The sequence below is a fragment of the Anopheles merus genome, chromosome 2R (genome assembly GCF_017562075.2).
Source record: "Anopheles merus strain MAF chromosome 2R, AmerM5.1, whole genome shotgun sequence".
NCBI lineage: Eukaryota > Metazoa > Arthropoda > Insecta > Diptera > Culicidae > Anopheles > Anopheles merus.
Window position 1 is genome coordinate 47,659,887 of NC_054082.1, and position 121,896 is coordinate 47,781,782.

Consider the following 121,896-nt stretch of genomic DNA (forward strand, 5'->3'; position numbering starts at 1 on the left):
AACCTTAATTTCTGATTTCACGCTAATTATTTGTAGTGCATTTTTGATTCCCATACCCCAATGACATTATGTAGCGTCGTGAATCGTCGTTAACCTTTTCATTTGCCGAGCTTCCCCGCCCCACTCCCCCGTCTCAAAAGCGATCCTTTGCCTGTGATGATGGGCTACCTCCACTTCCAATTTGCCCCTGATGTCGCGAGTTTGATGCTGAGGAAAAACCTTCATTTGCATCATACTTTGGACAGCGGCCGCGGCTGCAAATAATGATGGCTATTTATTAAAATAATCATTTCCCCCGACATGACCTGCCCGACACACGCGTACCCCTCTGGGGGGTGATGGGAAGGGATGCACTCTTGATGCTTCTCTAATGCAAACCGAATGTACTTTTCTTTCCTCCGTATGTGTGTGTGAATGTTTGTATGCAAAAAGATTGGAAAATCGAGGCTCACGAGAAGCGGCCCCCATTCGCGGACTTCGTTTCAACTGTGGCATGCAATTGCTCAATTATAGACGCGCTTTTTTTGATGTTGCTGTGGCTCTTTATGTGTATGTGTGTGTGTGTCTGTGGTCGGCATTATTTGTGCCTTCGCTTTTACCAAACATCAATTTTAACGCGATTGCTATCGCGCAAATACTGCGTCCGGGAGTGATTCCGGGAATCAGCGTGGCTTTTGTTCATCGCCAGGACAAGGTGCAAGGTGTATAATTGTATGTTAGTGTCCCTTGTTTTTGTGTCCTTCTATTTGACAAATACACACACCGACCGACTGATGGGGTGGTGAGAGGTGATGCTTTTTTGTCAAAAGTTCGCCGTCAAAAGTCAGTTTTTGCCAGCCGGGGTGGGGAAGTTGAAGACGATAATGAGGACCTGTGGCTGGTCGGACAGGAGTGTACGACCAGCGTGAGGAGGGTACGACCACACAATAAAAAAGGTGTACGTGAAAATAGCTCCCGGTAGAAATTTAATGGCACTGAAAAAAATAAACTAATGAATATACAATTAATTCGTCGTAATTAGATCTGCCTTTTTTCGAGCCCAGATCTCGGGCTGTCTGTGCGTGTGTATGTGTGTATGTTTGTGCAGTTTGTACATGGTTGCCCGAGTGCACGGCTGCAATTCACTTATCGAAACGCAATCAGCTGCAGGTTGGTTGGGGAGCGTATCGGTTTCTATTTTCAAACTAGCACCCACCAACCCACCGCAACCGACACTCGGTGGTGATCACTGTTCAGCGGGATCGTAAACAAATCACTAGTGTACGGTAGATGACTGATGGCCAGATAGCCGGTGTCAGTGTTGCCGTCGGCCGCCATGATGATGATGACGATGATGATGGGTACACGGTTCGGAGAGTGGAATGACAAAAAGTGACGCGGTTGCATCGTGCCTTCGTGTGACAGCGACGACGACCAACAAGTACGGGGCATTGTGGGAAGGTGGGTTGTATAGGCCGGAATTAGTAATCAGGAAAGATACACCGGACAGCAGTGGCAGCAAGGCACACTGCACTCATTCATTCTCAATCAACAACTGTTCGGCGTGGGCAACTGACTGCGGTCGTGTGTATCAGATCACGAGTTGCAGTGTTGCGTTCCGAGTGCGATTGAATGTCAAAATATTGGCAAGATATGTGCCGGAGCAAAGCTTTAACATTGCTGGAGACATTGTAATTTGACGTTTTTTAATTGGAAGCTTGGAGAGGGAACAAAGGTGCAGCGATCAGGTATACTTAGAATTCTATACAACTTGGAAAGAACGTTGGAAAAAGAAAATTTATATAATGTGATATGAAATGAGCTAACAGTAGTTTGAAACTAAACTAAAACTGTCACAATTAAAATGATACTGGAATCATACTGGAATCATACTGAAATCAAATTGAGCTTTTTTCATGTATTTTTTTATGTGTGGATATTTAAGTATGACAAGGTTGTACCGATTATATAAAGGATTCCTTTATTGTTGAAATTCGTAGGAAAATCTGGTTAGCTAAGCCTAGTTCAATTTTTGCAGTTAGAGCCGTGGTAGTGCTTCATCGGATGCAATTTTATCGGACGTGCTGTCAAACGTTATTTCTTTTACTATAGTGATTATTTGGAAGAGTTTAACGATCATAAAAAAATAATTTGATGTTGTTCCTACAAAATCCCACGCAATCAGTTTGACAAATAAAATCGTATGCGGCGTTCGACGAAATAAATTTTGTTTGATGCCGTCGCACGATAAAATCGCACGTCCGAAGTTATCTGTCAAATCCTATGTAAAGTTTAGACAAATTTACAAAATCGCATCGGATTAGACACCCTTAGTGATGGGAGTGATATTTTTTTGTGTATTAAGCATTAGCGATTTCAATAAAACATCCCTTCAATAAGTCTAAAAAAGCGGAGTCTTAAAAGACCTACACTATAAAATGGCTAAGGTATGCCATAGAATTTGGATGGTGGATCTGTTGGAATAATCCGTCGGATTGAGAATAACCAATGATAAAAAGCTAGTGTATTCATATATTAGTTAGCCTGAAGAATGGCCTCCTGGATATACCAAGCTGTTGAATGGATCAATATAGAACAAAAAGGAGAAAATAAACTGAAAACATCTGCACTCAATTATGTAGAAAAATGACCTTTCGATTTATTGTATCAGTGTTTCTCGCACTCTAACTTTAAAAATATCAACAAAGACCTTTGAATTCGTGTTCGCTACTAAAATCTTTTATAATGATTTTGGTATCAAGACTGTAATTTACATTATCCGTGAAGTACATATTTATGTTTGGTACTTGTTTAAAAAAAATGCAGCAATTTTTAAAGAAAATAATTTTTATGATGACAAAGTAATTTGGTACAGATAATGTTGTTGATCACATTTTTTTTTTTATTCAGTAGGGACGGCTTTGCCGTATTGCTTAATTGATCACATATTGGGCCATCAGAAACTATTTAAACTTCATAGGCCGTCTATCTCGCAAATAAATATGGTAATTCGTCTTCTAACCGTTTAAATTAAATGATTAAGAATTGCAATAATCATAATCCGTCAATTTATCGTACATTTCCATAACACATTTTCAGCAATTCATTTCAATGGTTTAGCAAAGCCTGTGTGTGTTATGGATATAATATTAAATGCTTATAAAAGCAGCTCTTAATTCATGTGATCACTTCTACGTTTGGTTGATATCCTTAAGAAATCTATTAAATGAATGTTTTATATATTACTTTTTATTATCCATTATGATATAATAGATGATATAATATGTATTATACCGATTATACTGAATTACTCATCAAGACTCGACTGTAATGTGTACACATTTTGTTTTAAGTATCTAGCTAAGCTTAATGTATGCAACATCCGTTGGCGCACCGTTTTCCTCCATTTTGGTACTGAACTCAATCAACCGATTCGTTACAGTTTTCAGCTATGATCACTACCGTGCTACATATGAACATCTAAGCACTCGGGCACCGAGCTCGTGCAAATCAATAGGCTCATCATCTGAAGTTGAAATAATAACACCACGGCAAAACAAGAAGTGTCTCCATTTGGAAGCATGTATGGTCTCCACAAGTTTAGATAACGGTCCTCATCCCGTCCCATCCCGTCCCGTCTCGTCTTTCACTGTTTCTGATGCTTCTTTTTGTGCTTTCCACCTCCCGTGCGGGCCTCATCCGACAGGGAAACGAATAATCACTAATGGTTATTATTGTTATAAAATACAATTAAAATTAAAATTTTACTCTTCCCGAAACGCTCGCCATAGCAAATGCAAACAAAAACGCGTTTCTAGCTAAACTACCCCATCGAGGGGTAATGGTGAAGGTAGGTTTTCATTGGCCACTGGTCGTTGCGTGTATTTTTCCACCAGGCCAGGGCTAGCGGAGCAATGGGCAGACGATGGAAAAGAGCACTTTTGTTCCGCCCACCCAGCCATATGAGTCGATCGGTACCGGGGGCGGACTTAAGCAGGGTGGAAAACACATTAGGCGGGCTTTGCGCTATTATACTATCCGCTCGATGGAGGGAGCATCTGTTTTCTTGTTCCGATTCCATTCCCGGGCGATGGCAGGTGGCTCTGGGAAATGCTCGCCACTTTCCCGAACTAGGTTGGTTAACTGGTGCCCGGGATCTCTAACATGTCCGCTTTTTACTGCTCCCGTACGGCTGGCTGGTCGGCGAACGCGAATTTTACGGGCTTCTGCTTTGCCGTAAAAGTTTGCTAGCAATGGAGTGATAACTGGCAGCAACTCGGTGCACATTTATTGCTTTCACATCGACGATTTCTCGACGAATTTTCTTATGCTAACGAGCAAAGTTATGCATCTTGAGTGCACTGCTGCCGAAGGTGGGGAAGGGAAATGGTATCGGAGAGCATTAACACCAACTTACCCCTGTCGGTCCCATCCCCACCATACCTGCCAACGTACATATTTGCTTGTATCAATTATTCACGTGGATGTCACAACCGTGAGCACGTCGAAGATGAAGATTATGGACTCAAAGAGGTACAATTGGCAAATGTTGGTGTCATGTTCTAGTGTCGCCGGAGAGCTTGGGAGGGGCCGGATCAGATAAGCGTGCAGGAAAGTTTGATGTGTTGTCGCAGTAACGGTGACTGCTGAGTCCCGCAAACACGGGAATGCTACCGTGTCAATACGGTAGCTGGAACACGGCCACCTCTCTCACGGCCAACCTGTACCGTTTCGCTACCGTTTCGCAAAGGGAGGGGTAGAGAGAAAGCAGTAAAAAGTCCCATAATTTAGAACCGGCGCAATAACATAAAAATAACGTACAAACTCTCAACCTTTTTCCACCCGTTCGACGCCACCGGCCCCCTAAGCAGTCCAAGTGGGAAAGTGCTCAGTCATGAAGAAAAATGCAATCAGATAAGGAAGCAAAAGAAAAAAGTTTACCGATGAGCGTAGCGTCGAGTCGAAGTCAATCGGTGCCGAGGGTGAGTCGGGATGGATTCGATATCATGCAACACGAAGTGCAAAGCTTAATTGCTGCACTTGAGCAACTGACCAAACGATGGTGACCGATGGAAGGGAAGCTGTGACGTGACGCGAGGACGAACGTACGCTCGTGCTGCGCCGATGACGAAGAAAGGCTAATTGAATAATTCTGTTAGTCCATTCGGTGATAAAGAACAACGATAAATTGTGTCCCGTGGGTGGTATTAAGGTTCCCGGTGTAGAAGTTTTAATTATCGGTAGTGTGATTAAGTTAGAGAAAAACATCCAACTTACAAATTTGCTTTTTTATCGGAATTACTCTTTTTTGCGTTGGAATATATTTAGTATTCCTCAAACGGCTGGGAATTTGTGTGAAAATATCAAAGGAGTATTACCAAAAGCAATATCTGAAACATGCAATCCAGCTTTAAAAGTTAGTAATATAGTTACTGTTGGAGCTTTTATAAGTTTCCTCCGAACTTCAGTTATGTTTCCCAAGTGATGTTTTAATCGTTTCGTATGTGGTTACATAAGGGTTTAACAGCAGTGTCAATGCTATTAGAGAAAAGATAGTCAAGCGAATCGGTATTGAAGTGCGAAAGCGTAAAGCAAACAATAATAAAATTAATGCTTATGCACTACGCCCAATGCCTAAAGAATTTATTAATTTTCATTTGTTAGAGTTTACAGTAAACAGTTACTCTTAATGTTCTCTTTGGTAATGTCCCCAAGAAACAATTGAACGAATCTTGAATTAAACTTTTTAAAAACCCATAAATTTTGCAAATATGTTTTGATATAGTGATGGGGAAAAAAAATTATTGGACGAAATCGATTCAGGCTAGTTCTGAAGTTTTTTTGGAACTGATTCCGGTTAATAATTACTGAAACAGATTTCGTATTTGATTCCGGAATTGGATCCGACATCAAAATCGACTCGGAAATCGAAGTCAATCTCGGTATCTTCGTGAGAATAGGGTTTGAGATGCTATGATACTTCGATTGTCGATTAAATTGTTCGAGCCATTAAATTGTAATGAATCTAAAACGATCCACTCTCATGGACATTATTGAATCTGATTCCAAGTCCTGGAATCGATTCCATAATCGGAGCTTGCTTCTGAATCAGAAACGGAACCGGCTTTGGAATTGATAGGAACTGCGAAGAAATTGAACATCAAAATTGCATCCACAACAATAGCTGGTATCGCGAATGAATTGGTTTAAAATTAACAGTCGTTAAAATTTAACCAGAGTCGTTAAAAATTGCTAGAATTTGGCATCGCGAACGCATTGAGTTCATTTGTTAATTTTAACGACTGGTCCTATGCCGCCGTTAAACAAACGACTGTCAAGAGCGTATGCGATACAAATTAACAGTCGTTTAATTATACTGCTCGATTTTTTTCCCCGTGTTTGCCTATATGCGATATCGAGCAGTCGTTAACTGTTTTGACGATCGTTTATTTTAACAGGAATGAATAACAAATGAACTCAGTTAAACCAAAATGAACTTTAAACGACTGTTAAAAAGAGTTCATTTATTCGCGATGCCGACTAATATTTGTATTATCGATTTTACTTAAAAAGCATGTAATCTATTCTTCCTTACGTTCTCATCCAGCGCATACCTCTAACAATTCAATATTTTTCAAATTCGATTGAACTACTGTCTTAGCGTACCTTACCATCATTTTGAGATCTTGATCTACTACAGGAGTGTCGAAACTTTACGTTGATTTACGATTTAACCGTCATGTGTACAACCGCCTACCCGGGTAAGTCTTGCATCTTTATTCCAAAATTACTTTGAATTAAAAAATCGTATCGATTTCAAATTTTAAAAATGCCTCAGAAAAGATGTTTTCTACCCATGTGCAAAATATAAAAAATATCAAATATGTTCAAATATTTTTTTAAGTTATTTAAGTTTATATACCCTTCACATGTACAACCGCCTACCCGGGTAGGCCATACATTTTGTATGGAAGAATTATGTTTTTCATAGTTAAAAGCGTATATCTTTTGAATTACTTGTCAAATTTGAATAAAAATTGTCTCATAAGGTCACAATAATGTTTTATAACATATCGTTGTAAAATAAGAATTTTAAAAATCCTATCAATATTTGTTTCAATCAAAAATGTTACCTCTTTTCCAATGTAAATTGGGAGGTATATTCCGTGGTAGCGCCGCTACTGATTTCGTTAAGCGTTGTCGAGAAGGCAATCGTATTCGCCCAAAGCTTCACCCGGGAGAATCTTAACACCAAACAGAGAAACGCACTCATCAAATGCTGGTGTAAGACTGATTTATTATAATTATTTCCTCCTTTTATAATCTAAATTACAAGCTATCATAGCCTACTAAGAACAAAATATAAATTATTTAATTATAAATTCAAACAGCCACCTTCGATGTGGTCGCTGCGCAACACATTCATACTTTTGGCATAATGTTACTGCCGAATAGGGATGGGTGTTTTGAAGCGCACCACAGTTCCGGAGCTGGCTCCGTACAAACAGCCCCGGAGCCGGCGACGAATCAAAGGCTCCGGATCAACGGCTCTGGACTAACGTTCATTGTATGATAGCCTAAAAAACGAATCTATCTTCTCGCAAGTGTAGAAGCTAACACCCGATGTGATTGTGTGATTGTTGAACAATGTTCAACACTTATCAATTTTTTTATAGATTCCTTTCAACATTATTTACTCACCTATTTATGGATCTTCCCGATTGATACTTTATTCAAAATGATTTTTTTGGTGCAATCTGTAAAAACCGGCTTCAGAGCCATGAGTGCGGAGTCGTTGGTGCGGAGCCGGTTCCAAAGCAGCTGGAGTGGAGTCAGCTTCCGAGCCGTACGGTACGGAGCCGACTCCATTGGATTGGAGTGGAGGAGGTTCCGAAGTTGTCTGAAGCCGGTCGGAGCCGGTTTTTAATAAACATAATGAGCATATTTTAACTTTTGAACTGAACTTTTGAACTTTTTCTGAGAACTTTTGAAAGAAACGTAAGTAAAACTTAGAAAAGACTAATCATCCACATAAAACATGCGGCCTGGCCAGTATGGTGGTGGAGTTAGAACATATTTTTGATAGAAAAAAATTTCGATAGGATTTTCAAAATTCTAATTTTACTACGATGTGTTATAAAACATTATTATGAACCTTTAAGACAGTTTTCATTCAAATCTTTCTAGAAATTCAAAAGATATACTCTTTTAACCACAAAAAACATCATTGTTTCATACAAAATGTATGGCCTACCCGGGTAGGCGGTTGTCCGATTACGTAAAGTTTTTTGGTCGTACACAAGACGGTTAAAAGTTTATTTAGCTCTTGCGTGAAAGAGAATGTGATTTTTGTTGGCCATATTTGATTAAACATTTATCAGAATTTAGCTTATCCTACATCAAACGAAAGGATATTCATTTTCCCTGCTATTTAGAATGTAAAGCATATTGAAATAATGAATTAAATGAATTTCCTTGTGATTCCCCGCTGTTAATTATGTTTTTTCACCGCGTTCAAAGCGGAGAATCACTACGAAATGGATTAGTCTCAATAGCTGTGGAATTAAATTTCATTTCTTTTTGTGTACGATACGTCATATTCTGATTAATATTTAATGAAATAAAGCAACAACAACAACAAAAAGTAATGATAAATTTTACTGGAGCTGTAAGCCAGGCTTGCAATGCATAGACGTTGTCGTAAAAATGCTTTGTAAAATTATAGTTTTTTGTTTTGTATTTGTACATTTAAAATATAAAAAACGGTATTAAATTTTCTACATAAATTTGTGAAGCATTTTTCTCCTTACAATCATCCGTTTCTCTAATTGAATTGAGAAACTAATCACGACAAACAAGACAATCTAGCGTAAAATGAATCGTGATCGATATTTTCACTTGTAAGCATGCATTACTGAGGCGTTTTAAAATTAAATTAAATTAAAATAAAAAAACTCAAAAAATGGCAAACAAACAAGTATCTGATTTAAATTTACCTAATGATATTTGCAAAAAATGCCACGAGATCCAGTGAATGGCAGATAGTTGTTGTTAAATTAAATTGTTCTTCTGAGTACTACCCGAAGACTAGTGTTTAATTGCGTACGGAAGCACTACCTTCAGCTGTCGACCATTATATTTGGATTTGTAGACGTTTAAAGCTAATGCAACAAATTAACTTTTCACTGCAAAGCTCCCCGGTACTTTGTCGACCAAGTTTTATGCACCAGTTCCATAACAATTGTAAATACGACAACTTTTTCCCCTGCAGCAGCCAATCCTCAAGCTTTCCCGTTTCCAGTTTGACCCGAGCGGAGGTAAGACGGTAATGAAATAAGATTAAATATTAGCCCTGTCCATTGCATTACTCCCTGCAGTGAGCACACTTCTTTCTTTTGAAATCATCCTCGTTTTGGTGTATAGAAATTGTTCCGGTTGCTATTTTCCCGGAAAGGTGTAGGTCGTCTTGTGTCAACTGGGACGTTGTTTTACATTGTGTTGAAAAACAAGACTAATCTCATGCTATCGCGACAGAAATTTCCACTCAGCTGTTGGCCTTTACGTTTTCCTGTCTTTGATCATAACTCAGCCTCTCACAGCATTTAAAGACGAAAGAAAACTTTTCTACAACCGAAACTTTTGCAATCGTCTTTTGCAGACAAATTGGCCTAGTGCTATAACGTTAGGCCGGCTTACTTTTGGCACAATCGAAACACAGCACACAGTACGCGACGCTTTTTGCCAGCTTGAGTCAACCGACGGTTTTGTTGACGGTGTACTCTCATCAAACATCTGAAAAGGATAAAAAAACACCCAGATGCTGTACACTATCGTTGCAACTGGCTATTAAAATTGGAACTTACAGCAACGGCAGGAGCAGCAGCAGCAGCATTACAAAATTAGTTGAACTTTAGTCGTAAAGGCTCAAAAAAGGCGTCCCAAGTGATATTGGAAGGAAATGAGCATTCTCCAGAGCCGTAAACACCTCTGCGCCGAGCCCTTTGCCTGGGGCGGTCGAGCGGCAAACTTTATCATTAACGTCTGGGCGGTAGGGTCATAAATTCCCCTTCATTATACTAACGCTTGCCAGCATACATCGCCATTGCGCGATATTGCAGTTTTTCGTTCGGAATTCCGCCCAACACTGCGGTGGTGCTTTGTGACAGATCCATCACACCATCACTTAGTGGGTTTGTGTCGGGCTTTTCGCCCAGTCACGTCACACCTTTTCCGTCCGGTCCTCCCCACCCGGTCGCAAAGCTACACGCTTTTCCGCATGCCATAACGGCTCGGAAAAATGCATCACCACTGTTGTTGGCTCAACGCTGTTGCACCCATAAATGACATCGCAAACGAGACGATCCGCATCGCGCGACTGGAATCGTTTCGTCAAAGCCATCAAAACCGGATTTTAATGGTCGAAACTTTAAGTTTTCCGGCAAAGCTGGCACCCCCTGGCGGATGGGAAAATAGAACGAGAGCCCGCCACGTTTCGCCTAAAACTGCAGTCGAGGAACGAGGTGCACATTTGCTCAAGTGTTCTTGGGCGGTTCGGTTCCGTCCCGTGTGCGCTTTGCACAAAGAAGAAAATATAATTCATTTCCTGAACCAAACCAACAAAAATTGAAAAAAAAAACACACTTACTCACTCACAAACACACACACACGGCTGTAGTCGGTTGGCGATAACGGGGAGCCAGCCACGAGCGAGTGTAGCCTTCGACCGTTTTTGCACTAGATCTCGTCGTCTAGAGGTTCAAGTTTTTATGGCTCCTTTCGTCAGCCAGCTCTAAAATACTCCCTACAGCCGCTCCATCTCGAATCCCCCTTCAAAGCAAATGCAACGTGTGCACACACATATATAGCTTTCGGCTTGAGTGATTTCTGAATTCATATATTTTAAATATATATTTTAGGTATAAAGTAAACTTTTACGATGCAATTTCGAAAACAAAATAATCATATTTTTAATATGCATCGTCCGCGTGTGACGACGCGTTCGTGGTGGAGGCGGGCTGGCACCACAAGGCCACACCACACGAGGCGCACCAGGAAATGCAGTAGCAAGGCACGGTTTTGTTTGTGTGTGTATCTGTACATTCCACCTTCGTTCTACCCTTTAACAACAGCAACCCGCTCAGTTGAGCAGTTGATCTTTATTAGCCTGGCCGGGGTTGTTCGAAATGAGCATTGGAGTTTTCCCCATGCACACACATTGCGGAGTGCACGGTTTTTATTTCCACATCGATTCGTTTGTTCAAGCTTTTTAACGTGGTTTTGGCGTGGCACTGTCGAAATAGACTAGTTTGTCCTTCGGGCTCTTCGTTTTTCCCTTTTTCTGCATTTGCTTCAAAGGCCACCCATTTCGGGGTTTCTTTCGAGCGCAAACAGTTTCTGTTTGGTTTTTGCTGATCCGTCCCGTCGGGCCCTACCCCGGTTTTTCCGTTTTCTTGTGATTGTCCCAGGCTTGCGTTTTTCGGTCCAGACTGGACATGGCTAGATTTTTTTGAGGGTTACTAAATCTCATAAAAAAATCGGTTGAGCTGGTTATGAAAAATCATCGCATGTCATTGCCGCACGCGCTCGTGTCCCGCTCTTCGTCCCGACATGCAAACATGCAAGCCCGTAGAGTCCCACAGCCGAGTCAGAATCGTCAAATCTCGTCATTAAAAAGTCCTGCATCTTCCTCTGGTCGACCCATCCCGGTGGTCGTTGGTTTGGGAGTCGGTGAGGTTGGGCGGTTTTTTGCTGCCAAAGCCCCACTGCGTTCCACTGCGGAAGCCACAGTCAATCGACGCCACCATCGTTTCGGTCGCATTTTGGACGTAAAAGAGCGATGATTTTAATTTGTTTCCTTTCCTCCAAGCTGGCCTCATCGTCGTCCGCCGTCGCTCCATCAATCGTTTTAGACCGGGCGGGCAAACATTTGTAGGTGAGCTTTCAGGTCCATCGACCAGAAATCAAATACAAATTAATTTACGGTGACTTTTATTGCTTTCGGGTTTCGGTGTTTCGGTGCGGTTTGCCGAACACACCGCAATGATGTATCGGCTCGGCCGGCTGTTGAGGATAATTCGTTCCTCAGACGTGTTTTGTCCGCTGCCAAAATGAAAACAAAATCACCTTTCAGCGATAGCCGTGTACGCCGAGGGACGCGCCGAATTAACTTACCTTGAAATGTCGGTCGACAAAAGAAAATCATCATCATAAAACGCTCATTCCTGGGATATCGGGACGCTCACGCAACAAAGTTGCGTTGTTGAATATCTAATAAGTTAAATTTCTGGCGCGCAATAAAAATATGGATTGATTTTTATAGCTTATCGGTGCGTACGGGTGTGTGTGCTTTGTGCTTTTGTGGCTATTTTTACTCTCGCAAAACCCCAAGCGATGATCACTTTTCCCCCCGAATCACGTGCGAAGCTTCTCGGCACTGGAACGCGGGTTTTATTTTCCTGCTCCTTTGGGGGGCGACGCCAGCCCTCTGGCCGGACTGGGGTGTCCGGGGTCTGCATATTGCAGACACTGGCGGCAAAAGTTCTGCATGCGTTCTTTCTTTTGCTGCGTTTGTATCCGCACAAGGATCTGTGGCGAAATCCTTGCGTTCAATAAATATTTAATGTGTTTAAGTTTAATGGCACCGGTCGGAGAGTGCAACTGGTGATACAATGTTGCAGCTCAACAGGTAGGATGGGTCCTCGGTAGGATCGGTTGGTTTGGTGGGTTTCGTTGATTTAAAGCCCCTACGGAACCGGACGACTCGTTCCGGACGATGGTGGTCCACGCACTACAATGTTTGCTACCCGTTTATGACGACTTTTTGGAGGGTTGCGAAAGTTTTAATTCTAAGAATTTTAACCAATTTGCGGCATAGCAACTTTGATGGGCAATATCCGGTGAAGCTTGCGGACAAATTTATGGTTGGTTTATTGTTCAAGAGAATAACTTAAACGCTCAATCTCGAAGAGCCGGCCAGGAGAAGTATTATTTAAATGCTCAATTAAGCTTTTTTGGTAATATGTTTTTCTTGAATTCGAAATTATCAGGAATATTCTGAGTGGTTTACGATTTGAAATGTTTGGAGTAAAGTTTTATCTAAGACCATATAGACCTGAGGATTATTTTTTCAAAAGGAACTACGTTTTTAAACAATTCCAAAACAAACCAAAACAAAATAATGCATAAAGATTTGGAATCCATAGCATCCAATATCTAATGCAAACTTATTCTGTGGTACAAATTACAGACACTCCAAACTACTAATTTAGGAAGGTTCAATGCTAAGCTCAAAATCAATATTACCTATGAATAAAACAAGAGAAGGGTCGAGGATAAGTATTTGGTATTTAGCATTTATTGAGTTAGTTCATCGGACATAACAAAAGTCTTGAACTATGTAATGAACTAGGTGCTTGCAAGCTACAGGACGTTACGTTTAGTCTAATAGATGAATACGCAAACGCTCTCGGAACGCAGATTGAGGCATACTAAATACATACATACAGATAATAAACTGGACTAGGGCGGTCCCATGGTACAGTCGTCAACTCGTACGACTCAATAACGTTATAGGTTCAAACCTAGAATGAACCGTCACCCCGTAGCAACGATTGACTATCCGGCTGTTTACCACCCGAATTTACCATCCGAATTAATTCTCGAAAGCAATTATATAGGCCGGCATGTCAGCGAAGGACCTTACGCCAAATAGAAGAAGAAGTAAACTTGACTGAAGGCGACTCTCCTCATGTTTATCGGAAGTGACTGACCAAAAGTGTTACGATAATGTGAGGTATTATTTGATGTTGCCTGAGAGTCCTAGACGGAGCAAAGAAATTTACAGCGCTGAGTAGGTTGGGCGCATCAATTTCACCACAAATCAATTTTCAGATTGCTACAAAATAACGCTTTTGAGGACACTTTTTACGGCATCTTTAGATGAACAAACGTTTAATAGAAACAATAATTGTAATATGTACATCGAAAAGTAAATTCAATATCAGAATAAAAAAGCCTTGTGATTATAAACAAATGATAAATTGTGATTTTAAATAATACATGATTTCTATATCGTAAGCCTTCAACAATTTTCATGGATTTTGCAATTACAGTTTTGTATATTTTTTTTTTCATTTTTATTTAGACTTTGTAAAGTTTGGGCGATTATGTATGATGACTCATATGACAACAATATAAAACCTTGGTTTGCAAATAAATTTACGTTATTCCTCAATTTTCTCTTAGTAACTATAACTGGAAATGTTAAAATTAATTCCACCCTGCTCAATGTTTTTACAGAGTGTATATTTCAAATTTTAGGCATTATCGAAAGGCACATAAAACAACCCATGTTATTCAATTAATTAAACATCTCTGTAAGCATTAAGTTATTTAGGCATACTGCCCGATAACTTTGATTCAAATGAATAAATAAATAAATAAATAAACATGATGTGATTGATTCAAAACTTTAAAAACCTCCAAACCCTCAAAACGCGCCATTATATTGTTTTGATGCTATAAATAAATATTGAAACACAAATTAGCAAATACAGTTTTTCAGCGGATCTGTCCCATTGTAGCCACACTTTATCACACACTCAATTAACACTAGACGAAACAACATGCTCTAAGCACCACTCGGCAAACCCTTGGGACACGGCAGGATAAGCTCTCGATGCGTGTAACCTGCTACATGATTGTACAAAGCCTACAGCCCCCTTCAACAGCACCGCACCAGGGTTAAGGATTGTCGCCGATCAGTGCGGTTTGTTGACACTGTCCACAATCTTCTGTGAGCGAATTCGGCTCAAGTGGGTACGTTTGGGTTTAGGTGTCAGCTATTTGCACATGGCATCACCCGCTACGTCCAGGCACTTCCTACACCGCATCCCGTTTGAACATTAGCCCTTGAATGGCCGGAACATGGGCAACCCAGCAGCTCCCAGTTCTGTCTATCCTGGTGTGCCAAGTCCGGACCGCTGGCTTATATCGCATCGCACGGCAAGAGACTCCGATTTCAAAAGCTCTCGAGTGCTGCATCTGTTTGCCCTGCAAGCTAATACGTAGATTTAATCAAAACCATACTTATTGAAATGATCAATCAAAATCCACCCTCCCGAAATCGCTTGATGTCATCGTGTAGCCCACCTTTCCTGCTCTCCTGCCTTCCCACTGTCATCCACTGATGCGAGGGATGATGTTCTTGTTTGGAACCTCATTATTGCACAGTTATAATGCGATTTAATCCCTTCTCCCTGCTCTGGATGGACGCTGCTGGAAGAGAGGGGTGCGAGGGATGCGACTGTCCCTATCTCGCTCAGTCTCCTTCATGGCAGGGACGCATCGGCACACATGCAACCAGAGCACGCCTGCCAAAAGCGCATACCGGACACAAACACGAGTTCGAGGCACAAACACAGGGCACCGGAATGCGGTGCGCCCGAAGACTCTCGAAACAAATGTTTGAAATCAAATCAAACAAACAAATTTACATACTCTTGAGTGAACGAGGACGTGTGGGCCAGCTGGCGAAATGGCAACGAGGGGATGCAGCGGGAGTTTGATTTTGTGCACTTTTTGAATGCCTGCCAGTGGAGAGAGAGGGTACCGAATATGGCCATCCAAAATGCACGTTCTGTGTTGGGATGGAGGATATTTGATGCCGGAACAAACACACAAGAAAGAGCGAGAGAGAGAGAGAGAGAGAGAGAGAGAGAGAGAGAGAGAGAGAGAGAGAGAGAGAGCATGTTTGTGTGTGTGTGTGAGAGAGTGTGCGGCAAAGGCATTAAGTGCTACCCAAACATTATATGGGTGTGAAACAAACAATCCTCATCCGCCCGGACGCCCGGTTGTAACCGCACTCCAACGCAATTCGCATCGGTGAGCATCGCTATTGCCCGGGTTCCGGGGGTGTCTGATAATGCCAGCCACCAGAATCGGTTTGGAATTGCAGGTGTTGGCGCTGGGTGTGGGAACCGGAGTTCATTTGTGGCGGTGGTAAACCACTCCAGATTGGTCCCTCATACCTTTTCCGTCGGGCGCTTAGCAGCACGGGGGCGGGGGCTTGTTGTCTTCCTGCTAGTCGCCTTTATTTGACAAAATCCACGGTCGGTTGGGAGGTTAAGGTAGTCGAATTCGTGCTAGATCTCAAGGGATTCCTTCAACGCCGCTTAGCACTTCGTTCGTTCGGATGCAAATCTCTGTGCAGAACGTAGGGGTGCACGACATGCAGCAGCAGGAGCAGCTGCAGCAGCGGACTTTGCAATTTGCTGCGCTTCTATACGCCATCTAAGAAGAGATTCTACGCGGAGCAGGCAGTTTGAAATCGTTTTCTCGCCTTTCTGCAACACTGGCATCAGAAATACATCCCCTCTCTCCCACACAAACACACACACACATCAAACGGCATAACAATGTAGTACGACTTGCCTTCGTTTGACGAAACCCCTCCGGATCTCGGTCCAACTCTTTGAGATTGGGGTTAGCTCTGATGTTTTTCGGATGTTTGGGGAGAGAGGGAACGCCTCGGGTCGGTAATTGCTTACGAATTAACCGTAATTACGAGCACCAGCAGGATCGAACGCTAGGCTTTGGTTCGGTGGGTGATGAACGGTTCACGACAGAAGGAAGGATGAGTGCGTGTGCATGCGTGTTGTGCTTCTGGGAAAAAGCAAGATTTTCAAGTAATACAACGCCACCACGAGGTGCAGCGGTCCTTGAAAGCGGTCTAAGCGGGCCGGGCAAATGCACTGTCGGCTTCGTGACTGGCCTAACGAAAGCAAAAGTGGCCCAGTGGAGTGCCGAAGGATACACGCTGCAGGATGGTTCGCTCGTGGAACGGGTGCCTGGGTTGGGGTGGAGTCTGCAGCTGAGGGGGTGCAATTGGTGGATGTGGTGCAGGTGACGGATAGGTTGATTACGGTGTAATTGTTGTTACAATTCATCAGTACAACTATGGTGAAATCTTGCTGCAATCGGACACAAACCATTCAATGCGTAGCTGTAGGAAAAATATGGTTTCTTGATACGTTTTTGGGGAGAAATTTTATTAAAAAAGGGGAAACTAAAAGGGGTAAGTTAAAGTTTAATAACATCGAATAATTGACATAAAAATTGGCTAAAAAATGGTATACTAATAAAACTTAACTTCCTACGATTCCTTCGCGTCATTTGGGCTACGGCATATTCCTTTCCAAATAGAATTATATTTTTGTCCACTATCTGCTGCTTTTCTACTGTGCAGGTGTCATCAACTGAAATCCACACTTCATCCTGGCACAGACGAACCATTGCAATGCACATTATCGAACACCTTTCTTGTCCATTCGATCTCCAATTCCCAAAACGGTGCATAGTCTCATGCCGCAACGCATTGCTTTAATCTGTATCAGTTCAAGGGTGCGTTGGTAGTATCCTCGTTTGCATCTGCATTTGTCCACCATGAGGTGCAAGGTGGTGGTCGCTGTGAAGATGCGAAAGAAGCTGCAAAAGAGCTACATTTAAACATTCGCTTTCGGTGGGGCCCTTTTTTGCGCACTTTATGTACATATCCCTGTTTCTCTTTCGTCGTACTACGTACGATGCAGTGGTGGTTGCTGTTGCAAGCACACCATGCCACCCGATCCCGAGCAATGTTTACTTTCGCTTATTATTGAAAAGGCGCATTCGTGTGTTTCGCCCTTTAACATGCACCTCAGATCCTAGCCAATTTTCGTACTTCCCTCACGGCGACGACTGGCCCGGTTTGGAAGCTGGCAGGCCCGTTCCTAATGCCGATTCCCTCCCCCTGATTCTGAAGCGCAAATGCATTTGCACACCGGTCGCTTTGCATACGATTGCAACTGAGCACGGAGCCCGACCACGTCAAGGGAGATGCAGGGCAGCCGGGAGACAGCGAAATAACCGCGCACCGGCTGAGACAGTGAAATTATTCATCTCCCTCGTTCGCGGGTCGTTCGTTGGCTGGGCCGGGCGATGACCGATTGCCGTCGAAATGCAAATGACTTAAAATGTATCTACATTAGAATTAGATATTATTAGGCTGTCATGTCACCGATGCGATACGGCTGATTATTTTCCTTTCTGCAATCTGACCTCGCGCCATCGCATCGTGGTGAACTGCGTTGCGGATCATTGTGCACGGCCATCCGGCGCATCTTTTCAAGGAAGTTTAGATCAAAGGGTCTGCAAGGAAGCAGCAGTCTGTTGAGTGTCCGAGGATGGAAATTCAGGTTGGGATAGTGCAATTACAAAAAACAGCCCTTTTGAGGGGTTGGCTGAGGAGTTGGCTACAGAGGATTTTTCCATCGTTCGGATGATGAGCCTGCTGACCTTGACGGTTGCATTCGGTTAAATCTGGAAGCGAAACAGTACTGCTAACGGTATGTCATTATACCCTTGAATAAAAGATTTGTAAGTTTAAATGTGTGCATATACAGTGTAACAAAACAGTGCGAAGTTAGATGACAGGAAGATATCATGAAGATTAATATTATAGGAATAGACTATTGGTTAATCAAAATCTTGTACACCTGCTATTTAGACACATGTACATTTAAATACTAAGCTACTGGAAATTCACACTATTGTATCTTCTTCAAACCGAGCAAAAGCCGATTTGTTATTTATGTGCTTTGTAACTTCATAACTTAAATAATTCAAACGTACATAACATAACTAAGGCTGCAAAACTTCATTTGAGTCCTCCCATGTTAGAAAATAAATGTTGTTTTCTTTTCGTGATCTTCGTCAATAAATCGTGATCTTCGTTTACCTACATGGGTTTTAGGTATCTCAAAACCTGGGTGTATAAGTTGTTAAACATTGTAAAGCTTATATGTGCAGAATAACACAATAAAGCATGGTAAAATAATCAATACATAGGTATACTTCTTTGAACATAGATTACAAGTGTAACACACTTATTACGCGTTTATAATTTAGTGCTCTATACTCCTTTTTTTGGTCTGAATTGGTTCCTGATAAACAGTAATGGTCTATCAAATGAATACGTCGGGTTCTTTCAAAGACCAAATGGGATCGAACATCCTATTTTTTATTGAAAAAATGATCTTCCGATTGCGACAAGCATTCGTTATGTGTAGGAGGTTATGTCAACAAGAAGATTAATTGATGTTGAAAATGATTTTAATATTTATCCTTTTTTACTTCTAAACCGCTGTAGGTAGCATTTGCAAAAAAATAGTGATTTTTGGATCTGTTTTTGTTGGTACGTGCTGTTGAAAATAAGTCTCTATACACTATATTTGAACCATGTTTTGTGAGCTTCAAAGTGAAAGAATCAGAGGTTTTTAATCAAAAAAATTAAGAAAATTAATATTTTTTTCATTGACTTCACTTGATTTTACACCCAAAAGCTAAGCAAAATAATTGTAAAAAAGCAATCAAAGTTCAACTAAAAAAAAGACAGTCAAATGTCTCACCAATTACATATTATAGTCTCAAAACAAAAGTGTAGTAGAAGCTTTTATATGTTAACAAACTAACTGACACACGACACAAACTTTAACACCGAACCGGCGACGGGAAGCTCACTGCCGTTGTTCACAATATGTCCCGAAGGTGAAGCGTTCGAAGCGACATGACAGTGTGAGCCGCGCCAATCAACAGAGATGTGACGGCCAACATCACTATCACACCTGTGTAAGCCGCCCCGGGAGGCCACCTCATGTGTGTCGCGACGCAGACACAAATAATCCATAAATCATCCATCTGCCTTTGTCGCTGACAGGGCGGCCGCTCCGGCCGGTCTGTGCCGCACGATCGTCCGGAACGATCCCGAGACCACGAAACACGCTCTCTTGCCATGTACCCGGGACGAGTGATGGTGATTTCACTTTCAAGAGCCTCACTGCTAACGACATTTCTTCGATTGGCGTAGTGTGTAACAAATCTAAACAAAATACAAAAAAGAATAAAAAAACACACACATAAAAATACAAAAGACATCCTAAACGATAGATCGCCGGAATTTGCATCGCACCGTGGTGGATCAAATGTTAGGAGACAAGGTTTCCTCGATCACTGATCGGCCGACACGAGTCGAATGCTAATTTGATTTTGATTATTGGAAGATAATTTATTTCTCATTCTTTCGCAGGCCCATCGCTGGTCGATTTAAATCGTGTGAATCGGCCTGTCCCCTGTCGACAAGACGAAATCGAAGATCAGCAATCGGTGAGCGATGTTCGAAGAACTGAGGCAGCATGTCGTTCACCCTTGGCAAGATGGGTTGAATGGACGCAAGAGAAATGCGAATTGGCTTCTTCAGAGTGAAGTTTGTTTTTTATAAAAAATATAAAAACGAACAATTGTACAAGTGTTTTGATGTAGTAAATTAAATGTTCGTTCGCTTTCGTGCTCGAGAATAGAAAAAAGGATGCCAAAAACCGAATACAACCGTCGATACGGTATTCAACAACCACAAAAAGTGCTGCTCCTGTTCGGTTTACAGTTCGAAAACAGGAGAAAATATAAAAAAATACAAAACTGATATTTGCCCTTCCGCTGCACACTGAACTGCAGTTTCACTCAAAGGGATGACACTTTACCTAACCGTTTCATATCGTGGACAATCGAAATTCACGCGACCACCATTCAAACGGCGGGACGGAATTGAATGCAATTGTTTTGCACGCTTGTAACGCTGCAGCACCGTTTGCAATTTGTATGTAAAACTGATAATACAATTTTTCACTTTTCCCTTTGAATCGAACGTTCCGGGAAGGTGGGATGAAAATATAAAAAACGGAAGCAAAGAATACTCCAATAACTACAAACGTCGGGCGAGAAATGAAAACAAAACGAAAGGAAAAATAGAACAAAAATGCGCGTAATACAAGCCACGAGCGGTTTGTTTTTCGGGGCAGGAGGAACAAAAAAAACAAAATCAAATAAAAACAACAGCAGCTACAGCAAACCGAACGAGTGACACAGTTTGCGCCAGTACGAGTGACTCACGTGCACACGTGGCACGAAGGCCGGGCGCTGTGTGAATATGGATCCAATCAAACATTTATAAATTATTAATTTATTCAATTTTCCGTTTCCCTGCATCATCGGGAACTGATGAAAAGCTTTGTTGGTGACATTGGGCTGCCGCCCGAAACCCCGAGCGCCGCCAGATTGAGCGCCGGTTAACGCCGCGGGCCACGCCGTTCGCCGTGTCCGTTGTTTATGTAAATGGACAAGTCTCTGGGGAGCGAAGGGAAGGAAAACTCTCAACATACGTAAAATACACATGCAAACACACACATACACTAACGGACATGTCCATCGGATTCTCGCCGAAACTAGCCGGCGGCCAAAATCTGCCCCTGATGCGACGACCGGTGGCGTTTACGCACTCGAGAGCTCACGGAATGCCCTCACACCAGGGCAGACAGTGGAACGTATTGTACACGCAGCATATGTGGATCTTATAGGGCCGATGGTTGTGATTGTTTTCGGTGCGAGTGCATCGTGGTGCAACCTTCAGATGTTCTTTTGATACGGACGCACTCGTTTTGCTGGGGCCGCCGTCGGCGTAGCATCGAGAACATCCCACACACGGTGGGTCCGTTCTGATCGGTCGACCTACGACTGGGAAATCGAATTATTTCTTGCATGCGGGGCAAATGCGTCCGTTAGGGCACCGCGCGTGAAATGCGGGTTTGAAGTTTTAATCAAATTATTCAAATGCTCGAAATGCATTTTTCGAAGTGTGTACTGTTCAAAAGAATGCTGTACCAATGTCTTGGTCCTGCTGCTGACGGCTGGCTGCGGCGAGTGGACACAATTCGATTAGATTGTGCATGCAGTTGAGTTTGACGGTGCTTAATGTTTTCTTTTTCTCTATTCGTTATGGAAACATCAACAGTGTAGGGAAACAGTATATAATTCCATTCCATCCCATTTGCTGCATCGTACACATCTCATCTGTTTTCGCTTAGAAGTTGAGAGCTACTACTCGAGGGACTGTAGGGAATTGAGTCTTGCAAGGTTGATTAAATGAATATGGAGAAAAATAGTTAGTGTTGGTTCTACAGCGGCTTACCTGGACATTCCTTTTTAGAAGTAAAGACATGGGTGTGGGTAAAAAGTGAACAATAATGTTGGTATACGACAGTGTTTGCATTTTGACAACTACATTTGCTTTTAAATTTTCTGGAACTGATTTGGCATAAGGCACTTTAGGGAAAAAATTATTAAAATTTTCTGAAAAGGTAATATTGGTTAATATTACCTTTTCAGAAAATTTTAAGAAATTTTTCCCTAAAGTGCCTTATGCCAAATCAGTTCCAGAAAATTTAAAAGCAAATGTAGTTGTCAAAATGCAAACATTACCGATTTTACCGAGTAAGACTCGGGTTGTACCTTTGTTCTCTGTTTCGATGCAATCGTCGCATGCGGAGGGGAGGGGGGGGGAGGGAGGGTGATAAAAACAATGATAATGACACATTTGGGCCAATTTTTTTAATGCTTTTTGCTATTATTTTAATATGGGTTTGTGAATTTTCTAAAAATCGTGGGACTGTCAAAGGATTAATTTATGAAGATCAGTCAAGGCATGCAATTTATTAATTCAATTTCTAGTGCCCGCCCAACGCTTAACAATATTTCATTTATATTAAATAAGGAGAAGAAGGAATGAAAAGAAGAAAGGAAAGAAGAATAATCTATCATTAGTCTGTATATTGTAATGAGTTTCATGAAATAAAAAAAACTATGTATAAAAAGGAGAGCCATTTAGACAATCGATTAAGGCAGACACAAACGCTGCATGTTGTAAAATGTACTATCGCAGGTTTTTATAAAGCGATTAGTTACATAACCAAAATACATAGTTCAATTATACAAACATTAAAGCAATACAATTGTATTCGATTAATCTTATTGTTCTATGGTCATATCGAATCAATTCAACGAGGTGGGAAAATGAATTGCAATGTGAACTTTTTCGTTCAAATCAACACAAATAGAAACATTAGTTGACATCAAGATAGCAAGAATAGAATAAGTCGGCAAATAATGTAGTGTTCGGATAAGTTTTATTATCATTTAATATGATGTAGTCTGCTTTTTTCATGTTTAGTTCTATTAATACTGAGGAGGATGTATTTCTGGGTTGCTTGTAATCCGAGTAGCTAAAATGGCAAAAAATGAAACAATGAGCTTTATTTTCATTAAAGAATCGTTGATATAAGCTTAAATTTAATGCACTTCGTGATTCATAACTATTAGTTAATGCTTGTACTTGCGTGTGTGTTTGTGTAGTAAATATTATTTAAATAGCATGTAGTGCATTCAGCTCGTGCACACACATATGCACTCACAGCTATCTAAAGCACCACTAAAATTGATGATGTCTGTACAATTAAAACTTATCATTTGCCTGCCCGTTTGTAACATTGTGCCAGCCGCAGTGTTATGTCCACGCAATAGTTTGAGTGTATTTTTATTTCACAAAATTACCGGCATTACGAAGGGTCGTAAATTTTGTCTCATTTTCCACTGGCAGAAGTGTGCGTTCGGCTTCCGAGAATAAAATCTTCGTCGCCGTATAATGACCACCGACAAATATTGCAATTATAAATGTGAACGCAAAACAAAGACAGAAATGGAATACTTTCAGCTCAAACCTTGCGTTTTTCCACCGTTACCACCACGAACCGTTTTCCCGAAACCACCTGTTCTGTTTGCAAGCTGCGCCCGGCAAGATGCTCTCTCGAGATAGTCGGCTGCATTTATTATTATTTAAATTAGCCTAATAAAAGTGTGCAAATAACTGTGGCCGGTGTGGCGAAAAGCTCACTCGCTGGCCACTACCGCCCGGGACCGGGACCGCAGGCATACGAAAGGCAAAAGATCCGCCGCTTTTCAACGGTCAACGGACGCGCTGCCGGGCGGCGGTAGGTGTACACTCCATTACCGGACCCCGAAGGATCCTTTCAAGCGCGGTGCGAAGCAATAAAAGTTCCTCCAGCGTTCGGCTCATTCAGCATTCGACAAGTTTTATTGGCAATTTCTGCCGGCAACTTCTTGGTTCACCAAGCAGCGCTCCCCCATCGGTGGCCACCGAGCCGATTCGCTGCTAGGAGTGGAGCAGAAGCGGTACATTTCCGTTGCTGATTATCATTCAATTAAGCAGGGAATCGTACGCGCTTGTTTGCTTGGCCAAGGTGCGGCCAAATGCAACTGCACTTTTGCGGCCTGGCGTCGAGGTATGGGGGACTCGCTCGCGTACTCGACACGCACGGAAAGTGTTGATTGATTTCTTCGGCGTTGTAGTGTATGGAACGCGTAGAGCGCTGCGGGAGGTGTTACAATGTAAATAACAAAACTGCTCAACTGATGTGACAGAGGCACACAGCCGAACAAACATACAAACAAACAAACAAAAAATGGGATTACACCGCGACGGCAAGCAAACACACAGTGGCTTACAGTAGCGCAGAGAGAGAGAGAGAGAGAGAGAGAGAGAGAGAGAGAGAGAGAGAGAGAGAGAGAGAGAGAGAGAGAGAGAGAGAGAGAGAGCGAACATCAAACAATTGCGCACTCTTTGCACCGATTCCAACCGATCCCAGGCACAAACCACTTCTAACAGTGCCTTCCTTCCCACCAGACAGTAACATTAATCCGCTTAAAGGCTTCGAATCCTTCGCTAAATCATTCCACAATCCCTGCCAAACAATGGGCAACGAAGCCGACAAATCGACTCTGAACTGCTGGGTGGCGGTCCTGCATGTTTGGTCCTGCAGCATCACCAGGATAACAAAATACGTGTGGAGAGCTGCCAGCACCTTGGTCGAATTTGTGGCGATGATGCTATCGGTTTGAAACAATTCAATCGGAATCGTTTTGCACATCTCTTTCCAGCGGATACCGCTCGCTTGACATGGAGACAATTCCGCCCGCCCGCGTCGTCCGTTTGGAGGATAAAAATTGATACACCATTGAAGGGTTCTGGTGGACTGTGTTTTGGGCATTACGTCGTTCGTGAGCGTTTTTTTGTATCGTTCCAATCAACCAAGCAACGGTGGTGTAACTGTTGGTTTGGTCTTCCTGTTTCGAATTTCCAGACCGAAATAGAATCTGGTACAGCAAACGAAAGAGAGAATAAAAAAATCCACCGTACAAGCCACAGGCGCCACCGATTTGTGCAATGTAAATGAAGAGGATAAGCGAACATTGAGAGGCAGCTGCATTTCAAAAAGTCATAAATATAATTGTTGCGTTGAAGATTTATGAATCGTTTCATTTTCTGTAAACTAACGCTGAAAAACTTATTCGTAAAGCTGTTTACTGTCTTTTGAATACGATTTGTGTAAAGGCCGTTTCAATTAAATCCAATCGCTCTAATTAAGTAATATTTGTCTTCATGTTACGCTGTTAATACAGACCAAGAAGAGTTGACTAGACCTAAGACGAACTTGTTGGTCTTAAGCCAACATATAGCTTATTTTCGTGCGTTCTTTAGATGGTAGGAATTATTTGATTGAACTGCTAGATTAGACCACTAGATTAATTATTTGATAAAATTCTGACTAATTATTTAATTTTTTAACCTTCTTGAACGGTTTATGAAATAAGACCAATAGTGAAATTATTTTACATTTGACATTTGATGTATCAAATCAATACAATTTGCTCAAAGAACAGTCATGGTTAGAATACCGCGTATCTCTGGATTTGTCTATAAGAAATTTCGTGTATCTAGGGGACTACCTGGTCGTAACAAATTTGTATTAAGCTTTAGTGAATATCCAGGAAATGTATTTGACAAATCTCATAAGTCTACAGAGTATAACATATCAAGTAAAATATTGCAGTTTATTTATTTAAACTCCATTAATAGACCCACCAAGCCTTGGCTTATCCCGTTTAAAATAAACTTAAATTGTATACAGCCACCAAAGGCCATATAACAAGGACAGGAATAAACAAACTGATGTCTATATTAATGAGTTATTCTAGAAAGATCTTAAGATTGGTCTAGATTAGTCATTAACGAAAATGTTTTGAGGTATTTACACCGGCATTCACAATCTGATGAGAGCTACACAATATGCTTGCAAAATTCCCCTATATGATTGCAAACTTCCACAGCTTGCAAGCAACACCCCCACTGATTTGCAACATTCCTCTAAGTGATTGAACTATTCTCTCATATGATTCGAAACCCTTTAATGTACCTTTTAAGCTGCAAGATTCGTTTATGTCAAAGCATTTAACGGAATGTGTTTATAAATTTAATTTTCCCTGCTAATTTCAATTATAGGAGTAATTGTCTGGTTAGAGCAGATTATTTGCGATTAGCATCTATATGCATTTCAACCAGAAAGCATGCAACAGCTATTCTACACATTTTTTTGTTACTCTTTTCAAAGGCTGCTCGTTCAAGTATCGTGTTCTAAGCATATTACCTGCAAACATTCAATAGCAAAATATGTAGCTTACGTGCAGCTGGGAAATCAGGATATGCGATCATGTTCCATGATTTTTTAAAATAATTCATTGCAAGATTAGTATGACTGAAAAATCTGTTAGTTACTTGTAAAGTAGTACAATACAAACCGAAACCAATTCGTATCACACAACAAAATAAACATCCCATTTGGTATGACCAAACTTGACGTAAAGGAAAATGTAAACAACATTTACTCACGAAAACATAAAAATGGAAAAATTTGATAAAGAGAAAAAGGTACAAACAAATGGATAATAATTTGCATTAACATTAACGCCGTAACATTATGACCAATTCCACCCATCAATCGCTGTAACGCTGTCCACTGTGTGCCGATGGACGACCACAGCCGCAAATGGGCCAATGGTTTGGCATTTGTCCATCCAATTGTCACCAAACCATTTCAGCATAAACCGAATCCGCGAAACCAATGGCTGGGGATGAGGATGGACCAGCTAGGACGGTGGATCCTGCCGGAATCCCGGAATCCCACCACAAAGGATACGTTGATTATGTTGGTCAGCATTCGCCGCCGACGCACACCCACCGATCCAGGCCGGGCGCGATGTGTTGTTGTTGATGTTGTTGTTGGGACTGGACGGACGAGCAGAAGTAGCGACTTTCCGGTCCGGTCGCATAATGCCGTTCATAAACAATTGAAATATAATTATTTGGATTGGATTTAGTTAGTACTACATTTTGTGGCCAGCCCAGTGCGCGCCGTGTTAGTTTCTGTTGGCTCAGCCGGCTGTGTGGTTTGTTGTTTTTTCGCCCCGATGACGACGGGTGTGGATGTGATTTTTGTTTCTCTCTCTCTGTGGGTGTGTGTGTTTTTTGTCGCACTGCATGCCGGGGCGATGTTGTTGCTGATGGGCGTCCAGTTTTACAGTTCACTTTCGAGCACCATCTGTCATCGGGTGCTTCCAGTTCCGGCGCTTGATACTTCCCTGCAGGATCCCATCCCGCGGCACCTGGACCTGACAGCTCCCAATCCCGATCCCCACGGCCATATGTTGAACTGAGCGACGGTTGGAGAGGGAGGATAGAGAGTACCGTGGACCGTGGAACGGGTTTCCGTTCGTTCCGGCGCGGTGGCGCTCGAGTGGAAGTAAGTGATTTTTTGTCCCCGACCCGAACTCCAACTGCAACTGCAACATTGGAACCAAACCAAACGCTCGTCCGGATGCGTTAGACCGTGCACCGAGTAGCCCCGCGGGATCCAGCCACGATAGCACACGATAGGAGCAGGAGCAGCACAGTTGCACGCCAAAAACAAAACAGAAAAAAACAACAATATGTATATATTTAAACCGTGCAATTCCAACTGCGATTGTGCGTTTGGTGTGTGATGGGAGGACGGATCGGCAGCTCTTGTCATCCTCAGCATCCAGGACTTTGGGTGCATTTTTTGCCGCTGTGGCTGTTGTTCGCGTTTGTGTCCCCTCCGTTCTGGTCGTTCGCTGTGAGAACGGATGACATTGAATTGGAGTTGCGGCGACTTGCAAACTGGACTGGATCACGAGGCGAGGCCGCCCAGTGGGTACATAAATTGTAGGTAGATTGTTTATCGCGCATCGAGTGACAATGACAATCACAACATAATTACGGCTACACACAAACACACACTACTGGCCCCCGTTCGGATGTGCTGTCGCAGAGAGGATTCCGTTCGAATAATTAAACACAAATATTGGAAGCGTTTAAGAGAGAGAGAGCGAGCGTAAAAAAGAAAAAGACTGCACTGGCCCGCGCCGGAAGATGAGTCGACGGGTAACAAAAAGCGGCAGTGATGGGCGCTGCAGCTTGCCCGTTGATGGACATGGTCCGCCAGGTCCTCAGGTCGAGATGTGGGCAAAGGATGATGAAGATTGAACGCGCTTCACACCTTTTCCATTCCCGTCAAACACCCGGCGAAAAGTATTGAAATGTAGAATACGACTAAAAATATGGGAGTGTAATGTACGGGCGCTTCTGTCATTTTATTTCGAATTGCTGGACAGTTGGTGGGACAATGTGCAAGGTACATAATAGATTGTTTCAATGTTCCAGTTCCCCTTTTTCCGAAGTTTTTGCATATTTGCCAGTACACACCATTTGATGATCCGCTTTCCCTGGCGTACATCAAATCACCCGAGGACATCGGATTATGTTCTCCCGCCCGGTTCACGATTGTGGTGTTCGCGCCCAGCCCACTCTAGTCAGGGGCGTTTTGTCGCACAAGAGTAATTATAAAACAATTTAAGGCAAACTACAAACACTCACACCCACACACACACACGTATATACTACAAAATGAAACACAAATAATGTAATCTATTTTCCACCGAGCCGGGATGATCCGGGTTTGCTTTTTTGTTGCACCGCCTTCTTCTTCTTGTTCCTCTCCGGGGAATGCGCTTTGCTGCAGCTCCCCCTTTTTCGCCCTGCCCGGTGTGCAGTACAGTGGGGTGGGAGATAGAGATGATTGGGTGCATCAGCAGAAATAATGCAGTAGCAAATAGAACGCGAACGGAGCGGAAGCAGACAAGCAGACGTGAGCGACGGCAATGAATCAGCTATCGGGAAGATAAATGTTATTTAAGAATTTGAATAAAATCGATTGGAATATGATATCTCACCTCTTTCTCATCCGCTCTCCATCCCCCTTGAGCTCAATTCAGACCGTGACCGTTTGATCGGAGTTTTTGTAGTTGCCGTTGTGTTTGCCAATGTTTAATTTTGCCGGTGCCGATCAATGGCGATTATTGTGTGCGCGCTGTTGTGGGCGAAACTTAATAGCAGCCGGGTGGATAATGTAGCGTTTCTGGTCTCTCTGCTCCCCAGGCATCCCTGCTTCGAGTGATTAGCCCTTGCTGATTGGAGCTGCGTTTGCCGAGGCGATGTCGGTTGATGATGGCGTGCCGGTAATCCCTGCAATTGATGTCGATCGCTTGTGTCGAGTCGGGCAAGCCAAAATCGCTCCAGCCGGCCCGCGTTACATCGTGTGCGATCAACGTCGGGTATGTATGGATTGTTGAACGGTTGATTAGCGAGATTTGCCGCGCGGGAACACGTACGAATCATGGTAATGTTGTGTAGGACCGGGGGCAAAAGGTGAGCAAAATAAAAATTATCGTACATCAAAAACAAGGCGTAATTTATGTATTCATCAACGGCATGTAATGGATGTAATGTTATTTTTTTAAATTGTTAGCGTGTACAGTATAATTAATAAATCAATTTTCTTGTGGTTTAACGCATGAGCTTGGTGTTTACTAGAAAAATAGCTTTAATTTTTTAATTAGACAAGATAATCAAAATATGCCTTTCCGAAATCGATAATGTACCGTGTGGTATTTGATGAATTAAAAAAAAATAGCAATAGCTTAAAATTTATTAAATTCTTCAATGTTCAGTTATGGATTTAAACACTATTGACTATCATGCTAAGAGCTACCCAATCTGCATATGAGCATATGAGATACTAACCTAGAACCAGAGCAATTCCAACGCCGGATTTCAACTACTGTACCACATTTTACAATTTATTCTATGTTACACACATACCCTTGGACATCCTAGTATCCGTAAATTGTTCAGGAGCTACGTTATTATTTTATGAAAAATAAAACGGTAATTAGTAATCTATAAACTGCTTATAAAATTTCTCAAGAATTGTACAGACTTTAACACAAAGGAGATGTTTTACCACTGAAATGTACTTATTGAATGAAATTTATGTAGCTGAAACATAACATCTCCATTGTTCGCTATATGCAATAAAATGTAAGTAGCATGCGATTGTAAGAGAATTTTTTGCACACTTGCAAACCTAGCAACGAAAACTAAACTCTAGCATCTTAGTGCACAACACTGGTGAAGCATTTTGCAGACAGTTTTCAATGATATCGCTCGTCAAACGTTTTCTCGCCACTATCAACCTGTCTTGCAGCACGTTCCCGTGTAAGAGATCTTATCGCGACCCGCTCTTAGGAATAGGAAAGGAATAGGGTGAAACGTAATGAAATTTTCCTTCCAAAAACTTCCCCAAAAGAAGGTTTAAAATTTACCCCATAGCCCACACAGCCAACCAACGTCGCTTGGAAAATGAGCTTCACTATAGTTCGGTCAGGCAAGGGACCGCACGGTTAGCAATTGCTTCTTCGCGCTTCACTGTTTCGTTCTGTAGCCGGTTAGTTGCCGACTCCTTTAACCCATCCTTGATGAGCTGCATGTTTACGTTTGCTCCGGCTTTGCGCCCTGGCACAATCGATTGCTGGAGTTTCTTATCGTATCGATGCTTGCCATTTCACAGCACTCACACACATGCTCACGTTTGCGACGGTTCGTGCCTGAGCCACGCTCTCCGTACCGTGCTGCATGATTACGGGGTTTCCACGGCACGAAGGACAGACTCCAATTGAGAGAGAGATAAAAAAAAGAAAACTTCCCGAAGTACGAAAGCATCAAGCCCGCGTTCGCTGGCATCTTTCGGTGAAGCGTACAATGCACAGTTTTGTTTTCCACCGTACCGCTTGTCGCATTTTATGGCAATTTCCCCCGTACAGTGCAAAGTGAAGATTCGTTCTCGCGCAGCGGATATGCAGCATCACGATCTCAGCATCATGATTGCCTGTACTTCTGGTAGTACTTTGCACACAACGACGCAAGAGTGAGAGAAGACAAAAGGGGCAAAACCACCTATTTTCTACCTTCCAGAGGACCGTTTCAGAAAGGTAGAGGGCCACGGACCGATTACCGGGTATGGTGACTGGATGGAACCGCATCAGCACGACTCATCTCCGCCACCATTCCGGTGCATATCCTTGCACAGAACAACGCGACCGGCTCAAACTGTGGCTCATCCAGCTGGGAAGAAGAAATCGCGTCTACGAACGGTGAAACCATTGAAAACTCTTCTCCTCCGCTGTGCTAAACTAGTCAACCTAATTTTGTCATTCGCACAGCGTCCTTACTCCGATGGAACGGGAAAAGTGCATCACCCTATTCGAGTCCCGCTGCCAGGATTGATAAAACTATGCCTCGATACCGACGACCGTAATTAAATGTTGTTTGTATGGCAAAGTTCAGCCTGATCCGATGACATCAAAGAGAGAAAGAGAAAGAGGAGAGAGTAAGAGAGAGAGAGAGAGAGAGAGAGAGAGAGAGAGAGAGAGAGACGACGCAGCGTTGAGTTCTGCTACTTATTTCTTGAACTACACCACCATCTGGTTGTTGCTGTTTTCTAGTAAAAATAACTAAATAAACACATCGTTTCGGACGCATACATTTGCGAGCAAAGCAACTCGAAATACAGCACGCACGACTGAGTTCAGTAATAATATTAATAATTTATTTATGTTTGTTTGTTTGTTTGTTTGCTTTGTTCCACTTTATTTCTTTTTTACCGGAGGTTGTTTCCCTCAAACTTACAGCAGTAAAGCAGTATTTTGCGGCGATTGACGAATCAAAGATACTTTTCCTTGGTGCCTCTTGCTCTGAAATTTCTTCTTGCTATTTTGCACATGCTACACATGACGTTAAGCATGTGTCTTTTCGTTAGCTTTGCTGCCCATCGCTTCCACCAAACACGTTCTACTTACTTCATCTTTTGTTAAAATATTATTCGCAGCACACGTTTCGTCATCAATAGATTGTGTACCGGGGCCGGATAAGGGTGTTTTTTTTTGTTATTTTGATTCTTAACTGTTGCTGTTGCATTTTCATTTACACGCCTCGTCTCATTATTCCGTCATCAGCGGACGGGACGTTTTATTTTGATATTGAACCGGGTAAAATGTACATATTGTGTTGTGACTCTATGCTATGTACACCTTTGCTGTAACTGTTTTCTGTTGGCTGTAACTGTTTTTTGTTCTTCCCTTTGTTAAGATAATTTCTGGGCAATTATGTATGGTACACGTGCATTTCTAGCTTTTGATTTAAGTTTAACGTTTTGTTTCTTGTTTCTTTCTTTGACTGTCCTTCTTGTTGGAGTAATATTTTACAAGACATGGTTTGTGCAAAGCGAAATGTTAAGGTTTTTATTCTCTCGGAAAGAGCTGACTGCATACCAGTATATATGCACATATATGTTGTTTTTTCTTTATACTCAGAAATAAACATACATTCACGCGGCACCACTGATGTTACGGTTGTGTTAAAAAAAGTCTCTCGAACAGCGTATCAATAGACATTGCCAGTTCTATGTAATTTGATCTATTTGTTTTCAAGCTGGATGACGATGATGCATCAAATGGTTTGCTTGTTCTACTTTTTCTACATTATAGTACAGCTGGCAACTGTGTGTGAAATGGGAAGGACTAATGAAGGTTTGATGAGTGGAGAAAATGGGACTATTGTATTTCGCTGCGTAAAATATAGCTCTCAGCTGTATATCTGCCTTGTAGTTACATTAGGTTTTCTCTTCGCTTTTCAATTGGAACATTACACCCTTGCTTCTACAACTGTCTTCTGCCTGTACAACACTTTTTCCATTTCGTGCACATTGGAGGGGCCGGGCACAGGAACTCCTTGGGGGTATTTGTTTCGTCAAGGCGGGCCTGTTTTTTAATGTTTAAATTCGACTGCAGGATGGCTAAAGCATTTTGACTTCAAACCCCTAACCTACCCCCTTGCTCATCTGCCCTGCCCCTGTTATTATCTTCCAATCTCGTTCCTGACACTGCTGCTGAACATAACGATAAACGAATCTCTCTACAGACTAACTTAGCGAACTAGAACCAATCAAACTTAGCGCAAACTAAACCATTCGTTAACTTGTACGATCGTGTGCAGCTGTGTGTGCGGGTGCGCACATAAAACAAAAGCAATATAATTACTTTTTTTGTAAAATGAAAGAGCAAGAAAAAAGGCACCGAAACAAGAGTACAGCAACATGGGATATCGCTCCAAATGGCGGGGTCTATCATCCCGCCCCCGGATCACGGGACACGAGCACGGCGATCTACTACAAGCTACAAATTGAACAAATATGCAGTACTGCGCACGTATCACAATTCAATTTTTTACTAGCCATAACACAATCGCTCGCCGTTGTAACAGATTTGCCTTCGAATTTCTTAATCTCTTTCCGTCATCTTCCATGGGAGATGAACCTCTGAATTTCCTGTCTTCCATTCGCACACAAGAGAAATACGCAGACATAACAAGAAAGTGATCTGCTTTCCCAACTTCGCAATTCCGGTGTGTCTGCCTTTCTGCCAATGAGTTTCTGTTTGTTTTTTTTTGTTGAGATTTTGGTTCCAAGTGCAGTGATCGAAACATGCTACACACTACACACACCCGTTTACTATTTTCATTACGTTTTACACTATTAAAAACAGGTTCGAATTTTGGTGGGAAATTGGGCGCCAAGTAAAGAACGCGCGCCATTCGTTTCGATGAAGGTTTGGTTTTAGCTTTTTTCAATGATGACAGCAATGATCGTAACGGGGCGTTACTCACAGAAAATGGGAAACCGTTCGCCACACACAAAATCACATACGATCACACACACACACATACACGGTCACATAGATTGATTTACATACAACGAGCCGTGTGCGTACTGTTTCGTTTTGTTCGGTTTTCCTTGTTTTGTTCCTACCGTTTAGCTGTGTTATTGTTTTCGAAACAAAAAATCTAATATTTATCCTGTACACAACATTTTGTATCACAGTGTAGACCTTCGTTGCACGATCGAAAAATATCAATAATCATGTTTTCTGTTCGACAGGGGTTTCTTTCCCTTCCCGCTGTTCACTTGCGCCGCCGGCAATGATTTTTTTTTGTTTCATTTGCTTCTAGTTTGTTCTACCTCAAAGGGCGAAGGTAATTTAACGCTTAGATAGCACTTACGAGGGTGGGAGTTTCTCCATTGCAACCCGCCGTTTGGGTCGTTGGCGAGTGGGTTGGATTTTTGTTTTGTTTCCGGGTGCGCCTTTTGTGCATCGATAAGGAACGAAAGCTGGATCTCTTGCAAAGCTCCAGTAGCAACAGCTGGGGACGACTAGGTAGCATCTTTCGGGCTTGCAGATGATTGATGTGAAATTCCAATCGATCTGTTTTGAAGAAACGGAAAATAATCGAAAAAGGTGTATTAGTATGATGAGGAGAAAACTAATTATTTGAAGGACTTGAAAAAAAACTACAATTTAAAGGGAACGTCTAACGAAACTTTGAGATCCAGTGATGTTTGATCTGATGATGATTTTTTTGTAAGAAACTGTCTCATTTTAAAAGAATTCTCATGATATATAAGGTTAGTATGTATTCATGCGTCAGATTTATATTTTTCCAATATTTACGTGAAATATCCAACTCAAATTTCTAACAAATTTCAACATTAAGTTTTGGAAGTGTTGTGATGTGGTGTTCAACTATCAGTTCATACAGTTACTACATACATAAATTGACATCTTTTCTGGTCATTGTTGCTTCAAACGTCACATGAAAATATTAGAAATATTTATTCTGCGGGTTATATTTAGCGTCGGTGCTGTATATATCTTGTGGAAATATTGGAACCAAGGAAAACAAATTTTCACTGCAAAGTAGATCACATTCTCGTAATATTCGCGTCGTGCATAAGCTGTATCATTCCACGCCACTTAATATTAATTTGGACAATAGGTTTATTAATATGAGTTTATACCTGTTTGTAGCATCTTTATTCATCATTTAAAATGGATAAAACAAAAAATGTAATTCATTAGGAATATGTGCAAACACCTCTATAACATCATGATACCTTTCATAGTACTGAACGATATCCATCACAATGATTAGGGTATGAGGTTTGTGTAAGTCTGTGTGATGAAGGACTGCAAACTAAATTTACAGCCAGATAAACCAGACGCATATAGTTATCGTTTTTTGTTTTGTTTTCTGGGTTTGTCATATCATCAAGCACAATGCACAAAACGCTCGAACAAAGGAACGAAACTGCTGAAACAACACACCGGCCCAGAAGAGAGACCTCACAGCCAGTTGAAGCAATAAAAAAAGCAATTCCCACAAATGGAAACCCATAAAATTATCTCTGAAAACTAGTAAAATTCACTAGCCCGTAATGGCCGATCAGTACCGGAACCGGTTCCATTACCTTCCACCCTGCGCACCGTTGCAACCGTTGTTCGGCCACGATGGAACGGTGTGTCTTTGGCTAAAATCCATCTATGGCGTCTTTTCATCGGCACCACCGCGGCGTAACAAACGCCGGCGAAGAAGTTGATCCCACCCCACACAGTGTGCAACATTAGTGGAGTTTGATGCGCCAACTCCCAGCTTGCATCACTCGCATTCCGTGTTTCATGCCGGTAACGTGTATGTGAGAGCTGTAGAAAAACCGCAACTACACCACGCCCGCCGTTCTGCAGTGCGAAACATTTCGCACAACGTCCGAAAAGACAGGACGCTTCACAGCTCGTCACCGTGAGTCTAACAATAATCATGAGTTGATCGCCCGGAAATGCTCCGGGTTTGTCTTGTAACAGTTTCGCAGTCTGGCTCGCAAATGATTGCCCCCCTCCAACCCCCCCCCCCCCCACCCCCCAAGAACAACTAGGAACTTGCCAGGCGTAGTTTTTTAATGCGTTTTTCATTATACAAAGTAGCTTGTAAATTATCTGCTCACAGATGTCCTCCAACTTTTATTGCTTCGGCGCTGCGGCCACAATGTTGCTCCGCGACGTTTGCCGTTGCAAGTGGTGGCGTAGTACGGCATGCTGCTCTACCTCTAATCGCGTCATGACGGTAGTGCGGAGTGCAGATCCGTTTGCCAAACCGATACCAGGGCGGCCGGTTCCCGTTCGCTGCGGATTATCGTAAAATACCGCCGACGATACTGATTGGAGACATATCGGATCTTCCAGGAACAGTTAGAAGGCTAAGATGAGCAGTGGACTGCGTCCGTTATCGTACCTCAGCCTCAACTTGCACCCCAAGTGCACTTGCACTCTCAGCTGGAAACTATCCCATGTCGGTGATGGAAAAATTTAGCATAAAAATTAGCAAAATGCACCCTGTGTGCGTGTCTGTTTCGGTCAGCAAAACGTGTCCGGGGCGGTTCGGATCGGGCCCCAGTCTACTACAAGTGCATCACGAGTGGCAGCCGTTGCGCCGTATGCAGTGTGTGTTTGCGGGATCTGCTCTTTTGCAGAAGGTATGCTGGCAAAGATATTTACGACCTAGTTTACGACCGTTGTAAAGTTGCATTTAGCGCGTCTTGTAAGACGCTTTTTCTCGCCACCATTCTATGGCCTGCCAGTCAGTCAAGTCAGTCAAGCGAGCTGTTATTCTAGGTGCGCTCTCTCTCACTCTCTCGCGCTATTCCTATCTCTCTCCCACACACTCTATCTCACCTCATACAGCTCCTCCTTGCCAAAACGGAACGTACGGATTGTCGTCTACGATGTTGGTCCACACGGTGCACCTTGGCGTTGGTCTTGTCCCGGGCCCGACGAGTATCGATCATCAAAAGATGCAAAAGATTTACCATTCACGATAAGCCCAGGGAACGTGTTTGAAACCCTGGAGGTGTTTGGTGGATATGCCTTCTCTTCCTCTCCTGGCACAGAGCACCACTCGCAAAGCATCTCCCCACGAAGGGCAGTAAAATAGAAAATTATTATTGCCTGGAATATATATTAGTTCCTAATGTATTGAGCGACCTCGCGAACTGGTCGAAGATGTGCGCCATGCGGTCCGGCACTGGGCAACGGGAGCGACAGAGAGGGGTTTACTTTTGTGTAGCCGTTTGCTGCGGCTGCGGCGTTACCTTTCGCTGCGGCCTCGATATATAATACCGTTTTACGAGGAGTCGTTAAATCCCTGTGTGCAACTTCCCCGGCGGTTGCATCACGAACTTCGAACAAAACACCACCGCCGTCAGCGCATAATGCATTCCCGGTGTGCCGTGGACCTCTTTCAAACACGTGAGAGTGTAGGATGGTTCCATTGCAGATGGCAAAAAAAAAACTCGTTGATGATTCGGTGAAACGTTACGATCAGCGCAAAGATGCACATTAGAGGCTCTTTAAACCTATATTAAAGAAAGAGTTTCCGATATTGCTATACCTGCGGCTAAAAAGCAGAAGGAATGCAAATGAATTCGATTCGAGCACTAGCAAGAGGATACTAAAATTAATTTCTAATCGGTAAATAATAGATAGTTTTATATCTTCTCTATGTAATTAGACCATAAAATTAGAGAGATATTGACGTTGTTTTTCAATGCGAGCTATGTCGTACATTTACTAGATCTAGGTTCAGAAATTAATTATTGTTTGTGAGCGACGAAAGTCAGGGGCACTCAATAAACAAATAAATAGATAAAACACAAGCAATATCAAACGTTCTAAGCGTTTGTACTTTAACCATTGAAAAATACTGATTAAAATACTTCAAAGAGCAGAATGACTCTTTCATTTGTTGGAAGTTTGCATTAAATGCACTACTAAATATTTACAATATAATTAGGCATAATGAAAAGCTCCTAGACCTACCTGTCAAAATGACTGGCCTAGTAAATCTAGCATTTAGGTGTACATTTAAAACCGCTTTCATCGGATGATACCTTACAGTCAAGCGAACAAACGAGCCCTAATCAAACAATTCGCTCCAAAGTGTGCCACACAAAATTAGCTACCACGGAAGCGGAATGCAAAAATCACTTTATTTACCGATCGGCACACCCGGGGCCGACTGTACTGCCCATAGCGCCCCATAACTGACCGGCTGCCATTAATGATACATCAGTGGATAACGAATGGAGTAAATTTATTCATAACTTGTTCGCCGCCCGGTTTGCTACAAAACCTTTCGTCAACAATCCGTGTCCGTGCACGATGTATACGACAGAATTGGCACGAAGCACCTTTCTTCTGCTGATCACTCTGCCGGGACGTTGCTGTCGTTGGACATGGAACGAGTGGTGCAGGTGGCAGCGAGAGCTAGCATCCGAACTGCATACTGCACCGTGCCAGATTAAACAAACGCTCGCCCGGCCACATACACAGCCACGCACAAACAGCGACGGAGTTAAGCAGGCGAATAAAAATAGCCACCAAAGTGCGAATGCCGAGTGTCAAACCGATCGCATCTCGTAATACGCGCATAGTTTGTCGTTCGATACTTTTGGCCACCCCGCTCATAGACACTCTTTCTCTCAACCCGTCTCGCTTTATCTCGTGCAATATGCATATTTACAATGCATGTGCATAGACTGCTAAAGTTGCACACCGCCAAAGTGCCGAAATTGGACGACTGGTTGCCGGCTGCCGGTGGGTGGCAGGGTCGCGAGATCAGACGGGAGGATTGTTTTGATTTGTTTATTTCCGCCTGACGAATGCAGGGGTCTCCAGGTTGTTTCACTCTTGTCACTGCAGCTCCCACTCTCTGTATGTCTCTACGTCGAGCGCGGAATGGTCCGAGAGTATTTGGCACGCCACCCTTTACCATTATTACATTGATTGCTGCCGGTGGGTTTGAGGTGCACCGGGGGGGGGGGGGGGGGGTAGGTCGGAAAATGAGGGTACCCCACCGGGGAATACGTTGCATATTTTGTGTATAAATTTTGAATAATCGAAACAGCTCGATTCTTTCTATCGATTTGTTTTTTTTTTTTTTTGTTTTGTGTTCGTTTGTTGGTTGCTCCAGAGCGCCATTTTCAAACAACACCACCTGCCTGACTGACTGGGTGCAGTGTGCAATTCGGTGTGTGTCGGTGCAAATCAACATTTGCCGTAAAAAGGTCCCCCCGAAGGCAATTGCTACCAAAGCGGCAGTGGAGTGAAAAATAGGCATTGGAAATCAGGCACGCTCGGAAAAACGGTCGACACAACGCGTTGCATTAGCCAACCTTCGGCCACGGCCGCTCACCGCTATTTGCACCACAGTGTCCGTCGTCCGTCCATACTCCGTCACAAACACACACACACACGTGTATACACCCATATTTGTGTGTGATTAAAAATAAATATAAATAGGAAATAAATTATTTGCTTCGCGACCCGCATGGATTATTTTTATTTAGAATTTTGCAGCACATCGGCTCTGGTAGGGGCAATGAGGGTGAGCGTAGGGTGCACAGTTTCCAGTGTCCAGTTCGATGGAGTGTGCCCGTTTTTTTTTCGTTTGTTTGCTTCCTCCTGCCCATATCAATAACTAAACGTTGATTTGGCCATGAATGATTTATTTAATGCCGAGCGATACCAGGCGATGATCGATACTGGCAGAAGTAAAGCAGCCCCGAGGTTGGGAGCGGAACCAATGTTGACGACAACATATTGGCGTTTTTCCTCTAATAACGTCCCCTGCCCGCGGAAACAGTGTGAAGATCAAAGAATGTCCGAAGGCCATTTGCTTCATTCCATTTTGTCGCAATGATTCGTGCTAGCGTCCCTTACCTGTTGTGTCTGTTAAAGTGACCAAAAGGGCTGTAAATTTGCATCCCCACTTGCCTACTGTCTAATCTATCCATCCTACCCTACCGCATACTGCCCACACTTACCTTTTTGTACAGCGGTACACTGCACTGTCCGCGGTACGCTGCAGCAAACAGCGAGTGGACGCAGTGTGGATCTAATGGATGGTAGCAATGGAAGCCTGCTGGGCGTTGAGCGAATTTTCCACCGCACTCGCGTAGAAAAATGCACCCTTCGGTGGCGTTAGCCGGTTGCTGCCCGGCGAAGACGACGACGTCGGTTCCTTTGGTTCGGCCAATCCCTGCTGCTGCTGCTGTTGTTGCTGCTGCTGCTGCTGCTCCTTCCGATAGAAGTGCTCGACGTGGGGCAGCTGCAGCGGCGGCTGATACCCGAGAAAGTGCGTGTGGAACATGGGCACTGTCGTGGACTCGCTGCTAACGGACGGATACAGACTGGACGGCAGGAGCTGGGCCGGGAAGGGCGTCGAGTAGAGCGTCCGGTTGACCGCCTCCAGCCCGGGCAGCAGCAGCGGCAGGGCAAAGTTGTTCGGCTCGATCCCGCTGTACTTGTACATCGGAAACGTCAGCCCGTTCGGTTTCTTCAGCAGATCGAGCCGCTCGAAGGTGCTCTTCGGCAGTGAGTACGGAATGCGCGGCTCCTTCTCCTTCTCGTAGCCCGTCGGCTCCTCGCCCGGCGCCTCGCTGTCCTTGAACGCGAAGCACTTTTTACTCCGCCGCACCGACTCCAGGTACGCTTCGTAGGGCTGGGCCGGGGTCGGCTCGTCCCGCTCGTCGTGGGGCGATGCTTTCCGTGCGGCATGCAAATCTTCCGCCTCCCCCCGGGGCGGGCTGAAGGTGCGCGTCTTTTTGCTGGCCGCTTCGACCAGGCTCTCGTACACGGACACCGACACCACCGGCTCGTCGTCCGGGGCGGGTGACCGACTCTGGGCGGCCGCCATGTGGCTCCCGATGTGCTCGGCCGAGTGGGTGTGGTACCGTTTCGAGTGGCTGCGGCCTCTGCTACCGGTGCTGTGGGCCGTCCGCCCGTGCCCCCGCACCACCGAGGCACTGTCGTCGAACGCGCTGCAGTCACCGTCGTCCCGATCGCAGCCGGTGCTGCTGCTGCTGGCGGATGGTTTGAATTTGGTGTCAAGGTTCAGGGCCCGATCGTCGGCCCGGGGAGTTTCGGCCTGGCGCGAGCAGGACCGGGACCGCGACAGCGAGCTGGACCTCGACCGAATGGTGGAGTTGGTGCGGGTCACCGAGATGTTCTCGTCCTCGTCGTCGTCCTCCGTCAGCCGGTCGCTGTTCGGATCGAGCGATGACTTCACCAGCGCTTCGTAGGTCTTAATGTGTCGTTTACCTTTTTGGGGGTTACAAGGGGCGGTGTAAAAGAGATAGAGAGGGAGAAAGGGGAGTGGGATAAAAAGAAAGCGGAAAATCGATTAGCATAGTTCGCATTCAGCCCTCGTCGGATGGCGTTATGGTGGCGACCGCGCCTCGCTGAAAGGCCGTCTTACCATACCTTCTGCACAGATTGATTGATTGTAGAGTGGAGTGGAAAGTGGTCTGCTCTAGATCAGCACCGCGCAAACGGTAGTGATGTAGCGCAAGGATTTTTCTTTTTGATTGATGTATGTGTGTGCGCCGTATTCCCGCATTTCCCCGCCCCCGGGATTGTGGAAATTCCCATTTTGGCTAAACAACTGTGTTACGGAAAACAAACAACGAACATTTCTACTGCTCTTTTGTACTCTCGATCTCGATCTATCTATCTCTCTCACCGTTTCTTTTTCTTTTTTTTTTTTTTGCTAATAACACACACGCACGCACAATTGCACACCATCGGTACAGGCTGTTGGTTTTGATTGGAGAAGGTGACGATGGCATGTGGGTCGCGCCCGTAAGAAAGGTCGCCTCAGATCACCCTACGGTGGCGCGGACAAGGTTCATTTTTAATAAAGTTGTGGCACGATAACGATGACGATGTTGACTCAGGTATTGGTTGAACGATGGTTGGAAGGTTGATTGGTGACGAAACTAGACTAAACTATTCGCTACTAGTGGAACACAGGTTGCTCTCCTCCGCCTTCTGCTTTTGCTTCATTTTCATTTTCATTATGCACTCTATTACTCCTTCGCTTTTCAGCACACGCAACTGCTGCTGTAGCTTAACCTAACACACACACACTTGAACGCCCAATGCACGCTTTCGACACTTCGAAGGGCATCCTTCTCTCAGACCAAAGCCGGAGCTACTACAGTGAAGCCCGGACTGTTTTGCAGGGGCATGAGCCGAGCCGGTGCATCCCTGGACGGGGTAGTTCCAGAGGGGTAGTGTTGGAGTGGACACACTGTGTGGTGGCCATTCGCGCTTTACACCGTCGGCGCCCGATCTCACAAGTATAGCTACACGTGGCAGCCCCAGAAGGGCTGCAGGTCAAAGTTGTCCTCAAACCGTATGTACACTGTATGTGCCGGGGGTTTCGGGGTTTTCGACGCAATTACGTACCCGCCGGGGCGTGGGCCACATAGAAAAGAACGCAAAGAACAAGAATATACAGATGATACAAAAGGGGTGTGATTCATTTTGTCGATTGGTTTTTTGTTGTTGTTTGTTGGTTTGGTTGGAGAGATTGCATGGGAGAAAGCGGGCTTGTGGCAGTACGAATACCCACGATCGGTGGAACGCTACGCAAGTACGCGCAAAGCCGTGCGTCCAGAGCGTTCGAGGAGCAACGACCACCTGCTCTAGGATCTACTATGTACAAACATGGTGCAGTGTTTTCTGTGTGTGTACAGGCCGTTTCTTGAACGGGACGACCACTGTTTTGTTTTTGCTGCTCCGATTTAACACTAGACTTTCCCCGCCCTCCCCCCGAGACGCCGAACGCACCGCACCAGTGCAGCTAGGCTGCCGACCCGTTCTACTGCCCTTCTGTACCGTGGTGCGGCTCTCTCGCTCCACTCCTTAAACACTAGTTTGAACTTATCGGCATCAGTTGCGCACGCGGCTTGATTTAAAATAGCACAGAACTATTGAATTCGTTTCACCAAACACACATACACACACCCTCATACAAAGATACGGACAGTTACAGTGGTGCGGAAAGTTTATCATCCACTCTGACGGGTGGTATTGCGCAACTCCACGCCATCAAACATGTTCAGATTATGCAATCGTGAGTATTCGTTGACCACCGCTTGACCTGTGTTAAACATAAATGAATGGAAAGGTAAGGCTTTGAAGGTCACTGCTACTGGCTGACGGAATTCTCAATTTTGTTTTTGATTTTGTTTTTTTTTCTTTATATCGAATTTTGAAGTCAGTGAACGTGGCATAACACCATATGCCGCTACCTTCAAGATGCAGATACTCCTAACTTCTCGTGTCAGAGCTAGCTAACTTAATCTGTTGGATTGAACGACACTTCAATGAGAACAGTATACATAAACTAGCCCTAGACGGTTAAAACATTCTTGGGAGTTGAGACGACAATGTTAAACACTAATATGCAAGTAACTTAAGATCATCTTATCCTAGGAAAAATTGCCTTCATCTGAAACCTTTCCTTAACAGCTGCATCATGAGGTAGAGTCTCTCGCAAAAAAGAACGCGTTTTTGCTACACCCTGTGACCACTGGACCGGTGCTAGGCACAGTAGATGTCTGACACGGTGATGAAAGTGATGTCGAACGACACCATCATCGCCAGCTTACCTTCGTCGATCCGCTGGTGTGCTTTTTGTACATCGCCATCGGCGCTCTTCAGTATGACGTACATCAGGGGCATCATCTCCCACGGGTAGCCGAGTTTCTCCAACAGCCACTGGGCTCGCTTCACTAGCTCGTCGTCTGAAACGGGGCGGAAAAGGCAGAGAATGCATTAAATACATTTGTTTTCCAGGCGGGGGACAATAAAAACATCTGCATCTGGTTTTCCAGTTCGAGAACGGGCTCTCAGGCTTTAGAAAATAGGTTCTTTTCAATGCAACGTTCCACAATCCAACTTCCCACCTACTGCTGTGGAAAGCGTTTCTTCTTCAGCCCAGCAGCACACGCTCACGAGTGATTGCAATCTTATCGCTCGTGGCAAAGACAAGCCCATGTCCCCTCTTTTTTTAGCTCATTATGTGCGTCTTATCGAAGGTGTCAATCGTGGCAGCGAATGAGAACACACGATGTTCATTAGGATCGTTTTTGTGTTTGATTTTTTCTCACCATCTCCAGGCGTTTCCAATCACTGTCGCGGATCGTATCATCAGCATCAGCAGCAGCAGCAGCAGCCAGAAACGAACTGTACTACGCGCCCTGACCACTCGGTGAAAAATGACTTTCCCATCAGTGTGCGCACAATAACATTCTGCGATCCGTGAGTCCCAAGACCGAACGGCTCAAACCGCTGTACCGCTCCGTACCACGTTGCCACTCCAGCCCCGATCTCGAGGTGTAGGAAATTCGAACCGTTGAAGTTATTTTTTCAAAACAAGACACTATAATAAATATTCCATAATCAATCACAACGCATAACGGACGTCCCCCCTAGAGTGTCGGCGGGAGCTCCGGAGCTCCGAAGGTGGCTCCCTTTTGCATGACCCTGCCCGACTAGCTTCCTTGCTTCCAGACGGGCTTATAGTAGCCACGCACCACCACACAAAGCTTACGGAAGATTTATTTTATATTTGCACTATTATCATCATCATCATCATCATCAACAACAGCAGCAACAGCAGCAGAAGCAACATCGTCTTCGTCATCGTTACTGGCACTGGAATAGAACCGCTGTATCGACTTCAATGCCCGAGGGCAACCTTAAGCCTGCTCTTTCACTCCCTCCCTCCTCCTTCCCATCCTCTACCTTACTCCCTGAGGTTGCTCGTTTGCATGCGCGCACACACCGGGGCAAAATTGCGCTGCATCCAGCTAGTTTGCGAGTGCAGCCATTCTGACACTTTGAAAAGTCACTTCAGTCATGCTAATCTTGTGCTTAATTTAGCTTCAATCTTCGCGGAGAAGTTGAGCACACTATCTTTGCATTGCCGTCTTCACAGTGATGCTTCTTCTTGCACAGTTTGCGCTCATCTCCCCTGCCTGCTAAACACAAGCGCACGCGCCCGTTTGTCATTTGATCACGGTGGAAATAAGCGTCCTCCTTCCGCCCCGGCTGGAGGGTGGATTTTGTGCGATTTCGCGTCATCCGTCGACTGGAAATGGGTATTGCATCAGAGCTGTCAAAGTGTCAATCCACCGGTAGAGCCGCCATCACCGCCGTCTCCGAGTTTGTGCCGAGGCGCATCCTCCGAAAAGCAAATCCTAGCGAGACGCGCGCGCCTGAACTAGTCAATAGATCATTGTCGATCTTCCTCTATCTATTTCTGGCATTTTCAGTTTGCCGTGGGTTGTAGTAAAAGGGCACCACTTGAAGCGCTTTGTCGACGACACGAAGCTGGCTGCTCCAGTAAAGCAGAGAATGGGAATACCAGAATAGTAACTTGCAAGCAGCTGCACACATCGACCGATCGCTGATCATGACAAAACGATCGGTGCTAGCTGTGAAGAATTAAATGCAATATTTTGTGCATGTTTTGCATCGATCGTGAAAAATTATGTATCATTATTCTTCGGGTTGAAGGGCCATTGGTTCCGATGGTCCCAACCAACTGTTGAATATTCAATCTTTTTATTATTTGTAAAAAAAAGTTCCTTTCTGCAATTCTGTGCGTAAAATTAAGTAACGGTGGTTTCTCAATATTATGATGCAATTTGTGGTGCAAACATTTCCCAGACATTAATCACCTGAAATTCCATTCACCTTCACAATACACATTCATTGTTTGCGCTCGTCAATTTTGTGTCCTTGCAATTCCTGGACGAACTACATTGCCCGCTCAAGCTCATAATCCATCGATTATGAACTTATTCTTGATCGCCATGTTAACGCACGCTTCGCAATTATAAACCAACTTGGGCCAATCGTTTGTTTGTACAGTTATGGCTCGTGTTTCGTGTCCATCCATGCTGCAACATCTCGACTCGCGGATGCGTTGCACATTTGCCAAGCGGGCAACCACAACATATCAACAAGCGGGCCAGAACAAACACACAAATGCACTGGCAGACGATAGTATCGATCGCGGAACAGACCTGCACAGAACGGCGGTTTCAGTCCTGTTTGCCACTGCCGGGCCCAGGCCCGCGATAAATTGAATAATTGAGCAATATTTTATTCATCCAGACTAAACAAACCATAATCGAGCAAACGATCGGCGTGCGCTACTGGAATGCTTCGGTGCAGAATGCACCTTTCCAATGCGAGCGCAACAACCAACCCATTCCCGCCCACTGAATGACTAAGCAAGGTTAGAGAATCGCGTACTTCGCGACCTTCAACGTATTAGGCACGGGCACTCCACGCCAACAGCTTCGTCCCGCTAGCAAAAGATGAATTTTCGATTCATCCCCACCGAAACACAAACACACACATAAACCCACACAAACACAACATAAACACACAAATTTCCGGAGCTGATTTTACGATCCGCGCCTGTGTAATGGGAAATGATTGTAGACGATAAATCATACTTTCATAGTATGCGGTACCGGTAGCGGCAAAACCGATCTGCCACCCGCTAAAGGCGCAGCAGCAGCAATTTGTACCAGTCGCCGATGCGGAAGAATCCATCGAAACCGGCGGTGTTGCAAATAAACTTGCTAATTGATGTTGATTGCTTTCGATTGCCTCAACGCCCCCGGAGCGGTGCGCGTGTGTGCATCTGGTTTCGGTGCAGCTGAAATCCGAGCTTCCGATGCACCGAGCTCCACTCGCCGGGTGCCGAAAGGGCACGAGGATGCTTATTGCAGCGCGCATACTTCTTACCTTCTTACCAGCAGCATACTTATCCTTTTTTTGCCTACAATAACGCAAATAACGCTACCTCCGAGATAAAATCCCTCCTCTGATGCAGCCCGCCGCGCCGTACAACATTCGTAGGGGAACTAATTTAAATAATCGCCCGGTTTCTCCTTTTAGCTGTCACCTCGTTCGTTTAATCTCAGATAAGACCGGTGCTGGTTGGTCGTTTTCGCGAACGCACGTGGCGCGATCGAAGCCACCCAACGCTGACGTTCATCCCGCCGCCCACCCTCTCCTTTCGATAGCCGCAAGACAACTACTGCAACTGCATCCGGCTAACGAATCAATCGGATCGTTTATCACAAGCCGTGCTCGATTGATTCGACTTGCTCAGGTACGCTTCATGTTTGGCGCGTATGCGGACATGACCTTGCGTGAGGTAACATGGTTGTTACCGTACATGGGAGGAGAGTCGCTGTACCGTGTACAATGTCCGATTCATAGTCGGGCAGGATTAATTTTATGGGCGGCATTAATAAGTATATGACCCGTCAAGATGTTAATCAATCTTTTCGGTGGGGCTGGTGGGAACTATGGAGCGCCATAGGAGCGACAGGACAAGTAAATAGAGGTGCGCAATGCCATACAGGTTGAAATGTTACTTTCAAGGCAAACGTAATCCAATGAGTAAAACAATCAGCCGACTTATTAAACTGTACATAAAGACATATTCGATTCATACGTAAACTAATATGTCGTTTGAATGAAACTTTCATAAATCGGAAATATATGGTCTGTACTATAAAAAATCATAAAAAGATTTTGGCATCTGCTTGAAACATGGCGTTAGTTAGTTAGTTAATTTCTACACCAATAACAAGGGCAGTCATTTCATTGCAATAATAGTTTTAGTCATATAACTTAAAATAACGGATTATATAAAAATAAATACTTGTGTGTGTTTGTTTTCGTTAAAGTAAAAACAAGTTTATAAAACAATGTTAGGAAACAAGTTTGATGAATTAACATCTTTCTATTTTTCTTTTTTGCCATTTTTTTAATTAAAGATAAGATATATAAGTATAAATAGTAGATCCCAGGCTAATACAAAGACTAACATCACTACATGAGTAAATCTCTTTTAGTGCTCTTCGTGAGTGATGAGGATTTCTTTTATTTGGTACTCCCAACTAAGCTCGCTTTTTTACGACTTGTTCGAACATAAATCTGCCGTGTAAAAAACGATCTTGAGTACGTTGTTCATTCGATGAGTACATCCTACATAAAGCTTTCACTGCTCTTATTTCCTTCAACCCTTTTCCCAGCTCAGATACCAACACAGATTGTACCCGATTGTCGTCCGTTGTTTTTTCCTCCTAACCTTTTGGTGTTATGCAGCCTTCCGGTGACTTGCCTTATGTGCTTTTATGCTATTGTGCGATGCTACCAACGAGCATTAATCGAGAGCAGCGTTTTCCGGATAGCTGACTGCCTTTGGACGAGGTACTCGTCATCGCTGGACAAACAAAAACGCCCCATTCGAAACGCAAACGTTCTTTTCGTTTGCCCGAATGCTCCATTGCTAATCTCACCCGAATGCACTCAGAGCGTGTCTGAATTATTCGCGCTAACATAAACATCCTTGTTTCCTACGCATGTGCTTCTCTCCCAAGTATGTACCGCTAAATGCTTCTTTTCCTGTCGTATCCGCGCATTGCAGTCCTTCTTTCTATGGTATGGTTTGGGAAACAGGCGAAAAAATGTCTTTCCGTTGATAGAGAAAGCTCTTCTTTATCGGTTTAGACATACGTGGCGAAAAGCAGCACTAAAACATGTTTTCCCCCAGAGCCGAATGGTTTGTCGGTGTGTGCTTCATCGTTTGAAGAAACCCTTCGCCGTTCGTAGATAGTTGCTGCTTCTTCAAACAAGCCGCGAAATCGTTTGTTGATTCCCTCGGAAAAGCAGCCTCCTCTCCGCTCCCGAATTGATGGTGAAATTTTCCGACACACATTTTCGGGCTTGCTGCTTCTTCCGCCTGCTTTTTGCGGAGTGCTCCGATGTAACATCGTGCTGGAACGCCCAAACTTACCGCCGAAGGGATGCAAAAGATACCGTGCCGGACGCACTTGGACAGAGTGAGAGTGAAACGTTCGCTGCAGTTTCGCCGGAGCATAAAACCGCGACGACACCGACGATGACGACGGTCGAGGGTGTTCGGCTTTCGGTGGCACAACATAACGAGATGTTGTATCTACACACACACACAGTTCGACCGATGTGCCAGGAAACGTCCACATCCACCGGTTGGCGCAGAAATGTAGATAGAGGAACCACGTGCTCGGTCGGAATTTGTGCCGCAGCCAGTGGTGGCAAAGCCGCACGTGCAAAAAGGTGTGTGGAACGGTTGCAACGCGCTAGAGCGAGTCGGAGACCTATGCTCGCGCGCCACCCATCAGAGCGGGAGCAACAGAACGACCGACGAACGCAACCAATGGTAGGGTTGACTCCGCCTCTGTCTTATGTTTCGCACGCGCTCTTCCCGTCTCGCTCTGGCGGCCCAAAACATGCTCACGGGGCGCAACATCGAAACATGCTCACCAACACCAACCGTATCCCCCCCCCCCCGCCAATCTTTCGCTATGCGCTTCGAGTGCATAGCTAGTGTTGGGCGCGCGCGGAAGGGACTGTTGGCGTCGAAGTTTGCTCCCTCGAGTTTGCTCTTTCTATCCGTTACTTGCTTTGATGCTTGCCACGCCGAGCATTGTTGATTTATATGTTTATTTTTTTACATGCATATCTAGTCGCGCGCACTAGCACAGGTTGGTGTAGATCCAGCCCAACTAGACAACGTCGTGCTCGTGACGGTGGAGTTTCAGCGATTCGAGCGATCGCACCGGTCTCGAGCATGGGGTGGTTTCTTTTGTTTTATACGAAATGGTTTCCATCTTCTGGAGTGCCCACACACCCATTACACACTATTACAGCAGCCCGAGCCAATCGAAAGCCTCGGGCAATATTGAGGGGATCTGGAAAATTCACCCCAACACCGACCATTACACCCATACCGCGATGGAAAAGTATGCAAGGGTCTCTCGTATACTATGCCCGCTCTGGGTGGGAAGAATAGGGCTTTTCTTGTACGGGTGTTCTCACACTCGCTGTTGGGAATCGGCTCGAAGCATGTGGAGAAAGGGCAACACAACGAATCATGCCACTTGGGTGTGCAGAAGGTATATAATAACTAGTTTTATGATTAGGTAAAAGCATAACACTGCACCTACTGACGGTGATGCGAGTAATGTAATAATAGCGGTAAAACACCGCAATAAACTATTTCTTCTTCTTTTCACGTAATTATATGGCAGCATTGAATGGATTTTTATGTAGGGAGAGGATGGAAGCTAGTAAGTTGTACTTCACCCCAGAAGCATAATGTTATGATTCTATTTATTTAAATTTCTACATTTAAATGTATTATGCAAGAGCACAAACTAGGCAAATGTAAATTATATCTATCTTGTTTGTGTGAGGCTCAACAATTTCCAACTGACTTCTAGTAAAGTTCTAAATTATAAAATCACATAAATTGAGTGTGTTTCTTTTCAAATAAAATTATCATACAACATGAGACTTTAATATCATAAATAAATGTGTTGTTATTGAGCACTATACTCTTTTCTCAGCTTGGCGTTCTGCGACTGATTGGAACACTCACAACATGTTAGTTATTTTTACATTTTAGGATGTTGAACACATTTACTCGAGCTTTTAAAAACCATCTTTTTGCTGAAATCGGAAATTGCATTCGACAAATTAAACAAACGCGATTACCATCCTTCAATAATTTCTTCCTTTCGTGCTATAACACGCCAAGAGTTTTTTAACCGATTTGGAACACTGTTGTCCATGATCAAGTTTCACATTTGAGTAATTATTTGTTGAATTACTACTAGCAAATTCCTTGTCGAAGCTATACAAAATTATATTGAAAAGGAACATGTTCGAATGAGTTTAAAAATATACTTTCCACACTTCCGAAATAAAACTTCGTTCGGCATAATGAAGCAATAAATGTGATTGTACGTGTCGCGGACCACATGCGACCGTTCCATTGACAATGCAGCATCATAAATGAGGATTGTTGGACACCACTAAGACATGCGTTGGAAACATTCCTCTACTCGTCCCGGCCCTTTGGCCACTTTATTTTATTTTGATTTACAGCAACTCAGTCAAACGAAACCTAGACGGAACAACAAATCGCATACGCGAGTTTATGACACTTCCCATGCCTCAACGGTAAAAGGGAAGGATGAAAAAAGGCATGTGTGCAAAACGCATATCCGCTGATTCAATTTCCATCGACTAGCATGCTCAGACCAGTGTGCCTGTGTGTGTCTTACAACACCCCTTTCGCATCGTCCCGGTTCTTGTTCTACAGCTAATTGGATCATAAAAGCTACAAAACCGCAATTTTGTATCCGGACTCTTCGTTTTCCCTCTGCTTGTGCGTGTGTGTGTGTATGCAGTGGCGCAGTTATTTTACCAATTCGTTACTGGCTTGGTGTTTTGCACAACAAATCTTCACAACCATCATTCACGAAGAAAAGGGAACCGAAACCGATCTTGGGCGCGGTTCCTTGCTCGCCAAAGCGGCTCGCAATTGCGTTTGCACGCTACTTCACGAGCAATTGTAAAATAAAATAACGAAATAAAACTGATGACGAAAACGATACAGAAATTATCGCAGCAGCACACAAACACACACACACTCTGACGATAGTTCTGGTGCAATGCTTTTATTTGTTGAAAATGAGCGTTATTAGAGTGAGTCTCCGCTGGGGTAGAATTGTGCAAAGCTTCCCCATTCTCCAAAGACACCCGTTTCCTTCGCCTGGAAGGAAATATAAAAATAACAATAGCACCAAAGGCATACACACACATACACACAGTACACCCTGAGCCATGTCTTGTCGGCGCCCAGTGTGTCGGTGCACGGTTGGGGAACGGAAAGCCATATAACATTATAACAAATTACGAACGTCTCTCAGCCGGCCTCGGCTTATGCTACGCTAAAATGTAATAAAAATCATATTATAATTTACGATCCTTGCGCGCCCGGCCGCTGGCACCGGTGTCCCTTTCCCCGCGCCGATCGGTTCGTGGTTTCGCGTTTAACGAGTGGATTTTCGATGCCATCAGCGATGGATGGCCGAGCGACCGCGCGGAAAAGGGAACCAGTGGAGTGAGGTTTTATGACAGGCTGGACCTCTTTTGGAATTGAAATTCACTCACGCTTACGCTCATTTGCACGCGTTCGCTGCACAGAGCGAAGAAATGTGTTCGAAACCTGACAGATCGCACAGCAATTGGCACAACGAAGGGAGGCATTTAAAAAATGTACAATAAAAACTAAAACCCCACCCCGTGTTGCCCGTGTTCCGCGGCGAACACGCTGTGGCCAATTGGTCCAAGTACAACTACACGCCGTTACGCCGTACCATTAGACGCTTTTATTGCATTTTGTAACGATTTGCTTCAAATGCAAAACTAACCCCGCTGAAGAGCAGCTGAAGAAACACCCTCTTTCTCGTTAACGAGCAAGTAAAAACCATTCTCGACCGGGCACGCTATGAATATGTGTTTCAAGCGATTTCAATTTGCTTTTAAAGCCTTCACATGTCGTTGGGATGAATTGTGCGATCTGGCGGACATACACACGCATGCAAGCAAAGGTGTCTTTAAAGCGCGGTTCCACTTCACTAATCATATGCATCGTCAACTGCTAGACGTATTGGTTACATTGTCGTGTAAACGGAGCAAGACTACCTCCGTCATCACCACCACCGTGTAGATCACACTTGTGATGGGCCACTGCGTTTGATGTGCGTTTGCTATCCTCCAAAAAAAAACAACTCCCGATGACGTTGACGACGACAAATGCGAGTTTCCAATTCATTTCACTGACCGTCTTTGTAGATTTATGACGCATTCAAACATCTTTATCGTTCCCGGTGTCTGCGCTTTCGATTCCGTTTTCCGTGCTTCCGTGTTCCGGTGCAGATTTGCACCGACCTTCGCCAGCACAATGCGCTGGACGGCGGCGCCAAAACTCTGCTGGAAGACATGAATCCACTGCAATGCTGCGAAGACGTGCCCCGCACCGTCCACCGTTCGAGATGGAGTGCGCAGTTATGTTGGACGTGCGGTTCGTTACGCGATTTGCTTTTCGCTCGATTCCTGCTGGTTGCCTGGTGTGCCTTTTGTCAGTTCCATCGTTTCATAAACAAAGTCGTAAAAATTTACCAAATCAGCCAAAATTTAAAACTCATCAAAAACATGCAAGCCAAGGGTCGTCGGTTCGCAACCGCTGGAAAAGCTGGGAAGATGCATCTTACCGGTAGGATGTCTACATTGCACTAGCGTACTGGTCGGAGTGTGGAAAAAACACACACACACACATGAAGGCTCTCCCAAACAATGATTTGACCATCCTAAGTCGTACACAAACTTGGCTTTTGTCAGTCAGTGCTTTCTTAAAATGCCACCAAAGAGCATGCAGACAAACAAGGAAAGGAAGCATCAAAACTTATTAGTTTCCTTCACAAACTACACACACACACATATATACATAAATCAAACAGGCGAAACAACAGTGGTTTCGAAGACGGAGAACAGAGGCAACGACTCGCATCTCGAACGCTAACGAGCGCCGCACAATCCGTTCCACAGCAAAGTGGTTGAGCGAGGAAAATGAGAAAAACTTTTCCAAGCTCGTAAAACCAAACATGTTTTACTGCCCCTTGGCTCCCGGGGGCAGCGCCGTGCTCGCGCTCGGCCACGGATGATGATTCACGGATTAGTTTTGGAACGAACCTCTGTTCAATCTTTCAGCCCGCCAATCTCTCGCCACCACCGTGCTAGACAGTGACGTGACCTCCGAGGGGAATCAACGTGTAACTTTTGGGCGGGCTGGTGAGAACCGCACCGAAACCGTACCGAATTTTCGGAGAGGTCGTAAAAACTGAAAATGCGCATATTTTCCAGCAGCGTTTTTCGACAAGCACACACACACACATACATACTTCGATTGAGTGAAACTTATTTCCTTGGCATTATGTGTGAGGTAGTTGTGTTGAGATCACGTGCATCAGATGAGTCAAAGCATCTTGATAACGTCGTTTCTTCCTTCCTGAAGATGATGACTGGTTTTGCAAGCGGTTCAATAAAAGTACTAAAATAAATAATAGCTTCATTCAATAATAACAACGCCGTACTTCACAAAAATCCGCTCAGTCCATTTAAATACGAAATGTATCAAAGCCTTTTTTTCTTCCTTGTCAAGGCTGTACGAGCGTCCGGTGCCGGTGAGTTGAAAATTGAATTAAAGTTTTACGGCAACTTACCACTGCAGCTACAATGTGACACAAAATGGGGCCTCAGTACCGTGTCAGCCTCAGTACCATTGCTAAATAAATCAGATTATCATTTGAATCCATTCCGATGGGAACCAACCGACCTTTCCTGCCGTGCCGCACACGCACCACATCCGCAGTAAAAAAAACCGGGAAAAGGGCATCGTCCGAAAGCAATCACAAATAAATAAACTACAAATTACCACGTCACCACGCAAATTTCCGATTAACGGCTAATGAATCTGGCCCTTCCGTAATGGTTGTGAAAATAGGAGCGCATCATTGGAAAACCAGAATGCCATCACACACAGAGACTGACACGCACACAAATGATTCACATTTTATGCTGCGGGGTCGTTACTTCAAACCGAGCGCCAACCGTATCGGCCATTGAACCAATTCTGAACTTACAAAACTGAAAATGCGTACGCATGCATGCAGTGTGGAACGAAAAAAAAAAGATCACTCACTGACATTTTAATCGCGTTTTATTTCGTGTTTTTATTTTTTGTTTTCACTTGCATTTTAATCGTCTGCGTAAAGACAAGCCCGCGGATCATTCCCCCAGCGAAGGTAGAGATAAAAAACGACTGCGTGAGGATCGGTGGAAAATTGATTTTTAATAGTCCTACTGTTTGGAGCGATCAGCGCACTCTGGCTGGGCTGGGGCGCACTGCTACAAGCAAGGAAACACACGCTCGCACACGCGACGCACGGTTTTATTGGCAAAGCGGCAGTCGTCCGGTGACGACGGAAAGAAATTAAACAAAACGGCCCGTCGTTGCCGGCATTAATGCCACATTCTTGCCGACAGTTAGTTGCAGCGCCACCAACGGAGTGTTTTGCCCTTATTATCACGATGCACTAATCGGAGGGCTCATAACGACGGCCTGCGATGCAGCAGGCAAAACATTAAGCGAAATCGATGCCACCGATATCCTTATCCATCGCTCGCGGTTACCCCTCCCCCCTCCCTTAACGATCGATCTTTTGGTGAAGGCTCGATCGGGCCAGCCAGTGCTACCACTATTGAGTGCAAACGACATTTTAGGAGGAGAGTTTAATGACTGCCCCGTCGAAGGAGCCACAGCTGTCGACTCGTAAAAGCAGAAACATTCCACCATTCGGCTGATGCACCTTTCGGGTTTCGCAAATACGCACTGTGGTCAAATATGAACCATACCTCCTCCTCGGCATCCCTTCATTTGCACCTCGCCATACCTTCTCCAATGCACGTGAGAAGAGCCGAGGACAGATCCCATAATATTTTAACGATCGATTTTAACGACCCGAACCGCTCGTAGCAAAACAGCCCGAGTAAGCCTACGGATGGGGGCGTGCCGGGCTATTCGATCGATGAATCAGGACGTTAGTAAGTGCAGTTTATGCTTCAAAGCTGCACTTATGAGGGTGCCTGATCGCTGCGCAGAAACTAGACTGCCCAGAGCTATGCCTATTTTGTAACGCTTTTATGGCAGACCTTCACTGTCGTCCGATTGCAAGGAACTCATTAATATAGCTACATTTTTGCACTACAAATTACGATCATAGAGAGCTTAGTGGGATGTCTGTTTTATGGCTGCTGCGTGACATCATCAGTTTAATAGAGAGGTTACAGGGTGTGACAGACACCATTTTGTTTGTTATTTTGTCATAAAATAAACTAGAAAGCTTCGAGTTCGGAACACAACCGGGTCGAACGAGCATTCAAGCGCAATTGCAACGCTGGAAGTAAACTTTATCCCGTCAGCTGTAAACAGTATTTATTACAAAAATGTTTGGTTCCTTTTTTTTCACATTTGTTGCGGACACGCTCTTCGTTGCGCTGTTCTTCGCGCTTCAATCGTACTTTGAGAGCCACCATTTTGTTACTAATCTGAATTATAAATACATTTCTGCCTATTCCTGGGCCTCGTTAATGCAACACACCGTAAACGCGACACCAGCGATCCACCATCAGCCGCCTTCCCTTAGTCCGGGTTTGTACAGCGGACTGTAACGAAAACCAGCGCACTACGCCATTATTTCTATCTCAAGCGTGTAAAAAGCTCACACTGCTCGGCTAACGGCGGGCTCTGCTAGGCTGGAATTAAATGTATAAAGGAGCTGGAAAAAAGAGGGATTGGCCTGCGGGGTTTGTGCGCGTACTTTGCTCGCAATTGCATTTTTCATCACATCAAACACACACACAAACACGCGCGCGCACACATTCCAGCCACCCGCAGCCGACATGGCACAACCTGCTCCCGCTCGGAGCGAATGCAAACTTTGCTTCACGTGTAAAAAAAGTCTAACCATTTTAGACACATAACATTATCTCCCACTCTCCCCAAAAGCTGGCCCCGGAGGGTGTGACTAATTTTCGCAGGCGCTTTGGTTTTTGTGCAAACCGACTGCTGTTTGGCCAACGAGCCCGGCACACATTAATTTCGCCCTTTCTCTTTTGAGTTGCCGTATCGCCGTACTCATGCCCACAAAGAGCCCTCCACGCTAGCTTAGATGGAACGTTCCTTCCTCGGGCACGGTTTCTCGTTCCCACCTTATGCTGGGGTTGTTACATCTTGGCCCGAAACGACCCACCACGCATATAACGGGGCAACAACGCGTGAGCAATCGCAACTCCACCTTCGGTACATGAGGTTTCGTGAAGTACGCAAGCATTCGTGCTCTAACTGTGATATTAATTATTTCCTCCTACTCTAGTATTACATCGGCCGAGTCTAAGGTGTACGAACTACGAAAGAGCGAGAGAGGTGTTATGGCACAAACCGTACGAAATGTCTCTAGGCAGACGTTCTAACGCGTTCCATTTCCGGTCGTCGCGCCATTTTGAACCATTTTATTGCATGTTGTTTACTTAGCACAACTGGACAGATTGATTACTTGCATAGCGTTATTTATCGCTAGTACATGGGATTTTTTGTATGCACAAATTCAGTTTTGCTTTCTTTAACGCTCAAATATTGTACTAAGCTTATGAGCTACTAAGCTACTATCCTTTATACAGTGGTATAGCACCAATCTATTTACGAAATAAATAATGATTCACAATCACCCAAATTCAATCATGACTTCGCAAGTAAATGGTAAATTAAATGTAGCAAAACGGCCAACGTCAATAAAATATTCAATCGTTCTTAGACAGCATTGGTATAGATGAGATGCGAATTATCAAACATCAAATATAAATCACACAAGTCATTGGGTAAACGTCGGTAATTCCCATCGAATTTACTCACTAGCGAGCGATAAGCGATTAAGGCCGATTAGCTCGTGTTCGGCAGTTAATACACTCAATCGACTTCTTATCTCAATCCAAACGAGCCCCGCTTGCGATACAAAGGTATGGATAATTCAATTGCTCAGGTGAGAAATTGCTTTTCCTAAAGCATTTGCCCCACACCTCGGTTATCGGGGGGTACGTACACGAGCAACCGTTTGTGGTCGATCTGGCCGTAAAACAATCCGAAACTGTTGCGATTACGGATATTGGAGTCGACATTTCACACCGGAGATTTCAGTCCCAAAATCAACCTTCAAGTTTGTAGACATGCGGCTACATTTGCTGTGCGGTGTTTTTCTAATCGGGCTGCACTCTGCAGCCATTGCGGCGCATCCGAAGGTGCAGCATAGCGAGGGGAAACTGAACACGCTCGCTCCGGCCAGCCTGCAGGAAGTGGCAGCGCAGGAGCTACGGTACCGACTGCCGAGCTACATCGTGCCGACGCACTACAAGCTGTACCTGGAGACGCAGGTGCACACCGGAAACCGATCGTACAGTGGCAGTGTGGACATACATCTGGACATTCGGCAGCAGGCCAAAACCATCTACGTGCATCAGCGCGGACTGCGCATTACCTCCAACGAGCTGTACGCGTCCAATCCCAACACGAACCTCACGTTTCTGGAAACTCTGCGCTATACCGAGGATCCTGAGCGCGAGTTTGCCGTGTTCGCGATCCGCCGAGCGCTTGCACCGGCCTCGTACGTTTTACACCTCGATTTCGAGGGTGAGCTGCGCGTCGATGACGATGGATTTTACCTCAGCTCGTATCTCGATGCGAATGGTACGCGCAAATATGTAGCATCAACGCAGTTCCAGGCGATTAGTGCGCGCGCCGCCTTCCCCTGTCTGGACGAGCCGGCCCTGAAGGCTACGGTGGAGTTGGGGATTAAACATCATCCCAGCTATAAGGCCGTATCGAACATGCCGATCTTTGCCGAAGCCGGGTATGGCGATTGTCGAGTGCTCTGACGTTGCGAGGTGTGTTTGTGACAACTATCTTTCAATTGCAATTTCAGTGATCTGGACGGCAACGTTGTTACTTACTTTGAAACTACTCCGCGCATGTCGATCTATCTGTTGGCTTTCCTGGTGTCGGACTTCTTGTACACCGAGAACGAGGTGGCCGCCCAGCGCGTCTATGCTCGCCCCAACGCGATCAACCAAACGCTGTATGCATTAGAAGCAGGCGTTCGCATAATGGACGCGCTGGACGAGCATATCGGTCTACCCTATCGCTCCTACATGCCCAAGGTGGATCAGGTGGCACTTACCCAATTTTCTGCCGGTGCCATGGAAAACTGGGGACTGTGCAAATATCGGTGAGTGTGTGTGTGTGGTGAATCATTTCATTTGTCAACGCTACTCTCTCCTAACATTTGCACTCATTTCCTGCTTGTACAGTGAAGAGGTCCTCCTTTTCGAGCCGGGCGTTACGACGTATCGAGCGCAAACGACTATCACCACAATCATCGCGCACGAGTACGTGCACCAGTGGTTCGGAAACGTTATCACCAACGAGTGGTGGAGCTATCTCTGGCTTAACGAGGGCTTCGCGACGCTGTACGAGTTCCTGGGGGCCGATATGGCTTATCCGGAGCGCCAGTATCGGGACCTGTTCAACGTTCAGGTGGTGCAGCGTGTTCTCATCACAGACGCCGCGGAAAGCACGCGCCCGATGACGTTCAGCCGCGGCGCAACGTTTAATGCCATCCTCAGCCTGTTCGACAGCGTGGCGTACTTCAAGGGTGGCTCGGTACTTCAGATGTTCCGGCTGCTGCTGCCGGATGCCGCCTGGCGGCAGATGTTGCGCACGTACGTGCAGGGCAACGAGTTCGGCACGGTCAACACGGATAACTTCGTGGCCGCACTGACGGAAGCGTTCGACGGTGTCGTATCGCTGCCCGAGGGGACCGATGTGGAGCGGTTTGTGCAAAGCTGGGTCAATCAAGCCGGCTATCCCGTGCTGGAAGTACGCCGCTCATACCGTGGAGAGATGATCCTCTCGCAGGACCGATTCTACGGTAACAAGATAGTTAATAATGATTTCACGGTTTGGGTAATACCGTACACGATGATGGAGCAGGGTGATGCGCAGGACGCTCTGCTCGAGTGGCAGTGGATGACTTCGAAAGCGGTACGTGTACCGTCCAGCACACCGAACGACGAGTGGATTTTGGTCAACGTCAACCAGACGGGATTCTATCGCGTCAACTATGATCCCTCGAACTGGTACATGCTGATTCGGACGCTGCTCGAGGACACGGCGGCCATTCCAATGCACAGTCGGGCGCAGCTGATCGATGATTCCTTCCATTTGGCTCGTTCAAATCGGCTCGATCTGGAGATTGCGCTAGAGCTGCTCGGCTACGTGCGCCATGAACGGGAGTATCCTCCCTGGGAAGCGGCCAATCGGGCCCTCGGCTACTTCCACGGTCGAATGCGCGGTCAGCCCGATTACATTCTCTATGAGCTGTTTGTCGACACACTGATTGGCGATGTGTTTGTAACGCTGGACATCACAACGGTGGCACCCGACGAGAGACTGCTGGAGAAGTATCTCCGACAGGTAATCTCCAGCTGGGCCTGCCGAATGGAAATAGAAAGCTGCCTGACGGCGACCCGCGACGCACTGGAACGGGAAGTGTTCGACGCGGATCCAGTGCACCCGGACGTTTCGGCGGTGGTGTACTGTTACGGTTTGCGAACCGCGCCAACGGTCGCTTTCCAGTATCTGTTCGGCAAGCTGCTGGGTTCAGACAACCGAGGTGAACGGCAACTGCTGATCAATGCGCTGGGATGTGCCAACGATACGGAGCAGCTGAGCTCATACCTGCTGGCTGCCATCGGTGGCGAGCTGCAGGTGAACTTCAACGCCGAGGAACGGCTATCCATTCTACAGTCCGTCCTCAGCAGCCGCCAAGGAGTGGACGCGCTGATCGAATTTCTCACCGAGAACTACACGTACGTCGTGAGTCTGCTCGGTCCGAACGCGCTGGCCAATTTGGTGCAATCGATCGCCACCAACACCAATACGCTCGACGAGGAACAGATGGTAAGTATACAATGGAACGAGGCCGCACACCGCAACTGCAGCATATTTGAAATGTCTTGAACACCCGACTTCTTGTTATGTTTTTAGCTGATTGCATTACTAGAGCAATTGAACTCGATACTTCCTGCTAGTGTCAGTGCAAGCGCTCGCACTACGGCGTCCATCAACCTAGCATGGCCATCCACTCGGGAGGGTCTTTTGCTGCGCTACTTCCTGGAGCGTTACAATTTCCAACCTGTACAATCGGGCACCGTGCTGCAGCCCGACGCGTGATCTATTGAAATTCCCTCTCCGTCTAAGAATAAAGCGGTTCGCACTAGCAAGGCAAAGTGTTTGTCAGACAGATCGTGCAGTGCGTGTTGCTCGAGTCGTAACGTTATCCATACGAATTAGGAGTGTATGCCGACTAGGCGCACGAAGTATCATAGGGCGCGAGCGCGCGAAACGACATTCTGACACGTAGCGGCAGCACCAGTAGCACCGGTCCGCTCTAGATAAAGTGATACTACCCGCTGGGCTGGGGTGCGCTGATTGGGTATCGCGTCTGGAGGAGACATATTTGCACCGGAGCTGTTTATGGCACGTTGTTGTTATTTCTATCTTGCACCGAACCTTCTTTTTGGTTCCATTTAGGCTTCACAGGCACACCCGACCAACTACCTAGCACACTGTAAACTAGCGCCTAGTCAATACAACCATCCAACTGGCACAACTAAGCGCATATCAACTGAGCGTACTGAGCATCCATCGTACCAGCTGTGGCCGTGTCACTGACGTACTGGACCGCGCACGCTCGGCACACGGCCACGGGTCAGCCGTGTTGCTGCAAACATACGTGCCCCAGTGTCGTTTTGCTGTTCCGGAAGATTCAACGATGCATGCAAGTGGCGCTCCGTGTGCGGGACTTATCAGCGCGATTATTGCAGCATGTTGATCTGAATTTGACCGAATAACCCTGAAGCCCTTTGTCAGTTGGGACGCGTTTTGCTAAACATAACCTTCGCCGCTGCACACAGTACGAGTGTGTGTGTGTGACGTAGGGATTACTACCAGACAGCCACACTGCCGCACAACAAAGTTACCCTTGAGAAAACGGCATCCTCAGCAGCGCGTTTCAGCAATCAGTTCAGCTCACATAAAGTAGCCGAAGAAAAAACTACAACATTCTACCAAAATTGGCGCATTATTTCACAGCTTGAGCCAATCAAAAGCACACACAAACGAGTGTTAATCGATTGGCTCAATCAACCGGAAGCTACTTGTGTGAAGAGCTTTCCATTCATTCCCCAAACGCGTTGCCATATTCAATTTTGAAATCATTAAGCACTTTTCATCACAGCGGACGGTAGACAGTGAGGCCACGGTGACGGCAACAACACTCGATCCGCTATAAAATCGCACCTTTTATTTGCGCACATATTAACAGTAATTATGCCGTTACATGATTTTCCGACCAATCCGGACGGCTCATTCCAATCGAGCCTCGCTGGGAAAAACGAAAAGGCAACAAAAGCAAAATGATAAAAAAGCAAAGAAAATTAAAGACACGGATCACACACGGATCAGAGAGCGAAACTCAGTCACTGGTACTGGAGGTTATGTACTGTGCTGGTTATGCCGTGTTTATCACTTGGTTGATAATTTTTTTTTGTTTCGTTCCATTCCAATGCTTGCCAACACCGCCGCAGTTCAAGTGCACATCAAAGCGATGATGGCGATCGTAGCCCGAACAACGGTCAGGTTTGGTGGTTAAATTGTATCGCCTGTCCTTCCGGGGACAAGGGTATGCCTGGCCGATGCTACCGAGCATTCCGGTGTCCCGCATTATTGTGACCATTAATGATGAAGCGAATGTCCCAATCGCGGGCGGGTATTGATTTATAATTAGCTTGCACACAATCTAACCGCAGATATAATTATGATTTATTTGTAATTATTTCCAGTTTTAATTTCAATTTTAATTAAATTGAATTTTATTATTTGCCCACCGCCGACCACCACCGCGGACATGCTCCCAGACTCACATACACGGATATGCACACACTCGTCATAATACGGCCGGAAAAACACATCCATCCATTTGCCGATTTCCCTGCTGAAAATTAGCCCGTTCGAACTCTCGGCGCGGAATCGTTGGGTAAGGGTGAGATCGATTGTTCGAACCACGTTCGAAATTTCATATCAATCCCGGCGGAGTGCGCCTACCGTTCGCCGTCCTACGCTACGGTGTTGATTGAGGTGGCGAGTTAACATTTGTCGCACGCGCTTGTCAGCCGTACGCGTACGGCACGCCAAAGCCCGTGTTTGCAGTACGCGAAACCTGGCAAAACACGTGAAGTGTTTATTGGATGCATACATCAACACCTACCGTCCGGAGTGGCACAGTAATTTTCCATGCCCGCACGGGGACGACTACAAATTCAGATCAAGGTGTGAAAAATATGGAAAGTGTGAGTGAGGAGACTAGCTAGACGGGTCTCAATAATATGCTCCTGGAACACATTTGACTGATATTTGAAATTTTCGCTAGATACGGAGGGCATGCCAGACTACATACATACACACACAAATTCGATACACGGTCAGTGTATTGATCACTTCATCGATGCTAAAACATCAAAGGGAGACGGCTCGCCTAACGAATTGCACCGGTCAGCACAAAGTATGCTTCTTCTGCCGGAGATACGATATTGCCGACCAATTCCTAATGAATTCTACCGATTGGCATGTAACCAGTGTAACACTCCAGCTTTGCTTGATTATGTTCTTCGCTGATGAATTAATGTAATTATTGTTGCCTTACTTTGTGTCTACATACTTTTTAACGTCGATCAACGGTATAGTTGTATTGCAGCGCGATTTGGTTGCTGTCTAGAATCTGAAGAATATTGTTCGTTCATCCAACGACGCGACATTGAATCCGAATCATTGTTTGAAAGAATCAATGCTTCCTGCCCGATAGTTATGCGGCTTATAAACAATTTAATACATTGTCAACACACGCAATCGCTAGTTACCAAAATTTCTAAACAGCTCTCTACTGCTCGCAACAAAGTATTTATTTCCATTTCCATTAATTGGTTTCTTTTTCCACGATTCGTCATTAAATAATTTTGCTTCTGAGCTGGGAGTGTTGTGGGCCCTTCCAGCTGAAAACGCTCCGTCCGTGAAAGGAGCGTAGTCATCATAACAATTATGCTCTCTGTTTGCTTTTCATATACTGCCCGCCACAACATGTCCAACAAGCACATGCCCAAAACGAATTGCGCACTAGCGTAGAACGGGTAATCGTAAATTTTAAGAACAACAAATACCCTATCCTTGCTGGCATGACATTTACGACACCTCACACACGCACTCCACCGCGTTTGGTTTGACGAGTTGACACTTCCTGCGCACACACATTCCTTGGGAAGAGTGTCTTGGGCGACTTCGGGCAGGACAAAACGCACAGACGAGCATTAATAGAAACACGTTGCGCATAGCGCTGCGCCACTAAATCGATTACACATTTTCTCCGCACACACACGCAACATTGTAAGAGCCTGTGTACGCGACCGTACAGATCTCGCCGGGCAAACCAAGAGACAAGTCCCGCAAGGACACGCCCGAAGGAGATTAACGATATTTCGTTCTGGGCGTTGTTCCCGGTGCCCTGGAAGTTGAACGCGCGTTTCGCGTAAGTGTTTAAATGGTTTGCAGCTGTGGGAACCGAACCAGCATTGAACCAGCAGCGGCAAGGGAGAAGAGAGAGAAAGCCGAAGAAAAGGGAAACGAGGGAAAAGTGTCGAAATGATTGTTTCTTCGCGGGTGACAATTCTTGGGCGCACAGCTTAGACTGTAAACATTCAAATTTGTACTTCCAGCGCACAAGTGCCATTCACGAATGGGGTGCTGAAAACGAACAGCTCTACATTGTTGCAATCATAAATTTCAATACGTTTCCTGTCGGCCGAGCAGTGCTTATAATATAATAAGTTGCAGCAAAACATAACAAAGTGTTTAATTTAGCAGAGCTAGCCGTGGCCCGTTCTCCCGCCAGTGCCGGCCAGGAGGTTTTATTTATTTGATTTAAGTTTTCTTTTTCCTTGTTGGTTTTCCCTCCAACGCCAGCCGAAATCAAAACAAAGAGAGCTGACACATTTTTGGATCCCGTTGTTTGGTGATTTAGTAAACGTGGCGCAAAAATTCGACCACCGAAAATGGAGAGCTTACGCGAAAAAACAACACAAACTGGCTCCATCACTCGAAACGTCATCCTTTAATACATTTTGCATAAATTTGTGACAGTCCATCTGTACAGGGAACAAAAACGTACGCCACCCCCGTCCCACGCATTCAATATCGCACACCAACTCTTCCGATCGAAACGGAATCAAAATCATCAAACGACTGTTTTGTTTCACGCTAACCATTCTTGCTCGCCGTATCGCAGCCATTCTGGGGAATCGGAAATGCAACGTTCAAGGCACATGATGACACCCTTGGCAAGTGCACGCTCCGACACCAACTCCCCCAAATAATGCCACCCCGGTCTCTCTCCCTCTCTGTGTTGGCCATGTTCCAGTGAGCGCAAATGGGCACCGATTACGATGGACAAGCGAAGCAGTACCCTCCCCCCATGGGTGGCCAATTTCCTTGTGCCGATGCTGTTTCCCCACGCCAAACACCGCGGGAATGGATAGCAAATCGTTGGGCAGAGGAAAACCAGCCGTCGATCGTCGAATATGTAAATTTACTTTGCCGAATCGTATTTGCTGCTACTGCTGCTGCTGTTCTGTGCTCTTCATTTCATACCTTCATTCTTTCCAACTCTTTTTGCTTTTTTTTTTTGGCTTGCACTACGTGCTAACAACAATCCATTTCCTCTCCATACGGCGTTCGGAACGGAAAGAAAAACAAAACCGCCCGGCATTCTGGGGTAGTTCAAACGGTTCAAACGGTGCAATTCCACCCGGAAGTAAATCCATTCACAGAATCGAAATTGAACATCCGCCGACAGGTATGGTGGTGGTAACTCACTCATACGTACACACGGCCGCCTACCTATCGGCCTCGGGCGGTTTGGCATAACATATCGTTCACGCAATGGTAAGGTGGAAGAGAATAACACGTTTTCGTACAATGTGCATGTTTTGTTTCCTTTTTTTACCCCCATGGGAGTGTTTTGCTGCTGCTTTTTACCCTCTTTTTTTAGATAACTTTTTTCCTTTCCGTCATCTTTTTTTTGCATATTGTTTTTGATTGTCTCTCTGTTTCTTCTGTTGGGGAAGGGTTCGTTTTTAATCGATGGATTTAAAAACCATTTCAAGGGGTTTTACTGCCATTTGCGGGACAGCTATATCGCGAATTGATGACACGTCGGAATTATGTTTGACACAGTGTTTGTACATATTTTTTCTTACATTTTCAACAGCTGCAAAATGGTGTAATAGTAATAATAATAACAACAACAATACTAAAGTGTTAGGATTTTGTACTGCAATCAAATCAGTTGGTTTTATGAGCGATACATCTTGAATTAACTTCTTTTTCTTCTTGTTCTTTGGATTAACAAGCGTAGTTGATCAAGACATACCTAAGCAACTAGAGAGTTTAATCATCAGCAATGGATTTATGTACTTTTGTGTCATATGGGGCCTACACCCTGGACGGAACATGTTGTTATTTCGTCCGTTCGGACGACTGTACTACGGGACCATACCCAACCAGTTGAACTGAGTTAGTAGTATCTAGCTCTCATTCGCATTGTTTTTTTTTAATTCTTCTAGTTGGATAGTGAAATCTTATCTCTCAAGATGGGTTGTTGTTTCGTCATACAAAAAATAGAACTTTTAATTGTTAGCTGAGGATTGAATGCAACAAATTGAGTGTACTGTTTCATTCATTAAACTTTTTGTAATCAGTACGAATTGCCCATGACGTATTGGTACGTTAAACAGTTATTTCAAATCAATTTGTCACGCTGCTAACTCACCTCCCACTTCGAACATTCACACCTTGTTGTGTTTATAAGCGCTAATGGCAGCGCGCAGGTTCTTGTAGAGGCAACCACAGCTCGATTTGGTGCATCGTACCAAATGCATCCCTTGGCGGTACAATATTTGGTTTTGCCACTTTGCAACTCGCGCACTCATACCCGAAGCAACATCATCATCCTTGTCCACACTCACCCTTATCACTCCATTACTCCTAACTTTCCAATGCGCGGCCCAAACTGCCCCGGGACACAAGTTCGCGGCCACGCTGGATGCAATGCGTTCGATTAGCACTTTTTCTGTCCGACCGCGAACGACTGTCTGAATTGTAGTCCAAAATGAACATCACTCTGCTGCCTCTCCTCCGTGGAGTGTGTGACGCCGTCCCATCCCCAGCGCAAAACCCACTAATGACCAGCTACCTCCTCCCTGCGTTTGCTCACCGTGCAAGTGTCGATAACTGTCACTCCACTGTCTCTGCGCCTCCCATGGTTGGTCCCGTCAGGTTGGTCGGCGGGAGGGGAGGATGACGCAGAGTTCAAACAAAAGGGAACGGAAAAAGCGGTAATTTGCAGCGCCATTGTAGGGTCCGCGGTCTCGGCACAAATTTCGTGCGGCCGAAGATCTCATTAGGCTTTTTTGCTCGAGGAGAACATTGTTTAGCAGCGGATCTAATTAATTTGGAAATAAACTGCATTTGTACTTTACCCGCAAGGCCGGGGGCACGAGGAAACGCGCGGCATTATTGCATTTACGCTGCACTTGATGCACTGAGGCAAGAGAAAGGTAGACCGAGCCGGCGCGCCCGACCGATCAATTGTATCTTCAATGTAGAAGGCAATGCCAACCGATAAATCATTGCCAACGTGTTTTTGTGTCCCTCGCCTACCATATTCTTTTGTACAATTCGGTTGTGCTGAACACGAAAAGCACTCTAGAGGTCAAGCCTTCGCGTGGAGTTAGTGGGAATGTAGCCTGTTCCTCGATTGAGCCGTAAGCAACGTTTTATCACAGTCTTCGCAGGTTAATTCGGCAAGCGGTAGCCATCAGCATAAAGCATCCACGATAAGTACGATTCACATTTAGTGATTTATCAAATGAAAAAAGATGCACTCCTTTACACTGTAGTTCCGAAGTTGGATGCAATGTTTGCTGTGGGAGGGGGGAATTTATTACCCTGCAATATTTTCTCCCGATGCACCTTGCCGAGGCTATAACGGAAAGCGAAAGAATCATTTTCCTTCTTGATTGCGCTCTTGCCGCGAAACTGTATTAATTGTTACCGGCTTTATCCTTTTAACACCTACCAGTGTTGGTATCGATGATTAATCAGTGTGTAGAAACGCCCTAAAATGGGCGGATTGCAAGTGTGAAGCTTTTTCTAACGTTACGTGAAGCAATGGGTAGAACACGATAATTAAACATCAGCAGTTTGTGGAAAAAAAAACTATAGCCTGATTTGAGTTGTATGGCAGATATTGTGGTCGTGTACACAATTTCCCTTCCAAAGTTTGACATGCTCTACAAAATGGAAGGTCACACTATCAAATAGAGACATTTCTGTAGCGATCTACACTTTCTACAGTTTACATGCGCTTGACATTTGAGTTTGTAAACTCTCCACCCATGCCGTACTCGCACCAGCACGATAGAGGTTTAACTTCCATCACGTGAGGATGAATAATTCATAATGTGGCGCACTTGTGTGTCACCCAACACCCGCCTGCCTGCCTGACCCAGATTCTTGCTTGTTCCAGGTTTATTAGCATTACGGCTTCGATTGCACGCGCTCCAATCGCAAACAGCAACAGAAGATAAATCATCAAACAATGTGGACACACACCACCAGCTTCAGCTTGATCCTCGCACACTTTATCCTGCTTTTTAAATTGACCCAAACCCTTGGCCTGCTCTTGCGACCCTACTACGAGGCCAACCCGGGGAAGAATCTCTCGGTGCCGAAGAATCGTGCAACAGTTTTCGTCCTCACCTCTTGGATAAACACACACACACGTTCTAAGGGAAAACGATGAAACCCCTGAACCGGTCCAGTTTTGGTGCTGAAGCACCCTTTCAGCCTTAGCCACCGCCCACCCGGCAAAAGAGTTCAATGAAACATTCATGTGTTGCCGTCCGTGACTGAGCGACTTTTTCTTATGCTACCGGGGCCCAAGCTACCAGCCTGGTAATCATCGGAGGAAGCGGAAGTAAGTAGCCGGCAGCCCGCTTCTCAAACAGCCGGCACCATAAATTGTTCTGCTAAAGCGATCTGCACATGCGAACACTTCATAGACGCGCGATCGTGTGCTACTGGGAGGGCGGCGTGCTACTGCGCTTGATCAACAGCATTGGTAACATTGGCCGAGGACGAAGGGGACCAGCTCCGAGTTCTGAGATTAATGTGGTGCAGAGCTCCCCGCGCGTATGTAAATCTCGCACTAATGGTAAGTAAAGAAACACTGCTGCAAGGGTCACATCTCCGAAACGGTCGAGCTGCAATGGTACGATGGTTACCAAACAACTGAGCCCCGAGTTTTGCGCCCCCCTCATGTAAACGTTAATAATAAAATAGAATGAAATATTAATTTCATTACCAGTAGCCCGAAAATGATGGTGTGGTGTGAAAATTATACGACGAGCTTTCTTAATTAGTTTAATTTTAATTAAGTGCTCACTAGTGCACTCGACCTGCCGTTGATGATGGGTAAAAGGGGGGGCGATGAAAAAAAGAGGCTCGCCCCAACGCTGGAAGCTCGCCTCAGCTGTGTTCAACGTGGAAGGTTCAACGCGTTCATAAAGAACAACGCAACACAAGCGCATCCACGGCAACTCGGCATCCATGGAGCCGTCTCCGATGCCGGGGAAATGCTTCGAGGCGATGCGTTTTACCTACACTCGGCGAGGTAGCAGAGAGGTGGCAGCTGAAATGATCGTATTGGTAGCCTGGAAGCCTGTAATTTCTCGTTGATTGCACCGCTTGCTACAGAGCGAATGCTTGGACGTTTGCTGCACTTACCCTCCAATAAGAGTGGGAAGCGGTTCAGAGCCCTGAAGGGGAAAGTCGGTTAAAATGGTGTTTAGGCGTATTGTTCGGTTTGTTATTGTTGAAATTACAACATGGTGGATCGATTCCCAACACCGCACAGCAAATGTCTCTGTGGCAAAGTTTGGATGGCTTTTTTTCTTGCATTGGCAGGGAGGAACGTATTTGATGTCTAACGTCAACTACATAAAACTTGCCTTTATTACTTAAACGGTGCATGATGACAAATTTGATAGATAACTTACAAACCGTTATTTTCAAACCATTCTCAAAGCAATACTTCACCATCATCGCACTGTAAATTTGGGACCGTTTCTTTATTTATCCAGACACTCAAACAGTGCCTGATGTTCTGCACGATATTTACATTTGTTTGTTGCTTGTTTTACAACCCCAAAGCCTGTTGTGCCGAGCCGAAAAATAAGCCTACAGGCTCTCGGCAGTCTTTTGATCGCAGCAAACCGCACTCACAGAGAACCTTGCGCACACCAGACAGTGCGTTTGGTGCTATCTCTGGTGGACGTTCATCTCCATCAGCCAATGCTCACCGGTCCATATCTTGCACGATGCAGCTGAATGCAAATCATTTCGGCTTGCTCCTCGAGACAGCTGTGGCATCCTCTCGGTGGGATGGCGCCCTGGCAACTCTTTATTCGTCCTCGTGTCATGGCCTTTTGTTCTGTGCGATTTTTCATCGCTCGTCTATCATCTCCGTACGATTACTTCCAGCAACGGTTGATGTATGCATCACGAATGGCAGTGCGGCAGATAAAATATGCTACCCACCTCTTGAACCGAGGCCACATACAACTCACACGCTCCCGAAGGAATCTCCGAAACGTACTTGAGAGTTTCGGCAGTCTGGACCAGGAGCGGAGCGGTTGCTTGCTTCCCAAAGAAGTGGCGTACCTCTCGATGCAGCGAAGGTACACACTAACCTTGTTCGTTCCTCGGTCGACCACATTTAGGAAATTGTTTTGCCGAATCCCAGTGCAGCACAGTAGCACGGGCAGCTGCCCTCAACACACTGGGAGGCGGGCGTTATATGTACCGTGTCTTTTCCTCCTCCGGCTCAACAATTGCCCCAAAACTGCCGGAGCTGCCGAAGGCCAGACGGGACCGCAAGTGTGAGCATTAAGCAGCGCTCAGATGAGAACTTTCTTTGCACTACATGCTTTATGACAGCTCCAGCACGGTACAAAACGACGAGTGGAGCGCAGCGAGAATGAAGAATGTGTGTTCCGTTTGTTTGGTCGCTTGTTTATGTGTCCCCACGGGGGCTGCAGAAATCGACTGTGCCGAGCCGGAAAATTGCCGGTGCGGAACGGACCCGTTTCGTCTTTTCTGATGAGTGATTAACATTGTGCCTTGTTGCATTCTATTCCGGAAAGGAGCAACACGAGGGAGAATTGCTACCTACAATCGCCTCACTGAAGCACATACACCGCGAGCCGCCGTCAATCCGGACGTCCGAATTGGAGCCAAATGCGCCAGCATCATCTAGACACGCTCCTTTCCACTCGTACCTTTTTGGAATCCGCACCGTTTTAGATACAGTGTCCGACTACTGCTATTGCTAAGATTTACGACCCAAGATAGCAACACAAACTTGGAAGAAAGGAGAACCCGGGCGAGGAAACCTCCGTTTTTATGGATTCGGTTACGCCGGTTGCGAGAGCTTAATGTTTCAAAATCTGCACTGTCCTGTGCTGTACGGAAAGGACTTTCCATCGCCGAGTGCGAACGAAGCAGATCCAGTTTCTCAGTAGTGGTTTGATCCTGTGTGTGCCCGTCACGCCGAACACGGGTACAATTAATACACGCTTGGGTGCAATTTAATTAACTTGTCCAAACAGTACGCTCTACAACCGCTGTATTATGTTTCACCTGTACTGTGAGTTGCATACTTTTTTCCTGGAACTGTTTTTACGGATCAAAAATGCACACTCTTGCAAAAATGCCTGTTTTCTATTTGTGTCCTTTACAATAAATCATGAATAAATGAATTAATTAATAAATAATAAGGATACTCGGAGAAAAATGGTCATAGGGTCAATATATAAAAACATACATGTTTAAAGCCTCTTGTTGAATTGGACGCCAATTATTTACTTACAGTTGAACAACGTTCTAAAGCAGCTTAACATAATTTACTTGGGCTCGAAACCGGTGTAAGTGATTGACAACTGACCTGACGGGATCGGCCTATGACCATTTGGCTTCACATCATTAGCAAAAATATAATTAAGGAAATTTGCAATTTTGTCTGACATTTTTTTAAACTGATTTTGTTTGTAAACGAATGCTGTTCGTGTTGTACCATGAATCTAGAGTTAAAGTACCGATTTTTGTTGAATTTTTATTCAACGATTTTGAAGATAATTTACGATTTATGAAAAGAGCAATATTATTCCCATGTCCTTTATGCCCCATGTTTCCTTATGAGCCCAGCGTGTTCCATGATTGAAGACTGCACCACCAACAGGCAAACAGTAAGGGACCCGTTCGCTAATCATTACTGTGCGTTTGAAAATCGCTTCGGTAACCGGATCTAACACTTGCTTCACTCCATCTTTCTTGTGGAACCACCACCACCGCCATCATCATCTTCATCATCATCATCATCATGATCCTCTTCTCTCTAAGTAACGACAAACTGATTCGTTTTCCGTTGTGTCATCAAACGATACAGTTAATTTCAGAAGACATCACATTCACGTAGGTTTGTGTGCGTTTGCACCTTCTGCCAAATACCGGCATCTTCTTGTGTCCCTAACATGGCCAACGTTATTTGCCACGGCGACCATGCCAGCCATTCCGCAGCTCATTTCCACTTAACACTGTCTTACCGGTCTCGGCCGGCCGGTCGGTCGTGCCCGCATGACGGGGCTGCAGCCGCAATTGGGGTTTGTCTAGACGCGCTACGCGTGAAATTCCATTTACAAAGCTCACACCGTCAGTCGCTCCATCGCAACGATCCGCCACAGGTGCATCACCATCACCAGGTTTAACGGTGGTGTGGCTTTGTTGCAACCAGCAAGCAAACAAATCAGTGCGCATCCAGGGGCCCGGTTTGCAGCAGGTCGGTGCAAGAAAAATCAATCAAACACCACACGGGACGGTCGGGAATGTATTCCAGCGCATCTCCCAACATCAATCATCTCATGCAGTTGGTTTTATTGGGATGCAACTCGGCGATGCAAATGGCCGCTGCTCACTCAAACGCCTCCAGAACACTCAAACACGTTTGTTTGATAAAGAAAGATCGCCATCACCGCAGACACACACGCACCGGTTTATTCAGGTTCGTTTAATGGAGTTGACAATGATCGAACGCAACAAATGTACCGTCGAACGGTTTTTCCTTCCCATGCCCATCATGATCGGGGGCTCGTGCGTTTTACGCACTGGGACACATAATCGCATTGTTACAACAAATGTTGCAATGTTAATCATGTTGCAGGAAGAAAACCTGTCTCCTGGACGGCACGAAAACTGCGGCATTATTTTCAACCGGCAATTATGGGCTAGAAAAAGAAAAAGGGGGAAAATGCCTTCAATTTCGACCGAAGCTAGCCGATGCGGAAACAAGAAACGAGTCTCCCGTTCGTGTTCCCTGTTGCCTCTACGGGTGAGACAAACTAAGCTAAATGCAACCCATTTTTAAAACAACCAAAGGAAATAGACTTGTGCGAGCTTCAAGCCACGTTTTTTCTGCGTACGGCAACCCTTTTGCGCCATCTGCCCCAGGCTGACATCCCCCGCACACGATCGGCTACAATGTAGAGAAAAATCAGGCTCACAATCAAAAAAACTGAACGAGGCTGGAGATTTATTTTATTTTATTATTAGTATTGCAATCGGGTTTTTTTGTTTTATTCACTCATTTTCTCACCCACCCCACCCGCCGGATCCCCCCACCGCCAGCTTTTGGGGGCAGAACGGTTGACAGACAGCGAGGAATATTGATTCCTGAAAATCAAGTACTTCCACCATTCGTGACCTCTTCGCTCTCCTTGCCTGTATCATTTGATCATTGCACTGCACACGCATCGTTCTCCCCCTACATCGCTGTACCTACCCAAACCTCATCCCACCACCCCTTCTCGACACTCCACCTATTAAAAAAGGAAACCAACTTCCCGGAGGAGAACGAGGGAACCTCGCGCGTGCCCCCATGATGCAGTTGCATGTTGGGGTTGAGTGACAGTGACATTGACATGAATTGGTGTTATTTCCCCCGGTCCCTGCCGCCCACCAGCCCGCAACGCCCCGAGGAAAGGAGCGCCCTTGTTCCTCCCTCATTCTCAGTGCTTGCTTGGATGAAGAGTTTTGTCCAGGCCCTTGGCGGCCAGTTTTACATCGGCCTCCGAGTTTCTTCCTTTTTTTCGTACTGTGCGATTGTAGTCGTGTTCTTGTTCGAGGTCCCTTCCTCCTCTTCGCACTCTTTACGCTCGCCTTATCTCCATACGGCTACGAGAGCGCGCCGAATTCGCCGCTGTTACCGCTGATCTCCTTTGACGGGTCATCGCAACAACCGCCCGGGGAGCAACAAAAAAGCAAATACGAGCAAAAAAGTAAATTGTTTATTTTGATCCGTAATGAACTGTTCTGATGGGGCCCATGTAAATTGTTTGCAAATTAGCCATCAAGCGCACTGTCATAACGCTCTCTTTTTCACTCTCGCATTCCCATTGCGCACTCCTTTCTTTTTGGAAGTAGAATCATGCGTTCGAGATTTTCTTTGCGATGTTTCATCAATTTTCATTTCAAAGTAATCGCGTATTGCATTTAATGCAAAGAATGCATGCCGAACATTTCCACGCGCAAGACATCGAAGCGAGCGCATTATGTCGCAAAAGTAGCGTCGTGCTTTTCACCTCAGCACCCGTTTGATCTTCGTGATCTCCAATCATCACATCGCACAGCGAAACGATTAACACCCTTTTTTGCCCTTTCGGTGGTCAAAGGCGAGGGGAACGGAAGGACGTATGGTTGAGGCAGTTTCCCATGGCGGACACGCTCTCGGTGTTTGTACCTTTGTACAAACACAGCGCTCGTATCCGCCGAGTATCAGCGCAAAGAAACATCGGTTTTGCAAATATTTTATCGTTCTGCTTATGTCCACCACCGGGTCCCCCTGCTTACACACCCGGTGTATAATGCAACAGTATTTGCGCTGGTATCTGTCGTCTAGAAAAATGCTTAACAGGGCGACAAAGGGGAGCGAAACGCCGCTGCACCCACCACCGCCACGATATGCATGCGACAAACATGAGTCTCGCGCGCGCCTCAGCTCAATGCCCACAATTGTGTGGCGGTCGCCTTAAGAACGGGGCATTTTATACGTTTTCGTACAAATGCCACCAGCGGCAGACAGATAGGAGAATTATGTACTCGAAGCGATTTGGGACAATTTCGATCGGTTGGTGAATGTGGCGATAAATAACAATATTGTCCAATTGCCATACCGACATTATTTCTGTGTGTGTGCTTGTGATGTTAACTGTGTTACATATCGAAAAAGGGAAGCCGTAGTACCTCATGTCCATTGGCTTAGAAATACGCTTAGCCTAGCGCACAAGGATAAGGCCAAAGAAAGCAAACGCCCACAAGATTTAAGCGTCCGAGCGCGGTAAGGTGAGAAAAAGGTGACGCATTGTGTTCGCTGATGTTGGTTGATGTTGATATAGCCTGCAATGCTGCCTATAACTGATTGCATCGGGGAAGAACATACATTATTCCATAAAATATGAGCTATAAATGCACATTCTTCAAATGACGTCCTATTTGCTTGCAAAGAACTTCATGTTGGGTTCAGTTGGTAAAGATGTTTTAATGTCGGCTGTAACATAACGTGTTAGCAAATATTCAAATGTACAGTGTGAAACACTAAATGTTTGCTACAACACCGTTGTACTGCTTTGAAATATACTATTTCTTTTTTTAATTATATTTACTCACCAGGTAGGAGATTTACAGGTTCTGGTGAAACGCACGAGTGAGTAGCTGAAAAGAGGAGCAAATAAATAAAAATATATTAACATCAAACAACTGATTACATTACAAATGTTAACATGTCGCAAAACCACGTGTTATAAACCCAAAAATCGAACGCAAAACGCATCGTTCAAGACACTTTTAAACGTCAGTGAAAGAAAAACAGAACGCCCGCAACAACAGACGCGTGTAGCTAGGAGAGATGAAGTGGGTAACCGGGTGCTGAAACTACAAGAAGGCTCGCCGAAAACGGTTACCCCCTTCCTGCATTTTGCTGCAGTTTGCACACAGCCTGGCTGCACAACACCCGGCCGTGGTCACGACCGATTGTTCACCTCGGAGCACCCACCTTTTATCCTGGCCATACCCGCGTACCCTGCTTCAAAACCCCACCCCAGGCGGCCGTTCAATACAACCCCGACGCGAAACTTTATTTTTACATCTACCGTTTACGTGTCCGTGTAACGGGAGACGAGACGCGAGGCCCGAACACGCCAGCAACCGAGCCAGCCAGCACAGTTGGCACTAGCTTCGGGTTGCAACTATTTACCCAAAGAATGTTATTTACTTTTCATCATCCACCCAAGCGGCACAATCGTCGCGAGTCATTCAGCGCGTCGCAATGAATTGATCTTCTCGAGTAAACGCGTTTGTGTAAGTAGTGTTTTTTTATACACACACACACACACACACACACACACACACACACACACACACACACACACACACACACACCACACACACACCACACACACACACACACACACACACACACACACACACACACACACACACACACACACACACACACACACACACACACACCACACACACACACACACACACACACACACACACACACACACACCACACACACACACACACATACATACATACACACTGTAATTTGTAAAAAAAAAACCACGCGTACACAGTGAGTGCACCGTATCACACAACTACATCCACGGGTTGTTGCATTTTTTACACGTGCATTTTGTCCAACGCGCTGTTCAACCCCACTGTGTTGGTATAAGTGTGCATGTGTGCGGCTGGTTGAAAAGGGGAAAGAGGGTGCGGGAGTGGCAAGCGATGCAGTTCCGTCCATTTTCCGCCACTTGGCATGAACTCAGGAAGTGCTCTATATTTAGTCTCGCGACGATTCGAGTCGCGATTACCTTTTACAGTGGCAAACCGGCTCACCATTAGCTGACCAATAACACCACCAACCGCACCATCGCATCGGTCCTCGGCTACAATCATCCAACACACGCATCTTTCTTCTTTTTCTTCATCTTCTTCTTCTTCTTTTGCTCCAGAAAGCCGTGCGACAAAGACAAAGACCGAAAACTGCAGCCTGTGCAGCCGGCACATTCTTATCAGCTTGCCTCGCGCCCTTCTTACCGGTGCATCGGCACCCGCCTGCGTCACTTGCCTCGCCCAGGGTAGGACCTTCAGATTCTCCCCCCGAACTGCAGCAATGAACACCAGATACTACACCCCGCCCGACCATCGACCGTCGCCCATCCGATTGGGAAGGTGAGCCGCGATCACGAAACCAGCACGCGCCGCCACCCAAACCCGAGCTACATTTTATCTTCCCCTAGCTGCCGGTCTCAGGCCACACCACACACCACAATGTTTGCGCCGCGCGACAACCTCCACGGCATCATCGATTCTTAGCGCGCGCGCGCGCGCGCTCGCACTCACGCTCACGCTCACGCTGGTAACCCAATGCCGCGGGAACGGGGGAGAGCTGCCCCTCTCTTGGCTCCAAGCGTCCCCTTGCTGCCGGCCCAAGACACCACACGGCCACTTCCCGGCCGCCTAGTGCACCGATTCATTCTGCACGTTAAACAATTACGCAAGTGTAGTGTAGTAGCTGCAGTAGCTTCTATCAATAGGATTCTTTGCGCGTCCCTTCCTCCGACTCTCGCGAAGGGTGATTGCGCAGGGAATTCATTTCTTCTTTTCCTCTTGATTGACCTTCAAGCTCGAACTAGGGAACTGTGAAAACGGGGGAAATCGGTGGTGGAAATTTATCAATTATATTTTAAAAAAACTCAACCTTCCAACGAAAGTTTGTGCCCACATTACTGTTCCAAAAAGGTTGTGATCATCATTCAGACCGCCAGCCAGCCACTGAGTTGGAAAATTAGCTAGTCACATGCCGCCCGCCCAGATCCAGAAGGGCAGAACGATTGGCAGTGGAAAGGGAGAACGCGCCCCGGCCAAGAATCATACACGCGCCGCTCAATTTACGCCTTTCTCGCCGCTGCGAGCTGGTGTTGGTGCACGCGCCATTTAGCTGCAGCGTTGCACATTCCACCCTTCCCTCCATGTCCCGTTGGCTCTATCGCTTCCAGCGGCGAGCTAACGATGGGTTGCCTCCCGTCCGGTTGATTGCATCATCACTTCTCGTACGCTCGGATCTCTCGAACTGGCGGTGCTGGCGGGGAGAGTGAGCAGGGCAGTACAGTTGTAAAAGTGGCTGCAAAATAAAATGCGGCACACACGGACATCGCTCGGACCCGGTTGTGGCCACCGGACAGGCCAGTGCGAACAAGTGCTTCCGTAAGTGCAATTTATGATTCAATCGGCTTCACCCGGGGGCCCGAGTGTGATCGACTGTGACATTACACAGGGTACACACGCGTGAAATGTGTTTCTTTTCACTCACCTCCCAGCAGGGGGTGTGGTGGAGGACGACGTTGGACGGGACTAGGCGAACCATCATCGTCTACTGTCACAATCCTGTGGCTGTGTGTGTGCGCACCATTCTCCAGACAGCGATGGAGGCACAGGGGAAGGAGGAAGCAGGAATGTGAGAACAAATCGTCTTTCTTTACAGAGGGACATTGAGGGTGGGAAGAGGCGAGAGGGATAGGGAGTGGTTTTGGACCACGAGACGAGATGCAATAGAACGGGGATGGGTGGCTTGTTTTGCTTTTACATTCTCCCATAACAACACCCTCTCCTTCCCTGGGGCCACCAGGCAGCGTGCAAAGAAAACAAACAGACTCGCTCACACACCCGCACCCGAGTTGCAGAACCAACAATTGCAAGTTTGCATCGGCACTTCTTGCCGGCGTTTTGCTTTTCTACATTCCGCTGCTCTGCTCCCTGTGCAGGAAATGGAATCTAACCACTAATATTGCAAATGTATTGCCACTCACATCGAGCCCCACCATCACACTCATACACGGGAACCAATCATACAGCCCCTCCCTCCTGGGGTGTGTGCGGAGGGTTCGATTTCTAATTTTATGCACATTTTCTTCACGAACTGCAAACGGGCAAGGCGACGAGGGGGCTAGGCGAAAGTGCACCGGCAACGAGATGGAGGCGATCCGTCAAGAGTGTGGCCTGTCCGATCAGCATCCGATGATGATGATGATGATGATTTTCAACCCTTATATCAAGCGCGGTAAAGGTAGCGATCGTCACCAAAACCCCACTGCGTCATTGGCACGGCCGGCAATGCAGCCCGGAGGAGCAACGAGGCAATGAGACGACAAGTGCATCTCCCACTTGAAGCTGCGCTGTGTGCAAGTGTAAATTAATTTACCTTCTCCCCCACCCCACCGCCACCCACACGCCAACAAAAACGGCGGAACAAACGAGACACCGCACCAGACGTGTGGTCACGCCTGGTGCGGCGGCAGGAGACTCAATCTGGTTGAAGTGGATGATTTATGGCTGGGAAAGTAACCGCGCGTTCGAAGGGAGATGGGTGCCTGGTCGCGCTGGTCTCGCGTTACTGATGAGTGTGCGTTTGGTTCGGGTTTTTTGCTGGTGTTGTTGGTGCTTTTTACAGCATTGGCGGAATGCCTTCTCTGGCTTTTTTACTCTTTCGCTGCCGTCTTGTTGCAAGTGTCTATTGCGGGGCAGTAAAAAAGGGCGCAAAATTTGCGACGTTTCGTTGCGATAAAGACATCCATTTCTTTGGTTTGCTCGCGGCTTTTCTGCGATCTACGGGCCAATGCCATAAAGCATTCCGGGCTTTCAATCTTAAGTGCTAATGACAATTACTGCAATGTGTGAAACTAGAAAAATGCTCAACGCCGGATCATGAGTCAAAGTGGCCTCCGAGGGTAATATCAAACCCTTGAGCGAAGATGGTTAGGTTTGATAAATGATACTTCTTTGCATTGCCTTTGCAACTGGAGGTACTTAATGCCAAACAAACTCTCGGTGCGGCGACCTCCATCCCGTGAGCGACTTGCCACACGGATGGATGAGTACATATTCTCCCAACAATCCACGGCTGGACAAACACACACACACGCGCGCGCGAAACAGTCAACATCCGCTCTGAATCCAATTTTATGGACAGCCAGACACACACACTCCCTCCGCGGAAGGCTCTAGACAAGCGGAAGCCCCACATTAGAACGCAACGCAGCGTCGACCCGTTACTGCTGACGCTGACCCTGTGTTGTTCCCTCCTGTGTCCACGTGGATCCATCGTCCGCGGGCCTGCCAGTGGAAAACATGCAGTAAAGTTTTGATCCAAACCGCTTTTTGTGTTTTGGAACGCCACGACGTGCATTCGCCCTCTCGAACCACTTCCTTCCTGTGGTGATGGTACTCCCTGGCCTACACTAGCCACACACATATGTCTAGATGCCCGCGATAGCCCGCTCAGCAGCGAATGCGCGACGATGCACTTCCACTAGAGCGAATCTGTGTCGACAGTTGCGGCGACATGTCATGCACATTCCAGCGGGAAAACGCGAGAAAAATAAAGTTCACACACACACACGTGAATATATCAACATCACTGGTTATTGTCGAACTGGTTGGCTCGAGCGAAAACACAGCCAGAAATGGCACCAAAACGCTGGCTCATCCAAGGGGTCAGTGTCGGGATAAATATCGGTGAAACATTTCAACATTGAACTTCCCACCCACACACAAACACACACTTGTGCTCGTAGCAGGATCTAGCAGGCGCTGCCACTGCTATTAGTTGGAGGATGTAGGGCCTCGAATTCGGCCACCGTGGGCAACTTTGGCACCACTAGACCACCTCTCTGTCCCTGCAGAAATAGAAACAATGTGAGCGGATGCGGTCTTTTTTGTCAGTTAGTCGAGGAAATGCAGAGCTCCTGCTTCAAAACAGAGAAGTAGTGGTGGTCGTAGCAGTTTTCGGTTCAAAAGTTTGCAACACACAAACACCTCGCCACAGAGCAGTCGCTGCCCGTGACTTGCGTTCGCCCTATCCGTCCGGGGAGTGGGTTTTGGGAGTACCCGAAGCTGGTGGAATGTTGAAACAATGGCCACACACATCACCACCGACCTAGGTCAACGATTGTTACAATTGAGCAACCGTGGCACCAGTCCTCTCGGACCTACGTCGTCCACTCCCTGCGGAGTACGCTTAATTTGACTAAATTATGCTCGCTATTGAGGTGCAAATGTGCACGAGGACGCTTTTCTTCCCCGTCCCGATCGAATGAATTGTGCCCCGGCGTGCATCTGCGTGCTGTTCCTTCCTCTCCCTGACAGCATAATCATAGGACGGCGTGCTGTTCCTTCGTCGTGTATGCCAAGAGACGGAAACTTGCCTACAAATAGAGGGGCGAAAGGATTCTTAAGGGGCGAGTTGCAGTTACAACATTGTTTACCGTGTGCTCCGGAGTGACCAGTCGCGCATGCACGTGTAAAACCCCTGTCGAGTGTGCAGCAGTGCAGCCGCCAGGGTTGCCATTCCCAGGAGCTGTCAAAAACTTCCCCCAAAGTGTCTGTCACACTTTGTATTGTTACACACATTACCCTCCGAGGGGAGAGCTGGAATGAATCCTTACAAATTGGTGCTGGCTTTTTTGTTGTTGTATTTATTCTATTCTTGAGTAATTGTCTTGCAACAGAGCAAGTAAATGCCTCATTACCCTTTCGATAAGCTGCACGTTTGACACCTTTGCTGGCACAGCTCCAACTCACCGCCAAGCACCGCCAGGTATGATGTCGCATGTTTCACCCGCTGCCGGCCGATGTCAGCCAAAGCGAACACTCGTAAACACCTATCTTTATTAACGCTTGACATGCAACATTTTTGCATCGATCTGCGTGCAAATCAGATTCAAAGATTGCAACGTGCATTCTCCCGCTTCCCAGTCCGTTCGTGTGGACGTGGTCTGTCTGTGTGCAGCTTCATCTACGCTTTACGCCAGCTTCCAGCTCGTTACCGTGACGCCTCCACCGCAGCTAACCCAATTTTATGCGTTCCCTGTTTTGGCTTCTCCCCTGCCTGTGCCGTTTCATCGCGCTGCATGTCAAAACGTACCGATAGTTTACGACACTGTGACGCGGTACTATTACGCCTAAAAATTAAGCAGTGTAACTACGCAAATGGTAACAATCCAACGCAAACGGGGGAAACAATTTAACGTCGATTATTGGGGACGCTTGGGCTTCTATCGATACAATCGATTCCCGACTCCCGTGCGAGCTGCCTGAACTTGTCAGTCTTTTAGCTCCCGTCGGCCGGGTGGGGTGTTGGCGTGGGTGGTTGCTATACTGCTCCATCGCAACAGTGCCACACAGTGCTACCACATAGTAGGGTACAGCAAGGAAGGAAAAAAAGAGTACGAAGGACTGCCACCGTCGTCGCTCTACGCTGAAGGTGGGCCTCCGCGCTTAATTAGAAGCGGAACGCAAGAGCCCGAGACTTGTCACTCGCGGGGTTGGGATAGGGTAGTTGTCGTCTTTGGCCGCTTGTCGCCGTCGCTGTCTGCGCTCTGTTTAGTGTGGCTAGGTTTGTGAGTGTGTGTGTTGTGTTGTACAGCCGAACTGCTCTTCCAGTTGGCGTATTTTATTTTATTTTTTGCGAGCGCGCGTTTATCGCCAACAAGGGTCGGGCACGGTGGAAGATGGCTTTCCGAACCCCGGGTAGCAGCAAACAGCTGAACATTCAACTGTCACTTATCGTTATTTCGCATGCTCTTTAGTGATCCAGCGAGCGAGCGTGTGTGTGTGTACGGGGGAGGGGTAAGACAACCAAATCCAGCATGTGATTGGGAAAAAGCGGCAATGCAGCGATGAAGGAAAGGAGAGCAACCAGTCGCCTATACATGTACCATTTAAAAAGCAAAGAGCATTTTTGTAGTGCAAAATTTAAATTCATCAATACACTTAGTCACCGTTGGCGGCTAGATTTCCGGGTGGCATGCACGGGGACGGGGCACAAAACCAAAGTCACCACCCGATGTGTTCCGGGGTGCCGTCGCTGCTGCTGCTTTGCATTGCTTTGAGCGAACGGGTACGAACTGCACCAACACAAACTAAGCTTTGCAACATAAACACAGCCGTGCCACGCGTCTGTGTGTGTGTGTGTGTGGAGGCAATCTATTCCAGACACGAGCTACACGTACACGTTATGTTTACATAGCAAATCCCAAGTCGAGGTCACTCGCGGCAAAGAAAATGCAGGGCAAAAATCGCCAGCTGATAACACAATTGCACTCGGACCTACCAGTCCATGGCTTTAGAGCTGCGCGTATGTGTGTTTGCGGCCAAAATCGAGTGCGACTAGAAATCTGACATTCGTAGCAGTATTGCACAACGCAAGCAAAGGAAGAAAAAACAAACTCAAACACCATGAGTACAATGTAAACCACGAAACCCATACTCATGCACAGACGACGATGCGCTTGCGGAAGAGTTGTGCGTTCACGGCACCACCAGGGTGAAGAGGAACACTAATGAACAAGCACGTCTATGTGCAAGGGAGGGTGTTGAGACCGGAGGAATTGAAGCGCGTTGGCAAAAACTGAAAGGCTACCCCCGGAGTGGCGAGTGACCAGAATAGAGGACACCCGTGTATCAAAGGCGATAAGATTAGTGTGCAGTGCGCGTCACAATGCCTGGGTCCGGGAGGAATTCAATGCCACCCACCGTTGCACCGCTTAGAAACGCACATACACCGCGGCAGTATTGCGATGTGATTGAGCACGATTAAGACGGCGTTATCAGCGAAAGTCGCAACGCGCGTCGTCTTCAAACAGTCGAACGTCAAATCACATCATACCCGTGACCAGGGCAGCACGAAATGATCGACTTAGGCTCGGATACCCTCTGACTAATTAATGCGACGTTAAACGCTTAACGTAACAGCCGCCCAAACCGGCCACCCGGGCTACTCCACATTTCTTAATCATTTCTTTTATCGCGAACAATATATGCAAATCTACCAATGTCAATGATTTTCACAGCTACGCTATTGCCGGTCCCTGTCCCGTCAGCCGTCTGCTCGCCCTCGCTTCGTTAATTAATGCATCGCAAACGGTAACACGAGCGTTTAACAGCCCGACAGCTTACAGCGAGAGATAGCTAGCGCCAAGCCTGGCCTCGAAACTGCAGCAACAGGGTGTATCTAGCAGGAATGGTCTTGTCTGTTTGGTACTGCTGCTGCTCCACTGTAGATCGATTCAGTACGAATCAGTTGCATACGGCTAACCTGCACAACACTTAATCCTATCCATTTGCAAAGCCACCGGCAGGCAATAAACGCTGCGCTCGGCTGTTTATTTTTCAAACCTTCTGCAACAACAACAACGGACACCATCGTTTGACGGGGTTTTTTTTTTCCTGGGATTGTTTTTTCTCTCACTCACTCGTTTTTCCTTACTTTTCTCCCGGAGGGTTACACACAGCTGTCACCCCATGACCCCACGGGGCCACGAGGAACAGGACGGGGGTTGAAATTAGAAGGATTCTTCGTTATTCGATTTTGCCTTTCATTTGCAGTCCCGAACCGGCCAGCCAGTGTCTGGTTCTTCTATATTGTATGCAATTGTGTCGTTACACCTGGGTCATTGCATGTTGGCTGCGGTCGATACTACCACAGCCACGAACACAGGCAGGCGAGCGATTTTAAGTCAATCAATAACTCTCATACATAATTTATGCTACGAATATCAATCCTTGGGGTAGTTTTGAAGCAAGGGCAGACTTAGCTTATAGTTATAAAAATTGTTTGTGCAATATCAAACTGCAGCAACTGCAAAACACATAGATGAACATATCATTCAGCTGTTCAGCTGTAAGAAAATCGTTAAAAAAATTATCATATAAAAATAACAACAATATATTTTTTAAGTGTGTAGATTGCGATGGACACTGAATATTTATTTTATGATTGATTGTGATTTATGTGATTTTCTGCTAACCATAAATTAACTATAAATGTGTTTATGTTTTGAAACGTTGTATATATTGCTTTTCAATTTTAGCTTCCATAGGTGGATAAATTATTAATAGACTAATTCAAAGCAATTGGTTAGTATTTTTCCTTAAAATACTTTTTTTCATAGTAATGTTTTTGGTATTACGGAAACATTATTTGCAAAAAAAAGATATGCAACCGTCACGGTGAACGGTGAAAGATTACAGCAATAAATGTGAAATAATTTCAAACACATCCATCCGCACAAAACATCCATCCAGGTACACAAAGAACACAAACAAGAATCAGCTTCAAAAATCACATTTGGATGAAACACCATAAATAATTAAAAAATAGGTCACCTTCAATCCGAATGCAGGAAACGAAGACACTGTGAAGATGCTGCCGCCAAACCCTTTTGATGTTGGCCGCATCGAAGCCATTGAGAGATTGAGAATGATGGGGCAAAACAACTGACTCGCAAGAAGCGACACCAAAAGCACCCCGTCAGGCGCCTATTCGTCACGGCTGCTACTGCTGCTGCTGTTGCCGACTATTGTGGCAAATATTCGACCGACAGATTAGCACACACATAAGATCCTCCTCCTTCACGCCCAAGGTAGATCCAGGCGCAGCACACCCTTGTTCTCGACCGAGGACAATAGTCATAATCGTGCGATGCACCAAGGATCGTTCACACACGCTGCTCTCAGTGACGCTCGACCGGCGGGAGGGCGCAAAGGAAATTAATTATATAATTCACACAATGCATCCAGACAGCTCAATAGGACGATGTAGCCAGCGGTCCCTAGAGCCGGCCTATCGGCCCGATCGCACCCAATCCAGACGCGATAGCCGTGTGTTTCGATCTCGACCCCCACCGTTGATTGATTCTGCATTAATAGTGGATGCACTACCACACTACCGGTCCTATCCCCCCTCTTGGGAAGGACCCGTTCCGTTCTGTGGAGGGCGAAACGATGACGAAGATGATTACGGTTGAGTGTGCAGTGCATCATTGACCATCGCCGTGACTTAAGCGAACAGCCTTCACACGAAGATTGCTTAAGAAGGCACTACAGCATCAACCACAACAACAAAAAACCCACGAGCCGCTTGCACAAGAGAGAAAGATCGTTCATTTGTCGATTTTATTGGATCCCTCTCATTGAGCCTTTGTTTTGCGCATCACCGGCTCGCCAGCGGCCCCCTCGAGTCGCAATTCGCGGTTGAAATCAATTTTTAAAGAAGCTGCCTGTACCGCCGCCAGACAGAGCGCCTACAGTTGCCTCTGCAGCGGCTGGCAACACCCCGAACAACAGCCAACTGAGCTGAGCTGCTGAGCTCAGGTGAGACAATGGTCGTACCACACTCACACACACACACACACACACACACACACCGCCCCTGTACCTCCTACCACACGACGCGACGATTCTTCGACAGTCGTTGATCGATTTGTGGCGATTTGAAACGGTCCTCTCCAGCCGCCATCCTTCCAAATGATTCCCTTCGCCCGGAGGGGAAGGAGGGAATGATGCACCACCGAGTGGCCTCAAGTGGTACCTTCATAGTTTCGTTCGCCTCGCCTAACCGTTTTTTGCTCTTCCGTACGAGTGAGCGCCTCAAGTTGGGTTCGTCACACGATCAATCTTCAGAATTGTTTTCCTTAGTTGCAATCTCTTCGGTACGCGAGCTCTTCATCGGCCCCCATTGCCTGTTCAGCTTCATTATCTACCGGCAGCTTGTGCTTTCCCTTTCGCCCGTGTCTTCGCTTCGGACAGGGAACACCGGTATCGAGCACACCGTGAGATGGCCCCCAGTGATCTGCTCGTGAGTTTGGACGTCGTCCAATTTATGCATTTCTCGAGGTCGTTCGGGAGCACGGCTACGCCCAAACCACCGGATTTTTCGTTTTTTTGCTTTCGATCGCCCTGGTCATAACTTTAGCAGATCATAAATGACGCGATCACTTCAGTAATGATGATAATGATGTTGGGAACTCGTCGTACCCCGTTTCCCGTGTCGTCGCCCCTTGTCGATCGAACTTCCCGGGTCGTTTTGAGTGTTGTTTTCGTCTTTTGTCTTTGGCGTTTCTCTGGACCAATTTGCCGATGCTTGTTTAATGCTGGAAGAATCGATCATTTTCTTCCGCTTCCGTTATAAAGCAACAGATGAGTGTGAGTAGATTGAAATTAGGAAAGATATGAATACACTCAATCAAAACAGATCAATTCCATATTCTTTTGTGAAGTAAATGATGAGTAAATATGAGTTGCGAAAGAGAAAAAGAAAGAGTTCTTGTCCATCAACAGGTCATCTTCTCAGAGCGCAAGTACAGAGTTGATTGGCAATATGCCTCAAGATTCTGCTACAAACTCGCTTCGCTAAACTCTGGACTATGAAGTTGTTTTTGATCCTTGAACCTGGTTATATCTCCATCAGTTATCACCGTCAGTGCACTTTAAAAACTTTCTCGTATGCACCAAAGCACTATTGGTGCGCTATTGGTAGCTATTTAAGACAGGTAGCAATGGAACGAAAAAAAAGCTAAAACATCTGCATAAGCATACTTCTTCGAGAACTTCCAGAGCCTCTCTTCTATCTAGGGCATGTTTGAAACAAATAGCCGTGCAACTTTCTTCAACCACCTTCAACCCCCATGCCAGAACCAGAGCCTTTGCCTCGAAAGAAACCATCCAAGAAGCAGTGCCGACTTCGCACGGAAGCCGTTCCTTAAGCAGATCCTTTGGAGGCGTAGTAGTACGCGTGTTTTTGACAACGGATTCGCAGCACGTATTGACGTAGAAAATAAGTGGATACAAGACACGCGCTTTGGTGCCGTTGCGTTTGTTGCGCCAATATCGACTGGAAAATTGGCTACAAAACGAAACGCTACGGTGCGGTAGAATACTCAAATCGCCTTCCACTCCGTGCACTCCCAACTTTGGATTATATCGTCACTGCGTCGAAAAATGCGTATTTTTGGAACTGCCCAAACAAGCATTTTGCGTACATCGTGCCTCCGTAAAAGGACCGCGGGGCACCGTGTTGTTATAGGAATGTATATATCTGGAAGGGAAACCGTGTGCAATTTGATATTCACGCAACTGTGATGACATTGAGCCATTCAGCTAGGTCCCACCCGGTCGGTTCCTGGTGGCGCAGATTGCTACTGCGAGAGCTGCAATGAATGCAATTATTTCACGTCACTCATCCATTCAATCAATGAATCGAAATGACTTCCCATTTATAAAGAAGTGCTCAGTTGGTACTCAGTGGTGTAGGTGTGATAGCATGTGTGCGCAAGGCTTAGAGAAGTGCAGCTCTACGACTAGGTCAGTGCAGATGCAGCATTGTACTCTAGTTACCGCAAATACATTCTGCAACGCGTCAAACACACACACACGCACAACAAATAGCATGATCGAGCTAACGTGCAGCACATTTTTAAAGCTGCCATTATTAATTGACATCGGTGGGCGAAGGTTCTTAACAGGATGCAAAAACTATCAAGCGAATTCTCAAAACACGACATTAACTTAAACAAAAGCCAGACCTTGAAGCCGAACTAATTCACCAAACCAAACAACAATGTGCAAACCGCAACCGCATATTCGCTCCAAAGCCACATTCGCATTTGCCCTGTGCTGTGTGTACAGGGGGACTGTACTCGATTATTCGTTTTCCTCCAACCGGCAGCCTAACCGCCCGTTAACATAACGTCAATTGTATTATTTAAAAACACATAAAAATACAACAGTCATGATTTTCTCATCTTCGACACATCATAAAGTTATCAGCTTTTCCCCCGGTGTGCCACGCCCAGAGCCCGCATTCCGATACGTCCGGGGCGTCTGGTACACGGACCGAGAGCCCGTGGTGGCGTGAAGCAATCATGTCTCTACTCCCCGTGCCCTTCCCGTACCCAATCCGTGCGATCCGTGCACTGGCTGGTTGGTCTGTCGGCTTCGCTTAATGCTGCGCGAAATGCCTGCAAGCGCAAAGCGCATTTGGATGTTGGTGTTCCTGCTTTTCTCCGTATTTCCTCCCCTTTCCCTTAGGCTTCGCCACCACCACCATACTCACACTATGCAATTACCAGGTTGACTTTGGTGGGTCCTTCCAGTTTTGGAAGGACGGTGACAGGAACGGGTAGAAGGAGAGATGGCGAAAAATAAAACACGGCGAATAAAAACGTACAACTCGAGAAAACAATATCATTTCCCTCGGTTTGCCTCGGTACCCGGTAATAATCGAAAATTATCCATCTCGATTTGCTCGATTTGATGCTACCACAACATACCCGCCGACCCCACCAAAGAACATCACACTCTGGAGGCATCCATCCAGCGTGTCCCCCCGTCCTGTCTGCTTGCTACGTTGACTGATAGTCGGACGGAATGGCTTTACCTCACCAGTACTGGGACACACATCTTGCACCGCGCGCATGGACTGATTGCGTTTTGGAGCTCCAACCTCCAACCGATCATTATGATTGCAGACAGCCCTGCCGAGCCGACCCGTAATGATGTCTAAAGGATGCCCCGTTCGTTTGGGCTGTTGTGCGCCACAGCTTGGTTTTATTTGTTCTCTTTCACTTAACTACTCAAGCACTTTAACAAGTGCGGAAAAGATTTGTAAATTTCCGTGTTGAGTGAATAAATCATCTGAGCAGAAGTTTTCACATTGAAATATTGTTCTCATTGACCAATGTCTAATAAATATTTACGAATGACGTAATATCCTAGGCAAGGATGTACTTCATGGTTTCACGACTTCTAATAATACCAATGAAAAATAAGGTTCTCCAACTTCAAACGTTCAAAGAAAGCGTTTCAAGAGATCTTCAGTTAACAGAACGAGCGAGCTTTTCTCGCATTAGAATGCTTGCGCACGGCAAGGTCACGGAATTATTCTTCGCGCATGCGTAATACCAATGCACTTAGTAACGATGCAACCTCATCCAAACCACCGGAAAACTGTTCCAGAGGACACACAGCTGATTCAACTGAACAGGGCGGGGGGCGTTTACATCTTTTATTTACCTCGCCTGCCGTCCATCAAGCCGTTCTTTCCGATGGGGCGCGTGCTGCTGCAACGCTTGAAACAATGTCGTACGGGTCGCGATAAAGCGTGCCACAAATTATATCTTTAAGCGCAGAACCACACAAATACACACGGCCAGTCACAAGATAAGACCTTTTCTGCGTGTCCAAGACGGCCCGTCGCTCACGCCGCTTGATGAAAAGATGCGAAATCATTGCCATAACGCACCGCGCGCACCGCAGCAATGGGCTGCAACTTACTTGCCACCGGTAATAAATCCAACACAGACAGCAACCGGGGGATAAGTTAAGCTTACTGGCGTTGTGGCGTTACGGCTAGAGAAAGGTGGGAGCAAGAACAGGGCTAACACAAGCACATGCATAACCCATTATCATTGTGCTGCAAACCGCGAAAAAGAGCTACCCCAAGCGAACTGATTTCCTTTTCCTGTGTGTCTGTGTATGGTTTGCCTTTTGTCTTTAAATCTCCGGTTGCACCAGCGCTCGAGAGATGTGGTGAGATCCGAAGAAAATGGGATGTAGACGGGTGTGCGAAGATTTGCTCCAACTCGGTGCCGCGTTCGCCACATCCCTCCCTCCTCGCTCGGAGCCGGTGGGTGCGAGAGAAGAGATGATAATTACAATCATAAATTTTTATTTTACGACATGCATTCAACAGTTGCGGCATTCGGCCGCACGCGCTGTGCCGGCTTATTGTGTATGAACCTGCCCTGGCTGGAAGGGGGACCGAGCGGTGCGCGTTTTGTTTGTCTGCTTATGTTTGCTCGCGGGTTTGGCAGCCAAACAGCCGGACGTCGGATGAGGCAAACGTCGCTGAGCCCCAGTGCCACCCGGTGCCGGCCCGATGCCAGCAGAAGAGGTCGTAACGGCGGCGACTGCGCCTCTTCTTTCATCGCCACACGCTGGGGCTTCGCAATTGGATGAGTTATGTACCTGGGATGCGCGATCAACGATCGACGAATGATCGGTTTGTGGAAGCAACAACTGGAACCTATCGCACCCAGAACACACTGCCGCCGACTGATCAAAGCAAAGGCCTCACGGGGCCGCAGCAAAGTGTGAGCCAGTCAACGGAATCTATCAATTTGTTAGGGTAATGATAAATAAAGCCACCCCATAACCATTAGCACAAATTATACGTTATAACACCATTCCGGCCACCCCTCCGTTGCCCCGATGAATGAAGCGATCATCAAGAAGTGTGTGTGTGTGAACACTAAAATGGTACCGATCGGTAGCAGAATGAACAAAAGCAAAAATGGCCCATTCGCATTTTAATTTGCCTATTTTCTCTCTCAAGCGGGACGTTATGATGTGCCATAGTTGCAGGTTTACGCTATCATTTGGAGATTGTGGCAAAAAACGCATAACAACAACAACCCCCTTGGAGTTTGTTATTTATCAACGCTATGGTTTCTTGTGTCTCGCACCGATGCTCTGCGAATCTAGAGGAAGTTGGCGAGCGAGGAGAAAAGAAAGGAAAAAAAACATCTAATCGGCCCTTAATCAGAACGCATCATTAAAGCAAGCCAAAATCGTGCCATCGCATCATCGACCGAAAGGAAAGAACATAAATTAGGGACAAACATATAAACAAGCTGCTTTCAAGGTTTTTGTTTCACTTTTTTGATAACGGGGCCAATCAAAACTGGGGAGGAACTTTACTCTTTCTGAAAAGCTCTACAGTTGCTGATGGTATGTTTTTCTATAACATCCAAAATGTGTTTCCTCATTGATGTTTTGCTTCCTTAAGAATCAGTTCATAGCATTAAATGCTTCTGTATGTTATAAAACCGTTTTGTTCAACAGAAACACCTAACATTACAGTAGAAAAATTCTTCCTTACGAAGATGAGTCTTAATAATTGAAACAAAAGCCTGCTGCACCTCTTCAAACACCCAATAAACAAGCAGCATTAATGCGATCCCTACGAGCATTATTGTCTGGTGCCGCTGTTACACCAAAGCGCCATGCCCTAACTCAATCTCGTCAAAGTGTTATACGATATCTTGCCTTTTCCGCTTGCTCTGACGGCGACGAACCGGGCGGGCTTCTTGCGTCCTTCGAGTACGCGAGAAGCGCCACGACTGACTTTCGGGCCTGCACTCAGCAACAATCTTGCATTTTCACCGATTTTCCACATCGCATGCGTCCAAAGCGCTCACCCACATGCACAAACGCCCGTGTGTTCCGTGTCGGTACGCTTGGCGTTGTGTGCGGCGGCATACAATACACATCCTTTCGCTGTGTGGAGCCGAGTCGACAGAACCAACAGCTGAGAGAAAAACTGGCCTCCCTTTCTTGGCCGAGGTTTTCCCCTCCTTTCGCCGGTATGCATTTTCACTGCCCCACACTCGTCCGTGACAAGTGTATGCGGGTGGCGCGCGATAATTTTCAACCGATAGAAAGAGCGAGAGAGCGAAAGAGAGAGAAAGAGACAAAGTGAGAAAGAGACAAAGTGAGAAAGAGAGAACTTTCCACTTACTTACACAGTCAACCGTACACGAGACGGCTCAACCTACACAGCACGACCTGCACCACACACCAAGGACACGTCTCTCTCTCGACTCCTTCCTTGTCTCGCCAAAACCTTTAGCCCGTCTGCACATTGCACCCTTCCCTCCCATCCCACCCACCCTTTCGGCCACAAAATCAGCCCGGTTAGCAACAATGTTGCGGCCACTGGCTGAACAGCGTCAAGCCGAATCGCGCGCGCGGAAACGTAACCTAACCCCGCGCACATACACACACATACACAGCTCCCCGACCCCCGGAGTGGAAAACGCGTTTGCCGTGCCGCGTCATAACAACGGCTCGTACCCAAACAAACAGCTTCGTGCGCCATGCGACTCAACGCAGGAAAGGGAAACAAGGGAGGGGCTGTGTTGCAGTGCACGAGGAAAAACCCGGCACGAATCGTCGTAGCCACATGTTTTCCCAACTGCTTGCTTCGGTGCGGCCTGTGTATGGGTGAGCCGGCACGAACGACGACGACGACGTCGACAACGCAACGATGACAAACACGCTGTGCACGCACACATCGAACGGCATCGGCCCCACATGGCCCATCTGGCTGGCATCGGTTAACGGTGTAAACCGATTTCCCACATCCGAGACACTTTTCCGAGACTCCCTTCCGTATCTCCATCTACCTTTCTCTCCCTCCCTCTCTCTCTCTCCCATAGCACACTTTTCCGCGAGCTTCCAGGGGGTGGTGCGCGTCGGTTGCTTCTATTTTTTTTTCCTCGACCACCCGATCCCCTCCCCAAGACGTGTGGGTGGCGGATCGTTGTGGACGGAAGCGTTGACAATTGTCCTTGAACTTGACGCTGATGTATGCCCCGTTCCAATTTACCACCGCCGCCCAATGGGTTGGGGCAATAGTGAGGCGGAGGTAGTAGGGACTGTGCGCCGAAGTGGAGCTGTTGCTATATCGATGGAGAATTTTCCGGTTTCCTTTCTGCTGGAGAGCTCTCGTTGACATTTTTTGTTCCGTTACTGCGAGACCGTTCACACACACACAGACATGGAGCTGCACGATGACTCCGACGCGGTAACTCGGCACACCGGAAAATAGGAGAATTTTTTTTTGCTTTTCTGCAGTTGTTTTGCGTGTACACGTGAAAGGATCCTGGAGCTGTTTTGTCTTTTTTCTTTCTTTTTTAGCCCGTTCCGAGCCCATCGCTGTTTGTGTGTTTTTGTGCACGGCTTTTGTGATTTTCGCTCTTATGCACCCAGCCAACCTGATTCTGCTCATTAGCTTCCGTCAAGTGGAATGAAGTAGTAACGCTGTGGGACCGCACATTCACCAGGGAAAACATACACCCCCGCTATTACTTTGGTCGAGCGCGGCCTGTCGCTGCGCACCTTCAGCTCCTGCTCTTCCGGCACGCAATCGTTGCACAATTGCACACAATCCTGTGCATTCGCCTTTGCGAGCATGAAACCGTCGCCGCTGTGCAGTAATTTTACCGCTCGTCGATCCGTCCCGGTCCCGATCCCAACAACAACCAACACGGCAGGACAGGGCAGGTGATGCATTATATCATCGAGCGCAATCCGTGAAGGACTAAGCAGCGCTACTGGCCCTACGAGCTGGAAGTAACTGCAAAACGAGGACTTACTGCGGAGTCCCGAACGCAAACATGTGCGCAGCCACCACTCATTAGTGCACTTCTTTATGCAACAGGATCGCGTGAGAACGTGAGAAGAAAAAAAGGCTTTCACCATAGTGCCATCGTGCCTGTCCGCCCTCCGGGAATGAGATGTCACCGGGGCTATTATTCAAACAGCATTAACAGCGGGGAATTTACATGCCACACGATGGTTAATAGGAGGAATGATTCCGGGAAAACAATTTCTTTTGCTGCTAACATGCATCAATCAGGGCTGGCGATCAGATTTCTAGATGCCAGCTTTGGACTAAATTGACCTTGTGAAAAGGAAATGAGTTCAATAACATCTTTCGTGCGTGATACATATTTTATGCCCTTCTCTGTAGAGGCCTTTCAGGATCTGGCCGGCCCGGTATGTGTAGTTAAAGGATCCGGAATCAACCCTGTTTTAATGCTCCCCTGTCGCTGAACATTGGGCCTGTCGAAGTCATGATTTGATGCATCTACCGAGACTCTACTGCCATCGTTCGAAAGCAATAACACTAATAACTTCATATTGTGTTTCTACATTAAACCCTCTCTCTCTCTCTCTCTCTCTCTCTCTCTCTCTCTCTCTCTCTCTCTCTCTCTCTCTCTTTATATCTTTATCCTTTATCCCCCGTTCTGTCCTGAAACAAAATCGGCCTGTTTTTCCCAACCGCCTAACGAGAACACATTTACAGATGACCGAAACCTTGCTATCAGCCTGCTGAGTCGAGGCCCGCGTTTTTGCCCCAAAGGAGAACGAGGGAGAATATTAATTAAAATTTGCATATTTAAAAATGAATTCTTTAACATTAATATTTCACATTGCCACTTTTCTGTCCGACGAGCTGCGCGGACGGGCCTGACTGAGGCAATGCTTTGAGATCATTTGTAAGAGAGCAAATATGAGAGATGGCAGACTGACGCCGCGTTGAAGGGGTATCGGAGGCGATTTCTCGTCCCGTGCAAGATGATGTCGTGCGGATCGAAATCAGTTTGCCGCCTGGTTAAGCTGAGCTGAAGCCATTTCGGGGTTGTTTGTCTGTGGAGTTAATAATGTATTATGCTTAAAATGCATCAATCCACATACAACCGGATAGGTGGGTGGACAAAAGAGTGACCAGTACTGGCAAGTTGTTTACCTTTACTCTTGTCCAAAAGTTTGCCAAGGAGTTGTTTAGCCATTTTTCCTAAAATTTGTTGCATTGAAATGGCCTTCAATCAGATTTATGTTTTATCTGCTTATCCCTGCGGCCACCGGCGGAACTCGATGGTTGGACAAATTGTATTGCAGTTGGTCGGAAAAGTCACGAGGCGGATGAGACCAATTAGCCGGTCGCACGGTTCGCTTGTCCGCGATTCCGGGACGTCATAAAACTGGGCAACAGAAACAAACAATCCACACCAGTACAGGATAAAGTTTATGTAGCGAAAAATTCCAAACCTCATCTCAATTTTCGATCCACACGCCACCACCATGGTGGTGGACGGAGCGTGGTGCCAACGTGTGCGACTGTTACACTGTAAATGAACCAAGGAAGAGCTTTCCTTCTACCGAACCCGAAATTTACGACCATCCAATTTCTTTTCCCAGGCAGCAGCTGCAGCAGCATTCGAGCATTTTCTCTCCTTCCCTTTGCGTAAGCGACAAATGTGCGTCAGAGAGTGTCTGTGTGTGTGAGCGCTGGTAGTTGTGATTGTTGTGCATCAAAAGCATTGTTTTTAGCTCGTGTGTTCGAGTTTTATTTGTCTTTTTTTTGTAAAAGCTGAGCGCATCTATACATTGCAAACCCGAGTCGTTCGAAAACAAAAACAACCTGCCACGGGAAACAAGCGGAAAAAAGAGGAAGAAGAGAAAAAAGCGGTCCAGTGACAAGGGAACGTCGAACAAAAGCATGACAAAATGCAGCACAGCGCACGACGAAAAGCAGCGGAAAAGCTCTCTAATCATAAAACGAGTATGAAGGGGGAGAGAGAAACAAAAAATGAAACCAACCTAGATTGATCCCCTCGGTCTGCATAGAAGGGATTGATTGTGGTGCATCATCACTGGTATGAGACTCTGTGTTTGTGCCGGCTTCCTCCCGACCTCGGCAAGACGCAGGCAGCAGACGCACCGGAGACGGAAAGCAGGACTCGCGCGCAGTGCACATTGTTCTGGGCGACTTTACATTTGTTTTTGTCCTTCCTTTGCATCCATCTCGTGGTACGTGGTGGTGGCTGGATAGCTTGATGCTTCTGGTTGGTTCGATGAAAATGTATGAACTGCCAGGATCTGTAACACCGCGTAGCGGTGGACAGCCGTGCTGGCACGGGCGGCGCTCCGAGTTTTCCCATGCTCAAATCAACTCCAATGTGCGGCGCGCTCTTCAAGATCCAGCCCGGGAATGCATCAAGAAATATTTCCCTGCATTTTACGATTATTGCCGTTCTTGAAATTGATGTTCATTATCTCCAGCCAGCCACCGGAAATGTGGAACCGGGCAACCGAAACCGACAGCCAGGGCAGCAATGCCGAAGGTCATCAAACGTGGCCAGTAAAACCTCCACCGAAGACATTTCGCAATGTCCTGCGAAATCCAACACAGGACCGTATGTGTGTGTATGTAAGTGCAAGGATGAGTTTTATTCGCACTGATCCTTGGCCATTACTTTCATCGTTGTCCTCTGGCAACTTCAAATCCAACGGACCACCAAGCTCCTACCCACCCCCCTCCCCTATCTAACCTACATAGTGCTGCGCTCACTGTCCTCAGCAAAATGACTCCCTGGAGTAAATGTGTCTAAGGCCGGCCTGCGGCTGATAAAACGAAGAAAAACTGCGTCTCGCTTTCGATGCATATCGTTTCCGTCAATCAGTTTCTAATTGTCCTAGGTCAGTGTCATGGTCGCCCCCAACCTTTTGTTCTCTCTCACTCCACACACACACACATACATTTGTTATCGTTTCCGCGAGAATGCTTACTGGCGACGCATCGCACACTACATGAGCTCCCGAAACCCAAACCGCTTCTGGTGATTCGTTTCACAAGGGCAGAGAACAGCAGCGTTGGACATGTAGTAGAGAGCAAAGTGAACCAAAACCACCCACCAGCCAACCATCCCAATGTGTATGTGTGTGTGTGTGCGACTGTTTCCGAAGTTTGTTCTCACTTCGAGTGTGAAATTGATTTGAAACTGGAAACGTGCACGTGTCTATCATTTCATTATGAAGGCGTTCGTTTTTATTCTCCTGTTCCGCTCTTTTTACGTCCAAACAAATCCACCACACCGGCTGACTAGCCGTCCCGTCAGCTCCGTAGAACTCCGTTGCTGGCAGGCTCTGGGTTCGTCTGTTTGTCCGCCAACGACGATACGACGATTCGTACGAGCACTTTTGCGTCTTTCTGTAACCGTCGGTCGGTTTTTTCCTTCCTTTCCATCCATTTCCTTGTTTTCCCATCCATTTAACCAGTCAGCCACACTTTCACACTACATTGCATTTCCACTCTCACCCCTCCTCTCCCTTCCTCCCGAACATTTCCCTTTCTCTTTCGATGTGTGTGTGTTTGTTGGTCTCTATATTGGAGCGTTAGTTTTTCCATTGCATCAAAACGGATCTCTAACAAGCATATCGATTACGATATGGGCTTTCCCGCGAACAACACACACACACACATACACCCAAGAGTGAGTGACGATAAGCCTCTCCACATCCCGCCTCCCACCGCACTCTCTTCCACATCCGCCGTCGAGCGGCACAGTAGGAAGCAATTGTGAAACGCTTTTCCATTCGCGACGCCGACGAGAGAGAAGTTTTTCCAACTGATTCAGGCATGAAAACGATCGGATGCATCAGTCGACGCGATAGGGCAGTGCGGATGCAACCATGAGGAGAAAGGGTTTGTTATTTGATAAGGCAATTTTCTGCGCTTGTGCTAGCACTGCCCTACCTCCCGTCCCGATTTTGTGGCACCCTCTATGCCAAGCCATGCATCGCTGAATGCATCAAGGTCACTCGATTACACACACATATGGGTGGTTGGGGGATGTTATTTAAATGAAAATATTACAATCTGTTTCGCCTGTGTTCTGTGTGGTGATTGCGATTTACATAAAATGCATAAAAGGTGTAAGCTGTGCACAGTTTTAAATCTAAATCTAAATCTCAAATATGACTTGAACTTTGAAGTGATTATCTGAACATTTGATGGATTGTCTGTAGCATTGGTGAAAACAAATATATCAAAGTGCCCTTTAAAAATTACTCATATTGAAAAATTCAAACAAACATGAACTATTCCGCACAATGCACGCAATATTTACGTTCTTCCTTACCATTTATTGTGCAAATATTTTAAGTTTACATCTCATTTAAAAAGATACAATCGTTCATTACAGTAGACTTTTTGCAAACAAATAGTAACGCGCCCTTATTAATAACTAAGATCAAGCAAAACATCGCAAGACAAGCGAACACCAACGGTAAACACTACGCAGCTGCTGCAGAGCATTCCGACGAGCATTGTTCCTATTTGTTTTAGGCTCATTAAAAGTAAGTAAACCTTACACGATCAGGAATAGGGATAAGATCGTGTTGTGCTAATACCTTGTCTCGCTGGACAATGAGATCAATACAAAAGACGGCGGCAGCGGCGACGAAAGTTTCTATTGATTTTGCCATCGCTAATTTAAAATAAACTCGTCAGACGACACCATCGCTGTGTCTGCCGCTGTTAATGAGCCGTGTTACAGTGACACACAAAACAACAGCACCATCTCCGCCACTGCAGCAGCGTCCATGCATCATAAAGTTCTGTGGAGTGTTTGTTTTCTTGCTCTTATTCCTTGACTCGCATCACCAAAGTTCAAGGAGCGTTGAAAAACGTCTTGACCAACCTTGGCGTTAATATGCGCTGCACGCACTCGAAACCACCGAATTCTATCGACTGCAACCGAACTCGTGAACTCGCGCAGTGTTAAGGCAACATTCCTCTTGCATACCTTACGATCGATGTGTGTGTGTGTGTATTTATGTGTGTAGGAAAACGATCTCCTTCAACATAGGGCCTTAATGCGCAACACACGATAAAAAACGGGCAAATTATGCCCGGTGCCAGTCTGCACTCATCATGATTCTGTTGCGCTTCCGATCACAAGCCCTCCCTTGTCCTGTTTGGGGTCCTTGACACACACACACCCCATGTCAGAGGGGTTCGAACAGTTTGGGGCATTTAAAACCCAATTGTGAACATAGCACACATCACTGCAAACTTTCGCACAATGCCTCGTAACCGTTTTGCCTGAGAAACTTTTACTGTGAAGGCAAAACCATCGCCACCATCACCTTGTGAACATAATGAGCTGTGGAGGATGGCAAAATACCATCCTTAATGCTGGATGTGCATTTTTATATCCAACTAAATTATATACCGTTGATCTATGTGATCATGTGTAATGTGTGTGTATTCAGATATAATTCTACTTCCTCGCTTTTCTGTTCATCCTCCAACTGTTTCACAACTTTAATAATGGAAACGCTTCAATAAACCGTTTAACGACAGCAACCACAAATACAAAAAAATACTTAACTTTGATGTGTTCAATCCTTCATTGCCCTTTTCTTTCGGGCAAGCCCGAGCCGTAATTTGAGCCGAATCTATTTCTAGCACAACAGTCCTGTGCCCACTCGAAAGAGTAAAGCGAGCCCCATGCTCCATCGCCAACCAGCTCTCCATTTACTTAAGATGGCTTCCAATGATGCATCGGTAAGCCAACTGAACTTGACCCGCTCCGGCATCGGTCCTATCCGTCGTCCAATAAGGGCGATAGAGAGTCGCGATTCTGCCCTGCTTCCGTGCCCCGAACTGCGACTTGGCCCACCGTACTCTAGTTCTATGCGGCTGCCGTTGCCTTGGCTGCATAGAAACCGATTTACTCAAAACCATCTCCGCTTGCTCAAAATTCATGCTCCCCGTCCGACGCTGCACCACGCTCTGCACACATTCACGTTCTGCTGCGCGCAGGGGAAAAGACGCCACAAATGAGGCATTTTACATCCACCGCCATGCGCGCCTTTCTCTTGAACGCTGTGTGTGTGTGTGTGTGTGTTTTTTTTTTTTATTCTGTTTCGCGAGCGACTGAGCGACTGAAATGTTTACCCAAACCTCTGGCCGATCCTCAAACTGCTGCTTACAAGAAATAAAATACTCCGCACAACATTGATCATGCATCACGATTGGTAAATACAACAATCGCCCCGAGAGGTTACCTTCCAGTTGTTGCCGCGCTTGCATCCCGCAGCCTTCGAGCCGGTCTGTGTGACGGTGGTGGCGATGCCGGCGGCAGAGGTGGCGCACATCGGGAAACCCGCGCTCCCTGCATGTATGCAACAGGAACTGCCGGGCAGATCTCGCCGGCGCAAGAAATGAATCAATGCGCAAAAAATGGAAAGAAACAGGTTTATTAGCTTTACCGTTTTTGAGTTCTCCTCCCTTCTGGTCTGGCACAATAGCCACAGCTTTTTGCTGCCCGTTCGGTCGCAACACACTGTTAACGTCTGTGTGTGTTTATGTGTGAGTGTGTGCGGTTTTTTGTGCATCTTGTAATTTCTTCTGTCAGCTAACCTAGACGGTTTGTGCTCTGCTTCGGGTTCAAGCAAACAGAAGCTGGTAGGAAAACGTTCCGAGCCCTACGAAAGACATCCACAGTTCCGTTCCAATGCTTCTGGGTGAGATCTAAAGCGTTCAGCTGGAATTATAGGCCTCTCAGTTTACGGGAGACTTTTGGTATTTTTTCGTAGATGCTCCGATACACAGGGAGGAGAACGTGACACTGGTCGTTTTTTGACGCAATGTTTGTTGGTGGCAAAAGCTTTGCAAAAGGTTAATGACATTAACAATGAGGTTTTATCGATAGATTGGAAGTCAAATTTGGCCGAGGTTATGGTCTGAAGACATGAGCGTGGCCTTTCAATCATTGGTCTGTTGCCTGTTACTCTACATGCCAGGTGAGAGTTTACGACTTTGACTAAGATATTTAGACTGTAGTAGAGGTTTTGAAGACCATAGCAGTACATCAACCTTAGCTAGAGACCAATAAGACTTAACCTGGAGGTCGAATATCTAAAAGAACTAACGCTAAAATTTAATCTTAGCTTGTATGAACTTTTGAACCTGCCCAATTTGATGCCAATGTTCTGTTCGTTTCTGTGATGAAAATGAATGACTCTCTATGACTTCCTTATTCCAGGAACGATGCACTCGGTCCAAAAACAGCCTTAAGGACAAGATAATTTAGAATGGTCATTGAGGATAACTCAATGCTACATCTATCGAATGTATGTGCTATATAAAAATGCCAGCTCACTTTAAGCTCTCTGCTTTCTGCATAAAACCGACACACCGCACGAAAAACGCTGAGGTTACCGACATAACTTTGGAATGATTCCAATAATTTCTCGCAACATACACCCTGGATCACGCACGCAACACGTGAACACACATTTCCCATCTTTGCAGTCCTGCGCTCGGTTCGGTTTGAAAAGTGATCCGTTTTTACCTCGGCTTATTTTCTTCCCCGATAATCTAACCAAACGTTAAACCGAATTATACTGATTATTGGCCGTGGGCATGTTATGGCTCGGACGACGGCGACGCAGCGGACGTACGGAACGCACGGACGCACTTGTAAAACACGCGATCGTCAGCGACGACACCCGGGGACCCGCGTGTGTGTCACGGAAACCTCGATTGCAGAGCCACGGGATGATTGATTGCCCATGCTTAATGCATCTTGTTCGCTGCAGCAAGCATCCTTCCACATTCCCGTCGACATAATTGGCCGGCCGATTATGAGCCCAGACGCGGGCGCTGTCCACTCCTTCAACGACCATTTAAGTACACTTTGCGCGAAGCAGAAGATCCGTCCACCACGTGTCTGCAGCTGATCATACCGGAACGGCTACATTTTGCAGTGCAGAAATTGCAGTTAATAGCTAAAAACCCGAACACATACACACAAACCGGAGCGCATTACAAACAAACAAAATGGAAACTAATTTTAAACATGTACTTTTAGCGCCACCTTTGACGTTTCGCAATGCAACGGCAGCCACGTCAATGTCAGATGCAGCTGTACGAAGATATTGCTCACTTTCCAGAATTTCTCAAGACGTCCCATTTATCAACTGTCTCATCACAGGTGATGCAATTATGTTTAATTCATTATCCCTTATCATCAAGATGCTTGTGATTGTTTCTTCAACCAAGTTACAAAAATACTCTTCGCGCCTGTTTCGATCAGCTTATCGGCGCCCTCGCATTACGGACAACGCCAATGGTGAAATCGCTCATGTCGGTATATAATCCCTTCCAGTGTGACCAAGCCGTTCAACCCGCTTAAGATGCCTGTCTCGATCGACAATCGTAACATTGAACGTGACCTTAATCCCGTCGCCCAGTATCCGTACGGCGTTGTTTATTTTATAAATCGTAAGCACCACTGCTTGCGCTCCCAACCATTCTCAGTCAAGCTCGTCTCTCCGTTGGGTTTCGGTGGTACATTTTCAGGGTCCTGATGCCCCAAACCAGAATTTAAAAATATATACACACACATACACAAGACCTATCGCGGGACAGCCCCACTTGATGAGGGTATGCCGTGACGTTCGAGAAATACGCGCACGAACTCTCGAGTGCGTACCCGTCGAAAGCCCTATCGGCCGGCCCAACAGCACACTTCATTTGGACACATAAACGAAATGAATCAAAAAAGAATCAAAAAGTAACTAAATCAACCGCAGGCTGAACACGGCCATCTCAACATTGTTGACCGATTCCGCAAACGATTCCGCTTCAGTGGCGTAACAGCAGCATCCATATCCCGTTTGACTTCCCATCCGACTTCCTGCTCGGCCCAACACCCACCAACCTTCCTGCCAGGAACACCCCATAATGCCTCTCTTTCTCTAGCTCTTCTTCCATTGCCGCCTTTTTCGACTTGAAGCAGCATTGACAGAACTACCCCAGGACGCACACACACTCTTTCTCTTTCTATCTCTCTAAAGTGAAGTAGTGCACAGTGTAGAGCCTCGAATCTTTTGCTGTTTTGTTTGTTGCACGCTGCACAGGAGGAGCCGGTTTCTGGCTGCTCCCGCGTCTCAAGGTTTTCTCGCCCAGCAGCCTTTCCCTGGAGAGGATCAGACGAAGGAAGAGAAGTGTCAAGAGTGTCGGAGAGCGAAACTAGTCCTCAAGGAGGACACGATGGAGTAGGGATCGGTCACCAACCTCTCCCCATATTCGCCCCATCGCCGACTGTCTGGCCCACGTCAAACGGGGCCCTAACCTACAATGAGCCTCCCGCCCTGCCTGGAAGCAGAGTCGGGCGGCGGAAAACAGCAAGTCGAATAAAACATAAAACGCGAAATGAAATAGATCAGACAGCATACAATTATGCTCGATTTTCGACGCAGCCCGTGAGATGTGCTGCTCGCTTCCATACCGGAGAGCCGTCGTAACTCTGCCGAGTGCAAAAAAGCGCGGCAAAATGTGTGGCAACATTGCGTCCCGTGCTCGCGGAGGACGATCGCTATGGCTTCTACGGCGAAGGCCCTCCTCCGATTCTCAACCTAGCGCAAAACCCATTTTGACAGTGCTGCTCGGGCAGAAGCTGCAACTACGACGGCAACCGGCACTACGCTTCCTCACCCCCCGTTCACATCAACGCACTCAGTTCTATCCCGTGAAGAGTGGTGCCGTTGGGGCACTACTTACACGTCACTCCACGGCAATGCCAGAACGCGAAGCCTTGTCTATCAAGCAAGACGGCGTGTGTATGCTATACCGCTTTCAGCCTGTCTGCGCTGCCTGTTGAACATCCAACATAAAGCATATGCGGTGGTAAGTAAAAGTAAAAAGGAATCTAAACCACTGCACCACAGGCTCAGCTGCGTGCCGGTGTGTTTCCTTGCACGATAAGACAGTTGTTATTGCTTCCTAAATGTCTACCCACACCCCCAAACCCGATCGAAGACAGTCGATGAAATGCAATAACGTTTGTCGAGATTTATGCTCCATTCACGGCGCACTTGCGAGCAGCGAGATGAATGCAGCCATTGAGAAGGTCTCGCGCGACGGTCAACGGTAGTGCTGCAAGGCGCACCCGTATTCTATTCTGCTGTCATGTCGGTGTGAAATGAATCGAATCACGTGGCAACCTAAACTTGTTTACGCACTCCTAGATATGGCGATTGCTCGATCGAGTACCGTTCTGCCCGCTGTGTAGCCGATTATCGCAAAAGATTTATTAAATCAAGATGCCTGTTACGAAAGAATATTCGAAAGGAAGAAAAGAAATAAATCTTGCATGCTTATACTGCTTTCATAATGGTAGCTTCAATGGCTCAAGAAGCTTTAAGCTAGTTTACCGACACAACGGAACAATTAAGCGTTAGGATACACAGGATAAGCATAACAAGCAGGTTTAGCAGTCACTAAATGTGATTGATAATTCAAACGTAAATTATGACATCCGAAAATAGACGCTGTCCATAGCTTGGTTAAAGTACGTCTAGTCTGTTTTATAGAAACAGGAAACATTTACCTTGTTGCGGCATTGTGCCCTTGTGCAACATATTGAAAGCATTCGTATGTTGCGCAGAGTTGTCTAACTGAAATCTAATTAGCATGTAAAAGCTCCAGACCAAAGGCTCAAACTGGTCGATGGTCAACTGTCTCTGGATGGCTGGTGCAAACCAATTCTGCGTCCAATGTCAAGTGCAATTGTGAAATTGTCCCATCATAACCGGTTCCTGTCGTCCCGCCTGTGTTTAATTGAAACATTATTATGAGTGTTATTGTTTCCGTTCAGGACGCGCAAGGGACGGTGGACGAACCAGCGCCCAATCGGCAACTCGGTCCCCTGAGACAGCCTTTCAACCTTTACATACCGGTGTTTGTTTGTGTGTGTACGTGTGTGTGTTGTGTGTGCTAGACTTGATTCTCTCCGCAAAACCCACCACTATCTAGCACATAAACTTTGCCTACTAACTGCCTGCTCGAGGGGAAAGCTTCACGACGATGTTGCAGCCTGCAAACGGACCAGCCGGTAGAATATTAGTACTTCTGCTCAGAGACCTCAGACTGTGCAATGGATGGAATCAATTTAATTGTAAATTTGTAGTTAATTTATTTTATTTCACCTTAACGCACGTCCCACTCGGGCACGCTCTGTCGTGCAACCGTTACGGGTGGATCTTTTAAGTTCAATTTTCGCATGGCACTTGTTTCATATTTTTTTATTCGTACGGCCAAAAGAATGTGAAACAATGCACCATCGCCACCAGTTGCACTTTTCCGAGCGATCTCGTTTTTGTGCGTCCGTGCTTTTCGAACTGTTGCCGCAACAGTTTTTTTTTTCGGTCCATTTTGTTTCGGCCACTCCTCTCACAACACTCCCGATGGGCAAAAGGAACCTCACGAAATGCACCGGTAGGAGACAGCTGCACCGTTAAAACGTAAATAAATACATTCCATCTCGCGCGGTTTGTGTGTGCAATTGGCCCCACATCCGACCACATCCGAGCAAAAATGGCAAAATACGGTGGACCGCGCGTGTGTTCGTCCAGGTCCCGGCGTCCAGGCCGGCAGCGGAAGAAATTTCATATTTCCGAAAGAAAAGAAGCACACAAAAAAGAACCACTTCTTCACACCATACCGTTGCAGACTGTCCGCAATCGCGCAAACCGTGTGTCCAGCACCGGGATGGCCAACCGAGAACCGACCGAACCGAACGGACACGACAGATACGCACGCGGAAGTGCCGCAGACAAATAACGCACACGCGTTGATTAAGTACGACGTGACGCGATGCTCATATTCCCCCCCAAGGGCTGCCACGGTGGCCCGGGTGGTCTCCGGCGACGAATATGAATGTATCAATCATCATCGCTGCCCCTATTCCCCCGTCGCCGGTCCCAGCAGGGGCCATCCCATCTATTGCGGTTCGTTGGAGGTGTGTGACTTTTACATCTTTGCATTGTCGCATGGTGTGCTTTGTTTTTGCTGCTCTCTCTGTATTGCACTTTTTTGCTGCATTCGAGCATGCAAGCTGACCATTGATGCACATGTGGCACAGGCAGCGGGGTGTATGGCGGGTGGTGGGATGGGTGGTTTGCTTGGTTGGTTAAAATTGAAAGAACAAGAGCGAACAGAACAGCGCTCCCGGAGGATAATCGATCGCTTTAGCAATGGCGCGCGCGCACACACGTCACACGTAACGAACTGGAAAGCGCAACAAATACACACACACACACACACACACACACACACACACACACAACACACACACACACACACACACACACACACACACACACACACACACACACACACACACACACACACACACACACACACACACACATCTGCCCTGCAAACTGCACATTTTATGCGCTTGTGAGAGAGAGAGAGAGAGAGAGAGAGAGAGAAAGAGAGAGAGAGAGAGAGGGGAAGATCAGTGCGCACGGGAGCGCACGGCGCACGGAAAAGGTTAGTACGACAAGGGTGCAAGTGCACCCAAGTTGCTCAAGAAGTGCGCACATTGCTCCGCGATTGGCATCGGCGGGGACAGCGGGGGCGGGGCAGCAATACGGCTTAGCGTACCGACGGGCTGTGCGGAATTAGACGAAAATAGACATTTGGCCGCGCAACAGTGTTGCCGCTCTCGCGGCCGGCTCGTGGTGCTAAATTTAGGCGGGTGGCGGCGCAACTCGCGCATTATTTTCGGTTTCCACCCATGTGAGGGAATCGAAGTCGGCGGCCGAACGGCGAAATCAACCGAGAACAACGGGGCGAAAAGCGAGCAAAGTGTCCGCGGGATGTGTGGACGATGCAAAAGTGCACAGCTCGGATTGCACATCTCTAATCGGTGGTCCCAACCCTGCTTCTCGTTAGCTGTCGAACGTGTGTGTGCGTGCTGGCTTCCCGATTGAAGCTGCCAAAATAAAGGCCGTGTGCGCGCGCCAGCTTGCGTGATGAGGAAGTGAACGCGCAGCAGCTTCTACGATAGACTGTCTCAAGACTCACCCCTGTTCGGCAGGGTTTTGCGGTTCAGTTCTCAAAGGTAAAAGCCCATTAACAAGCCATTTGCTGTCCAAAGCCCCCCCTCTTCGGCCGAACACACGCACAACAACCAAACAGCGCAAATGCATCGCGGAATGGAAATTATCTCGTGTCACCAGATGTAATCTGCTGTCGCGCGCGCACCCGGAAAGAACCAGTTTGGTGTGCCGGTGTGTGTTCCCCTTTTCCCACAGGCCTTCTCTGCCGGTCTGCTGGTTTTCCACATGCCAAGCCTTTGTTGCCGGTAAAGACAAATTTCTTTGATTTGCATACAATAATCAAATTATTCAAATACGCTTTTAATTGCACCGCGTGGCGCGGGGAAAGGATCGCACCCGGGCGCGCGCCTTAATGAACAGGATCTAAATTACGTTTTAATTTGTAAAGCAGCGCTGATTGCATAAGCACCTGGGGCGAGGGGATGGATTCGCGGAAAAACATTCTCCGCACAGAGATGAAAAGGATGCGCCATTGAGCAAGTTTTAGAAATTGCTAGCCGACCCCAAGGTACAAGACGAGAAGGGGTCACACACACACTTATAGACACACTCAAACGTGTGACAGGGAAAGTGAAAACCTGTCGAGGACTCTGCTCCGGAAATGCAGACCCCGGTGACTTGGGCCAGGAAGAAGAATGGCGCACCGATCATGTACGCAAGGAACTATTAATAATTTTCTAATTAGCTGAAATTCCACACGTCACACCGGCGATCCGTGTGCGCGGTCTGTTCCAAAACGCAAGCCTCCACCATCGCTATGCACTTTGGGCGCTGCCGCGATCGGTGTGCGGTGTGCGTAAAAGATGATCTTTGCCGTAGTGCAAGTGTGTGTGTGTGCATTTTTTGCGCTTTGTCCACATGGTATCCGTCATAGATGTCTCACTCATGACTCGCCCGCAGAAAGGCGCATTTGCAATCTATTGGTAGGGCCGCGTGCTCGCTAATGGGATGTACAAGCGAGTGCGCTCTTTGCAGCGCAGGAAAGGGAGCAGCAGTAAATGTGAAATATCTTTTAAAATATCACTCACTCACGGTCGAACACTGTAACCATTTTTCGCAAGGGGGGAAAACCGTTCGACAGGAGGGGAAAAACTGAAATGCTTGCGTGCCTCTACCACTCATCAGACGAGGACGAAAGTGTTCATCAAAAGTCCCTGCTAGCCGCTGCTCTGTTTTATTTGAGGTGTCAATGTACGGCACAAAAGCATGACGACGACGGCCTTACAAGAAGAAGCAGTAACCGCCAGGTTTGACCTTTGATTTGGGGTGTTTCGGCGACGAGTTTTGGGCTCCTTCAGATGTGCGTCTTGCGGCAGTGATAGTCCTCATGCGCAGGAAGTTTTTGTTTAGTGCGGAAGTTTGGAGGGCAGAGCACGGCGGTTCCCTCAACCGGAAACAACACAACAATCGGATTAAACACGCTCTTTGTCTGTTTCTTTTTTTATAGCAGCCTTGTCTCTAAGCCAACCCTCCGCTTTTCTCAAGCAGCTAGTTTGCCGTCATTCTTTTCCCCTTCTTGATGAACCAAAAAAAAAACGAAGATCGCGAGAGAAATAAAGGGTAACGACGCCGTGACAAAGCTACTCACTCTGACCACAATACCGCTCGGAGCGACTCGGCGCTTACTAGCTGGCCATTCGTCTTCATCGCACCGTGAAATGAGCTTCTACGGACGCCAAAAAATCTGTCGTCAAGATCTGTGGCGCACACCACCACCACAACCGGCGAGATCTCTATCGGTGCTTCGGTAGTAAATGACTCAATCAACACCATCGCCGCTCGGAGCCGTCAGGAGCTGCGCGCGAGTGGCCGAAAAGCCATCGCCAAAAAGTAGAGACACGAGGGCCCTTGTCCGATTGTGTCGAGGATTTATGTGCGCAGTAACCGGACCCATCAAACATGTAAGCACACACACACATACACCGCGTACTGAGGTGCATGCGCTCGATTTTGGAGCGAAGAGAAATGGGATCGAATCACCTTTTCCAGCGCGACCTGATGCTGGAAACACAAAAAAATGTGTGCAAAAATTTAAACCGGTTACACGGCGATCGTACGCGTGCAAAAACCTCTGCAGCATTGGCCAGCATACACTCACACACACACACAAACAGCAACATGGTACACATACAACACCTACCGTCGTTTCGATGCAGTGACATTTGATAGTGTAGCCCTCCACCTTTCGACATGTGACCAGCGACAGTTACGGCGACGGTCAAAGTCGTTACCTGTTTGGGGGACTCCATCCAGTGCGGCCCCACGTCCGCCCAACCCCACCACACCTTGTAAGTGCCAAAAACAAAATCAAAACAAAAGCAACGGTCGCCATGCCGTCAGGTCCGTCACCCCATCATAAACGCGCATTTAAGACATTACGGTACGGTTGTTTGCTGATGTGCTCCTTCGACGCCGCCTAATGAGCTGTAAGATACATAATGCTGCTTAATAAGTAGTTGCAGCACCGGAGCAGACTACCGGATGATTCGGGCGATCTTTTCACGATCACAACGAAAATTGCACTCATTGCGCCAGAGCCGAGCCGGTGCGCAAAGCCGGCCAGCAAAGCCAGGGACATTCGATGGACCTACTGCGGCTGTCGAACAATGTGCAAGCGGGTCCGGGTCACACGCAGCTCCCTGCTTTGCCTGGAAAGAACTCTACCGCGAACTCTTCCACCCATGACTGGTAGGCTATTCTGAGCGGGCGCATGATTAACGATGAACGTTGGCGGTCGTAATCAATCAAATACCTTCAAAAGCCTTACACAGCCAACTAGCAAACGTTCTTCCTTCGCGAAACCTGTTCTAGCAAATGCACACCGCACCGCTCTGACCTGCTGGCGACACATTCTGCAACATTCCGCCCAGCCACACAGATACACAGCCAGAAGCTGAAGCGAACGGGTTTGCCAGACCCCTGTGCGGGCGCGCGCGATTCGCGCCAAAGCTTCTAATGACAGTTTTAACATGCCGTACCGGGAATGTGTTTTAGAGGGGGTGAAAACAATAATAACAAGCCAAAGATGAGCTTCCATAGGCGGGTTTGGAGCTAACAGGACCCGTGTTGGCATGTTCGGGCTGGGGCCAAACGGCATTTCTAAGCGATGTTAAGACTCTAGATGGTTTATGTGGGTAATATCGTTAAAATTTAAAATTTACAAGGCATATTCAGTGTTGTGAGGTTTTCAATGATCATCATTTTCCAATAGAATACTCTTTCAGCTCTCTTTTCAGCATTCCTTGAGTAATTGCTAATAATTTTACATTTCAAAAAACACTTAAACACAACTCTGATGCAATCTCACGGCCCAAGAATGTAAATCAAATGTTCAACTTGCTCATTTCGTTATGTTTCCTCTGAAAAATAATCAATAACAAAGCAAAAACGTCTCTTACGTGGTCATTCAGTAACCTACCCTACCCACACTCCTGCGTTCCCTCCGTGCGCTCAGTAAGGTCAACTAATCGTCCTCTCGTGCGGGAAGAAAACATTGCCCCGCCGCCAAAGACCCACCGTTCGGAGGCGGCGAGGAAAAGCGTGGAATTGCGTGCAAACTTTTATTTAGCATATACGGGCAACGCTTAATCTTTGACTACACACATTCAACCGATAGTAGGGAGTGCTGTCTGCAGCTTCCTTTGGCATGATGGTGGCGATAGAGGAAAGGAGGGTGAAGGGCGGGTTGGAGGGGGAAATAGAGAGAAGCCAGCCGGCAGGAAAAGATATAACAAGTAATAATTGCACAAGTGGCAAAGTTAAGAGCAATTTGGCGATAACCGTTCCAACAACGGCAGCCACCGCCACCCGGCACACAAGCTCGAAAAGTATTTTCTTTTGCCGAATACATACCAATCGTCCAAGGAAGCGACACGACATTTTTCCTCGGGTACCCTGTGTGCGTGTATATGAGGTGTGTTCCACGCAGTTGTACAAATAAGAGCAAATGAAAAGTTTGTCCCTTTGTGTTTTATCGCGCACAGGACCTGCTGAAGAACGTCTGCCTTGCACACCAGACATTCCGTACCTAGAAAAACAAGATCCAACTGCAGCCGGAACCTTATTGTTTACCAAAGTCCACTACAAAATATCGCTTTTGCGTGTTTTTTTTTTACCGATCCGTTTAAACTGAATCGGGGCGAAGCAGCATACGCATACGCCAGTGCACCGTTTGCAATTATTTGTAGTACCAGGACACCGAAACACCTTCGTCGCCAAACCAATGCGTCCGACAGTATGGCGGTACATCATTGTACCCATAACGAGGTGTGTCTGAATTCTGATCAATTTCGTCTCACTCCGGACCTGGGCGCACTTAAACGGTTCTGCATGCAGGCGAAAGGATACGCGTCTTGCTAAAGAATGTACCAATGGGGGATGCATAAGAAACAAGCATTGTCCAAACGTGCAAACAAGTAAAACAAACGAACACAGTGCAAGACAAAGAGAGAGAAAAAGAGGGAAAGAGAGAGAGAGAGAGAGGGAGAGAGAGAGAGAGAGAGAGAGCGCGCGAGAGGGACGGGCTCCAACGCTACCGTTCGAAAAGAAGTAGATAATTAAATAATATAATTATGGTAATACGATGCGAAAAAAGGAATCGGACGAGCTGGAGTAAGCAGCAGTGGTGTGAGAGAGAGTACGAGGAAGCAGAAAAAGGCAGAGCCCCTAACAACGAAACGAAGGGTGATGGGTGAAACACATACGAAGTGAGACGTAAACGCCAAACACCAGGCACACCAGGCCACCAGGGTAATCGTCGAGGTAACGTGTGGTGGAAGTACGCACAAAAAGAGTGTGTAGCGTCCATTCCAAGGCATTGGTAGCCTCCTCTCTGGAGCCTAGCGCAGTGGGACGGGAACTACAATCTAACGAAGTGGCAGGTGAGCGAAAAATGTTGCAGAGATCCCGGAAGGTAGGCTTAGCGAGGCAACGTAGACCAAACAGCATTAAAACCGGTCCCCTCCCGGGATTGCACGGATTTCCGACCGTTGTCTGAGTGCAGCCGTTCCTCGTGCGTACCGTGCTGGGATGCTCCAATTTGAGGCAGTGCCTAAGCGAACCAATAAAATGTAGCACAGTCCCAATCCGTGGGAACTGGAGGATCTCTGGTGCGCAATCTAAGCATTAAAGATGCGCTCACTTTGGAGATGATCCACTTTGCGTGATGTTGAAGCAAATCATAGTCTATCAAGTGTTTTCGGTGCATGATTCGAACCATTCGAAGAAGCTCTATGAGAGCCTCAGTTTGTATCCCAATGGTACATATGTATGAAAAAGTATGTTAAATCCTGAACGACTGAAGCAGTTGTAAAAAAAAACTAAAACAATAAAGACGTATGATCGTACTTACCTCCCATATGCTGCGGCTCGGGAACGTGGTGCGGTACGCCCGGCGACCGTCGGTGTATCGTCAGTGGCACGCTGGAGGTCCCCGGTGCGGACGCCATCGATCCGGTAGAGGAGTCGCAATCGAACGATCTCGGCTGAGAATTATGAATCATATTATGCTTCAGGTCTTTCAGCTCTGATAGCTTTGGTATGTGAATGTTAGCTACCGGCTCGGGAGGTACCTCGCCCTCGTTCAGTGCCCGCTGCTCGTCCTGGGTCTGGGCGCGCCGCAGCGCCGTCTGCAGGGCCATCACGCGCTGCCGCTCGGCCGTCAGGCAGCACTTCTCGCACTGGCAGGCGCGATACTTGCAGTACCGCTTGTGGCCCTTCAGCCCGATCTTCAGCCCGTGGTTGCGGCAACGGGCGCAGTTCGGCGGCGTCCGCGGGTTCAGCGAGTTGTTGCACGAGCTGGCCGCACCGTTGCCGTCCGTGCGCGAATCGTACCCGGAGTCGGACATTGCTTCCGTCCAGCGGTCCTGTGACACCATTCAAGATGCACCACACGCCCGTGTGGTTCCGCGTATGCCTTCCAAACAAGCTCTACGTCTACGTCAACCCTGCGACACCCCTCCTCAACTTGCGCTTCTCCTGCTAGCCTTACTTTCTTCTCGTTCACAGCACCTCTCTGACTACGCCTGGCCTATATATGAACCAAACTGTTGCGTTCGAGAGCCAATTCCGACTCTTAATGCTGCGTTATCTATGCCGCCGAATGCACCTGGACGTATCGGTTGGCCTCTCGATATAGGAGGAAAAAAACACGACACCGCTGCGATTACACGATTCGATCGCTTCGGCTCACGGAACGTTAAGTTATTACTGTTTCGCGCGACGTATTTCACGGTCCCAAGTAGCTTGTGTTTCTCTACTTCTCACCTAATGCTTTCCCTGCCACACCCCACACAAGAGCAACAACAAACTGGCCAAACTCTCACACCCTACCGCCTCGTCAGCGAGCTTCCTTTTAGCACCTTCGAAGAGGACACACCGTTGTCATTCCCACCAAACACCGACCACGCAATGTACAGATTGGACGAACCGACAGTTGTGGACGTATTGTGACTCCGACTCTCAACATCTGGAAGCTTGATCAAACGTTACACTTGCCGGCGCTACATCGAGCTCGCGCAAATCGTTGGCCGTGGTGCGTTGCGGCATTGTCCCTCCGGGTTTTTTTTAAAAGGTGGTACGAGCACGAGCAAAAGTAAGCTCCTCACTTCTGTGTTTCTTTACTATGTTATTGCAAAAAAGCAGACATGGAGTTTATCTTAAAATATTTAAAGATTTCTGTGTTTTTTGCTGCGAAAATACAATGTGTTTTCCACTCGGGTACGATCGTTCTCGGGCTGTCGGTATTGGTTGGTCGAGGAAGCGATGGTGTCTAGCGTTTGGAGATCTGCAATCAAACGTACCGGAAGAACCATATAGATTTTTTATAGTCGTTATTTTTGTCATAGTACACCCAATTCATTAAGATGATGTAGGCGTTCCAACGTAATATTACAATACACATTACAATAAATCTAAATACCTGATGACCAGATGACAGTAAAATAATGAACATGATAAATAATATAAGTGCGAGCATTGGAGCCTAGCATTTCTTTATAATAAAAAAAGTTTTTGAATAACAATATGGTCGTTATTTGTAATTAAAAACCAATGAAATTTGATATGGAATCAACTGTTTTATAAGTTAAGGGCATACTAGATCTTCGCTTACCATAAAACATTTTAAACAAGCTTAGTTTTTGTAGCTTACAAATCAAATCAAATTATCATAAATATTTTATTGGTTTCGATCATTCAAGTGTCCTTAGATTTCGATCGAAGGGATGTATATGATCTTTTCAAACAGTTTAATCCTATTACAAAAAAATGTAAAGTAAACACAATACACAGGCTATGTTTGTTGCATTTGTTATGGTGTTAAAAATCAAAATTGCAGAAGTGTGTAATGCTCGCGAATGTTAGTATTTATCTAAAAAAATTAAAAAGCATATTTTTGTTGATATCTCTTTTCGATATTCACACTTCAATGACAAAGTACAGCATTTGCTTCTTGCTGTAATCATTCACCTGCAAGGTGGTATTTTTTAAAGATATCATGCTGTATTTTTATTCATTAACTATTTTGGCTTATTATGATCTTGTTCATTTAACAATTTATTCAAGACATGATGTACATTATTTTGATTTATTTGAATACATTGGAATATTTAAAATTGGCATTTTTTCACTTCTGCTAGGATGACCAAAGCATAGCACCGTTGAAACTAATGATAATTGTGTTATTGAATTTTTCAGTTAATTTATGTTGGATATTGCTTATTCGAAATTCCATGTCTGGAAATAATACATATTTTCGCTTTCTCATTTATATGCTGCACATTTAATTTATTTATTTATATAATTTATATAATTGTACATTTAAAAAAACTCACAATCATTAAATGACTAATCATTTCCCTGGAAAATATACACTTTTATACAAGCTACACGACCTGACTGTCCTTAGGAGGATTTCAAAAAAATGTGCTTGTGTTTACTTACCAAATATATTTTTTTGAAGCTCTCCTTTTCATAAAATTCTTAAATCTGCTATCTTTACATTCATTAGGCAATCATCACTGCACAATCACATAGAACACTCACGATCACACTAATTTTGTTACTGAATGAGCGGGTATCTCATATCTTCTTGCTCGCCAGGCAAGTACTTCACGCACACGCACAATCTTAATCTCATTCCCAGCACACTGTTAACGACAACAAAAATACACCATCACAATCACTGATTTTTTTTCACAATTGATTTTCCAGTTTCAACAAACCCCTTCAACACACACACGAGATAGATAAAAATTGCATTCCGTCCACGCGGGTTTCACTGCAACGGGCGCAGGGCCAGAGGATTGTGACTCGCTCCAATCCGCACATCACACATCACAACGCAGCGCGGAGTGTTTATTTTCTACCCATTTAATTCTACACTTTTCGCGCCTCTATATGCGGTCAATCGAATATCTGTGCCGTGTCTTCACCGCCCTTCACTTATCGCAATTTCCCCAAGCGGTGGTGAATATTTACTTTTCTATCGGCCACATGCGTGTGTGTGTGTGTGTGTGTGTGTGTGTGTGTGTGTGTTTGTTGGGGATGCAGGCGTTTTTTCACGCTTTTTGGCTTGGAACTGTGTTGCGTACCGCCTACGAGTTGTGCGTTTGGGGGCTGCCGCCAAAAGCGTTATCAGCTGGCGTAAACTACACGTGTGCGCGTTGGCCGCACTCTTCCTCACACTATCAAAATTGGCATTTTTTTTTTGTAGGCCGATATGGCGGCTGTATTTTGTCAAGCGCCGTCAACGAGTTTTATTGGGAACGAAATGAACCACGCGAAATTCCACCGCACCGGCACGCGCACGGCTATCTCTATTTACGCAAGGCCGTTCAGGATTATTGGGCGGCCCCTTACTCAGCCAGGCCGTCACCGCCAAGGCTATCTTCTCACACACGGCACAGCTCACAGATCCGAACGTAAAGTTTCCGGGTTTTAGCAAAGAAATCCTGCCCAACACACCAAAGTTCTCGTTCGCTTCAACTGACGCGTTTTCAAACGTTTTTTTTTTTTTGCGTTCGCCGTGGCTGTTTGCTCCTCCGACACGCGCGTTACTGACACTTGACGCGATTTCCTTAGTAGGCGATCGTCGACATAGCAACGATATACACTTTTACCGGCGGCCCACTGCACTGCCGCACGTACCACACGCACTGCCCGAACGGATGCTCGAATGTCGACTGCACGCTTCTACTGCGCTTCACACACAGAGAGAGCGAGCGCGGTTTGGGTGCCTTTCGAAGTCGACGGCGGACAGCACAGGAGTGTTGTATGTGTTCCCGACGCTCGTCTGTGGCCAGCTACGGACGTCTCGGTTGTAGCGCGCGATGCGATGCGATGGGAACGATGCTGCGGAACAAACTGCAGTTCGCCAAGTGCATCGCCGACACGCAATGCAACAGAGTTGAGGCGAAGTCAATCGTCCGTCTCGCTCGCGCGCCACCGTTCGCCGTCCGTCTCGCTCGCGCGCCCGTACACACATACACTCGCAGCGCGCCGCGTCGGCCCCATACCCGCACGGGGAACGCTGTCCGCGTGTCGGCTGCCGCTCGTCTCCGTCGTAGGGCGGGCAGGGTGAGCAGTGGCAGCTGTTTGCTAACGCTGCGATGGTATGTGTGAACGAGCTGCTGCCCTTTTGATCGAGCTTTGGCAAACATTTTCGCACAAACCCAATGTGCCCCCCTATTGCATCGGCAGCGAACCCTGCATCTTCTCGGCTGCTTTTACACACACTCACACAAGCATGCGCGCACTGTACGCGATGGAGACGACCGAGCACGTGTATGCATGTACGATCGTGCTCCCCACTAACGCACACACACACACACACTCACACATTTTGCACCCCCAATTTGCCGTCTCTTTCCCACTCTCGCCTACTCGCACTCACACCACGACACGTATGGACACACACACTGTTGCACTTAGCACGGATAGAGTGTGTTCTTTTTTCTTCTCTTTTTGCAAAGGGCAGTCAATGTGGGATGGGGTCGCCCCGGTGGTGATACGAGGCGTTTACAATCATTCAGACAGAGGTTGAACTATCAATGTGTGTGTCCGGGGGCGTGTGTGTATATGTGCCTCGGTGAACATTAGGAGAAATAAACGGTGAGACAAGTGGACCGCTCAAGGATCAAATTTCGCACGATTCGAAGGATCTCAGGAAGGAATGGAAAAATGGTGTTAAAACTGGTGTTAGTACAAAATAATACAATACAATAAACGGGTTGTGTGTGAAGTGTTAGCCTATATTTGACAAGCAATGAAATGAAACGTACGAAAAGGTTGAGAAGTTACTTAAAGCAGTAAAAAAAGAGTGTAATTGTGTACTTTGTACTATCGAAATGATTTTCAATTTTGCGAATACCTTACAAAGATTGGATTAATGCCACAATCTTATTCTTTTGTATAGTATTGAATTTAACTGTAATGCAATAAGTTAACGGCTATTACAAGCAGTTGCCATATATTTAAATAATGAAGGAGTCAAACATAATTCATCAGGGTAGAATAATAAAACAAAAAAAAACTCGCAAAAGAAAATAATAAAACAAAGAGGCTCTATAAAGGAAACAATGTACAATATGTTAATTTCAATGTATAATTAAGAGTTCAATAAATATACAAAAAAGTAAGGCTATAATTAACTGACTCAAAGCGAGCGAAATGGCGATGAAAGCGGTTAACATGCTTGTAAAAAAAAATAATTTCATTTTGGATTCTTTTCTTCGAACAATCATTGGTTAAGTCATTCGTTACAATCACTACACCGACAAATGTACAAATAGAAGAGATGCCAAATAGCCCTAGCAACAGTGAGAATTGCAATAAATTAAGCTGATGGAAATGACAGTCTGCTAGTGTTTTTTATCAGCTCTGATCATCACACGACTCGTTCGATAAATAATCGACATTATCCAACATAATTGCATCTTTCCTCCAGACTGATAACTACATCGTAGGTATAACGAACATGATTTTTGCACACCACTCTGCAGTGCAATTGGCGCTGAGCTGCTCGAACCTTATCACTGCGACACACAGATAACATGAACCTCCACAACAAAAAAAACGCACGTGTCTCACGTTTGATAAATGTACCGACCGTCCGGCAACCCCCTCCCACACACGATCGCTTGCACACACCGATATTCACCACCCCGCAAAACCCCACGCAATGCCACGCAAAATGCTACAATATTTGGCGGCAAGCCTCTGCCTCCCACACAAACACACTCTCCCCACTCTCTCCCACTCTCTCCAACTCTCTCACACACAGATACACAATGCGCTCCACCGAACGGCGCTCCATGCGCGCAAAACCCTTTGGGGTGGAACTTTCCGAAAAACATATGTTTTGTTGTTTTGATTTTCGTATACCGACGGCGCCACCACAACAACACCGAACAGCGCCCTAACAAGCCGTCAAAACGAAAACGCGAAAACGAACCGACACTGCCCAGCGAGCTGCCTGCCTGCTAGCAAACACTTCGTCGCGTTATGCTTTTTTATGCTCACACATAGACGCACGCACACACACACACCAGTGACAAACACGCATACAAACACGCGGGCGCAAAAGATGAAGGCAAAAAGACGGCCAAACGCAAACGCTACCATGACAACAAGCGGCTCTCCAACCGGAGCAGCAGCAGCAGTACGCGAAAAACGGGGAAATGGTAGCATTAGAGCAGTTGGATGGGTTGTAGGCGAAGCGTGCGGGACGGGCGGGAGTGGTGGGTTGGAACAGCGGGGGGGGGGGAAGAAATACCAGTGCGTGTGAGAGAGAGAGGATGGATGTGCATCGACGCAAAAAGGTGTAACGATGCAAAAAGAGGTGTGGTGGGGAGGCGTGCGAAGGGAGAGACACAGTGCGGTGCTGTCGGTGGGAAGCAAAACAGGTAATGAAAACGGAGCAACATTGTTGCATTAATTATAACGAGCGGGTTTGTTGTGTGCGTGAAGGTGCCGCGCGACGCATACACACCATCGAAGAGCGGTCTGCGCCCCATGGAGCTGATTCGCCCGACTGTGTGTGTGTGTGTGTGTGAGAGAGAGAGAGGAAGTGTGTGAGAGAAGTTGATCGTAGGAGAGGAGTAGGGGGGGGGGAGGGGTGAAAGGAAGTGGAGTGTGTGCGGTTTCGATGCACACTTTTTATTATTGAACGACCGAAGCGAAAACGTCTTCGATGCACACACCGCGCGCTGCAGCGGATGCAACGACGCCAATGGAGCACTACCCCTTCCTCCCCCTTCCTACTCTCGTCTACCCTCCCCCACGCCCCTCGTTACGACAGTCTCATTACCATTACACCGCTCTTCCCCTTCACACGTGTGTGTCCTCGGCATTTGACGGCTCGAGTGGCTCTACCCGTCTCGACTCCACAAAAAAGGGAACAGAACGAACGGCAGGTGTGTGTGTGTGTTTGTGTGTATTGGGCAGTGCAAAACCGGCAGTGCATTCAAATACAATTGCATCGTTGAATAATCAAATTCGCACTGAAAATTGAACGTTTTTTTGCGCACTTTACGTTCGTATTCTTTCACTGCCCTTTACCACTCACGACGCCACATCTCCGTGTGTGTGTGTCGATTGTTTGTTGTTGTTGTTGTAGCTGTTTTGTTTTGTTCCCGGCACTTCTCGGCAGAGTCCGATTTCGCGCACTTTGTCAACTTTGGTATACGCACTTGTAGAACCTTTGCTTAAAACACCCACACAACGCTTTTGTTTTCACTGCACTTTGCACAGATTGTGCATTCTTGAGGACCTTTATCGCCATCTCACCGTTAAAATACAAGATCAGTGCTGCTGTTGTGCGCTTCGTTACACCCGCCCCAGTAGTAAACGGCAACTGCCAACGAGCGATGGTCAAATGTTGCCTCCTCGATTAAAGACCAGATTGCGATTGCGAAGCGGCGAGTACGCGGAACTGCACTGATAAATGTGCATTCACGCAAACACACTCACACACACATACGTTTCGCACAAACACACGTGCACGGCCCTTTTCAGCTCGCACACATCGATGAGCACGCCGCCCCACCGGAGCGGACGGTTCGGTAGGCTGGGGCAGTAGGGCTGGGAAAGGAAAGTTGTTGTAGGTCAGCACACACATCGCAACGGTCTGGTCCGGCGGAGTGTGCAACAAGTTTTTGATTTTTCCACCCTCCTACCCACCCTCCTAACGCTCCATCCACACAACCACACACACACACACAGGCGCGTTAGATTCTCACACTGTCCAATACGGGAGAGTAGAGAATTTTTCAGCACGGCCGGTCAGACACAAAATCTCGGTTCGGCTAATCTTGGCATCCCTCGCGCATGGGTCGGAGCGAAGATAAGACGGCGTTTTGTTTTTTTTTGTTTTGTGCGAAACACGACGAACATACCCAACGCAAACGTTCGGAGAGGAGCGAAGTGCGCGAAACACTGGTGCGGGGACGTCTTTACTGTACTAAGGGTTCGGTTTTGATTAAAAAAAAAGTCTGCGCCACAACACAACGTCCCTGCTATACATTCACAATCTTGTTACTTAGGCTGTGCTGTAGCTAGAGGCTGTCGTACGGCTCGAGTTTCTTTTCAAACACGGACATTTTGTACAGTGGGGAATAGGGTTTTTGTTTGCTCGAGATGCATGTTTGAGTGTTGTGCTTCCGGAAGCAGCCAGAAAGCGGTTTTCCAAAGGCCAAGAAAGGTTGTTCCCCAACGCAGAAAGGTTGTTGGGCGACGCACGGCTCAATATGCTAGAGCGCAGCCTAACGCGCTCGCTTGTAATGTATGCGTGAGGCAAGGGTCCCAAGTAACAATATGCGCGTCATACCGATGGCATTAGGGAGCAATCGGTACGCATTCGTTAGGATGGTTGGTTATTATTTGTAAAAAATTGAAAAAAAAAATTAAAATTATTTTGAGTTTTTTTATTTAATGAAAAGGAAGAGGTAAGAATATTTACCGTAAAAAATTAATTTTTTTTTTAATTATTTAAATACAAATAAATAACCAAGAAAAATACTGTTACAAACAAGCCCAACTCACGTTTTTTTATTATTATTATTATTATTATTATTATTATTATTATTATTATTATTATTATTATTATTATTATTATTATTATTATTATTATTATTATTATTATTATTCTTTTTCTTCTTCTTCTTCATCATTAGTACAACAACCATTGTCGGTCAAGATCTGTTTATACTAGAAGTGTGCCAAATGAACCAGAACCATACGGTTCATTCGGTTCAAGTGAAAAATAAATGAATCGGTTCACAAGAGAAGAACGATATGGTTCTTTTACCCGTACGCATCATTCAGTTCACGTAAAAAAATGAACCGGTTCATAAGAGAAAGAGAAAAACCGGCTTTAATGGATCAAAATAAAAAAAAATCATGAAAATAAGTGCAAACATTTATGATCATTAACGAAATAACAGAAAAACGTTCCAACATTCGCAAATTTAGAGCAAAAAAACAAGAAATGGTCCATTTTATGGTTGGTGTGAATCGGACTACGGTTAAATGATAGATTGTCAGTATTGGTACCGCATTGCTTCGAATTATGGACACTTAAGACATTTTTGGCATTTCAAATTTTCTCACTAATTCATATTTAATTGGCCGTAGCTCTGCTTATCTAAGTTAACTAAAACAAACCTTCTAAATTTGAGAAAAAATAAAAGATTTCCAATAATTTTACTCGAAACATTGCAAAAATGCATGAAATTATAACGATATTTTGATTCATTTTCCGGACAGTTTTGACTTCATTTTTCATATTACGAACGATTCAAATTCCGGACAGCCACGAAATTTTGTCAATTATCTTGACTTTTATACACATACACTACATCTTTTATTTTATTTTAACTTATTTTAAGTTCCGGCCACCCAATTATGTGGTCGGTGGCCTCCTGAAACGACAGGACGACGGTCTT

General features: G+C 46.1%; 2 protein-coding genes across 9 annotated transcripts; one reads left to right on the plus strand and one right to left on the minus strand.

Moving 5' to 3' along the window:
• Nucleotides 1-34,408: 34,408 nt before the first annotated feature.
• On the minus strand, nt 34,409-120,418 carry LOC121603765. 8 transcript variants are annotated; one of them, XM_041932973.1, is made up of 7 exons: nt 120,349-120,418; nt 114,896-115,101; nt 112,305-113,738; nt 75,446-75,490; nt 43,575-43,709; nt 39,942-41,217; nt 34,409-34,491 (listed from the first exon to the last, which is right to left on the minus strand). In XM_041932973.1, the coding sequence occupies exons 3-6, from the start codon at nt 112,828-112,830 to the stop codon at nt 40,013-40,015; spliced, it is 1,911 nt and encodes a 636-aa protein (XP_041788907.1). In that variant the 5' UTR covers nt 112,831-113,738; nt 114,896-115,101; nt 120,349-120,418; the 3' UTR covers nt 34,409-34,491; nt 39,942-40,012. The 8 variants fall into 8 exon arrangements, with proteins under 8 accessions (XP_041788907.1, XP_041788910.1, XP_041788906.1 ...); XM_041932976.1 differs by lacking the exon at nt 120,349-120,418 and adding an exon at nt 119,934-119,946; XM_041932972.1 differs by lacking the exon at nt 120,349-120,418 and adding an exon at nt 119,741-119,869.
• On the plus strand, nt 57,525-60,827 carry LOC121603764 (aminopeptidase N-like). The gene is made up of 4 exons (XM_041932970.1): nt 57,525-58,352; nt 58,425-58,727; nt 58,810-60,460; nt 60,548-60,827. Exons 1-4 carry the CDS (start codon nt 57,673-57,675, stop codon nt 60,731-60,733), a joined length of 2,820 nt encoding a protein of 939 aa, XP_041788904.1. The 5' UTR covers nt 57,525-57,672; the 3' UTR covers nt 60,734-60,827.
• Nucleotides 120,419-121,896: the final 1,478 nt, after the last annotated feature.

Coding starts and splice junctions, on each gene's coding strand:
- LOC121603764 (XM_041932970.1), top strand. CDS start 57,673: ATGCGGCTACATTTGCTGTGCGGTGTTTTTCTAATCGGGCTGCACTCT. Junction 58,353..58,424: donor CCGATCTTTGCCGAAGCCGG/GTATGGCGATTG, acceptor TTGCAATTTCAG/TGATCTGGACGGCAACGTTG. Junction 60,461..60,547: donor CGCTCGACGAGGAACAGATG/GTAAGTATACAA, acceptor TTATGTTTTTAG/CTGATTGCATTACTAGAGCA.
- LOC121603765 (XM_041932973.1), bottom strand. CDS start 112,830: ATGGTGTCACAGGACCGCTGGACGGAAGCAATGTCCGACTCCGGGTAC. Junction 75,491..112,304: donor CGAGCCGCAGCATATGGGAG/GTAAGTACGATC, acceptor TCCTCTTTTCAG/CTACTCACTCGTGCGTTTCA. Junction 43,710..75,445: donor ACCTGTAAATCTCCTACCTG/GTGAGTAAATAT, acceptor GCCCCGTTTCAG/ACGACGAGCTAGTGAAGCGA.